The sequence below is a fragment of the Asterias rubens genome, unplaced genomic scaffold (genome assembly GCF_902459465.1).
Source record: "Asterias rubens unplaced genomic scaffold, eAstRub1.3, whole genome shotgun sequence".
Taxonomy (NCBI): Eukaryota; Metazoa; Echinodermata; class Asteroidea; order Forcipulatida; family Asteriidae; genus Asterias; species Asterias rubens.
Genome location: NW_022985697.1, coordinates 387,208 through 522,112, shown reverse-complemented (window position 1 = coordinate 522,112; position 134,905 = coordinate 387,208). Strand labels below are relative to the sequence as shown.

The 134,905-nt window shown below is 38.8% G+C and overlaps 5 protein-coding genes and 1 long non-coding RNA gene across 10 annotated transcripts in view; 3 read left to right on the top strand and 3 right to left on the bottom strand.

Annotated features, from left to right (window-relative positions):
- The first annotated feature begins 15,216 nt into the window (after window positions 1–15,216).
- Window positions 15,217–49,226, top strand: LOC117305712 (potassium voltage-gated channel subfamily D member 3-like). The gene is made up of 4 exons (XM_033790582.1): window positions 15,217–15,282; window positions 15,884–15,973; window positions 36,087–36,152; window positions 43,295–49,226. Exons 1-4 carry the CDS (start codon window positions 15,217–15,219, stop codon window positions 43,715–43,717), a joined length of 645 nt encoding a protein of 214 aa, XP_033646473.1. The 3' UTR covers window positions 43,718–49,226.
- A 2,523-nt stretch (window positions 49,227–51,749) lies between these two features.
- LOC117305728 lies at window positions 51,750–68,079 on the top strand. The gene is made up of 3 exons (XR_004520713.1): window positions 51,750–51,828; window positions 59,673–59,763; window positions 67,744–68,079. It is a non-coding gene; the product is annotated as an uncharacterized LOC117305728 (long non-coding RNA).
- Window positions 68,080–69,642: 1,563 nt separating this feature from the next.
- LOC117305726 lies at window positions 69,643–126,223 on the top strand. Of its 4 annotated transcripts, none has more exons than XM_033790604.1 (13): window positions 69,643–69,670; window positions 93,849–94,133; window positions 95,260–95,346; window positions 95,998–96,060; window positions 96,538–96,616; window positions 97,180–97,265; window positions 97,659–97,712; window positions 99,727–99,831; window positions 100,260–100,371; window positions 100,760–100,862; window positions 101,593–101,649; window positions 125,505–125,599; window positions 125,858–126,223. In XM_033790604.1, exons 2-13 carry the CDS (start codon window positions 93,987–93,989, stop codon window positions 125,947–125,949), a joined length of 1,080 nt encoding a protein of 359 aa, XP_033646495.1. In that variant the 5' UTR covers window positions 69,643–69,670; window positions 93,849–93,986; the 3' UTR covers window positions 125,950–126,223. The 4 variants fall into 4 exon arrangements, with proteins under 4 accessions (XP_033646495.1, XP_033646496.1, XP_033646493.1 ...); XM_033790605.1 differs by lacking the exon at window positions 69,643–69,670 and adding an exon at window positions 92,004–92,031; XM_033790602.1 differs by lacking the exon at window positions 69,643–69,670 and adding an exon at window positions 92,537–92,562.
- LOC117305727 (bis(5'-adenosyl)-triphosphatase-like) lies at window positions 71,875–92,003 on the bottom strand. Its single transcript, XM_033790606.1, has 6 exons — window positions 91,902–92,003; window positions 90,943–91,147; window positions 90,115–90,260; window positions 89,466–89,495; window positions 88,825–88,893; window positions 71,875–73,264 (listed from the first exon to the last, which is right to left on the bottom strand). Exons 2-6 carry the CDS (start codon window positions 91,085–91,087, stop codon window positions 73,133–73,135), a joined length of 522 nt encoding a protein of 173 aa, XP_033646497.1. The 5' UTR covers window positions 91,088–91,147; window positions 91,902–92,003; the 3' UTR covers window positions 71,875–73,132.
- LOC117305725 (leucine-rich repeat and fibronectin type-III domain-containing protein 3-like) lies at window positions 111,188–122,958 on the bottom strand. Its single transcript, XM_033790601.1, has 2 exons — window positions 122,637–122,958; window positions 111,188–114,059 (listed from the first exon to the last, which is right to left on the bottom strand). The coding sequence occupies exon 2, from the start codon at window positions 114,012–114,014 to the stop codon at window positions 111,294–111,296; it is 2,721 nt and encodes a 906-aa protein (XP_033646492.1). The 5' UTR covers window positions 114,015–114,059; window positions 122,637–122,958; the 3' UTR covers window positions 111,188–111,293.
- A 4,349-nt stretch (window positions 126,224–130,572) lies between the features above and the next one.
- The window catches only part of LOC117305715 (phosphatidate cytidylyltransferase, mitochondrial-like), a 7,813-nt gene continuing 3,480 nt past the window's right edge, over window positions 130,573–134,905 (bottom strand). For both annotated transcript variants that reach the window (XM_033790586.1, XM_033790585.1), the window contains exons 4-9: window positions 134,665–134,757; window positions 133,885–134,035; window positions 133,137–133,282; window positions 132,394–132,553; window positions 132,205–132,267; window positions 130,573–130,944 (exon numbers count right to left, since the gene is read on the bottom strand). In XM_033790586.1, the coding sequence (XP_033646477.1) occupies window positions 130,871–130,944; window positions 132,205–132,267; window positions 132,394–132,553; window positions 133,137–133,282; window positions 133,885–134,035; window positions 134,665–134,757 (687 nt within the window). In that variant the 3' untranslated portion in view covers window positions 130,573–130,870. The remainder of the gene's footprint in view (window positions 130,945–132,204; window positions 132,268–132,393; window positions 132,554–133,136; window positions 133,283–133,884; window positions 134,036–134,664; window positions 134,758–134,905) is intronic.

Below are 134,905 nucleotides of genomic sequence, written 5' to 3'. Positions count from 1 at the left end.
GAAAGCTTTTTGACTAACATCATGGAATATTTCACACACGACTGTCTCATGAAACTGTTTGCAGTAAAAAAAAAATTATAAAAAAAATTAACAGAACCAGACAAGTGTTATTTCTCCCTACTGCCGTTTGATGCGTGTTATTTCTCCCTATCGCCGTTTGATGCGTCCCAAATGAGTCGTGTCACGCCAAACACAAGCAGGGCTTCTCATCAGTTAATTGATGGATGAGGCAAGGCTGTTAGACGCCTGGCCATAATACTCCTTGTTTAGAAAAAGTCTTACTGAATCATGGGATGGGGTCAGGCAGTCCTTGCCCTATTTAGAATCAGACTTATTCCTTCCTCCTTATTATTCCTTCCTCCTTAGGATGGCTGCAGACTCGTTTGTCCTCCTCTTGTATAACTATTTGTCCTGTCACTTTGAGTTGTGAAATTTGTCCCCTGGCAAGTCACAGAATATTTGTTTTAATTTCTGATTTGGGTGACAGTAGATGAATCACGGAAAATAGAAAAAAGTTTTCAGATGTATGAGAAGCGCTTTCAAAACGGAGATCATTTTTTACAAACTGTCAGTTTATAGCCTTGAGTTCTGATGTTGTAACCATAGTTTAGGTCTCTTCAACTAATTAAAGCGAAATTGTGGAATTCTTTATAGGAATCATATAAGCATGAGTAGCATTTTGTCTCCCCTTGTCTAAAGATTGTTCTAGTAAAAATGCATATTTTTTTATTATTTTTATTTATTTATTTAAAATGATGCTGAAGCTTTACATTTATTTCCGTACTTCATGAAAACAGTACAAACAATTGTGTTTAAGGAGTAACCAATAAAGAATGCTATTTAGCAAGGCAGAGAAAAAAAAAGTAAATAAAGTATGGAGACATGATCTGGAAGCCGAGGCTTATGTTTAGATGCCTTGGGACAGACAAACATAACATAAACAGGGACAAGAACGTACGGACAGACATTTAGAACAAAGACAAAGAAGTAACAAGTATTTATACAGGGTGGTCATGCAGGATTGCATAGTGGTATCTTTCCCCGCCTTCCAACTCTAGGACCTCGGTTCCAACCCTGCAGGGGCACTATGTGTATTGGGTTTTACCTCTTCCTAAAATAATTCTTTGGGTTTTCCTCTCGCATCTAAAACTGAAACTTCCTTCCTTGTCTTCTGTCCATGGGGTTCATGGCTAGTATAGTGGGTAAAAAGTTTGCTTTTCTGATAATCTTGGGGTTCGCAACTAGAATTAATAAACTCAACAAAATAAGCTTGTAGGTACCAACAGTGTGTGAATGGGAGTACCTCTGAAAAGAGCTCATGTAGTCTTGACTTTTCAAATTCTATACTCTGCTCATCTTCAAGAGCATTTATTAATTTAGCACTTAGTAGATCCCTTAAGGAACCCTTCCCACCTCATCGCAATTAAGGACAAATAAAAAGAAAAGAAAAGATAAGACGCCAGATAAAAAATTGAAACGATGAATGATTTTTCAATTTGTTATGGATAAGATGACTAAGTTCCTGCGCCATAACTCCAACACTTACCCACTTAACATATTTACTGACATAGTTTGGCATATGGAGTACTTAAAATAATCCAGCCCAATGGGCCAGCGTGGCGTCAGGTCTAATATGAACCGGGTTATCACTCCATATGGTTAACAAGCAAACAGTTTCTTTTTCATTGAAATAAATATTAATGATGTCGATAACACAACAGGGTACTAGATAAACGATATAAATAACATTACCCGCTAAACAGTGGAAGCATGCAACCGTTGTTTTAAGCAGGTAGGGTTATTTGTCGCATTGCCTCTGACGGACGGGGCTCAGTCTATGGAGATGCAATTATTGCTAATGGGGTTGGATGCATACTCAGTGAGGCCTTGTGCAATGGCAGGATCATTATAACACAGGCTTTGCTTTCAACCATTGATTATAGTGTGTTACATAATGCTAGAATACTACTTTCGTACATCGTCATGTACTGGTGAATGTGAAACATCATCATTGATTAGGAGAGGCCTCATTCACTCGAAACCATTAAAGACACTGTACGGAATAGTGGTAAATAGAAATTGATTAGGAAGTTACTAGAGTAAACTTGTGGTTACAACCCTGTGTCAATCTATTTTTGAGAGGCGTGTTTGGCTCTAACGAGAGTCGTTGATGTTGTCTCAATGTTTCAAACTGAATACTCTGCTCATCTTTCGGGAGAATGCTAAGACGTTTTAGAAACGTTGGTTTAGGCTCAGTCTTTGGCTTCAGGCTCTATTTGATTTTGAAAAACTGTACAATGTTCACTGCTACAAAATTTAACACGGAGTCGGAGCTGGAGCCCAAGTCGTGGTTTGGAAAAGGCTCCTGGATTGCTGATGATGCTGAGGCTTACAGGCAGGGCTGAACAGATTAGTTTCAATTTGAAAGCTCACTGATTATAAAGTTCACACCAATCCTCCAGAGAAATAAATCCATCTAAAATACTGTCAAAATCCGCTCACAATACCCTCGCTTATTGTGATGCAGGCAATACAGCGGGACCTCAATAGTTTGCCCAGAGTTGCCATTTTTACAGTGCATCATTGTAAAAGGTTGCCAAGTTTTTAGCCCTCTTGCAGCACCCACTACACATGACCCCGATTGTTCAAGCTTATTCATGATTTACAAAGCAGCAAGTTATACATTTGTCTGTGTTAAAGGAATGATTTTTTTCTGAGTCTGGTGAAAGTTTTTCGCTACTCATGTCAGTCATTTATAGTAATCCCAAACTGCACATGCGTTATTGCCGAGTTGTGGGTGTTGTTGATTTTTAGTTGACCCTTTTTGAGAATGAAATGACCCTCTCCCGTGCAAACTGTAGAGGGCACACTGTATTGTGATGGGAAATATGTCTGATAAACTCAGCCTTAACAAATTTGTTGGGGGATACAAAATTGAAAAAAATCTGGACTAAATCGTGAAATTGATTGAAATTTCACAGGTTGGTGCACAATGTTTATTGAAATCTCGAGGTTACCAATGAACCTATCTTTTTGAAAGAAAAAAAAACACGCAAAAGTACCTTCCCTTTAAATGCAGAAACCTAATCTTGAGATTTCCAGCCTGTGAGAATTTTCTTGCCGTGCTAGCTCATGTGTGCAAGAAAAATAGCTTGAAGCAGTTACATGTTTTTCTACATATTCTGTGGCATGAGAAAATTGTATCAGATTCAAAGTAAACATTTATTCCTGAAATAATCTTCAACAGTATTTTTGCCAGAAATATTAAGTATAAGTATAGGGTAAATTTATAATGAGAATAATTAATTTTATATTGAGATACTTCTATACAGAAGGGAGGGAGTATAGGTAGGGGGACTCAATCGACACATGCAAGCTTGCTACTTCATTGCCCCTGGTCATTGCCTTGGTGCCCCTTGCAATGTTTCAATAGAGATTTATAATTTCCTCATAGAGGTGCATTCCCTTTACCAAGGAAAAAACTGCCTTTTTGGCCCTTGGCAAAACTGCTTGTCATGCAACTTACATTAAAACAAAAGTGCACATTCGATGTAGTATCATTTATAGCTGTATTTTGAATAAGGCAATAACTTTCTATGGTTATTCAACTGTGTGAGTGGCTTTTATGTCAGGCTCAAATTTTAAGTGCTTTTAATCTGGCCTTCAGAGTACATGTTTGTCATACCACACACAACAGAAAAGACTGTTTGGTCCTTTCAATATGGTCTTACGCAGTGTTCCTGAAACAAAAGGCAAATAAAATGCAAAATCACTCTCTTACTCCTGTACTTGAGTTTTTGAAATAACTTAATTAATGCATTACGATGCATAATCAGTGAAATAGTCATATTGGAAAGCAAGATTTTCTCCTATACAGCGGACTTGTGAGACTGGCTATAGATTTTGAAGATTAATAAAAGGTCTCATGTAATGTGCATTAAGGGAGGGGTGGGGGCTGTATTCTAGTCTAGGGACCTTGTCTAGTTTCATGTGCGTTTTGCATGATGCCTGAATCCACATCCAGAGCCTAAGCCAGGTTTTGCTTTGTAAGACGGCTTCCTTAAAGACGTTCTCTACCTTCAACCTCACCCACCAGTATCAATCAGTGAGGAGTCAGAGGCGCCTGCAAGATTCTCCCTCTGTTGTCTTAACTCCTCTGCTGCAAATCAAAATTGCATTGCGGATTTCATCAGACATTGATTGCTGTCTGTTTTGCTTTCCTTTAAGAGCCGAGGTTCAACCTCAACGTTCAGAGATGGGGACTGCGTCTGCCTTTCCCTTGTCCCCCCCCCTTTCATCTTTCTCGGCAGCAACACAGGCAATGGTCTAGCGACTCCCACGCGAATGGAGTTGAAACTGAATTGAATATTGGACCACAGGGTTGATTGATCCAAACATTATTTTGCAAGAGGCTGCTCGGGCAAGCTGAAATGCTCTGTTAGTTCTGTTTGTGTGTGATGTACGTTCTGTACGTGGTGAAATAATTAATCATGCTCATTAATTTGTAGAATTGTTTTATGTTGAATAAGTTAATATATGTTATTTCAACTCCCACAACATTTTTTTTTCCCTGACAAAACTATGATTTGTTTATACAAAGTTTTTAATTACAGCAGCCTAAATTTATTCAAAGTTACTATACTAAAAAAAAAAAAAACAACTATGTAATGGAAATTGAAGAAACAGAATTGAAATAAATTTACCCAACTCTTAGTCAACATCTGAACCTAATCCCTATATATTGCATAGTGAGATTTTACTGTTTAATTGAAAAACACAATACTGCCTGCTTTGTCTAGTTTTACTGGCTGAAATCACTTGCCTAGGTCCTGTATTCCAGTGTCAAATTGAGCTTTGTGTTTCCACAATTTAAAAGCAATTTACAGCATAATATTGTTATTTCATTACAAAGTCATACTAAATTATTATTACTTCTATTATATCTTTCTGGTAATGAAACCAATGAACCATGACAAGTGATAGCACTGTAGGGACAGTGGCTGGAAGGCCTGAATATACCGGTGTAGAAAAGATGACAAAGAAATGTCAGTTTTAGATGCGGGAGGAAAACCCAAACTGGGAAAAACCTATACAGTCAGGTACATGTAGGGATTGAATAACTAAACGCACCGTACGCAAGGCTCCAGTCCAATGTGGGATTCGAACTGGGGTCCACATATATGTAGGTATCCGCAAGGGATTAAACCACAAGTTGTTTGGGTATAAAGTTTTAAAACTTTCCGTCTTTTCTGTGGAAAAATAGTTGTGCTTCACAAATAACAAATCATATGAGTTTCTTGAATGTCACTCTTTGAGTTTAGCTTACTCCAGGGAGGATTTTCCTTCCTCCATGCTTACTCCAACATCAAAATCCACTTGATATTGATACTTACTCCTTAGATGCAACAGTTACTTCGGTACTTTATGCAGTTTTGTACTGTTTCAGGAAACTTCAATTTGGGGCATGATTTCATGTGGAAAACATTTAGTTCTCTTCTGTAAGATGCTAGAGGCATCAATAAGAATGTTTGATATGGCAATAGTAAGTTGCCATCTGCTAGCCCTATGGGCAAACAACATGTACTGTTGAGTAACCTCATATTGATTGATTGAAGGCAATGGGGGAAGAGAACTGGTGACCAGGCATCTACGTGAAACAGAAAGGCTTCCCTCAGGTGTCAAAAAGTCTGTTTTTCTAGCATTTCACAATTTGATGAGACCTGGATTCCTGCATCTGAACCATGGAAAACAATCCCAGGAATCCAGAGGATTTTAAAAGTGAGAAGAAGTCACACGTAGTCTGGCCTTTTGTTGCATTATTTACGCTGTCTGGAACAAAAACCAGTTGTCACAAATTGTTCCTTGTGTCTTCACTCAAGTGATATTTGAGACGAGTGTCAATCGTGGCAGCAACAGAAATTAGCGATGCAGGCCTGCCATTAGGTATCCGCTGCTCCTCTCTTGTGGTGGATGGAAATATGTTATCACTTGCTCCATGACATTCTATGAAATATAAATGAGAAATGTGTAGGGAATCAATAGTGCTTATCAGTTGTCAGCATACAAATGATCACACAAGACCCAAGTCGGCACTGTCAAATATGCCAATAGGCTATCGTGTAGCGTTTGATTCTGTTGATGCTGCGTATTAAAAAGCTTTGCCTTCAAGCTGTGACAAAAGCAGCCAATGTGAGACCCTTATTGCACGCGAGCCGGCCACCTGATGCCCCTGCCTGCCGCTGGTTGCGTTGGTTAGCTCCCGGAGTATGCAGCGTTGAGATTGGGTAACCTGAGCCAGAGTAAACACACTGGGATTGGAATATTAAGAATCCACACTTGCATAATTCTTATACCTTGATGAATCCATCAGAGTTGATCTGTATGGAGGTTCTAGCTACTCATGAATGTCAGTGACATAAGGCTTGGTGTTGAAGGACATGGGTCAATATACCAAACAGAATAACACTGAGGGCCATGGCCTCTATTGCAAGGTCTCGAACAACACTGACGAGGGACATGGCACAGCGCTTCTATTGTTCTGGTCATTACCTTGGTGCCCAAGTCTAGAAGAACACTGAGGGCCATGGGCTATATTGCCCTGGTCTCGGTGCCTCGTTCAAAATATTCCAATAGAGTTCCCAATGGAAATGCCCTTTGCAAACTGAAAACGACTCAGTCCTTCAACGATCAAATTCCAGGCCTGTTACACTTCAGCTGGCAATGTCATATATACAGGACTATAACCGCAAGAACTTTAGATTTACATTTATTTGTTTCATTTATGGGTAAAGAAGTACTTTCACAGGAAAATATCTGGAAAAGGTAACACTGGCAACGGCAGAAAGTCAAGCCAAAATGATTGCAAATACAAAGTTTCTGTGGAGGACCTTCTCCTTTTAAGCTAGCACACTCACAAACAAAGACAAACACAAGAAGAAAACACTATCAAAAGCAATATCAACTAAATACCACTATATTTTCCATTTGTTTATTTGTAATAAAAGTAGTTTACTTGTTTCCATATTGTTGTCAGAACAGATGGACAGGCACAGATGGCTCATCAATATATGTAATCAATATAAATTAAATCAACATGGGAAAAGATTTGGTTCCGGCTAGGTGTGTTTGTTTTAATGAGCTATAATTGCCTGTAAAAACTTAATACATGAACGAAAAACAAACATGTTCTTTTAATAACAAATACCTGTGTGTTGGATGTCTTTTGACCACGTCCAGGGCCCAATTTCATAGAACTGCTGAAGCTAGTCAATTTTGTGAACTACTTTTTCTGTTAAGCAAAACAAAGGAGGATACCAGGACAGATGGTGCACATAACTTGTTTTGGGGCTGGTTACCTTTTTTTCGGTAAGCAGAATTGTTGTGTGCTTATAGTTACTATTGTTTCCTTCAGAAAGCAGTTCTGTGAAATTGTTATCTCACAGCATAAGTTATAAATAGATTCACAAAATCTTAACCTGTTTGAGATGATATTTAAATTCCCCCCCTATAGCATTCGGCTTCAATTGCATCGGAATGGGGTTTTGATGTCATCAGAGTGTGGGTTCGAATCCCAGTTGTGACACTTTTACCCTTAAGCGAGACACTTTATTATAACTGCTTCTCATTACCCAGGAGTAAATAGCTACCTGCAAGGGTAGAGATTGTTGATGTGAATGATTAGCAAACCATGTGCAAATTCAGCTGCCGGTGCTGCATACTCCTAAGGAGTTGAGATGGTTTCAGGAGGCTTAATAAGCCCGATGCACAGGGATAATAGACTAAGGTACTTTGAAAGGCCTACTTTGGCTCTAAAAGCCAAATTTAATAAAACATGGATGTTATTACTATTGCTGTTCTCTTTTAAAAGGAATGTAAGCTTTTTTGTTGTTAGGATGCTATAAAGTTGGTTGAAGGTCGACAAACCGTTAATGCATTTTGACACCTTGCAATGTATTTTCATCATCATAACAAATTATAAGAGATATATCACATGATGGCAATAGTGCGGTTCAAATCTAAAATGCACAAATTTGAAATGAATCACAACTTCTGGAACATTGCATTGATTTGCAAACTGCTCACATAACTTTATAACAATCATTCTAGAGATCTCTTTTACTTTTTTCGCGGAACACATGTGGGAGGCTCATCATGTAGGGGTCAATACTTTGTTTCCGATCACCACAATGTTGCCATCAAGGTTACTCGGTGCACACTCAGGATCTTAGGTTTCTTGATGTATCCCATCTCACACGGTGTCACGCTGACACACAAGCTCTGCGCTATCGGTGTATTCTATGCGTTACATCCATGCATCCCACTCCATTAATAGGTGAGCGGCCAAGGAGCGCTCCATGATGCACAATGCTCAAGATTACCTCTGCATTATTCATTGCGAGAGGTAGACTTGTCGACTGCCGATCAACGTGGCTCTGTTTGTCACTTCCGCCTTCATGGCGCAAGGCCCCTCTAAGGTGTTGGATGCCTACCCTGTGGTAATAGCTTGGTAGTTCATCATGCAAAAATACTTGCTCAGTATTGTTTATGAAATTTCCTGGTCAAGAATCTTAAATCTTTGAGTTTAATTGTAAGTTGAAAAGAAGAATTGATTTCACTGATCATCCTGGACGGTTATCTAAAATGATTCTAATAGGGTTGTAACATTCTTCATCAACTTCAACTTGCCACGTTAATTTTAAAGCTGGTAAATTAAGGGATAAGCAATATTATTTGTGTTTTGCCCCTACACTGTGGTGTGTAGCCAGAACTTTTGAATAAAAAACTCAGGGTGAATTGAATTACTTGGGTGGGATTGGAACCCATAACCTTTGCAAATTTAGAGCAGTAGATATATCACTAGACCACCAGGGCTTGCCCTGTAGCTGGAGGCCAATTCAAAATCTAGTAGCAGCAGGTATACTGCAAGCTGCTCCAAGTGACATTTTCAAAATGCTGCTGAAAGTTCATCTGTTAAAATTATGGATATTTTCAATTTTTGTAAAACGCTTTGGGCGAAGTGTGTGTGCTTTAAAGACTGTTCAGTATCAATTGTACTACAATGTATCTTTATTTTAAAAATAATATTGTAATTTTTTAGATGATTTCGTTTGAGTTGGATACTACACTAGAGTGTGCAGTTATTCCCAAATGGGCCTTTTCTCATACCCTGTCCCAATATCACACTAGAGTGGGCAGTTATTCCCAAATGAGCATTTTCTCCTACCCCTGTCCCAATATCACACGAGAGTGGGCAGTTATTCCCAAATGGGCTTTTACTCCTACCCTGTCCCAATATCACACTAGAGTGGGCAGTTATTCCCAAATGGGCTTTTACTCCTACCCTGTCCTATTTCACAGCGTAAGACTGTGTGTATCCATCCGAAACAAAATAGATAACCAGGAAATCGTTTTATCTCTAGCAATTTTGCATCGCAAAATAGCAAAACAAATTGACTGAACAAGTTTTGTGCATGCACTCCGCATGAATAAATATTTAATAGAAAATGAATCATTTTTGAATGAACAACTGTGAAGCAATTTGTGATGTTATTTCATGACGGTATTTTGTTATCCAGTACGTGCTTGTACTTTGTGGTATTTGCATTGTACTGTAAATTATTTGTTCTCTTTAACACTACATGGAGCAGATTTTGGGTCTTGATATGCACATTATCATTCCTCATTTTTGCTAATCATAATTACTATTATTCTGCGAGTGAAATCATTCACCGATAAGGGGTCATTCAGAATAATCAATGTTTAAAATTGTCAATCTTTTATTTTGAAATTGTGGTTGGGTGGGTCAAAAGAAATAACCGGATATCGAAATCCAGTTTTAATTAAAATGGTAAGCAAAAATGAAGAAAAAAGAGATTGACATTTTAAAATGTTACTTATTCTGATCGGCCCTTAACAAATAGAAGTATTTTGATTAAACATAACATAACAAACTTTGTTTAAAGGAACGTTACAGAATTGGTAAGAAACAAAAACCGTGAAGATCACAGATTCACATAAAACTTACACGGTCTTATGATGATGATCATAGTTGAAAAAATCCCTTAAAATATTTCTGTCTGGAATGTCATATTTGATTAGAAATAAATAATCTAACTTGCGTTTGTAGTTTATCGCTCAGTGAGCGTTGTATTCGTTTTTATTTTGGCATCGATGCAATGCAAAATTTGTAATATGTTTTTCACTATTCTCTCGTGACCCAAATGGCCGATCGATCTCAAACTTCTACAGTTTTGTCAGTTATAAATGTGTATGGTGGATTACATAAAGTGCTTACACTGCCAGCAACTGTTTTGTTAGCAAAAACCAATTCTGTAATGTTCCTTTAAAAAAGAAAAACACAGACATGTTTAAACTCCACAAAGCAGACTGTATCATTAAACAAAAATAAAAATGAACGAGCCTTGAACAACCTTTTTTGTAGTTCTGGTTTTCTTGGCAACTTCTATGAGCTCAATTTCGTGAGGTGCCTTAGGGGCCTTCGGTTTTTTGAAGAAGAAAAAGAAAAGAATTGTGATTGTGTCTGTGGTGTACGTGCTGGGATGCTCATTGCTGAGATAATGAGTTGCATGAATGTAGCTACAGCAAGGATAAGAGTCTACCATGGCAACACTTTCATCTTGTTCTCAAATATTTGATAATGTTATCCTTCATTATGGTGAAGACGTCTTGTTTTCCTACCATTCAACTAAATACAAACAAACTAAGAGTGAAGCACAAATTTTTTTAGCAAAAGTTGTAGCTGTACATGTAGCTGTAGCAGCCAATTCGGATATGTGGCCATATGCAACTTTTATTGCCGCAATGTGCCACATCCAAGCCACATTATGGTGACTATATAGTCGTTCATATCTCTTAGTGGGCCACCTTGGTCTACAAAGAAGCCACATATAATCATCTACCTGTACTGACATCCGCTACCCCCCCCCCCCCCCCCCAGCCACCAGCCACTTTTAATCATTTTACATCTGTCATTGGCACTATGTGCCACATCACAGCCATGATAAAAGATGGCCACATCTGATTGGTAATAGTTGTTCATATCTCAGCAACGGGAGACTTTTGAACAGTTCGTTTTCACAGTTCTTGCCAGTAGTACGCGTGCTCAGACCCCTGCGCACAATACTGAGCATACGTGCCCGCACGTTTAGAGCCACAAAAAAGTACCGTTATGTCTGCTGCCACCAGCATCTCAAAACTCCCATAGTATCGATGTTTAACTCTTGGTGGTCCATGAATTAAGGTGCCACATTTGACTCTTTACCAGCCACTTTTACTGTCAACTGTCATTGCCACTATGTGCCACACCCAAGCCACAATAGGGTGGCCCCTTCTGATTGGTAATAATAAACTTATTCAATTAATTGTAGCAATGTTCAACTCATTGTGGGCCACCTTAGTCTATGAATAAGGTAGCCAAACTTGACTCTTTACCTGCCACTTTTAATCATTTACAACTGTCATTGCCACTATGTGCGACACAGCCACGATAAAAGTTAGCCACATCTGATTGGTAATAGTTGTTCATGTTTATTAAGCAGCTCTATTTGTTGTTAGCCATTGGCCACCTATAAAGGAGCCACATTTTACTGCCACTTGCAATCCATAGAGGACTCATAAGAGTTTCATTCTGTCCGTACTGGCCATGTTTTCTTGCATTATGTTGCTGTGTTTTTTTCCCAGTCATTTCATGTCGGTTTTGAGTTCTTTTGTTTCCTTAATAGTCTGGTCCTCATTTCTACTTGTTCTCAACGAGTCATTCTTCTGGAAACATTTTGTAGTTTATAACCTTGTTTCCCCACTGTTGATAACTTCCTCTGGGAGACCTGTACAAACATTCATGCCCCCTGTCTGCTTCGCTGTGTCAACAGGCTCTCTGTCCCTCAGCTACCTCCGCTGATTGCACCAGGGATTCACTCAGCAATACCCAAGCTTGTGTACAACACTGGTTGGGGACAGGTATTGAGCGGAGCGAGGCCCCGTTCAAATGTCACAGGGGAGGCTAGCTTACATAGGAGGCTTAGCATGATGGCACAGACATGGTAATGGTCCACATTTACAAGGCCAAGCAAGACATGTGTTCGCAGAAAAGGCTTTTAAGCTAGGGGTTTGCATCCAACAATGGCATATAAATAGTTTGACTGAAACTGCACTGGACATTTATCAGCATGTATACATTATTATATATAGCTCGGCAATACTGAAAGTTGAAGAGAAAATCTCCCATGATTGCCAGTGATCAATAAAAAATTGTCGATCAATTTGAATTATTTACTAATTTCCCCTTTTCACTTTTCAGAAGCTCTAGTGCATTGATTTCTATCGATTAATTCATGTACATTTCTTCATGCATGTGATGCAAGTATGAAGACATTTTAGTGACTTTGTTGCAGGTTTGTTTCCCCCTCTTCTCTCGCCATGAAAGGTCAGATGGAATTCTGAGACCATGATCTATTTTTGTTAACCGTCAATATTTAAAGTAAATGAAATTGACTCAGCACTGGGCCAAACAATTGACACCTTATTGATACAGCCTTCTGCTGGGATGGGGTGCCGCGGCAGTCCCACAAAACTGAACTTTCAAAATGAAAATGAGCAAAGTCTGACTTTACCCATACGAAAAAATGAGAAACATCTTCTCTTAGAACTCCAATAAACACATTAGAGGTTAATCTTAACAGAAAGTCCTTTTTCAGTTAGATTCTTTTAATCTTGTAAAATATTTGTTTTTCTACACAAATTTCGAACTCTTGACATGGAGTAGAAAACAGAGCAAGCTCCAATGAAACGGTAGTTTATTTTTAGTTCATTAATAGACAGATCTATTACCACTGTCGCCATAGCAACTGACTGGCAACTGTGCCCAAGTGGGTTATAAGTAATATACGTGTCTCTGCTTTGTAAAGCAGCGCATCAGGCCATGAACAGAATACTCAACCGAGCAATCCGCTGGCTAATGGCAGCTGCTGGTTTATATTTTGTCATGAGACTTTTAAAGACTTATGGATGTGTTGTAAACTGTGGATTCCTTGTAGTGGTTACTGATTTCTGTTTTCACCTTGTAAGTTGTTTGTCGGCAGTGGTGGTGACTCGGTTAACTTAAAAACCCGAGTCACTTGTTCTAACCAGCAAAAGTTATTGGGGAACCACTTTGACTAATCAGGACACTCTGCGGTAAAGAGCCATTTGGGTTTACTGGTTTATTGAGTTATAGTCAAGTTCTTGATGGACTTGAATCAATGATGGGGTCAGGTGCCTTTTCATGTGATTGCCATGTTACAGTATGCCTCGTCCAAATAGACACATGTAATCCTGTGTGTGTGGTGCGTAGAAGGGGGATGGATGGGTACCTCCATGTATTCCAGGGCTTGAATTTAACTGGACCCGCCGAGGCCAGTGGATTTTAGCGTCAGGCCTTGAGGACCATTTTCTAAACTAGGCTTATATGCTTCAGCTCAAGCTTGACTAGACATGATGAAGTGACCCACTTTTACAGTGATTCTTCCTGGTAACCCTGGGAAGGTGACAGAGGGATAGTCTTGGTGTGAAAACACGATCAGGGGATGAACAAATATATCCATAACTGAGTTAGTGAACATAAATAAAGAAGTACATTTAGGTACCTGGGAGAAGCAGAGTAGAGAGTAAAGACAAGGTCCCTGAGTGATGTACAGTAATACATTGTAGCATCCTTAATCTCTTGCTCAAATTTGTAAATTGAAATGGTTTGGTCAAATTGGGTCAATAAGAAGTCCTGTAATTGACGGAGATCTATGGTGAGCGACTAGGGAGTCTGTCTGCATCGTGATCAAGCCAATCAACATAATTTGTGTTTCGATTACATTACTAATGATATGAATGTATTGGGTACATACATGGCCTGCATTTGTATTAGTACTGCTCCTCTCTCAGAAGTGCATCATGGCTGCATGGTTTTCTTAATGTGTACCTATTTCTTAGAAGACATTTGGATAAATCCGAATTCTCTTCTGTTATCAGCTTTTAGTGGCTAGGCAATATTAGGGTATATTTTAATGACATGGCAAAACACCAGAATTGTTAAACATGTCATGGTCATAAAAATTCATGATAACCTATTTTGATGAGATGATCAGAAATACTTTTACAAAAAGCTTGCAAGCCATATGGAAGGATTGAGTAATATTTGATAAATCAATGGTAGGGTTGCTGTGGAATGAAAACAAAACCACACTTTGGATAAGTTCCTTGAAAAATAGAGAATTAGGATGACTCCCTAAAAGCAAAGGTGAACCGAATAACACACTAGTGATAAGATAACTTCCTTACTAAACTTCACTTAACAAATTGAAAATGAACTTCCCATAACAACTTCCCATAACAAATTGCAAGTGGACTTCCCTCATCAATATCCCTAAAGCCAAACTTCCTTTATGAACTTACCTCAAACAAATTTAAAATAAAATTTCAACAACAAGCTTCCCTTTAAAATAATGAAAATGTTTCCCTGTGCAACTTCCCTTAATACAAAAATGGGGGAAAAACAACTTTCCTTTGCAACTTCCCACTACCTTGGATTAATTGAAAACGCATTTTTCCCATTACAACTTCCGGTAAGCAAATTGGAAACGAATAAATGAGAGGGTTGTAATTTGCTAGTATGAGAGAAAACATCAATGTCATTTGTGATATTGCGGATCAATATGAACCAAAGTCAGCCATGTGTTGCTTCATGGTTCTGTAGATCAACTCTATCAACTGATGTATGACCTGCAAATAAAACGTAAAGCATGAATGAAATAGTTGCGTTTTGTCACGGATCATTGAGGAAAGATATATTCAGGTTTTATGAAAGAAGGTCATGCTTTACTGATACCAGTAACATTTTGTTTTCCCTTTCAGAAATATTAATTAGTTCTTTTATGTGGTTACACCAATTTGATGATGTATTCCAATTATTTTACTCTATAGTTAATTGGTCTTGATAAATTACTTTATGAGCCCTACATGCATAAGACATAACATGTGGTTAACCATGCCTAATATATAGCAGAGGGTGCCCTCTCCCCCATCTAAAAAATAAGAGAATAACAACAACAGCGTTAAATAAATATAATACTGATCCTTTAAAGAAATCCTGAGATTACCAGGACACAATGACATTACACAAAAGGGAGAGGGGGTCAGCATGCCACATATCATGTACCAAATGGAAAAAAGATGCCTCAAGTTGGATTTGAACCCATGGCCGTCTGTATTTTAGAGCAGATAATCATTTCTTCAGAGGTAATAATTCAGCAGATTCATTATTGATTAGCAACCTTTTAGGGCCATCTGAAATGTTCCATATTTTCACGATTACACAAAAATAATGGAGGGGGGAGGGTAGTCACTATGTAAGACTTTAACATGTGTGTGTAAAATATAGATATTTACATAATTTGCATAAATTTTGATATTTTGTTGTACGACCTATAAAATGTTGCAATGTACCGGATGGTCCCTCCTTGTCCAACACACATTTTAAACTTGTGTACAAGATGAAACATAGACAGTGTTTTTTTAATTGTTTTTTTTTATGCAAGTCGCCAGACACACAAGGTCTGAAGGCCACTTTAAGGTGTGGGCTACAATTATTTTTTTCCAGAGGCCGTTGCCGCCTACTCCTAGGGCTGAAACAGGGTTACCTCTTTTACAGTCCATATGGATGTAGGCTTGGGTATCATCAGTCCGAAGCCTGCATTTTATGTAGCAAGTGTCACGACCGGGATTCCAACCCACACTCTGCTGATCAAACAGCAGAGCTTGAATCCGGTGCTCTTAACCGCTCCGCCATGACACGTTTCAATGTCTAATTGTTCTCTTCTTTGTTTCTTCCTGATTTCAGAGTGGTTGTAGTATCGAGGACCTGTCTAGCAAGTACAGTGCCTACGAGTCTCAACATCACCATCTACTGAGCTGTCTGGAGAAAACAACAGTAAGTTACCCAAATCTTGTATAATTACCTCTTCTTTGTTTGACAATTTTTGTACAGTTTCTTGTAAGTTAATAGTTTGTATTGCAGAGGTGAATTAGGCACATGCTGAGAGGATAATGGGGGGTACATTATCTCTCGGAGCTGTCATCGTTGAGGCAACAAAATACATCTTGGTTTTTTTTTCTTTTTCTAAATTCCCTGTGGATTTTCTAATCCATACATATAGTATTCCTCGGGGCGAAGTTGTTTGAAGACACTGAAGCAATTTCAGGGTTTTGAGGTGGGTGTGAAAAGCCCCCATGAGGCAGAGGGAAACTTGCTTGACCAATCTACCTCTTGGCTTTGTTCCAAAGTCAGATTTACGTCTAGGGACCATATAAAAGGTGTGGAGAGTGTATACCTATCTGATATGTGTGTATAGCTTACGTCGGGTGGCATTTTGAGTGGTGTCGGAGGTGGAGCTGTTTATGGGCTCTTCATCTTTGTAACCCCCCTCTCCCCCACCCAAAAATCCCCCTTACCTGCAGGCTGTATACCTTTAAGCTGTGATGAATACAATGTAAGACATAGCACCTTAGAACTGTAGCACTTCATACAGCACTCTTTGCTTATGGGTTCAGTGATGTTTGTTTTTTTGCAAGATGCGATGGATGGACGATACTACTTGCATACAGTAGGCATGCGCAAAAGCACAAATTTTTGTTAACCCATACGTTCTGCTCTCTTAAACAACTGTAAATAGTACTGTGCCAATGAAATTAAGCTGTGTTTGTAATTGTAACATGGGAAGCGCTCAATGTACTTTTAAGATTAAAAAAACCATTATTTATTCAAAGTGTGGTCATCCTTGATAAACCATCATCATGCCAGTGTCCCAATTTTGTAGAGCTTCTAAATATTGCACATAAATTTCTGCTTAGCAAAAGTAAAAAGGATACCAATCACAGATTGCACATGTCACATGCTATTTTGGCTAGTAACTTAAAGCTGGTAAGCATCATTGTATTGTGCTTATAGATATTTGTTGTGCTTAAGCAGTTTAAACAAATTCAGCCCAGAGCTTTAGGTTCCTTAAAAACAGCATCAAATCCCACCCCATGGATTATACAAACAATAAATCCATATTATTGTAAAGAAAACAAGCACAAACCCTTCTGTTGCTTACCTACAAACTAGGCTCATTCAAGATCAAAATTGTTCCTCTTTCTGAGAGATGTGATGAAAATGCTTGAGCAAGAGCGGACGCGCCTCTGTATCGGTACACTGGGAACGATTTCATTCAACAGATATGGTGCACACCGAATTCTAAAATAGAGTAGCAAATGAGGGTTTTTGAGTAGCAACTGACATGTGTACGCAGCATTTTGCTCTGCTATACAAGGGAAATTGCTCACTGGTACAAGATATTTTTTTACACTGAATCAATTCATATGTGAAGTCCAGAGAGGTGTCAAAATGAAGCACAACTATTAAATGAAAAACGAAGATATGAGCCGCACAACAGTATCTCGCCAACGATAAAGGAAGCAAACAAAACAACAACAAAAAGAGAAGAAAATATGGACAAACATTGTTCATCATAAATCATGAAGGGGGAGTTGATTTCCTCTAATTATAAGAATCGAAACATCTTTACAAATTGCTCTCTATGTGAACTTGCCGCATCAGCGCCAGGAATTGGCCGGCCGCCGCGAGACTGTATAAAAGCAAAAGTTGAGATCAGCCGCGTATACAACTTCCTGCACAGCTGAATTGTGTAATGAATATAAGATGATTGGCTACATTCAGATGCTGTCACATTAATGTTGGATCAGCCGTGGATGCATACCCCCTTGTTTGGTCGGGGGAAAATTAAATATAGTGTGACCACTGGCTGTAATTGCGGCGTAATCAATTCAACAACAACAAAGGTATAATGTATTGACAGCCTTCTGTAGAGGAATTCTTCCAATTTGAATGAAGACACCGTCCAGACGCCCAGCTGTAATGGAATAACAGTCCTTCAGTCTACTTTATTTAAAGGAACGGTACATCAAGGGGATTGAGAATCCACAGGATTTAAGACGCTTTAACCTTTGAAAGTACAGTGTAGAGGTTTGTCGGCGGCATGATGAATAATTCTGATGCATGTTTCCAGAATCTGTTTCTTTTTTTTCTGGAGGGGGGTGGGGTGGCTGCGGGGGAAATGACCCACGTAGCCCGGTGTAACACATGTAAGAAATATACCTCTGTGAGCTATTTTTTTATTTCTGATGCAAATAGCACAAAAGCTGTTATGTTATTTAACATGTTTTTGAATAGCTAGCTCATGTGTGACCATTCTGCCTGCCATTGCAGTCAGAGTGTACACCAGATGCGCAATACAAGTCAACAACAGTTTTCCCAACAAATAGTATATTTGCATTGTTTCATTCTTAAAGCAATGAAACATTGCTAGTGCTCGCTGGCCTGAAGAAACCATAGAGGTGCACTGTAGCGATGAAGCCATTTGCAGTTGGTTCCAGGGACATGGTTTTATCAAAACCAAGGAACCCTCCCAAGTGCCAGGCCTTGTGTAAAACCCTAGGCCTGAAAACGCCTGTATAAAATACGTTGACGACCTTAGTTTAGATTTGTGAGGAAAAGCAGAAAGTGAAGCTTTATGTTAATGTCTAGTGTTCTTTATTAGTCGTTACTGAATCATTCCCTGTGCATTCAGGACACATTACAGAGCTACTGAAGCAACAATGAGCAGGCTACTCAACTTTCCACTCATGGTTAAGGGTGACAAGAAGAAATATTGCAGTACCCTTGTCCGCAGGTTTCCTCCCAGGCTTCTGAGTTATAGTGATGAAAGAAAGTAATAATAATATCTAATTATTATAATCTTCTAAAAGCATTTAGCTTTAAAGGCACTGGACATGTTTGGTGATTGTCAAAGACCAGTATTCTCACTTGTATCCCAACATATTAATAACAATTCTGTGAAATTTGTGCGTTTTCAGATGCCTAAAAAATGCTTCAGGCCTGAATTCTTTTGAGTGAGAAATTACCTCTTTCTCAAAAACTGGGTTACTTCAGAGGGAGCCAGTTCCCCCAAAACATTTTATAAATCAACAGCTCTCCATTGCTCGTTACCAAGTAAAATTTTATGCGAACAATAGTTATTTTGAGTAACCAATAGTGTCCAGGACCTTTAACAAAGAAGCTATATAGATATTTGTTGTTGTCAATGTCTCATTGGTTGCCTTAATAAGAGACGGTGTGACTCAATCAGTTTGTGCACCTTAGTAACCCACTAGTGAGAAGTAATACCGAGGCAGACTGTGTCCTCTCACTTGGCCAACACCTTCCTCTTGAATCTCATTGTGTTTGTTTGTCTTAGTCATGGATGTTCGCATTGGGGACTTGTTGAATGCTAGGCAGCTAGTTTTGTTCTTGTCCCGTCTTTATCTCTACCTGAACATTCTTCATTTCGCTGTGTGTTGAATATTGACACCATTGATCAGTTGATGCATATTTTAGCACATCACACAAGGATTGCCACTGAAACCATGAAATCTTCTTATTGGGGTGCATGAATTCATTTTAAAATGATGTATTTTTTGCTTAAAAGTCTACGGGAAACTGTTGAAAGGGCACCGAGTCTAAGACAACAGAGGCTGCAAACCAGGGATGCGTTGCCTCCATGTAGTTCCATGCATGTTATTGTCAGAAGGGATCTCTCCGTCTTAGAAAGTGATTTGCCTGAAGTGTTCCTACAGTTCTAGAAAGGTGCCACTTTGTATGCATGGTATTAGGAGATGCTAGATTTCACCTCTGGATGGGAACCATGAATTCATGGAAATCAAACAACATGCAGGAGTAGAATCCATTTTGCAATGCTTTTAATATTTTGTAAAGTACAGGATTAGAATTAGAGCGTTTCCGATCAGATGTAAGTTCTATAAATATTTGTGAAACTTCAAAGTTTTGATGAAATCCATTTATGGTGGAGCAGAGGGGATTACTTTTGAACATTAAGACGACATCTACGAGATGAAAACCCTGGAGATAAACAGATTGGACTTAAATTGATTTAATTTGGGCAGTTCATCTCTGGCATTTATCAGATTTGTGCAGTCTGTATTTTGTTTGAGATGCTCGGGGTTACTCCGAACACACAATCCAACCTGTGATCTTAAAGATGGGTTGAGAGAGAGAGAGAGAGAGAGAGAGAGAGAGAGAGTAAGAAAGAGGCATGTTGCAGCAAGCCAAGTGTTGTATAGCGTATACCCTGGGGGCTGGGAATGTGTTGAATCTAACGAGATCACTTGCTGGTCATATTGCAATTCTGCCAGACTGGTTTAACTCGAGGAGACTTTGTGAAGATGCATATGGTGTCGGAACATCAGTAAGGTGTACTCAAGCAGTCCGTAGGGACAGCTGAGAAAAAGGACAAGATTGGGTTTTTTCTTAGGGGGGGGGGGGGGGGGGGCGGAGGTGGGCTTAAATCTTAATTCATCTTTAATTTATATTGAAACACTCTGCAGAGAGCTAACACTAACAGGTGCGCTGTGTTGATTTTTATCAATACCTCTTTCAAAAAAACATCTCACTAAATAACATGTGACAGCATTTCCTGGACAAGACAAGTTCTGAAAAGAACATAATCTACCTATAGGAAGAAACTATAAATAAATAGTAAATTCGCGAGTACAACCATGTGTAAATCTCGAGTGTGAGTGTTGGCTCTGAGAAGAGCCGGTTTGGTCTCGTTGTTCGAACAGACTCTGCTCGTCTTCATGAGAATGCTGGACTGCTGGTACTTGTTGAGCTTAATCTACCTAGCAAGTAGATATATACATGGTGTTCACCGCAAACCTATACATCAACCCATTCTGGATCGCACAACTTCAACTGCCTTAGATTTATGTTGCTGTTTTTGTTGGCGTACAATTTTTTTTAATTTAATCTCATAATGTGACAATTGACTATTAAATAGTCAATTAAAAAAAAAAAAAATTCTCTTTAGGGACATATTTCTCCATGTTATACACAAGATGGTAGACTTCATCAAATTTGATTGAGCTGCTGAGATGTGGGTTCTCTCAGATAATATAGCTTGAAATTGGTTCCTTACTCTATAGAAACTAGTCAGCATTGTTTTCATGTTTAGCTCCGTGAAAACACGCCTTCACTGTCTTTGTTGTTTAATTGGAAGTTGTATGTTTTCAAAATCAACTCCAACCTGCGTTTATTTCCGTATGCCTTTAAAAAATTAATTCAATCTCTTTTTAAACCTGCACAGTAAACCTTCAAGAGTAAATCCAGAAAGTTATGCGTATGCACTTGACAAATTACCCTGCTATGTCCTTTTCCCAAAGGAAATCATAATTTGTAACTCCAAAGTGAAGCATCGTCAGCAACTTCCATCCGACACTTTTAAAATCTATTTTATAGTGAGTGTACTTTGAACTGTTTTGCCGCAATAATTGTGTACATTAAGAAAATAAATTGTGCACTTAACTTGTAAAAGTAAATTTGATAACTCATTCAGCGTAAAGAGTGCAGGCTTACACTGGTAAACAAAAAATCTATTTTGAAATTGCGTTATATTCAATGCTAAAAACAGAAGCTACGTTTAGTGATGCCAAACAAGAACTCGTATCTCATACCCTGTGTCAAATTATCGCTGAATGTACGTGGTTGTACATACCCAAGCCATTGCCAAGCCATTGTACTATCATGTACTACGCCCCCATGTAGTGATCAGGTTTATGTGGTACAAGGTTTGCTAGACACCCAGATTTTTTTAAAGCAAAAGTGACATCATTAGTTGGGAGTGCTAGTCGTTTCAGTTGCCTCTATCAACATGAAACTTGCTGTCTTGTTCTGCATTTTATTTGTAAGTATTAACAGAAAGACATTTAAAACGGAAACAAAAAAGAAATGTAACATACACAGAGTTAAATTAGGTATGTTAAATGTGAAGGGAAAAAGGTCTATGTGTATTACAGAGCAAAACAAACGGCATTATTTCTTTTTTCTTTTATAGATTTCTTAAACAGAAAGGTGAGAATCCTGGGATCAAGTGTCACCAAAAAATAATAATTTAGTATAAAAAAAACCTTTCAGAATTAATTTTGTTTTCCCCCAAATGTTGTTCTCCCTAATTTTCTTTTACTAATTCCACCCATTCCAATCTTTGATTTTAAATTTTGTTTCCTGTTTTTTTTTGTGTGTGAAATAGAAATATGTAAACATTTTACTCGGTATGGATTTGAACCCACAAACCAGGCTATTCTAGAGCAGATGTCTTACCACTAGACCACTGATATTTCCAAGTATCTAGAGGCAGTTTGAATCCTCTACCAATGGGTATCACAGCAATTTTAAGATGTCAAATTTGCTTGCGGGTATTTTGTTCTTTTATTTTGGCTATACCCATAGGAAAATAGCATTTTATCCTCAATGTAAGTTAAGGAGATTTTTTAATGAAAAGTAGTGTGATCTTCGGTCTGAAGTTTTTTTTTTTTTTTTTTAGATGACATTCACAAAGATGAGAAAGGTAGCTAAAAATACAGTGAACTTGTCTAGTAACATCTGACTCCAAGCTTAAAATAGACAACGTGTAGCCTTTTTGAATCAAGCATTAACAGAATCTTTTAAAAGGCATCTCTGAAGTGGCGCTAGGCAGAGACTTTCACATCCATCCATAATACTCAACAAGTTCAAATCCCTAAAGGTCTTTTAAAGTTCAAACCAAGATGAAGAAGACAGTAGAGGTGGGGAGGAGGGGAAAAAACACCTCAGAATATTGGTCTGAATTGCTTTAAATGAATCGTAAAAGACTCCGTAATCCCAATAAGTAGGTGATTGGTGGGCAGTTAAAAATCACCAGGGCATCTGTTAAACATGTTGCATAATTCTGTCATTTGGACAAAGAGTGCAGCATTAATCAGTTGTAATTGAAAAATGAATAATACATAGCCTGCAAAGTTAATGAGGCTGAACCGTATTGCCGCTGTGTACAAACCTGTGACTCATGGGAGCCTGCAACCCAGTTTGACGTCATTATCACCAAGGCAACTACCATGGAATATTAAGTTGCTCTCCGTCTGTTCTTTTCTTGCAGGCGGCCACCCAGGCTACATTTGCTTTTCTTTTTCCTTTTTTTTTTTTTTCTCGTCGAATCCCGGCTCAAAAAAAAAAGGTGATCTAATTCCTGCCATATTTTACTCCCCGATGAAAGACCTGATTTGAGGGTTTTTCTGTTTTTGATTTGAACGCTTTTATCATCAAGTGGTGAACCTTTTCTAAATGATTATGTTTCTGTAGAGGTGTGGAGATCCCTTGGACATCAAACCATATGTTACCAATGCATCAGGTTGATATTAAAATAACTGAATTACATTATCAGGAAGCATACAACTCTGCCATCACACATGTACAGTAGAAACACATACTTGTTGCTATTACTAGATATATTTATTATGTCCCTTCTCTTTTGTTTCTTATACATGTGGAGTGGTTGGTCCTTAGGCAGATTCAAAAACAGTATCACAGGGTACTCTTTTATTTGAAATATTTCTCCCTGACAAAAAAAAGAGACAGCTTAATATTTTATATCAGATTTGTTCACCTGAAGGAGAATTGGTTGAATCCTGGGTTTTTTTCACTGGACTCGGGGAAAGTGCTGAGTACACAGTGCTTAACACACATAAGTGTTAGGGTAAAACACAAATGATATTCTTTATCCCGGATGCAAATTTACCATCTATTTACCCCTGTTAAGTTTAAAGACACTGAACACTATTAATAATTGTCAAGGACCATTCTTCTCTTCTCAACATATGCAGAAAATAACAAACCTGTAAAAATTTGAGCTCAATTGGTCGTCAAGTTGCGAGATAATAATGAAAGAAAAAACAACCTTGTCACACGAAGTTGTTTGATTTCAGATGCTAGATTTTGAGAGCTCAAAACATAATTCTGAGGTCTCAAGATCAAATTTGTGAAAATTGCTTCTTTCTCAAAAACTACGTTACTTCAGAGGGAGCTGTTTCTCATAATGTTTTTTTACTATCAACCTCTCCCCATTACTCATAACCAAGTAAGTTTGTATATGCTTATAATTATTTTGAGTAATTACCAATAGTGTCCACGGCTGTTAAACCACATCCATGGAGGGGTAATTTTTTGTATTGAATTAAAACTACAGCCTTATTAATTTTGATTGATTTGAGATACGGCCGACTGCATGGAATAATTTATCATAACATACTGTCAGAATTTCGTATAATGGCATGGGTTTAATACCACCGATTGGCAATAAAGAGCACCCTCCAAAACAGTTTACCATGTTATGTCTGTGCTGGGGTGGATTTCACAAAGAGTTAAGACTAAGTCTAATTTCAAGTTAGGACGAGTTAACTTAGGACTAGCCATTAGTTTCGTATGTCTCTGGAACAAATCTATGAATGTTCACAATATTAGTTCATTTGTTATGCTGATACATCTCTCAGAAATTATATACTTGAATGGAAATAGTGGATTCTCCAAGCGCTTTCAATAAATAATGTAGCAGCGGCAGCAGTAATATAATATGTCAAGAGGTGAGGCATGTGGAGAGTGCATTATGGAGTATGTAATTTATTCCTAATCATGGTCTTCATTATTCAACATGTATCAGAAACGTCCCTACACAATGCATTGTGCATTGGATACACTGTGTGGGACCACTCAGCAAAATAACAAATAAATCAATTGTTTTCTTTTTAAAAAGTGAATTTTTTGTAATAATCTCGGCCCAACTTATATGCTTACCAGCCAAACTATAATGTCACATGTACAACAATCTGTCACTGGTATCCTGCTCATCTGCTAAGCAAAGTTTTGTGCTTCAGCAGCTTTATGAAATTCGAAACAGAAGTTGTTGATTTGCAACAGTTGCGTGGAAATAAATGCAGTGTGAAATGCTTTCATTTCATCTATAACTAAAATTGCTTCTTCAGGTCAAGCTCCACCTGTTTTTTTTTTAAAACCAGCTGCCCTAAAAAGGGTAGGTTTTAAAAATTAATGACGGAGCTAAATTAGCCTTAGCCATAATTCTTGTGGTTTAAAATAAGGGCTGTCAGCGGGAATTGGTGCTATGCAGATTCTTCTGCTAAGCAACAAATAGCAGGGAACCAGGTCGCCTAAAATGTACATTACAATGTGTTTTAGCTGGTAACCTGTTAATGATAGGATTTTTGTGGTACTTTTCTTGTGCTTTAGTATGAAACTTTTCTTCTAGAAAGAAATACATATATGTGTTTGCTTTTAAAACATCCATCGTTTACCACACAATATTCTTATTTGCCCAATGCGAATTTAAATGGTTGGAAAGCTGTCTCTACTATTTTTTCCCTTTTATTTACACAGCTTTCTGTGAAGTAGATTACTTTCTTGACAATCCTTTCTCTCATCGATTATTGCTCTTCATAAATGCCTCCCTCAGTGGTATTTTAGGACAGACAAAATAAATCCCCCTCCCACGTCCCAATCTATTCTTGGTTTTCCCCAAAACACTTTTGAAATTGTATTTATCCAAAGTAGCGTAGCGCATTGTGTGGCGATGACGATTGTAACAATAGGCTATTCTTCATTGCGGTAATCTCCTTTGGCGCCTTTGTTGAAATTATGTCAGGGATAATTCCATCAAGGGTATGGTAGACCAATATTGATTTGGTTCTCACCTGAACGGGATAAAACTCTCATCGATGCGATAGTTTCTATCATCTGTACAGCAGCAGACTACGCTTTTTTAATGTGGCATATCAAACATTAGGAATGGTGTATTTACTAAAGATAATAATTATAAAGAAATAAAAACATACAGCGCCAATTACGCATAAGAGGTGCTTTACAAAAATTACTGAATAGATAAAAGAAAGACGGATTTGAAGTTATTATTATTTACAAAATAAATAACATCAATAACATATCAATAAACCAACAACACAATGGAAATTAATAGTAAACACAGAGACAAAGCTTAATATATTTTATTATAAAAAAACTGCCAATATATTGAAAATAAAAACACAAACTTGGACCAGTAAGTAAATAAAAAAAAAAAAAAATCAATTTTGTTTGCTTGAAACCCTCCCCCCCCAAGAAGGAAAAAAAAAAAAAAAAAAATTAAGCACCTTTTCTCTGAACGAATTTTGACAGATGATGCTGTTTCAAAAAAAAGATAAAACTTTTTTCTTTACTTCGTTTAGTCCGGGTTTTATTTCAACAACAATATTCCACACTTAAATGATGGGTTGGTGTTTTCGAAAATTAATATCGGTGTTGGTAATGGACAAACTTCAAGCATTAGAGCAATATTCATGCAATATCTGTTCACATGCATGTGGGGTAATCACCTCCATGCCCCTGGACATAGCCTTGGTGCCTTGTGAATTGCTCCAGTAGAAATACAAATAACTTGTACAAAGGTGACGTATCGGAAAAAAAATATCGCCTTGCCCAAGAATGAAGCACCAAGCCTGCGTTGATTTTCAGCGTTGAATAATAAGACACGAATCCATATGGCTGTTCTATCTCTCTGAATAAACATTGTCAACCTTGTAGTAATATTTACCCGGTCAATAGAGTCTTAAGTGGGGATTAGGCTTCCAAGAAACATGGTTCATGTACAGGTCCCAAACCTGCATACAATGGAATAGAAATATAGTCAGAGTACATAATGTGTACATTTAATACTCTATAGGTCTGATGAATCCAGGGGAAATAATGGGAGAATAATGACCCTGGAAATCCCCATAGTTCTTAAACAGATTATGATTGTAGTTGTAAGTATTATCCAAACATGGTTTTGGCAGTTCTAATCATTACACTTCCTGATGGCTTTCCAGTATGCTGGAAACATTTAAAGGGAGGGGGGTGTCTAATGACGGGGATGGACAGTCAAGGATGAGGCGATGTGTAGCCATCCACATCGCGCTTTCCTCGCTCCGTTTCCGAGTTGGATGATGAGAATGTTGCAACACGCTGGCCGTGTACTGTGACAAACAGTGACGGGATGACTTCATTCAGGCAAGCAATCCCACTGTAGATAGAGAGGGGAAGCTAGACCGTGTTCAGCTGGCCGTAATTACAGTCCAGGCTTTAATTTCCTCTAGTCTGTTCCAGTCTCTTTCTTCTTCCTTCATTTTCTCGTGTCTCAAGATGAGGACGGGTGTGACATCGGGTGCAGGCCAGTGGAAAGAAGTTTATTTTTAGCCCTGTGTTTGAAGCACATTTTCAAATTTGCGGAAAATTACTGCCGTCCCTCATTACCATACTGCCTTTAAGGAATTAATGCTGTTTTCACTTGGCTTGATGCAAGACTGTCTTATTGTGAATAGTGTGGGAGTCTGGCAGTGGTTGATGATTAACGATAATAAGAAGTAGCTATAAATAGTGAACTTTGCAGGTACAACCATGTGTAGATCCCTTTAGTGAACTTTGCAGGTACAACCATGTGTAGATCCCTTAAGGAAGAGTGCTGGCTATGAAAGGAGTTGGGCCCAATTTTATGGCTGTTCTTACCATTACCAAGAAACCAAGCTTGCGGAAGCAGGGAATTCTGTGCTTACGAAAATGAAAAGCCAATTGTTCAATTTAGTGCACTCGGATGCAATTTTCTAGTTGTTGTTTTTGTCAAGCCATTTGTTTGTTTCGTGAAATGCTTGTATGTAGAGTGATGTCTTTTTATTAGGTAAACCCAAATTGAACCGAATTAGAGAAATCCCACGAGGGAGCCCCATGTCTGTGTGATGAGAATGTTTGTTGATTTGAATCAGCAGAGAAGACCTGGGACAAGCTCCTGTCATGGCATTCTGAGGCGATCAATACCTTACTAGAAGATAGGTACACAGGGCTACTGGCTACGGTCTTTAAAGTTCACCTGACATTTAAGAGTGGGTTCACATTTGCAAGGCCTTTCAAACCAAGAATCCTGAAAGAAAAAGGTTGTTTGCTGAACACTATTGTACAAGAGGCATTGCCTCTCGTCATGGTCTTGGTGCCTCATGAAATGCTCTTGTACAAATTGTTTCCTGATTGAGGTGCCTCCTACTACAGAAAACCACCTTGCCTATAATGTCATAATGAGTACTACTACAACCATTGCAGGCAATTGCTGAAGATTAGGTGACCTGTTAACTGTGTTCTTATCATAAGCTGCTTTTGTTGACTGTACTCTACCCCCCCCCCCCCTCTTCCTTACTGAAACATCGTACCCACTCTTCCTTGCCATTGGCGACTTAAGTCAACTGCACTCACATACCCCCTCTTCCTTACCATAGGTGACTTCAGTCCACTGCACTCATACCCCCCTCTTCCTAACCATAGGTGGCTTTAGTCAACTGCACTCATACCCCCTCTTCTTTACCATTGGTGACTTTAGTTGACTGAACTCGTACCCACTCTTCCTTAATACCATAGGTGACTTCAGTCCACTGCGCTCATACCCCCTCTTCCTTACCTTTGGTGACTTTAGTTGACTGAATTCGTACCCACTCTTCCTTAATACCATAGGTGACTTCAGTCCACTGGGGTGGATTTCACAAAGAGTTAGGACTAGTCTTATCTCGAGTTAGTACTCGTCCTAATTTAGGACTATCAATGCAATTTGTATATCTCCTAGGACTAGTCCTAGTTAGGACTAGTCCTAACTCTTTGTGAAATCGACCCCTGCGCTCATACCCACTCTTCCTTACCATTGGTGACTTTAGTTGACTGCTGTCATACCCCCTCTTCCTACCTTTCCAAAGGCAACCTTTGTCAACTACACTCATACCCCCTCTTCTTTACCATAGGCAACTTTTTTTGACTACACTCATACCCCATCTTCCTTACCATTGGTGACTCTTTTCGACTGCACTCATACGCCCTCTTCCTTACGGTTGTCTCTGTCAAGACAATTATGTTAAAAAGATGGTTGCGTGGCAGGGAAGTGTTGCTGCTGGTATGAGTTTGGCCAGTCCAGAACATTTTAAAAGAAGTTGTTCGCATTTAGAACGCAGTCAACATGTCAGATACAGACTTGTTCATTGGCCCGGAATTTACAGCCGAAGTTCAGATGACATTTGAAAAAAGTTGACGACCGCACAAACTCTCCAATCTCAAGATCGCAGAACATTAGTGTATGAATGTGGGTCTTCCCCCCGGTTGAGCTTGTTATTCACCATGGACTTATTATGATTAGAGCACTCCCCCCCCCCCTCCCTGCTTCCAATACACCAGTAACACATTTATCAGGCAGGAAATGTTGCCCACGTCTATCGCTACAGCTTACTCCAGGGCTTAATGTACGCACAGTGAGGCTCAGGATTATTGCACCCTAGTGGTTCAACTATATCGGAATCATTTCTACATGAGCAGATATGATTGCGGGAGACGACATCAGTCTAGTTAATTTTCTGTAGGGAGGGAAAGCCCGATGCAGATGCACTGATGGATTTGACTTCATCCAGCACAACGAGTCAAAGATTGAATTTGACCGTGGCTGATGGAACTATCTATAAGGCATTGTAGATTGATTCATTAATGTCCGTAAGGGTTTGGAGGAGTACGTGTCTCGCTAGTCTGTGTTGTACATGTACCTCCTAATACTCTATTTGCAATTGTCACTCTTTGCTATTGTTTTTTGCTTTGCTAATTGGGGAACGTGGTATTGTCAACAACAACAACGAAAACTCAAGATCACGAAGGAGTAAAATAACTTGTTGGTTCAATCTCTTTTCTTTCTCTCAAAAATATGTAAGTATTTGTTGTTAGACCTGGGCTCAAACGCTTGTGAGCACAAAAATTTACTTAGTAAAGCAAACAGTTTGTGATACAGGCAATCAACACAATGTGGGCTTAGTATGTGCGTTTATACACGCAACAAGACACCAATTTGTTTGATTCTTAATATATTTCCTGTTATATTGTGAGGGACAAAAGCTGATTGTCAACTGGTTGTCTACTTCACTTAATTACTTTGCTATTTATCCTCTCAATTTTTTACACCAAATTATTTAGACATAAGCAACTGCCAGTGACCAAATTGTTTGTCGATTCAACCTTGATGCTTACGCATTTGCACACAACAGCATTGACAGGGTGGATGTGTAATCAAAATAAAAAACAAATAAATGAACCTGCGAGCATTTAAAACAATAAGATGGATAACAGAATAAGAGGACTAGAGGTATTTTTAAATTTTGAATTCTGAAGTTTTACTGTGCATGCCTAATATGCATGTAAAGATTGTTTGGGAAGAATTGACACAATCATCTCTGACATTTCGCAGGTTGCTCTCCAAAGAGATCCCCATAATATCAAAACAGAAAATCACTGACTGCCTTTAAAAGCAGTAAATCCCAAATGCAAGATTCCCAAATAGAGTATATGTAACCCCCCCCCCCCCCACCACCGAGTTGGACACACAATATATAAGAAATTGAAGACTTATGGGATGGATTCCGGGAAGCAGCCACAGTTTTGCCCCTGACAGTCCCTCTCTAGTGACCCCTCCCCCCCCCCCTGCAAGAAACGTGACAATGTGACAGCACCACAGATTGAGTGTCAATTGCCATCTGGGGATGTGCTATGAACGTGGCTGAACACAACGACGAGAGATTTACCCGGCCCTGGCGTTCCTTACACGTACATTTAACCCACATGCTATCAGGGTGTCACAGAAAGCTATGGCACAGGATTATATTTCTCCAGCGGGGTAATTTTTATTTCCGACTTTTGTTGATGCTCCATTCCTACATGGATTCATCAGATTTTCTTATGGATATTTAATCCTGGGAAAGTTTTTTTTGTTCTGTGCTCTCATTCCACAGAAGAAAGAGCCTGTTGATGAAATGTTCGTAAATGTATCTGGAAAAAACAAAACAAGTGCAGTATTTTTAGCCCCACTTTCCGAGAAGACGGTGGACATTTATATGAAACCCTAAACTGATGTGGTTCATAATGTGCTTTAGTGGAATCAGGCAGATTTTTTCGGACACCATAGGGCCCAATTTCATTGGCACTCAAAAGAAGCTAAGCACATAACTATTATGCTTACCAGAATAAGGTTACTAGCCAAAGTACCATTCCATACTCCATATCTGTGATTGGTATACTGCTTATTGTAGCCGAGTATAAAAAATTTTAAGCGCAATTTCCCGCTGATGTAGCTCCACGATATTGGACCCAGAGGTACACGCCGTAGTTCAGCAATAACAATATTGCCTTGTGCATAGTTGTCATTGTTTTTTTTCTCCATCTTTTCAAAAAATATAATTAGAAAGCTGTGGAAGGGTCAGAGACAGACGTAATGAATTAGTAGTGAAAACACAATGTCAACATTATTCTAACTGAATGAAGACTGAAACTCTGCAGAATGAATACAGAAACTCTGCAGAGTTAAGACTGACACTCTGCAGCATGAATACAGAAACTCTGCAGAATGAATACTGACACTCTGCAGAATGAATACTGACACTCAGCAGAATGAGCACTAAAAATCTGCAGAATGAAGACTAAAAATCTGCAGAATGAAATCGGTGGCATAAATTAATTCCAAACTATCATGCTATCCTGTTCTCCTCAAGATCTAGCTTACTGTTCATAATGCTCAAGCAATCATCCTGATTGGGGAATTGGGAATAATTTACTGACCTACATAAGCCAAGTGTCAAATCGGTCAAATGCTGCTAATCTCGGCTAGAAGCAGCTTCAAGGGTCGCCAATCCCACAGGCTAAGCTCTCAAAAACAATGTGTTTACTCCCAGGAATTGATCAGCAGGTCACCTGTGGAATATTAGTTATTGATGCTCTTCATATTGATCAGTTAAGCCAAGCGGAAACCTCCATAAAGTTATCATTTCTGCCCAAGTGAACCCCTGCTTGAAAAATTCTTAAGTAGACGACACTGTCAGATGCTCAAGTAGGCACATGTATGCATTGATGTATAGTGGGAGTACACTGCTGCATACCTTAATGTAGTTTATCTAAGCTTGGTCCCATCTAATTATAGGGCCATCTGAGTTCTCTTGAGGCAAACTTGACCCCGAATCGATGATAGTGCTCTAGTCAACAAAGTTTGGTCAAAAAGGCCACCTCGAGTGGCAAAGAATTGCACTTTAGTCATAAAGAGGTGTTTTTGTAACTGAAAGTGTACCCATGATGGAAGCTTTGTACGGTTGTTTTGTTTGATTTCACTATTGTTGGCCTCATATCAGGGCCCCTAGTTGTAGAATAGTAAGCACAGTATTGTGCCTCTAATGTGATGACGTGATGGCGATCAAGCAGTGTAGTGGCAAAGCAAAGCATATGGCATGACACATCGTACTGTCTTTGCCTCCCCTCCACAAACATGATCTAATAAAGAATGAACTAGCTGATGTAGCAGTCATACAAAACTAACCCGATATTTATGAGATGGATTTTTTAATCTCGTCTGGCCTTGTACAGGTGCCAAAGAGTTCAACGCTAGCATTGCCAAAATATGCCGTCCTCGGCAAAACAAGAGATCTTAATGACCTCTGAAATATGATTGGTTCGTATTTAACGCGGTGGCAGCTCTAGCAATCCATCAAAACAGATCGTCCATCGGTTTAGGATCGTCCATAGGTTTAGGTCAAGGACTATTGTTGTGGAGCAGGCTTTCACCAGACTAGACAATTCGATTTGGGAAGATGTTCCGGTGCGCTTGATTTTATTCCACTTTAGAAGCCCTCATCCGTGGGTTAATGGCTACTGTGGCTCTCGTTAAAAACACTTCATTATTTTGGGGGACATTTTTTGGAGGGAGTTGATGTTGTTTTGTGAACAGAAATTTTCATCAGATCAGATCGTGCATGTTGTCAGCAAATTATAAACACATCTGCATTTATAGATATGATTTATTGAACAAAAAACATTCAAATTACAGCAGCCGGAAAAAAAGAAGGAAAAAAGCCTACCCAAATTTATAAAGGTTCAAAGGCTGTAAAAAATATAAAAAATATAAAAAAATTCAAAATGAGGACATCTTTAGTTTAGTACCAATCAAGATATACATTGCTGCTTTCTCCAAAAGAGCATACTGATCAAAACATCGAGTTGAAACCAACGGTTCTTTTCAGAACCAACCTAACTTATTAGAGATAGTCTATACATGGTGTTACCGCAATCCTTTCCATATAGTATTTCCACCATGCAAAGTTTTAAATGCTACAAGATATATATGTATTAACCTGGACAAAGTAAAGTGCGACTTTGACTTAGTCCTTTAGCACATGGCCGCGACCCTTCCGGTTTTGAAGCAAGTGTTCCCAACTCTTTCATTCTCTGATCAAAAACACAAAGCATATAAGCACAAAAGCCAATGGTGTTAAAAAGGGGGGGAAAAATTAAAGAATGCACCTCGGATGTTTTTACTTTTTCAAAAAGTTAGAGTGGATGTTGTAAAGTTTACCACGATAGTTGTTTCAAAAACAACCCTTTAAAGTGATATTTCTGTGGTGCCGCTTTGCTTCATTTCTAATCCCATATTATATGATGCGTGTTTGTTATAACAGGCCTTATGCCTTTAAGATATTTATGCATGGTAAGATCATTAACAACAACTAAACACGTTTCATGAATTAAATTTACTATGTGTCTTTGATGGAATTAAACAATGATGCCACACGCGTAATGACCACCGAAGGCAATTTGCATTTTCTATTGTTGATTGAAATGTGTATAGGCTTTGAATAGGCCAATATATGTACAAATGCCTTTTGAATTGATAAGTTTAACATTTAGGAGTCTTCATGTTAAATGCTTTCACGTTTCATTAATTGACCCAAATAGCATGTGACATTCCCACCCTGGCAGGACGAGCCACAGGTTACCCCCGCAAATACAAACAAAAAAAATACTAAAAAATTGTTGCATGGCAAAGTGAGCTTGCTTCAGGCCATGTATTCAATTATTGGAACAAAGAGAAGCCCAGATCTTCTCTGTGCAGGTTGCCGTGGCAACTGCATGATCCCAGTGAAGACACAGGGGTAAACAATCAGAAAAGAGCAGTTTCCGTAAAGAGAGTGTTAGGAATCTTGGAGGTTTTTTTTTTCCCCTTTTCTTCTTGTTTTCCTTCCCTGTTTTAATAACCCTCTGGAGATTTATAAACAGCATTTCCATAATTTGGTGCAGTGAGGGTTCTACAGGTAGATCAGTCTGGGATACAATCTTTGAGAGGGCAAGGCCATCCTCATTTTGCAAAAGGCATTAATTCCATTTGGGAAATCTTGAAACCGAGGTGCGCCAGCAGACAAGACCAGGGCAGCAGAGGACATTGCCCATGTTGCCCTTTGTGTAAATACAGGCCTGGTAGCTGTGTATAAATGGCTTTGATAAAGGCGATAAACATGAAATAATGTTGTGGAATTGATGCAATGTCTACCAAAGGTCTGTGAATTTCATTGCTTAATATGGTTTCAATGTATTCCGCTAATATTGATCAGTGCGTGTGGTGCAATAAACTCTTTGTATTGTATTGAAAATACTTTTTTTTGTTGGAGATGGATTATAATGCTCCCAATGCGGACTGATAGTCCTCCATGAGAAATCTCAGGCAAATTGTAAGGAACAAAATTATCGAAATTGCAGGACGATGTAAGATAGGGCCATGTAACACGGGACAATCTCCAAGAAGAACAGCCATTCACATTTGAATATATGGCATATATTTCTTTGGGATAAAAAAAAAAGACTTATGTGCTATGAAAGTCTAGCATGCACTGCAGTTGTTTGCCTCCAAGTTGCCTGCAAAAGTTGCCTCGTGTGACAAGACCCTTACCGGAAATAAATGTTTGATTGATTTGATTTGATTTGATTTGATTTGAATTGGCCAGGATGAATATCAAGTCACTTTGGGAGTGCGCGCAAAGTCCCTTATAATGGGAGACTTTTGAGACGCTGGTGGCAGCAGACATAACGGTCCCTTTTTTGCAGCTCTGAGCTAGCACACACATTGCTCAGTATTGCGCGCATATGTCTAAGCACGCGCACTAATGGCGAGAACTGTGAAAAAAGACCGACCAAAGTCTCCCAATGTAGCGAGGATGAGTCTGTTGTGACTGAATGCCACGTATACAGATTCTCCCTTGCACACACAGCCTGCTGAACCATGTGACTTTAAGTCTGACATTACACGATACAATGTTTGATTACTATTTTAATTTGATGATTTTCCCCCCACGCTCGGTAAATGAAAGGAGTCTCTTTTCTACAGGGAGGTTTAATGCGGAATATAATGTGCCAGTAGATGTATTTTATTTTATTGTACACTGGATAGGATGAGGGGTTATTGTATTCCATTGGAATTTACTTATTTATTTTTGTCATTTAAAGTTCCCTTTCCATCTCATTTGTTTATTATTGACATCTGTGTCTCAGTTCTGCTTAATCATGATTTTTCTTTTCCATTTTTTTCTCATGCCTTCCATTTTCTTTATCTACTCTGTCTCTAAACCAGACTTTGATTCTTCTGAATGCTTAGCATAAAGCCATTTACAAGTAAGAATTGAATACTGTCTGTTACAATGACTTGCTTAGTCACAAGTTACAGAGTAATTGAATCTCTGAGAATATGGTTCTATTTCTACCTCCATGGTTATATCAACCTCCAAATGAGCAGACTCTGGTACCAATGTGCCTAATACACCTTCATTCAAAATGGTATTCAGGTGCTCACTGTCTCTTTGGTAACTATGCAAAAGCTTAGGAATCATGTGACACAGCAACTGTCTCACAGTCCAGAAAGTCAAATTTAAGCCTTGACTTTTGACTAAGTCAGTGTACCAGACACTATTTCAATCTAACATGCAAATGGCTTATAATTTTTCCCTCTGACTCCACCAAACTCTCAAATTTGTTCTTGTTTAAACTTTTCTAGTTTAAACTGAGTGATTCAAAGGTTTTCATCACAGCACATTTTAAGGTGGTGCCCCATTTCATGTATACTACAGCACATTATATGTGATGATGGTGCCCTGTTTAAATGCTCCGCCCAAAACAGCTCTGCCTCCCCCCTCAACCCGCCCAACACCAGTTGTCATGATTTTCTAATTAGACCACCTACAATTTGTGTCCCCTTCAATTATCCAAGACCTGGTACAATGGACTGCAGGAGGAGCCAGCAGTACTGAGAACGGACCAGTCAGCAGACTTTACGGTATCTGAAATGACTTCCTAACTCTTTTTTTGCTTGTCGTTCCGCTTCTCACAACAACAAACAAAAAATTCCTCCTGCTACGTGATGCAACCACCCTTCCTTTGCATGTTGTTCCCTTGAGTTGGGTAAACTGCTGTTATAACCAGCACTATTTCTCTAACCATAGACCGTTGCAATGGCTTTCAAGGTTCTTATAATGACAAGCAGTTTTTTAATAAATCAGGGTGACTAGTCAGAGCAAGCTTTCAAGATGAAAGCTTTCATCACAGCCAAAAGAAAGAAAGAAAAAAAAATGCTTCAAATTTACCCAGGATACAAAGTCATTAAAGCTCTGACTGTTAACATAAAGTTATGCGTTACGTTGATTTTTGTTGTTCTTTTTTTGGTTCGTAGTAATTCATTCTCTTTATTTGTTTACTTTTTAAAAACTTTTCTTGGCCAACACGTTGGTGTTAAGTTTTGGTCAGTTGTGCTAAAAAATAAAAAGGTGTGGCAAATTTCTCTGCTTTATTAATTTTCTCAAGAGGGAAAGTTTAAATTCACAATGTCGACAGACAGAGGAAAGGGGAGGAAAGAAAGACTTGAAAGAAGAAAAAAAAGGTTGGAAGGAAAAGTTTATTACTGCTTGCAGATTTCTCTTTGCTTTATAAAGTGCCCACTAATAGCAATAAATTCTAGATGATTTGGGTGCTCTATTAATATTCCCGGTTATCTTTAACAATGATAACATAAAGACTGCTCTACCGGTTTTGCTCCTGTGGTATTTAAGGGGTCAAGGGTCAAGAAATGATGTAATGCATGTACAGTACATAGTTGGGCACAGAACTAGCTGTTTCCCATTTTAATTTGCTAGTCCTTTGTCATTGCCGAAGATGAAGTTGTGTAGATGAAGCCAAAGAAAATAACCCCCCATAAACTCTACCTTGTTGGATTATTTGATCATTTTGTTTGTTGTCGACTATTAGCTGATGTAGTGAGAAAAACAAATTGTGAGATTTAGTATTTGTGTTTAGATCTTCTGTTCTTGTTCCCTTTGGTAAATTGAGTGTGTACTAATTAAATTACCATAAACTCTCTTCCCATGGGAGTAAAAACTGTTATAGAATTTCTTCAAATAAAATTAAGAATTTCAACATTCCGTCAACAATATAGAAACCTTTGGAAAGAAAAGACAAGAGAATATGACTTCAATATTCTTCATTAGTATCTGTTCATAATCACACTTCCACAGCAGTTAAATTAACATTATGACATTTGGTATTTTTCCAGCAGATGCTTTTATAATACAACTGGAAAGATCGTATTCCCTGATCTGTATGTTTAAGTAAAAAAAGCACCATGTGGTTTAATATTAATTTCTGCACATGAAATAAAGCAGAATAATACTGACTTCTAGGAATTTATCGAAAAAAATTCCTCATAACTTAAAATATGCAAGAATAAAATATGGTTTCCAAAATCTAGTTCCAAAATACCAGTGCTAGAATACAGTTCCCTCTTCATCCAAAATATTCCCAACTTTTTTGAATTTTTTGTTTTACTCGTTTCCTGGTGTTTTTTGTTGATCTTTACCCTTTTTCCTATGAGGCAGTGTGTATGCATGTGCGCTAGGGTTTCGTAAAGCAACATTAAAATAAAAAAGGCACTTTTTTATTTCAAGAAACACGCTTTTCTTTCTTGATTTTGCTGATCAGTTTTTGAGTTTCTTTGAGGGGCACGTATGACTTTAATTCTCTTTTATTTTGTTGAAAGGATGTGACTGGATTCCTTGGCTGGGTGAATGGGCATCTGTTTCCTTCCAAACCCGATACTTTGACTTGGCATGAAAAAAAAACATGAAATAATGGCACTGAAAAAAAAACTGCCTTGATCAATTGTTTTTGAATGATGTCTGTTTTGTGAATTCCAAACTAACCTCTCTTTGAACTTCTTTGAGCATATGTCTTTGGCTTTTTCTTGGAATCTTTTTTCAAAGTACTTTACTTTTGCTTCCCCCTCCCCCTATACCTCCAAAGATTGCATCTTGTACTTGGGATTTTCCTTTTGTGAGATGCGTTTGTTGCAAGTTTTTGATGAAAGAGGTCTTGTGATATACTTTAAAATTGTCTAATACTTTTCTGCCTCCCCCCCCCCCCACCCCGGGGGCTCTAATGTAGCATATTTTACTAACACTGCTGGCAAGAAACAGCTTTTGCAAACAATACTGTTTCCTTTTTCTTCTTTTTTAAGTTTGCAGCTTATCTACCCTAAGCAGAACCACTAATTGCTTTAATTATAATACAGCATTGTCAAAATTAACATGACAATTACTGAATTTGCTAAATTAATTTGTTCTTGCACAGAACTTGTAATAACCAAAGTTTCGTTAGTGTGGTGTTCAGGCAGTTGTGTTAACCATGCCGTTTATGTTGCTCTTTTCCTGATATTATGTATAACATGTTTACCTGTCCCGATTAACTACAGGCAGGTTTATATACTTACTTGCCTGGGTAGATTTTATTGTGGCTGTACCTACAACTGATGAGCACATGTATGTGTACATGTATTGCTCGTCAAAGGTTTTTAAAACCAAAGTGCAATAATTCACTTTTGGAATTTACTGGTCAGAATATTTGTGTATATTTGAGATGTAAATAACATGTATCTGAACAGGTAAATTTTGCATTGTGTGAATCACATCTCAAGCAGAATCTAAACTTTTATGAGGTACTATTTATTCTTAAATCCTGTTAGACAACAAAGAAACGAAGCTTGCAATTTCTCAAAACTGTACTAGCCCAGGCAGACACTTTCAGATGATGCATTTGTTGTCATAGGGTAGTTGCAGGACAGGACAGCTTCCTCAATATATAAACAACTTGCTGAAAAACAGTCCACTATCTGACCTAAAATTGGAGTAATATAGACAAACATGACAACATGTCAGGATATCTCAACAGAGACAGTCAACCTTTGATGTCAGTGTATGAAAAAGAAAATCCTACTCCACTTGGGTTGTAGTAAACTCTAGGATGAAACTGCTATTCCTTAATCATGTTTGGGGGGGGGGTAGCTTTTGGATGAGTCTTCAAGGATATTTTACTTCGTGCACAGTTGTAGTCATCAGAAAAGATCTTCAATTTTACGACAACCTTTATGACAATATTCCTGCTGCAAGAATTGCAGGGATGAGAGAGGTGGAAAGGACTGGCACCCAAACATGTTTTTGATTATCATGACCAAGATTGCACAGCCACACACAGGGTACCACCCCAACCCAAGATGGCAGAAGGTTACTAAAGGTCTATGAGGAGAGAATTGAAATTGATGTAGCGTTTACTATGCTCAATCCTCGTCGGTGTAGTTAATGCATTAACAGCAGACTCTCAGCAATTAGTTGCATTAGCCGTAATGCAATTAAGGAGGCCTATGGGTTCATCATCCAGGCCCTTCAAATGCCGATAACTAATTAGACTAATTCCTGATCTAGAATCACTATCATGTAAAGTGCTTCCCTAACAGTTCAGAAAGATAGATAGAGAAAGAGGAGGGGGAACCTCTCAGGTGCTTTGCTAAACCAGATGGAGCACTTACATCATTGGTGCCGAGACGCTGTGTGGGTGCCAAGACGCTGTGTGGGTACAAAAATTACCAACTCAGGAGAAATCTTACTGACCGATTTAAAGAAACGGCACTTGTGGCTGGCCTGATGCAGAGAGGCCATGACACGTATCAATAAGTAGAAATTATGATAAGAAAGAGCGTGGGATGAATACCGATGTTAGTTCACCATATGGAGTATCACAATCACAAGAAAATGAGACAAACCTTGTTTCAAGAGGAGTGTTTGTATCATGAGATCCAATAAAAAGGGGATAAACCCACTAAACATGCATTGGAATTAATTTCAGTTACATTTAAAACAAATTAATTGGCATGGGTCTTTTGATATTATGATCTTGCCAAATCAGTATGTAGTTTTGTTTCTATCTGAAATTTTGTGGAATGTCAGAGTTAAGTTCTTATTTTTTAATGAAAAGGTAAATTTTATCGGCTTTTGGCAAATGTAACAGAACCATTGCCTCTAAATTAAACCTTTGTTTGGGCTTTTTACAATTGTTGTCTTACAAAGGAAAACAATAAAAAGCCCCAGTCAAAGAACAAACATAGTGGCAGTTTATGCTATAAACAGATTATGACATTGCCTAAGATAAGTAATGCCATTAAAAAAAATGTAAAACAAAGAACACAAAATATGAATAATCTTGCAGAGCTCATACTAAAATTATATTGAGTCATCTGTGAGATGAATGACCAAACTTAAGAGCATTACGCAGTGAAAGTCGAATGATTATTGGGCGATCTCATTGTGCTTGTTTGTGTAGTGGGATACTATTAGACTAGCCTAGCAGTCCTTTGCTGTTCTTGGTTAAGATATACATTTCAAGCTGATTTAAAGGAACACGTTGCCTTGGATTGGACGAGTTGGTCTATAAAAAGCGTTTGTAACCGTTTGATATAAAATGCATATGGTTGGAAAGATGTTTTAAAAGTAGAATACAATGATCCACACAGGTTTTCCTCGAAATTGCATGGTTTTCCTTTTACTGTGCGAACTAACATGGTCGGCCATTTATGGGAGTCAAACCATAAAATTAATGGCCGACCGTGTTAGTCGACGAGGTAAAAGGAAAACCGTGCAATTTCGAGGCATGTTTGTGTGGATCATTGTATTCTACTTTTACAACATCTTTCTACCCATGTACATTTTATAAAAAACGGTTACAATCGCTTTTCAAAAACCAACTCGACCGATCCAAGGCAACGTGTTCTTTTAGGGCTGATACATGTTAACTATGAGAACAGGGTAATTCATTTTGGATTCAAAATGGTAATTTTTTAAAAGTATTTTTTAATTTTGAAACCACACACCCAGATCCTTGTCATTTGATTGGTAGAACACTTGTCCATGTTATTCATTATTTTGCAATGTACTGCCATGACACTACAAAATTTAATGTTGGATTGGATTGTCCAATATGAATAATTATTGGACGCTTTAGCAGCACCATGCACAAAAGAATCGTTTCCTGCTTGTTTTTCCAATGGAGGAAAGGTCTTTTCTTGTTGGAACATTTTTTGTATCTACTTTGAGGCGTCAAATTACAAGGATCTTTGTGTGAGTTATATAAAACAAATATTGAGTGCATTTCATTTCTGCATTGTCACAAAATAGAATCACTCTGTGAAATTTGGGGATTCCATTTCACTTGGCTTCAACTTGTGATTATCAATTATATGCTGTAACAATGCCCTCATATGCATCCAGTTGTGTGTACAATATTATACAAAATACACCTTTAGCTCTCAGGTTTGTTATTTTATTTATATGTTGGGTCACACACAGTGCCGACTGCCGATACTGGTCTTAAACAATGACCGATGTTGGCCACAGGCATTAAATTTCAGGTAGAACAAAATTAATGATAATAATTAAAAACTGATGAAATATTAATTGTACTGTATAGAACAAAGACGTTCTCATGAATAATTCCTGATGTATTGCTTGTACAATTATGTCCATCGTATATATAACTAGCTGCTCGATATAACCTCATACATGAATTTTATATTTATAAGCAGGTCAGTTTAGAATATTATTTTTGTTGATATTAAGCAGGTACTTGAGCGAATAGTTTTTTAGCGGGAATGCATTTTAAAATTGTGTTTCCTTATTATAAAGTTGTAACTTTGTTATTTTGTTCACTCCTGAGTTTGCATTATTATCTATCAGAAATGAGACCCCAACCTCAAGTTTTGAAAAAAAATAGCTTCACTATGTACTTTTTAATAATCAAAACATGTGTTTAATTTTTTACTAAATATGTTTGTATGTAGCAACAATATTTATTACACTGTCGCAGTTTACCAAATGCCTCGGAAAAAAAAGAGCCTGCATGGACAGATTTTTATAGAAAAGGACCCAACAAGAAAAGACAAATGTTTTGCCAGAACTTTCTAATATTTGGATCAAAAACAGAAAGGTTTAGTTGAGAAATTAAGAAAATTATTGAATCAGTGAGGGTCGGTCAAATTGCAATCCATCTACACCTTGAAGGTAAAAAATGTTCTGATTAGAAAAAACATTGTCCTTGATGCGCGGTCATGAGTAAGTAAAGCGTGATTGATTTTTGTTCACTTGCGTCTTGCAGATCTAGAACATGCTGGCTACACTACGGAGGAGTTATATGTTAATGTTTTCAAGAAAATGAGGTTCTTGATTTGACAAGGGATTTCATGGGTTCTGAAGCAATTAGTTGACAGGCGTTTCTGCCCAAGATGATTCTTTTCAAAATATTTCAGTGATCTGGATAAAATATGTTGTTGCAGTGTTACAAAGCTGTGCTGTGTGACATTGGGCTCAATAGTCAAATTGTGCATGTAAATTAATTGCTATATACTCACAATTAAAATAGCTCTAATAATGGCAAAACCTTCCTCTCTTTATTAATGTTTTTTGTATGGCTGTCAATATAACAACCAGAACAGATTAAAAACATGTAATTTTAAAGGAAGGGTTTATCTTAGGTAATTATTCTTAAACCTAATACTCTTAATGATCATAAAACTGTATTTGGTAAAGAGCACTGTGGAGATGTTGATATTATAAAGCACCACTAGAAATGAACCCATTTGAAGTATTGTAGTTTTAAACAAAGAGGTCAGAGAAAATTGACCAATGTTTTCTGGGAGCTTAAGGCAAAAGTCTGTTTGGGCTAAATACAGACGGACTGCAATACGCGTTATCGACCACCATCTTTAATGTATAACAAGGGAAAAGTGCACACGCAGCGCGTACATGCGTGCACTTGTCCCTTGTTCATACGTAAAAGATGGCGTAAGCATGTTAGATTGGCCTGTTTGAATGCGCCAGTGTGATGTTGGCCGCAAATTAAGAAAGGCACTATGCCGTTGTATTAACCTGGTTGTCAATCAGTGATAATGATGTGTACTTAAGGAGACTATTTAAAAGCTACACACTTGGCGATGAAACAAATTCATTGTCATTCGATCTTTGACCAGTCACTTTGCTGTTTATACATTTGGGCTGAAGCTTGAAGAATATAAGTTGATATTGTGTTTGTTTTTTGTTTTCACTATAGAATCGGCAGTATCAGGAGACTGAGTACACCTATAATGGCATCCCGTTCACACGCTCCTTAGGTTCACCCACTCCTCCTCTTACACCTAGCCCATCCCGGGAGTTCGCCCTCAACCAGGGTAAGAACCACGCAGGTTCCAGCTGCTGTACTCGTTGGGCGCGCGGAAACCGCTACGAAGCCACGCCGACTTCACCCGAGGATTCAGACCTTAACGACGTGCACATTCATGATCCCAATTCCAACCCCACCATTAAGAAGGAGGACCTATCCATGGACTCGTACCCCAAGATGAATTGCACGACGACGGTCACCACGGCTATCGTTACCGTGTCTCCACCAACTACAGCTGGAGATGGTGACTCCTTGAACACAACGGTGAGCACAAGGTCAAGTCCAGGAGTTGTACGAGTCTCTGCACTATAGCACAGGTCAGAAAGGACAGGCATAAGGAGCCCTGACTACTAGTAACGAGCCGTTTTATGTAAAGCTTGTCGTTATTTGATTGCCTTACAAAGAAAAAATTCGCTGTGTTGAACTGTTGTTGTTTTGAGACTAATGCCGATGACCATGATGATGGTGTTGATGGGGGGGGGGGGGGGAGAAGGTAATTAGCGAGACTAAAAATGAAGAAAGTGAAGGTTTGCAGACAGCGGCATCATTTCCAGCAGGTGTAAATTGACATTCGGTCACACTCTGAGCACTTTACTGACACCACATGGCTGATCATACTGGGGGATACGCTGTGAATCAAGCTGATCAACAACAACAAATGGAGGGGATGCTCCACATAAGACTGCTATCCACTCACTGCAGTGTGGATCAACATTCTCACTAGACCCTCTGACTGGTGTCGTTTCCTGCTGAGGCAAAATGTGCATGAGTGTGTGAAAGCAATTTGAAGGATTTATTGTTATTGTCCGGTTTTAGTTTGATTACTTTGATTGTGGAATGAAAATGTAAGGAGCCCTTTTGTGAGTGTTGAATGATGGTCAATGCTTACTGCAGCGTGCCGGAGCGGGGCATGTAGGCCAATAATAGGCCATCTCTATAATCGCTACGTGGTATTATGCTTCAACCTTGCTCTGTGTCAAATAATCCTATTCCATGTACCCCACAAAAAAATATATAAAATAAAATAACCAATTAAAAAAAAAACTTAAAAGGAAAGGAAAAATAGGGAAAAAAACGCAAGATTGCTGGAGAGAACATTCTTAATTCTGCTAAAGGCCACAAATCAACAAGCTCCAAACATGCAAGAACCATGCGCGCCAGATGCAAATATAACAGCATAATGACCTAAATATTAGTTATTTGATTTCACTTAATGCAGTTACGGTTTATAGAGTTCCTTGTTAGAGAGAAAAAAAAACTGATAAGATTAGGTGTCATCTGCTGCAAGGATCATCCAGCAACAGCAGTCAGCTCAAAAAGCTGTCTGCATTTAGCAACAATTGTAACTGAATATTCGTTCGTCACCGTCCCACCCCCGAAGTCAATTCAGTTATAAAGTCTCAAGTTATCACAATATGTCAAATCAAAGGTAATTAACTCCCTTGTTAAGTCACAAGCTGCGCTCCTGATGATTTTGTTGTTGTCAAGCACTTTCTATACTCATTATTACTCATATTTTTCTCACAGGGCCAAGTGGGGCAAATTGCTTGTTCAAGTCACAGGCATACAACGTTGCACCTGATCAGCTGATTGCCTCATTTTGGGTTGCTCAGCTGTGCCATTAGAAATTTGAAAACATAGTACAAAGTCTCGCTGTTTCTGCCACTCTCCTGGTGTTTTGGTTGACAAACTGCAGTTGCTTGCCTGAAGTCATGCAGTCGGCAACTGCCTTGAGACCCTACAAGTCTATTGAGTATCCAGACAGATTTGGGTAGCCTTGAATTCCTGGGTTGGTGTCTGAAGGTGTTGCAGGAGTTCTTTATCATGGCCAAATGATCCAATATGTGCAAGAACTTACACAGTCCTAAGAGGCTGAAAGTGCATGAAGCAGCAGCACATAGCTTTCAGACTATAAAAAACAGATAAATATGCTCTGACACATGTGGCCAATGTTTTTCCATTATAGAAAAGTGCAACTTCAATTTCATGGGGATCAACTTTTTATTTTTTATTTTATATAAATAAATGTAGAAGTGACTACAATCTGTGAGTGATATAATGGAGGGGTGTTTAAGGCAGCTGTCAGGACACAAGTCCCCATCTCACAGACAAACAGAAAGCCATTCTTGCTTGAACCTAATCTACTGACTGCTATTAACAGATGACAATTGGAAATTCAAGTTGCCTTGTAGATCCACAAAACACAGTTGATTGTTGAAAAAAAAGTGTGAAATGTTGTAAATAATAATCAAAGTTGTTAACTCCAAATGAAAAGAAAAAAGTATGTTGCATATCAAGGGGAAATACTCCACAAACAAAATGTTTTTATGGGATTGCAGAAAAATGATTAGCCCCAGAACAAAGATGGAAATATTAAAGAGCCACAAGTAATGTTAGTGGACAATCTTCCAAGGATGTACTTCTGTTTTTTAATTTTTTTTATCTCAAGCTCACTCTTTCCCATTTCATTGACACACCACAAATTACCACGCTGCTTTTTAACCAGATTCGGAGTGCAGCGCACTGTTGTACATATATGCCCTCACAGCTCTCTATCTATATTATTATATATGTATATTTATTAACTAATCAGATTATTCAATATAATTTCAATCAAAGATCAATATTTGGTAGCAAGCTATCAGACTGTATTCAAAATATCCAAATCAACCTGTGTATGATATAGTCCTAGGTATTATAAACAATACATGTTCAAAAATGTTTTCTGTAAATGTTATGAGTGTACATGTATACCATCCAAATGTGCATCAACAAAATGATACAGATTTTGTTTTTAAAGTTCCCATTATGTTGTGGAAACCTTATTTATTTGATGTGATACGATAAGGTATGGGGTTTGTTTCAACAGCGATGGATTGGTTTAAACAACAGTGTCTGTGGCATGCTTGGATGAAGAGACTGGTCAAGTAACAGATTTCAATTTGTTAGCTTGTGAAGTTGGTAGATGTTTGTTTCTTTGTATATGCTTAAATGATTTTTCATTATTTGCAATAAATCATTTTGTATAAAGTTTGGTATGTTTGGAGGTATATAAAATATGGCTTTCATTTTCTCTTTTTCATAAACAAACAAAAAAAGGATGCAATGCCCGCCATATTGGGTACGGTTTTAACTTAAACTTAAATTGGGTTATTTTTGTACAAATGGTTGTATTCATATTGTAATTGTTAATTTACACCAACTCTTGTATTAAACCACTATAGTGGATTCGTAGGTTGATTTCCACTCACATTTATTCTGTTTAAAACTCTAATCCAAGAACATGTAGAAATTTGAATTTGGCTGAGGTTTTGATTCCGTAGAGCAGTGTACAATAATTGTTTTTAAATCATGGACTTCTTTCCCATATCTTGGTACAGGCTTTCCTTATAGACCAATCATATTCAAATTTTATTCCATATAACATGGGAGGAGTCGGTCATTCACCAGCTGCTTTGGATACATTTACATAAACGTACATGCATTTACATAATTGTATACTTACTTTGTTCCTGATTGAACAATTAACAAACATACACAGTTAGTTTTAGAGATATACACAATTTGTTTCCTCATTGACCATTCTAAACATTGAAATCTATGTCATGGTCATGACATTTTAAATTCTGATTTACTAACAGCTTTATATAACACCAAGGTACATAATTATACTAATCAGTTTAAAATATCATAAGTTGTAGTGTAATAATTTGCATAATTGTTGAAAGGCAACCCCAAACATGGCATTACAGTCTCATTCATGTTACACACAAGTAATATTAAGAATTCATAGCCACTTGCTTTGCCATCCTCGTACAAAGACAAACTGTATCTAAACTAGTAACATACACGTTGGCTACCCACTAGTTTAGGGTCCAATTGCAAAGAGCTGCAAAAGCACAATATTCTGCTGAGCAAAAATGAGCAGGAAACCAGTCAGAGTGTATGCAGAATGGTATCTCTCGTCTGTTTTGTGCTTAAGCAGAAAATGTTGCTTAAACATTCTGTTTGACAAAGATGAGCAGGATAAGGGTTACAGATTATACATGAGTGTTGCATGACACTTTGGCTGGTAACCTTATTCTGGTAAGCACATTTTTGTTTTGCTTAGCTTATTCGTGTGCAATAAACAGCTTTATTCTATTAGGCTCTGGTTAGGTTTAAATTGCAGTTTGTCATTCATTAAGCCAGATATTAGTTTCAGAACTTCACTAAATCATGAATTAAACTCTCTTCTGGTTTTGGTAGATTTATACCATCCATTGAAGGTCGGCATGTAGATGTCATACTGCAAATATGCAACTGTCGAGTTCTAATAAATATAAGCACTGAGGGATTATGTATGGATTTGGGGCACTTCCAATCTACACCCCCCTCCTCAGTAATAGATAACTAAATATACACAATAAAAAACTAAATAAGACCTGGCACATTATTAGATTATATATTTATAATTTAATATGGTTTGGGTACAGCACATATATCAGTGTGATGTACAGCAATTGTTCCAACAAGAATCATATTTGCTTTTGGAGTGTGGATGAGGCCTTGGCCAAGTTTCATAATATTATGATGTCATGCAGAAAACATGGCTTAGCCATTGTTTAAAGGTGCTCAGCCAAAATGTAAGTAGGACACCAGGTAAGAATGTATATGGAATTTTGACTGGTGGCCTATTCCTGCTAAGCAGGATTTTTTGTGCTTAGCACGTTTTTGTGCTGGTATTTACTTTATGAATAGAGCTGCACAATCAGGCAAGTTTGCTTGACAGTGGTGTGTTAAGAAAAGACTAGCAGGACACCAGTCAAAGGTGGCATGTGATATGGTAAATTTGGCTGGTAGCCTTAATCTGATAAGAGTCATTTGTTTGTGCTTAGCAGTTCTTCGACATTGTTGGCCGAGTTGGTCAGTTTAACCAAGCAAATTCATGGTTCAGCAGATTGAGGTAAAGTTGGATCTTCATAGTACAGAGTGAACACCAGTTAAATAGTGGTGATGTGCTGTGCAATCTCAATATAAAGCCTGGTGAGCCAGTTGTCGGCAAGAGCCCAATCTTATAACACCAAACACTGATTGACAGTTCTCTGCTAAGCAAAAATAAGCAGGATACCAGTCACAGATGGTACATTTGGATTGGTATTTTGTCGGGTTACCTTATTCTGGTAAGCATATTGTACTAAGCTCATTGTTGTTCTTAACAGCTCTGTGAAATTGGGCCCTGGTCCCGTGCTCGATGTATAGGACTGCGAAGCCAAAATTAAAACATATTAAACATTTGTAATTTATTATGTTTTCTTTGGGTGAACCATACAGCTATAAGCGGTTTATTTGTGATGTTCTGAAATTGATTATTGGCATCTTCAGTATTGCACAAGTGGATTTATGGTATCTCATATTTATTAACTCCATTTATAAGGTTGATTAAGAATACAAAGCTGAGTATTTTTCTTTTTCGGCTAAGCATAGACACCTGAGGAACATCAGATGTTTTGCCCAAACCAGTTTGCTCAAAAATTTCTTTAAGTTTCTTATCCAGCAATGTTTTATGATACCTCATATTCGTTAACTGAATTTCTTAAAAGGTTTATTGCCAGGACAAAGCTGAGTATTATTCTTTATTCTCTGTATGGACTAAGCACAGTGCCCCGAGGAACTCCCAGAGGTGTGTTTGTGTAATTACATAATAGTTAAAACATTTTACAGTACCTGGTAATAATTTCAGTCTGAAGAAACCAGACACAAATTTGTAAAGAAGTTTCAGTTGAAAGTCGACAGATATTCCTTCTTGATGTAACAAAAAATTACCACTAGGTGCAAGTTACAGTTAAGCTGTTCCTTGGGGTCTTCCATTGTTTTTGTCATTAATCCACAAAATGTGTAAATTATCAGACAATAGCTCTTGATATAGTCGCATTTATGGGCAGGCTGACGGAAGAGTGAGAGCTTGTGAAATGGAACGACTAATTTTGGCCTTAAGTATGTTTATAACTTTGTTATTTTTATTTGGATCGTTGGATGACTCAATGGATAGTTTGACCGATCAGGAATAATGATGAATTTATTTTATAATAACTATAAATAATATGACATATAATATACACACAGTTGGTGTACTATAACCCGCATAAAGGCAAACTTCTTTTGCAGTGTCTTAATATCTCAATAGTACTATTTATGACAAATTAATGTTTTTTCCGGAATTATACGCATATTTGTATCCTCCAGTCTGAATTCGTTAGAATAGGCACGGGGTCTGTGTGTACATATTAGATCAATCAATCCGAACGTGTAGATTTTTTCAAAATGGAGTATTAATAAGTAAACACTGGTTCAAATAAACTGATGTTGATTGTGTAGGTGCCTTTGCGAACCTTTTAAGCGGCGATTTGAACCAGTTGTATAGTCAACCTAATTAATATATATTCTTAGAAATTTGGAGTAGGCCTAACTGTGAACCATTTATAGATGTAGATCTTTAGTATTGTGGGTCAAGAAACTTTTTGGGGAGTTAATTTTCACAGTGTCGGAGAAAGCTTTGACGGCAGGAAAATATTCGTTTTGAAATGTGATACCTAAAAATATAAAAACATAAAAAAAACAAATAACAAATGAAAAATCGAAATCAATCTTATTTACGGCTGAGCGTCAATAATAAACACGTGAAATTTTACCAAGAACATTGTGAAAATTAATGACCGAACAACTCCTGACTGACAGTGTCTTTTGCAAAAAGGCTCTTCCACAAATCTTAGGGAGAATTCTCGTGCGCTTCTCCTTTTTTCTTTTTTCTCCCCTCAGCCAAAGATATTGCATTTACGATTGTACAGTTTTTGGAGCCATTTGCCTGGTGGGTAAGGCAGTCAGCATAGTCATTGTCATGCAACGTTATGTAAATAGACTGTCTTGCATATTCATGAGACAAAATTGTATATATAAAGAAAGCATTCCTTCTTTGGGTTTTATCAAGTGTGATATTTATTAATATTATAATATAAAATTTAGGAAAACGGTACTACTAATCTCTTGGTCTCTTCAAATGACGACCGATGTTTTTAAGCCTGTGAGTGTTGAACATTATTCCTAGTAGTGGACTTTCATTATTCAGAGTAAAGTTTAACAGTAGAATTTTTACCTTCATTATTTAAATACAACACAGTTGGGTTTTTCTCTCGGTGCAAATCTGTAGTTATAGCACTCTATAACGTTTCGTTTATTGGAATCAAGTTATATTGATTTCATTTAAAGTCCTCTCTGCTCGGATTGATTTACGAGGCAGGTGCTGGGCTGATTTTTCTTTTCTTCGGTGGGGCATTTTATTCTTGTTTTTTTTTGTTCTTCAATTTGGAATTGAAATTGTTTTGCAATTTACATATTGATTTGAATGCCCTATTAAATGTTTTAAATGACACCATAAGTAACACAATGTGTGTGGATTGGTTTGTTGGTATAGGTTGGTTCGCAGCAGCCAATGTAAGTCATGATCCAGCGTTTTCCATTAACAGTGTTCCGCTAACCAGTTAAAACCAGAATGATATACATTGGGTGCGTTCGTTTAGCTTCCCTGGGTCGACCCCGGTGTGTGGCGGATTTCCCCCCCAGGACACATGTACACGTTCGTCCTGGGGAAAAAACCCGCCACACACCGGGGTCGACCCGGGGGAGCTAAACGAACGCACCCATAGTTTGGCCATGTTTGACTTCAATTTAACACTAGCTCACCAATATTCATCTTAAGATGAGTTCTCAATATCATATTGAGACATCACACTTTGCTAAACAATAAGATTGATATACATCGTAGGATTAATCTTGGCCTCGGTTTGAAATCAGCCCCATGTTCTTTTCATGCCTTGATCTTGTGAAGCAAACAATGTTAAATGGGGTGGCAGAAAATAGGGCTGGAGTGCATGCAGTTGCTGAGAACTTAAAAGGCATTCGTCAAGGCATTTAATTACTAAAAAGAAGTGCTGAATTTACTAGTAGGTTTTCTCCCCCAATCTCGGCGAGATAATCTCATTCTGACCCAAGAATAAGTCGGGACCATTTACTTAAGGAAACGAAACAAAAACAACCCCTGCAAACCTAAACTATAACTTTCAGATCTGACTAAATTTTACCATTGGGGCCTAAACAAACGTCAATTTGTTTTCAACTTCACGTTTTTATCAGCGTTCCCGCTCTTTACCGCGAGACCTTGCGAGAGCCAGTTACGCGCCACGTGGCCTTGAATAGTCACAGGCGGTTGGAACCAGCCAAATGTACCAGATCGTATCACACCAGCGATACACAGTAGAACGTCGGGGTACTCGACAGTTTTATGCCATGATGCGGCATTTAAAATGGCCACACACCAGCCATGCTTGATTGTTGTGAAAACCGTGGATGAACTATGAGCGTTTGATGTGATTTAATGTCTTTATAAGGTAAGCTTTTTATGTAGTTTATACATGTTCAAAGCATAGAATAAGAATAGGCCTCTTAAAGCTCGTGGCAGTAGTCAACAAACGGGAATTTTAACCTTCTTGCCTGCACTTTAATTAAACAAACCCCGCAAAAAATATGGACAATTCATTTTGCTTGGCCCTGGCGCTTCAATTCAATTCAATTCAATTCACTTTTTTCCAAATCCAATAAAATAAACAAAACAATTAGAAGTGAATAAAGAATTATGTTTTACAAGCAAATGGAATAACGATAATACATGAAGTAATACTAAAATACAACGTTCACAAGCAAAGGCAAACTATATTACGGAAAACAAAACAAAAAGCCCTGGTAGTCCAATCTGGGCTAGTCTTTAACCTTTGACATTCAGTTGTTTACCCAAATCACTTCGTACCCAAGTCACCTCATACGTGAATGAATTGGGTACGGTTATTGAGACGAAGGAAACAATTTGAAACAAACCTTCGTTTTGTTTTGTTTTCAAAACAAAGTTTGGGATTCGTTTTTGTTAATATCAGCACTGGTTATCAGTTAATAAAACATTCACCTTTTACTTTTAGGAGAGAAAACGTAGTAATTTTACGGAGGAAAAGCTCGTGTTAAATATGCCCTCAATGCGTGCCATTCTCTGTCAGACAGTCAAAAACTGAGCCCATGACTCAATGAGAAAATCGCGTCAAACTCAAAGTGAAGAACATTAGTTCAGCAATAATAATAATAACTGGACACTTTTTTTTACAAAGGTTAGTCATAGTGAGGAACATTTTATTCTTATCTTCCTGCAAGTCGTTTTTAATTTATGTGAAATATAATCAGTGTCAATGTCTACATGAAGGAAAATAATGAAGGCCGGCCACTTCTGTCAGAGCATGGAGGTCAGAGTCAGACAAATGTGGTACGAAGTGACTTGGGTACGAAGTGACCAACATCACTTGTTTACAACACAAGAGCCACATAACGTGGACTTCATGCAGGCATGATTTGTACACAACTCAATGTAACAGAACATCAAACCTGATTTTGTGGCCATTAAATATGGAACGCCAAAGAGGCATTTAATCATCGGTGGTGGTCCTATGCGATCGGTGATCAACTTTAGCGAGCGGTGATAAAACACGATCGGTGGTCCATTTTAGCGATCGGTCATGCATATTCATGATCGGTGATGTATATAGCGATCGGTCATGCATATTCACGACCGTTGATGGCTTTTTGCAATTGGTGGTCAACTTTAGTGATCGGTGGTGGCTTTTTGCAATCGGTCAACTTTAGCGATCCGTGGTGGCTTTTTGCAATCGGTCAACGTTAGGGATCGGTGGTGGCTTTTTGCAGTTGGTCAACTTTAGGGATTGGTGATGGCTTTTTTCAATCGGTCAACTTCAGGGATCGGTGATGGCTTTTTGCATGCGGTCAACTTTAGTGATCGGTGGTGGCTTTTTGCAATCATTCAACTTTAGTGATCGGTGGTGGCTTTTTGAAATCGGTCAACTTTAGGGATCGGTGATGGCTTTTTGCAATCGGTCAACCTAAGGGATCGGAGGTGGCTTTTTGCAATCAGTCAACTTTAGGGATCGGTGGTGGCTTTTTGCAATCGGTCAACTTTTGCAACCGGTGAGGGGATTTTGGGATATCCGAATTTTGCGTCCGGTCGGTGCAGGCCTATTTCAAAACCTATGATTGTGTAGATTGTGGATATTAGTTGTTGTTATTTTCTAGTTCACACCACCATGGAGGAATAAATTACACTCACCAGCGGGTTGACTGACATGCCAAACATTTTTAGAAGAGTACCATTTTATAACTATGTAAGGGGGAACGCAACAAACATCAAAATAATCAGCTCTTTCTAAAAAGATAATAATAATAATAACAAATGGGTAGGAGAGGGTGTGGAAGGGTTATCTATGTCCCACAATTGGTTGTCGTCTTCCGGAAATGGTAGGGACTTTTCGTTTTCGACGACGGATGGTTCTGCGACGGTCGTTCAGCTAAACGTTGTCGTTTTCAGCACAACGAAGATTCATCCCAAGTACTGTCGTAGAAATTGAGGGAAGACCGTCCTCAAAGCCGACGCATGCGCAGATGACGCCAAATGTCATCTTTACCGTCGCAGAACCATCCGTCATCGAAAACGAAAAGTCCCGGTGTATGCCGGGGAAATACAAATATTTATATTCAGTGAAGGGAAATGTTTTTGAACAAGAGTCTCTACCGATAATTTTGTGTGTAAGGGGAAATCTGAAATCATACAAGTAGCCCTGTGTAAACAGACCCGGAGGTGAGAACATTATGACCACACAAAAACCGTTTTGATGGAAAACACATATTATGTGCATCATGAATGTGATGGACAAACACAGACCGGGACGCACTCAACACGTTTTATAAAAGGCTAGGTAAAGTATTATACAAATATTTCCTTGTAATAAAAGGAGAGGCACGTATTAATTGAATCCAAAGCGAAAAACGTATTGTATAAAGTTCTTAATTTAGGGGGGGGGGGGGGGTGTATAAAGTATAAAGATAAAAGAGTTAAATCTTATATAAAATTGAAGCTTTAAAATATTAGCTTTACTCTAAACGTTATTTTGTTTTAAATTATTAATTAATTAACCTTATGATCTTCATTTGCATATTTAATTAGTAAATCTTAGTAGAGCGCCATATCTCAAGAAGTATACTTCCGGGTCAACCGGAAGTTGGCCCATTTTTTGTTTCAGTTATACTACACAATCAATCTTCATTTTTTGTTTCAGTTATAGGCTCCTTTCAAATTTTTACTTTGGAAAACTGTGACCCCATGTTGACCTCTATTTTCGGGTCAACCTGAATTGGGACCAGATCTCAAGACCTATACAACCTATTTCAAACTTGTTCCAGTTTCCGCGGCCCCATGTTGACCTCTACTTCCGGGTCAACCGGAAGTGGGACCATATTTCAAGAACTATAAAACCGATTTTCAAACCCTTTTTTACTTAGAGACTCTTTGAGCATTAAGGATTAACCTTAACAAAATTTGGCACCCATATTGACCTAGCTCTACTTCCAGGTCAACCGGAAGTGGGACAATATCCCAGGAACTTCACAACCTATGTACAAACCTTTTTTCAGTTATAGCCTAACAAACAATACAGTATCGGGCCAATGGTGGCATGTACCGGCGTTGAGTTTCGATACGGTGCCGTTAATTATGATGATGATATTGAGCCAGAATTGGGCCAGTGCTGGCCTTCTTCCGGTCAAGCGTCATGTCCTTGCTAGTAAAGTGCCCACACTGGGCCAATGTCGGTTTTATAGAGGCAAACTATTTTAGTTAGGACGGAGGTTTGCCTGTCTTGGCCAATATTGGTTTTGTGCGGCACAACGTTTCGGCAAAATTATGAACCTTTAATGGGCCAATGCTGGTTTTGTAGCGGTGCACCATTTTGGGAAAGTGGTAGAAAACCTGCAGTGGTCCAATACTGGTTTTGTGGCACACCATTTGGGAAAACAGGCAGAAAACCTCTCATTGAGCCAATACTGGTTTTGTAGCTGCACACCATTTTTTGTCAAAATGGTGTCATTATAGAAAACCTTTTCGGGGCCAATCATGCCAATACTGGCTTTGGCAAAACGGTAAAGAAATATGTTCTAATGACTAAACCGACTTGATATTTAAAAAGGAATTAGCCCATGCAAGTTATTTATTGAAGCTGGGGTGGATTTCACAAAGAGGTAAGACTAGTCTTATCTCGAGTTAGGAAGAGTTAATCGTCCTAACTTAGAACTAGCCATACGTTTCTTATATCTCCAAGGACTATGTCCTAAGTTAGGACTAGGCCGAACTCTCTGTGAAATCGACCCCTGATGGTACCGGCATTTTGAAAAAAACCGAATACTATTAATAAAACAAAATTCTAAAATTAATACCTCCTTTTTTAGTTTATTGGTTTTTACATAGCATTTTTAATTTGATTTATTCATTGCTGCTGTTTTTTCATTTTTTATGTTTTGTGTTTATCATGGACAACTACACTTTATTGTAATGAACTTTTTTATTGCAAAGTAATTACATTTAAATTTAATATATTATTTAATATACTTTTTGCATTTTTATTTGATTAATAAAAACTTACGAGTTAAAATGCTGGTTGAATTTTCGTCTGATAATGAAAGTTTTACTTTCTGTCATCTGTCTACTGGTTTGTTGGCGGCACACCATTTTGGCAAAATGGTAGAAAACCTCTATTGTGCCAACACTGGTTTTGTAGCTGCACCATAGACAATCTTTTCTGGGCCAATACTTTTTTTTTAGCGCCACGCCATTTTGACAAAATGGTATAGACAACTTTTTCTGGGCCAATACTGGTTTCGAAGTGGCACACCATTTTGGCAAATAATGGTATAAAACAACTTTTTTGTGCCAATACTGATTTGAATAAAAAAAATAAATCATACCGGTAATATAAAAAAGTACTAATTTTAAAAACATATTATTACAAAATAAATAAAATCTAAATCTATCTAACTAGTGAGCTTACATTTAAAATTCATAAAAAAATAATATAAAAACAGTATGAATTACATAATTAAAAAATAAAGGAAATAAAGGACCGAGTTGACTTGGGACCGACTTGATTTGGGACCGGGTTGACTTGGGACCGGGTTGACTTGGGACTGAGTTGACTGGGACCGAGTTGGCTTGGGACCGAGTTAACCGGTAACACCCATGCATGCACAGTGTGTTGGTGATGAACACTACGAATCTGATCCCCTGTCTTCTCATCAGAAACACACATAGGGCAAATTGCATAATCCACACCCTGAAGCATTATGCGCCACACTTTGTGTTTAGCTTGATTAAAAAAGTACCAAAAAGTGTCTGACTTGAGGATTCTGAGCTCAACAAAAAGCTTTGAGGTGTTCACAGGATGGCATTATATAATTTTACATGACGTTGAGTAGGGCCCCCTTAGCTAGAGGTAAAAGGAAGCCTCTTTATGGACCACCTTGGGTGCCATGCATACAAAGTTGTGCTTTTAATCATAGTTTTAGATCTAAGATGGTGAATTATGATGTCAATGATGGTTCTTAAGCTTTTCTGTTTGTTCTTGTACATGTATACTTTTTGAAAAACAGCCCCTTTTACAACATCAGAGCTTGTTCGTGTTAACTTCCTGGAACGGTTGGTAGCCTCCAGCCATCATAGGAATCCTAAAACAGTGAACAGCATTATAGCCTGTAGGCTTGAAAACCTGTCAAGAAAAGATGAAGAAATTTCCACTAAACACTCAAGTATGCACATTAAAAATCTTCTGTGCACGTATACTCAACTTGAAGTATTGCATTCAGTTGAAGGATTTAGCTTTCACCTCTAGGTTTCCCAGACTCTGGTCATAAGTGCACTGAGAAAAACGAAAAAACCGAGAGACACTAGACGATTATCGATTCTCCACACCCATTTGCAGGGAAGACTATGTCCGAATGCAGGGTTCATACACAGAGAAAAACACAACCAAGCATGTTCTCCCAAGTAACTCAACACATGCACCAGCATGCACCTAGTATTGAAGTGTTGGCATTAAGTGAAAACAGAATCGGTTTTCAATGTGAACATCTGGCAAGTTTAAGAGTACCCAGGCATGGAGAATCACAGAAGATCAACACTCAAAAACCCTTTATGAATTCTAAATGAATTTAAAGCTATCCCCCATCCTGATAAAAATAAACCTCTTAAAGACCGGCTCCCACACCCTCTTCACAACTTTCTTTCTTTAGGTAACTCATCAATTCCAGGAACCATTTATAACACACATAATCCTTTTATATTTGTTTGTTCTTGTCCCCGCCAGTCATTAAGTGTACCACACTCTAGATCCATCCCTCATGCATGATTCTTGGGTGAATCACCTGGAATACCCTACATGCTAGCAGGGTCAAAAACACCTGTAAAACTGCCTCCTCTGGGCCCAGTTCATTATATGCATGATACAGTGCACGCCAACTGAATTATGCTGGGAGGGACGGATCAGCCGTCAAAAATAGCACGTGCGTGTATACTGATGGGAAGAAGATAATGAATGGCATACCAATTACACTGGCTGATGTGAATATCGAATAAGCTGCTATTATGTGAATGCCTTGTGTGGGGAGGTAAACTACATATCACAGCCAATGAGTAGAATGACCTTTATAGCAAGATGTAAATATCTGCACCAGCTTCCATCATAGAGGAGGGAAGAGAAGCTTAAAGTAGAAACACTCGAAGAGAGGCTGGAGGGAATGGAAAAAGACTAGCCTCATTACTGTACTACGTAGTATAAGTGGACATTTGCATACAATGCCATCTGATATTGTTATACCTCGGTAACAAACTGTGAAGTTTGATTGGTCGAGAACCAATCAAGTGACGTGCAACAAAAATGCATGTTGTACATCTCCTTGATCGTTCCCAGTGTTGGCTGATTTCCAGCGTTGTGTACGAAACACCCGCGGGTTCGAGGGAACAGTCAGGAATTGTTTCTTGTTCATCTGCTTACTAAACAATGAATACTCTGTCGTAATAATGTTTGAAGATGACAACAGAACTTTGAGAAGAGGAATATTAATGTTACCATGGGTATAACAAAACAAATGTTTCCTGCTGTGCAAGGGCCCCATGGGGTCCATGGGTTTGTACACCCTCGGGGGAAAATAGCACCCACGGCTTTGCCTCGGGTGCCATTTTCCCCCCTCGGGTGTACAAAACGCCATGGACCCCCGTCACCCCACCACAGCATGCAACAATTGTATAATGTACTACCGGTACACTCATGACAATGTGGACCATACGAGAGTATGTAACAAAGTTTCAAGCAAAGCTTATTCTCTTGCACTGATGTACACTCTCTTCCTTTGGGAGTCAATTGCATGTAAAGTTATTGTTGAGTCTAAATGCACTCACATCACATAAAATGCACATTGACAGACCATCACAGGGTCTCTGACTCCCCAAACCTATTATGTTCCCTCATAGCCTTCACTCTTATGTAAGATTCTGAAACACTACATGTACATAATGTAGGTGGCAGCAGATTTGCCAGCTAAATTTCAATCTTCTACGTTAATTTTTCCAGAACAACAGATTTACCTGAACAATAAAAAGCTGCTATTAGTGAACTTGTGTGACAAAGACATCTTGAAGGGTTTAACTGCTCCCTAGTTCATGGCACTGCTTACCACAGAACTCTGCTGTATAAAACATATAATGTAAAGTAGGTTGCCTGTGGTCAAAAGTGCTTAAACATTAAAGCCATTGGACACTTTCTGAACAGAGCAAAAATTAAAAGTTCACAGATTTACAAATAACTTACAGGGTTTACAGAAGGTAATGGTGAGGACTTCTCTTGAAATATTATTCCATGAAATGCTTTTGTTTTTGAGAAAACATTAAAACAATTATCAATTCTCGATATCGAGAATAACAGATTTGTTTTAAAGATTGCCCAACAATGGTTCTACCATCAGAAACATGTTTTTTTTCACTAACTTTTAGCGTCGGTGTCAAGAGAGCCACTCAAATATGTATTATGAATAACTAATTTACTTTTGATAAGATTGTCTGTTTTACATCATAATGTCTGCAGAAGGGGGGGGGGTTCAGTCTGCAAGTGATTTGTAAGGTAGGTCATGCAGGCCTTTCACTCCAGCCAAAAGGTTTGCAGACTACTGGTCTAACATGGCAATTGAAGACCCAACAAATTACTGGTGTATTCTTGATTGCTGCCATCATTATCCCTGAATAAATAAATAAAACTAAAATGAACTGTTTTGCTAACTTTGTGACAATCAATCTTTTTCACAGGTTGTGTGGTGTGTTTACAAAAGACTGTAAGATTGAACATTCTGTAGGATGGAACATTCTTTGATATGAAATCTGCTTGCAACATACACAGGTGAGTTCTTGACTACGGATTACCCTGCGGGTTTCGTTTCTTATAAACATTGAGACTTGGATCTTGTATAGCACATTACGTGATTATCCTGTAGCTCATCAGACTTCAGCCCGGTTCATACTTCCTGCCAATGCGAATGCGAAGCGGATGTTGACGTCACAACATTCGCAATGACTTTTGCAGTACCGGTAGTTCAGCTCTGGGCAACTCACTTGCGTATATCGCTGCAAAAGGACAGTTGTGACGTCAAATTCGCTTCGCAGGAAGTATGAACCGGGCTATACTCTGACCAGTCTTGTAGCTTTGTCAACTCCCTGGGAAGCTGCTGAATTAAGCACTAAGGGATCAATCCAACACCACACTGTGTGATCTCTATCAACTCCCTGGGAAGCTGCTGAATTAAGCACTAAGGGATCAATCCAACACCACACTGTGTGATCTCTATCTGGTTTCCATTTATATACACCTGGGAGGAGAGACAAGCAATTATGCCCATCCATGTGCCTCCCTTAAAGGACAAAACAATCAAGACCAGGGCCCAATTTCATAGAGCTGCTAAGCACACAAATTTGCTAAGCATGAAGTTTCTTCCCCGATGAAAACAGGACTACCAGCCAAATTTCCATTTGTTACATAGTGCTTGTTACTGGTATTCAGCTTTTGTTTGAAAATCACATGGAAATTTGGTTGGTAAACTTGTTTTTATCAAGGAAGAAATTTCATGCTAATGTGCTTAGCTGCTCTATGAAATTGGGCCCAGGAATTGAACCCACACTCTGGTGATGCAGTAATCAGAATAAACCATTTGCTAGTTAGATTTGAAGAATGTCTGGTACAATGACTTGCTGAGTCACAATGTACTGCTAACATTTGAATTCCTCGGACTATAGAGATAGTTGCTATGTCAAGGTTCGGGGCAAGCTTTTGTATAGCAATAGATGAGCAAACCCTTGTACTTAAGTCGTATTCAAATGTATCCATTCAGAATTGTGTATGCCACTAATCATGTGACATAGCAACTGTCTCGATAGTCTGCGGAATCCAATGTAGCGGTAACTTGTGATCGAAAGCACGTCATTGTACCAGACAGTATTCAAATCTAGACACGCAAATGGCTTATTTGAGTTCAATGCATTAGACCACTCAGCTGATGATTCTATTTACTCGCACATAAGTTGTGCAGGTCTTACTCACTCATCTTAAAGTATTGACTAGGAGAATGAAGTGACTTGGAAGTCACAATGTACTCTAGTGACAATAATGCTCTATTTTTAGTTGTTTTTATCCCCAGGCCTGCATTTGAAATAGAGGTTGTTGAACTGAGATTTGTCGTATTCAAACGGTACGACTTCACTGTCTGAAAATAGCAACATTAGCCGAATGTCATGGCAACCGTCCAATCTGAATTCTGAATGAATCTTGATTGTTGTTACAGGAAGAATAATGATTTAAAGAAACCACGTTGCCTTGGATCGGAAAAGCGTTTGAAACCGTTTGTTATAAAATGCATATGGTTAGAAAGATGTTTTAAAAGTAGAATATAATGATCCACACAATTATCACTCAAAATTGCACGGTTTTCATTTTACCTCGCGAACTAACACGGTCGGCCATTTATGGGAGTCAAATTTTTGACTCCCATAAATGGCCGACCGTGTTTGTCGACGAGGTAAAACGAAAACCACGCAATTTCAAGGCGTATTTGTGTAGATCATTGTATTCTACTTTTACAACATCTTTCTAACCATACCGATTTTATAAGAAACGGTTACAGAACGCTTTTCAAAGACCAACTCGACTGATCCAAGGCAACGTGTTCCTTTAAATAGTTGAGAAATGTTTAATTCTATTTAGTATTTGTTTGGTACGATGAACCATGTTAAACATGACATGCAGGTAATGTCTCCTGAAGACATTCCTGTTCCCAAACCAACCCCAACTCGTGTTTTTGTTCTCGTCTCCTGTAAAGCTCTCTGTTCTTTGTATAGCGCCATATAAATACCCCATATTATTATTAGGGGAATTGTGCCTTTTGTTAATGACTTTGGCACACAGTCAGACTACATCATGAGAAAAGCATTTTACACAGGGCCATTACAGATTTGTCCTTTGAATTATCAAATATTGTACCTCTATTGTCATTCTACTTAAAGGATTTGGGTACTTTTTGTAACACAAAACACAATGTCCATAGATTTACATTAAACTTACACCGCTTGAAGATATTGATAGTAGAAAGCAGACCTTAAAATATTAGTTGCTGAGGTGCTGTACTTTTTGAGAAATGAGTAAAACAATGTCAAGAAAATACATTTTTACATGCTAAAATAAGTTTCGTCTCATGATCACCGAGACAACAATTATTGTCATGACATTGTTTTAATCATTTCTCAGAAACAACAGCACCTCAGCATGCAATATTTTCAGGGTTTTCATTATCTGCAAACTGTGAAAGTTTCATTGTGAACAATTTGTTTTTTGTCCTACAAAAGTACATATAGACCCTTTAAACTGTGATTGTCCCGTAGCCATTTATTTTTTATTTTTGGGGTTGAACAAAGAATTGACTAAAGTGGCTCTAGTCAATTCTTTGTTCAACCCCAAAAATCATTTACAAATTTACCCAGTCAGTTTCCCTTGTGGTTTATATTGATATCTGAAACAAAAAGTCGCATCCCCTTAAGGTGATCCCCTAGCTGCCGCTTCCCAGGTTGTATCGTAATTTGGGTGTGGTCCCTGGCTACACGGCAGTTAACGGTTGTATGGCTTCTGACTGGCACCCCTGAACAAAGATATTGAAAAAATAGGGACACCGCCAATATAGGGCTAGATAGCTCAGTTGGTAGAGTGCCGGCACGTTAATCCGGAGGTCGTTGGTTCGAATCCCACTCTAGTCAATTCTTTGTTCAACCCCAAAAATCATTTACAAATTTACCCAGTCAGTTTCCCTTGTGGTTTATATTGCCATTTATTTTTCTAAGAACACAATCCGACTGTGTGCCAATTTCCATTGTATCAAATGTACAATTGCCCAAATATTTTCCCTGATGTACCCACAACGCTATTAAAGCGCTTTTAGTGTTGACAGACTCAAACCCTAAGGCTACTGAGATGTTGCACCTGTACCCCCATCTCAATACGCCATTTGTCAACTCTATTTGAATAACGTCTAACAGGCTAACAAAGACTTGCTTAGTCACAAGTTAATGCCTAAATTTGAATTCCCTCAACTATAATTGATGGAAAACACTCTCAAGGGCTTATTCTCAATTCAAATTGTAATAACTATACAGACTTGAAACTCGTGCTCCATATGTCTACATGTACCTCACAAAAATAAAATGAAGATAAAAACCATCATAAGCAGTTGCAAACCTGTCACTTTCTCAGAAAACAACTATAGCAGTGCACTCGAGAAGTCTTGGTTCTGGGAAGAACCTATGTGGTCACAACGTTTCAAACAGCATACTCTACTAATCTTAAATTTGTATATTTTTTAATTTCATATTACAATTTCCCTTTTTATGACAAACTATTATAAACCAGCCAGGCTAGCAAATCAATACAGCAGATGGTTTGATGTCCATTGTCAGGCAAATTTGCTTTCATTTGAGACTCACTATTTATGTAGTTCAAGTTTAAAAAGCCCTCTTTTTTGAAATTAATTTCCAAATTGGCCAGCTGACACTACGAAAGTCTGTTTACCAGTAACAATGGGACCGTATCCATCAACCTGTATCCATAAGGGTTGCAGAGATAATACAACATAAATTAATTCTTAATTTATTTAATTAATTCTTTAGTTAAAATTAACCTTGTGAATGAGGAGTCAGGGTTAACAGAGTTGATGTAATACAAACAGCTTGATTGATGCACTTTTCCTTTCGTTTGGAGGTCAAAGTCTTAGTTTTCCTGCATGCCAACAAATAGACATTCTTTCAGATATTGTCAAAGATAAATTACATCATTGGTGTTTGGAAGAGCAGTTGTAAAACCACTAATGCTGAAGGAGGAGGGATGGGTGGGGGGGGGGGACCGAGTGTGGGGAGGGCGTGTTGGGGAGCTTCATATGCCTTACCAGTTTACATATTTTCAAATTCATTATAGAGCTGGAAGGGTCTGGTTGAGACTCGTTTAACTACCTTCCTGAGCATGTACTGTCTAATGTCAAGGCTCACATACAGGCAACACTAGTGGAATTGTGAAGAAATAATTTGGGAGGGGTCTCATACTTATACCACTAATTGCAATGTATATTGTTTTGATGAACTGTACTATGCATTTATGCATTATATAGTTATTGGTATCAGTGCATTCATTAAAGACAGTTAATGCCTTTGTTCTGACACCTGTATATTCTGACACCCCTGTATTCAGACACACCTTTTTGAGACACTCCCTTGTGCCCAGTCCTCTTTGTTTGACAATTCTACATGTATGTGCCGGCACACCTATGTGCTGACACCCCTATATTCTGACCCCCGTGTACTGACACCCCTATGTGCTGACACCCGGGATGTGCTGACACCCGGGATGTGCTGACATACCTATTGTGCCGACACCCTTATGTGGCGACACCTTTGTTCAGACACACCTATTGTGCTCACACACCTTTGTGCTGACGCCCCTAAAACATCTATGTTCCGACACACCTATATGTGCTGACACTCTCTATATATTCCGACACCTCTATGTTCAGACATCCCTATATTCAGAGACCCCTGTGTGCCGACACTCTTATAATCCAACTCCCCTATGTGCCAACACCCCTATGAAGTTCAGACATCCCTAGTTCGGACACCCAAACATGCTTATTTCACATTAATAAATACTACTCGACCCTTACACAGCTAGCAGAGAAATTTGGAAGTTGCCTTGTAAGCAGAGAAAGGCAGTAGTAGTTGCAGAAATCTGCAGTCGTAGAGCCATGAACTTGGGCCCTGCCCGGAAAAAGCACATCTCAAAAAAAGAAAAAATAACCTATGTATCCATAACACAATACTGCCACGTCCTATAGCCTCAAGACCTCTAAATGCATAGCATGACAAAACCTGATTAAACTGTCTTGTAATAAATTAAGAACTGATATTTCATGACATGAAATATTTAGAACGTAAAATAACACAACCTATTGACCACAAGCAATCCAGTATTTAGTGACGAGGCACCATGTAAAAATTATTACCTTCTACATCAGCCTATTGAATGTATACAACTGAGAATGTAAAGTTATAACATCACAGTCATTTGTTTAGATTATAAGAACATAAAAACCTGCACGCTTTACGCTCAACTTGCAAATCATGAGAAACAGCCGATCAAATGGAAGTTCATTCTCGTTTCACAACTCTTCTTCTAGATTCATTGCGTCTCCAATGATGAAACAGCAGCTGATGATGCTTCAAACGCAGTTCACGTTTTTGTTTTTTTGATTCACCTCCTGCTATTACCAGTTTGTCTTTCAAATTTGATTCTTGTCATCTTCCCAGGGGCAAATCATCTAAAATAAATATTTTGAGTGTAACAACATAGAGCTCCACCAGTCATTTCCTTTTGGAATTACACGGTCCACAACAGATGCTTTAATTTCCCGTCTGTAATGGCCGAGGGTATCCCTGTATCATTGATACTACACGCTCAAATTGAATCTAATATTGAGATGATGTTGCAGTAAAAGGTCACTTCATGAGAGGAAAATCTCGCCCATAACAAGCTGGGTACGACCTGTTGGTTGCGTTCAAGGGGAGTGAGGGGGGTTGGGGGGCTTTGAATCCCATGGGGACCTTTCTATCAGATGTCAAATATTGGAGCCATTGCACTCTCTACTTATATCATCATTAGCTTGGATAAGGTTAATTTCAATATCACTCATGTTACATTGTCCACAGGAACTAGGAAAATAGATACTGAATGACCTTTATGTCTTTCCATTTTGAGAGGAACATTTTTCTACACAGCTCTTCAAATTGATTCCCGTTAGCGACGTTCTTCAAATCCTCATATGTTTGGTGACAATACCCCCTCGCCCACCCGTCTTTCACTGTCAGTAGAGTGAGCACTATTGACAGTATTTGAGGTAAAAATTACCCTCGTTTCATATCTCACCAATAAATTTGCGAATACATCTTTAAATTTTGTAGCAACAACCAGTAAAGCATCTTGACCAAATCTCACAAAGCCTGTAATCACAGTTTCTAATTACTGAGTGGCTTTTTGCACAGTTTATATGGACAGTTTCACAAAGCCTGTAAGCAGATATGTTCTGTATAGTGAACAGCCCTTTAGTTCATCGGTTTCTATTTCATAAACACGGCTTACGGTAACCATGAAGCAAAGCAAAAGACATGCTTACTTGCCGGGGGTTCTTGTTAGCAGACGAGTGACGCAACAATGCAAATCTGCTCTAAATGCAGGCACGCCCTGTCAAATCTTATTGATCGCTAACGAAATACACTTTTGCAAGCAATTTTGCTGATGAAATTGGGCCCTGTTTTTTTGAATCCCCTAATCACAGCAAAGCTGTTTGGAGAGCCTCATCACATAAAAAAAGCCAGTCATCGAACTCCATATTAGTGGCACTGATTTTTGGGAAAGAAAACCAAACTGGCTTCGTGGCGTATAGAGTAACCATCTGCTCAACACTGCTCATCATTGCCTTAAAATTATAATATCCCATTTCTTTGCGAATCATCTCGGCAGTGAAACTGTATCCATGCCTGACAAATGAGTCTTCACATGACCTCTGATGGTGTAATAGAGTATGAAACTAGGCACTTAGACTGCCCTGTTCCAGAACTCAGATCATGTCAAAACCACTAACACCTCACAGAGAACTGTGAATTGCAATCAGAAAGAAGTATCAAGTCTATTTGTGAATTACATTCCAAGTAATGAGGAGAATTTAAACATTTATTCGTTCATGTGAGAATGTACATCACTGGTTCACAAACTAAGCTGTTAGAGAGTTAGATATGAACAATGACAGGTACAATGACTTGCTAGCTAGTCACTATAGTTACCACTTACATTTGAATTCCTCATCAGACTATATATATCAACAGTAGCCAGGTAAAATTTATGTTTGGGGCAAGTTTTTGTGTAGCAACCTCCAGCCCGGTAAACCTGGTGTTTGGTGTCTTCTCACAAAAGCTCACCTTGAATCATGTGACAAAGCAAATTTCGATACAGACTCAAGTGATGTTTTTGAATGCACTTTAACTTGAACCTGTACTCAGTTAGCACTTGTACTCAAGTACCTGTCTGTACTCAGTTAGCAGTTAGCACTTGTACTAAAGTACTCAAGTACCTGTCTGTACAGTTAGCACTTAAACTAAAGTACTCAAGTACCTGTTTGTACAGTTAGTACTTGTACTAAAGTACTCAAGTAACTGTCTGTACTCGGTTTATAGCACTTGCACTAAAGTACTCAAGTACCTGTATTTCTCAAAACGTCTTTTACTGAAACCTGTACCTGGGTTATCACTTGTACTTTTACTTGTACTCGGTTAGTACAAGTTTCACTTGAGTAATACTGAATTAAACTTTTTGAGTTACTGGAACCTGTATACTTGCGTTAGCACTTGCTTAGCACTTGCAGTTCCACTTGTACTGAAGTACTCAAGAACTCGTCTTTCTTAAAACCGTCTCATACCTATACCTGGTTACTACTTGTACTTTTACTTATATTCTCAAGTACTATTTTGAGTGTACTAATACTAGTGCCTGTACTTGGTTAACAAAGTACAGGCACTAGTTCGAGTATAGGAATCAAAGTCACATACTCATTAATACTTAATAAACAATGGTGTTTTGTGGCATCTTCAGATGCTATTTTTTCAGACTTTGTCAGTAGCCTTTTATCTGACGGACAGTGAGCTTTCAGATTTAAACTATAATTTTATTTTTTAAATCCTGTACTTGTTCTTTAAGTTCAAGATCGATTCCATCACCTTCTTTTTGTTCTTGTCTTCAAACCAAAAGGTCTACCCATGATTGGAGCCATATACTTTGGGCAAGGATCTTCATTCCTATACAAGACTGTCAAGTATGAGTTGGTTCTTGGTGAACCCTGCAGGACCTTATTGGAGTTGACTACGTGGGCCCAGTGTGGAGGACCTCAGTGGAGATGACTATACGTGGGCCCAGTGCGTTGGCGAATGGAAATGACTGTAGATTGAAACAGCAGCTCAAGGACTGCAATAATTCGTCTGGATTGATTCCAAGTGACAAGCACTAAGCACTAGTTCTATCAAGCAAATACCGACAACCCTAATTTGTGTATCGGTGAAAAAATACATCCCTTGATTAAACTGTACATAAAAGGTAAGATAAACATACTTTTACTAGGTTGATAAATTACCTGTAGTGACAGAACACTACCGCATTCTCCAAAAACGAGTTGTACATAAAACCAACACCAAGTACAAAAGTATCTGTAGAGATTGCAGTTGTGTTAGTTTAAAATATTGATGGACTGTACCTATAAACTCCAAAGATAACTTTTAAAGCTTTGCATTGTATAGAAAGTGAGAAATACCTCACTAGTTTGAGGCCAACAAACATCCCTGAATCTATTAAACCCTTAGCCTCCCAAATCCTCACCTCTATTGAGGACTGGGACTAGGCTCCCAACAACCATTAAGGCCTTTGTCAAACAAAGCAACTTACAGGCAACCAACTCCAGGCAATCTCTAATATGAAAAGGCATTCACATTTAAATGTTCACATATTCTTCTTGTGGATCAGGAGACCTGGGTGTCGTGGCCGAGCGGTTAAAGGAACACGTTAAAATGCATATGGTTGGAAAGATGTTTTAAAAGTAGAATACAAAGATCAACACAAGTTTGCCTCGAAATTGCGTGGTTTTCCTTTAGCTTTGCGAACTAACACAGTCGGCCATTTATGGGAGAAAAACATTTGACTCCCATTAATGGCCGACTGTGTAAGTCGACGAGGTAAAAGGAAAACCACACAATTTCGAGTAAAATATTTGTGTGGATCATTGTATTATTATTAGTATTATTATTCTACTTTAAAAGCATCTTTCCAACCATATGCTTTTTATAACAAACGTTTACAAATGCTTTTCAAGGACCAACTCATGCAAGCACACCAGGGGTGGATTTCACTAAGAGCTAAGCCCTATAGTCCTATCTTGAGTTAGGACTAGCCTTAATTTTTGACTATATCCTAGATTACAACGCACCTCTTGCTTGTTCTGTATTCTGGTTGGCTGAAACACGGTCACGTGGGATGAACTAATATAGTCTAGTGATCGCGTGCGCGCGTTTTGCAGGAATAGTACCCGGACGGGCACTTGTCTTTGAAAATAGTGCCTGATTATAGCGCCCTCTCTTGACTTGAACCGTAAACAGCAACTACAAAACTTCCTTACTTTTCCAGATTTCTGTTCTTATTTCACATTTAAGACCGAGGGGTGTTATAAAACACATATTGGCTGGCATAATTTGGTAACTAGTGTAGGTCTATTCCCCCTCGGGCCCTTGCATGACTCAAAGTCCCTCTGGGGAATAGACGTACACTAGTTACCTCATGCCAGTCAATAATACATGTATACTAGTCCTAGGTTAGGACTTGTCGTAACTCTATGTGAAATCGACCCCTGGTCTGGTACACTAACTGCGTATTATTTGAGGCAAGTTTCCTTCCTGACATTTATTCAGGAATACAGCAGGGTAGCAACAACCATGAATGCTGGATGTTTTCCCTCACCGATAAATCAAACACACAAAAGCAATCAATTGCTTAATCATTCATTATTTGATTTTGTTTTCTTTAAAACTAGACATTGGGCGTCTGTCTCAAACTATGGTCAAGACCCTGGATGAGGACCCTGAAGTAGGACCCTGGAGGAGGACCCTGGTGCCAAGACACTGATGATAATAAGGTATGCCTACATTAGATAACTGTGACAATAGAAATGTATTAGAAACTGTATAGTAAGATTTGTGGTGACACCATGTAATGATAATCTCTAAATGAGTTGGGGTGGTTCTGAAAAGAACTGTTGGTTTTAACTTGACGATTAACATTGAAGCTTTTTCAATGGATGCACTTCGACCAGGCCCAATTTACTTTTGAAGTTGGTTTTGATTTCTTCAGTTGTCTGTCAATTGTTTGCTGTAGAATATTGTTGAGGGTTTCCAAGTTGTTGATATGCATGTTAATTAGCGTCGTTTCTTGTAGGCTTGTTGAGATAAAGTACAGATGGTATGTTGTTAAAACCCGGTTGAGTTTGTAGTGATTGCGATCCCCCATCACAACTTTATTTGAGGCTAGTGAAACTGTTTCCAGCTTAGTGGCAATTGCGTCAAATGCTGTTTGAAAGTAAGCCCTTGGTTGAATCATAAAGCAAAGCGTGCGTCATGGTTGAATAGAAGGGTCGTAATATAGTCTTTAAGAAGCCAGTAAAACAGTGATTAAGGTGGTTTACTTGAGTCTGAAACTCTGATGTTTAAAAAACAATGAACAGAAAGGTTTTCCACTAAGTTCTTGTGAATAATAAGAAGTGCAGATAATAGTCTTTGAAAGTTACCAAGGTTGCCTGATCAAACCACAATAGGAATAAATATTGCCAATTTATTTATTTATTTATTTATTTCTTATTTACCCTGGGGAAACCTCTCAGTACAACACTGTATTTCAGAGGTGCCCAGCAATTACAAACACATCAGAATTAAAAATTTGTAAATTGCAAAATAAACTTGTATGAAACATACACATGACACACTTTCTGAACACCGATTGTTATAAGTTCTGACCTCCCAATGTTTTTCAGCCAACCAAAACTTAACACCAGAAGGTAGTATTTTCCCCCATTTTAATCAATCTGGATTCAACCCTAATTTGTATTTAATAGGATTATAGTAAACATTAAAAACACCTTCAGGCAAACAAAAATCAATCCTTAACGTCATTAGTATTGATTCTTTACAAAGTTTTATTCCAATTCTAAAAAAAAAACGTTCCTTCAAAAAATATATAATGTACACACATCTGTTCTTTTAAGAGTCATTAAAGCCATTGGACCCTTTCGGTACAGAAAAAAAAAAAAAGTTCATAGATTTACAAATAACTTACAGGATTTACAGAAGGTAGTGGTGAAAGACTTCCCTTGAAATATTATTCCATGAAATGCTTCACTTTTTGAGAAAACAGTAAAACAGAAAACAGTAAAACAATATCAATTTCTTTGGTCATGTGATTGTTGATGCCTATTTCTGTTCAAATGTAGAACAACCCATTGTGCAGTCTAGTCTGGTCCCCCGTGTGCACTAAACCGTGGTTTTATTGTTATAAAAAATGGCTTCCTCATGCAAGTTTTTGCAACTCTCCCAACATACAGCTCTAATAAAACTATAAAAACAATATCAGGCCTGATACTTCATGGAGGCAACAAAGGTGATTGCATTGCATCCGTGACCCATGGTCATTGCCTTGGTGCCCTTGAAATGCTCGACAGTAAACAAAAATACAATTTCCTCATAAGGTTCCCTTTACATTGTCAAGGATAAAATGTCTCAGTGCCCTTTCGAAAATGAAGCATACAGGCCTGAAACATACTTTCTAAAAATGATATTTAGATTCAATACAATACAAAAATGACATCATTGATAATGGAGCATTAGTGTTGGGGCATGAAGTGTTGGAGCATGAAGTGTTGGGCCCTCAACAGAACAATGCTTAGCATTCGATCTGACAACATGCATTGTGCTCTATCCAACCATATGGTGATGGCAGCTTCCCAAATAACTTTGTTTAATATCAACTGGTCAATATCACATCATCACCTCTGAGCCACGTTTTGTATGTGTCCAAATCAGCATTCACAACTTTGATTGATTCTTTAAAATGCTAGCTTAAAGAGGCAATGCATTGCAGAAAGTAAACAGTGAGTAGCGTTTACTGAATTCGTGTTCGCCCAGTGATTTATTTCCTCCCTATATCATTTCTGTTGATACCAATTTGAATCCTGAACCAGAGTCTTGGATGTGGGAGAGGGAGACAATGGTTATTGTCAGTGGGAAGTGGACAGGGAATGGTCTTATATGCTGATGATAGGAACGGGTGGCCCAAGCATTTTGGCCTAGACTCCAATGATTAAGCTATCGGAACTTGAGTCCAATGCAGTAGACCGTGGCTGCACAGGACATGCCATAGATAGATATAAACCGTACTTCAGTAGATAGAATTACCATATTATAGCTTCATCATTACTGTCATTTAAATGGTTTGACTATCTTGCATTTATTTGTTTATTAGTCCCCTTACCCCAGTCCAGTGGTTCATTCGCTATCATAAAGTCTTGAATCCGTAAAAAAAAAAAAAACTTGTACACAATTTTGTTGTTTGTACACAATTTTCATACAGTATTTTATCCACATACTTTACAAATATATAGGAAAGTTAATTTTGTGGTTACACCATGTTATGATAATCTCAATAATACTTAACATAATAATCACTGTAAACTCAAAGCAATATTGATGAGGAATATTTAGTTACATTTGTAGTTTCACAAAGTGACTAATCCTGATTCTCCACTTGTTACATTGACACAATGTTGGCAGTGTAGACGTTGTTAGGACTGTTGCACTTTCACATCATTATTAATCCTGTGAAAGTTCTGTACTGAACTACGCTTCATAAAACATATTCTGAATTTTTGTTTAACCATCTGAACTATTTAACAAATGTATATATCTACATGAAATTTAAAATCATTAAAAACATTACAAATTACCAATGTCTTGTCTTACACCTCCACTATATAATGGAACACATAACAAGATCCTTGTCAGTTGATTGGAGGATTGGTGGTCACACGTCATTCATGCTACAAGGTCTGCCCAATAAACCATGCATTTCGGTTAAATTAGCGCCAAATTTTTGTCCCCTCCTTTCTTCTACTGTACGCTAGACCACACTTTGTATTAACCACAAAATAACCTGATAGTGGATGCCAGATCACAATCTTAAATATTTAGTTTATTCTTATGACAGTGTTATCTTCCAACCCAATGACAACGATCTACTTGGATAAATATATTGGTATTAAATAAACCAAATAATGAATGTTTTTCATTTGGGCAATAGAGAGAATGTTTTCTTTCATTGACAGTTGGAAGGTTCTATTCATCAAGGCTTCGACTCATTGAATGGAACATCCCGTATGTCAACTCATGAAAACATTATTGCGATACTATCCGCCTAGATAACTCTAATCATAATGTTGCGCAAATTAGATAAAATTACACATTTAAAATTGTTTTTAAAATTCCTTTTTCTAAAATCTCGATAGTTAAAAAAAACCTGAGTTTGGAAAGACGGAGATTAGGTTTACCTGACATCACAAATCTTGTGTGTAGGATTGTGGAAATAGTTTGCGTAGTTTGGTAGCCTCCTGAGCCATGTCTTCCTCACTGCGCCATTCCCTGGCTGCATCTATAGCATCAAACGAGACGTGGTCATGGTCCTGCAGCTGTAACAAGTAAACAAACAAATAATAATTAGTGAGACATAATAAGAATAATATCTGTTCTGAGGTGAAGGGGTTGAAATATAAAGATCAGTAAGGAATGGATTGATGTGAATTCGACTCTTATAGTCCCTATAGCGCAATTCCAAAGACTGATCATTGCGCTTCACACATTATTATCCCTGGTCACTGGGCCATTTATTTCATTCCCTTAGACCATCTTTAGCTCCCTGGGGATTATACAACCTGTGCGGTCAAAGCCCACTATTAAGCTAAATCATTCACAAGTAGCAACTCTGCCTTCACAGGTACTCATTTTACCCTTGGGGTGAAGAGAAACTTATGATATCTTGCTGAAGGGCACAAGTGTCATGACTGGGATTCGAACCCACACTCTGACGACTCAGCCACAAGGACTTGAGTACGAGGCATCTAACCACTCAAGCGACACGCCATTAATGTATTACATTTACGCCTCACGCATAGCTGTCCATTAAAACAAAATGTATCGTTGCCCATAAAGAAATTTGACTTAATGCTGTGTGACGCCCTGGGAATTGTGTAAGAACAATCCAATTCTACAACTTGTCTTTATTTTGTTGACTCTATAATATCAGCTGTATAATTAAACATCTAGTTCCATTTGTACAGGAACGGTCTTTAAAACTCAAGGGCAAGAAGTAACGCTCTCTCGCTGGCCCAAGCCCAGTGAAAATGTCTGTGGGCCACTATAGTCACCAAAACTGATAGCCCGGTGAATCTTTTTGAACGATGCTGAACAGTTTTACATTACACAATTCTTGGGCCACTAAATTTTGTGAAGGTTTAGTAACATTTTTTTTCCAACTGTTTCTGCTGGCTGGTAACAATTTAATTAAATTTCGACTTGAGGGGAAAATGACTTGAATATTCCCACAGCACAACGGAGCTTTCCTTTATATGCATGGAGGTGTTTTTAAATGAAATGAGTAAACATGAAATGTTTCTTTTGAAATGTCATATCTTTGTTGGTCACAGAGAAAAAAGCAGAACTTCCAAAAAGTGTTTTTGTTATTTCTTGCTCACTGCCCAAAGCTTTTAATATCGCAAGAATGGAGGTTAGAGATGAAATTCCCTTTTGGTATGGAGAGAATATAAAATACATAGTTTGGCCTTAGGGATAGGTACACATATAGAACCGGAACTACACAACATTCTATATGCTGCAAATTGCATGGCTGAATGATAATAGCAGTAATAATAATGGATATTATTATAGATGCAACTTCATCCTAAGAGCTCAAGGGCAATGCACATTATTAATAATACAGTAAGATGTGCGATTCTATTGTACAGATGACTATATTCAGTCGAGTTTGTTATAATTTTTAAAGTATTTTTGTCATCAAAGTTTATGATATTCATGTAACTAGGTCGCCATTTTCACAAAGATTTTGTAAAAATCATAAATTTTGTACATGGATTTATTTAGCCTTTGAAAAAGTGCCTGCTACTGAAATGTGAGCCATTAATACTTGTTTGCAGTGATGAATAAGCATGTCTTCTGAAGACTCATTTTACCCTTTTTTGAACTCGATGAGTCTAGTAGTATTTGTCTTGATCACACCAACCTTCTTCAGTTCAGAGCCATCACTCATCCCAAAAGAGATAACCCTCAATTTGACTACTTATTGAGACTTCTTATTTTGCACACCATGCACAGCTTGAAGCATCACTAAGCTTGTTTGGGATTTCTTATTGCATGTACTTTTGGAGCTTTAAGCTGTTTTATCTACTGCTTTTGCAGCTGGTTGTTTTAACAACTTTAAACCCACACCAGATTGTTTGAAACGCAAATGCGCATAATCAGAGAATGTGCTTCTCTGAGAGAAAACAATTCTCCTGATGACGATTAATGAGGACACTAGTTGAAACATAGAAAGAACCAATCCGCTCCTTTTCAGAGCTGACACACTCTACTCAACCACTACCCACTGGAAGGCGTGTATACAAGAAACGAACTCCCTGACACACAACGTGTCCAGGGGGATGCTACGGCAAGTGTTGTAAACACGCCCGTACGTGGCATATAGGCATTACATGGCATAGCATGCTAAGTGGATGCACTCAAGTGTTATGCTATGCTTTCCTCACAAAGACGGTTCTGACATTTTTAAGCTCTAGATATCTTCCTTTTTTTGGGAGGGGGGGATGCATAAACACAAATCCGAGGCCTTCGTGCTTTTGTTTGACAATTAAGTATTAAGAGAGATTGTTTGACTGTTACCATTGTGTTCAGGATGGGAGGTCAGTCGCAGTTTTCAGCATAACTGTGACTTGCGGCCGATTCACAAGGAACCAAAGTCACATTTTGTTAAAAGAGAAATCTTTCATGTTTTTGCGTGGGTTTAAGTCTTGGATTAATCACGAGAGTGAGCGTGAAAATCTGAATTCCCGCTGGTCGGTGATTAAAGGCACTGGACACTATTGGTAATTACTCAGAATAATTGTTAGCATAAAAACTTATTTGTTAACTATCAATGGAGAGCTGTTGATAGTATAACACATTATGAGAAACGGCTCCCTCTGAAGTAATGTAGTTTCAAAGAAAGAAGCTATTTTCCACTTAAATATTATTTCGAAGCACACAACTACATGGTATGTGTGACAAGGGTGTTTTTTTTCTTCCATCTGGCAACTTCGAAGACCAGTTGAGTTCAAATTTTCACAAGTTTGTTATTTTGTGCATATGTTGAGATACACCAAGTGAGAAGACTGGTCTTTGACAATTACCAAAAGTGTAAGTGTCTTAAAAGGCAGTGGACGCTATTGGTAATTTCTGAAAATAATTATTATCATAAAACCTTTCCTGATTACAAGTAATGGGAGAGGTTGATAGTATAAAACATTGTGAGTAACGGCTCCCTGTGAAGTGCCATAGTTTTCGAGAAAGATGTAATTTGTTCACGAATTTGAGATTGAGAACTTGAGGTCTCGAAATCAACCATCTAAACGCACACAACTTCGTGTGAGAAGGGTTATTTTTCTTTCATTATTATCACGCAACTTCGATGACTGATTGAGCTCAAATTTTTACAGGTTGGTTATTTTATGCATATGTTGAGACACACCAACTGTGAAGGCTAGTCTTTGACAATAACCAAAGGTGTCCACTGCCTTTAAGAGATCTGTGAGTGTGTACATATTGTACTCCAAATCAAACTTACTAGAAACAGTTGTCCCCCCTAGAAAACGCAACGTATGGACATGTCTGATCAACCTTGGAGAAGGAATCGACTTAGTCTTGTTTCAAGTCACAGAGAGGAAATGTGGGAAGTTAAGCATGTCAGACCCTTGAAGTGAACAGCTATTAAGATTATGTACAGCTCATCTACTCTTATAGATGGATACGCTGATGACTGAAGAAAAACGATGGCATCTTTTATTTTTACACATCCTTTCTTGCCCCAAATGGATTTAATTGTCCCTGGTGACTGTCAACTAGAGGCATGCTCAGCTATACTTGATTGTAGACCAGGTCAATTGAGAACTTGTCTTGTTCTACTGTTGTTCGTACTTGAGTTTTATTTAGCATTTTTGCAGAATACGCATGTAGCCCCCTGTGTACTCGATCCAGTCAGTAGGAAATGCCTTATAAAGATTGACGGGGAGTGCGTGCATTCATGCAGCACTGACTTGCCATATGAAACCCTTGACTGGAGCCCAATTTGTGTAAGAACGGATGTATTTTCAGCAATACAGGAATACGTCAGCAGCAGGGAATTTTATGCGTGAATTACACTGAAATGCTGTGAAAAGTTTAGCTGTTTGCAGACAAAGTGCAGGTTTGAGCGATTTACAGATACAATGCAGTTTACCCTGAAGAGGCCAATTCCCCCAAAGAGGAACCTTCAAATGACTGACACGAATGTCGGAAACATTCACCAGACTCCCCCCCCCCCCCCAAAAAAAAAAACATGTGATGCTGTAAACACTATAAGTTATCACACAAGCGCGAGTGGAATACGGAAAAATATAGCACTTCTGCGTCCCATATCCAACGAGGACGAAAACGTATGTAGCTTCCAGCCTCATTAAGTCAATGAGGTTAGGTTGTGTTTTTGCTTTTACTTGAGCAAAGTTTAGAATGTAATTTTTTGCACTGACCGTATGCGGAGCGTGGCGCATTGACACTCACAATACGCAGTGTGCATCATGAACGCTGGGAGTAGGTTAGAGGTTTTTATACCACCCTCCAGTTCAAGCATCTGATTTGTGGATTAGCATGTATTGGTAGATAAAGACAAATATGCTGCTTTGCAAACCAGATGATTTTTTCTTTCTTTGTTGTCAGTGTTTAATGAAACAGCTGAGAAACCCCGAAATGAACGCAGCATTGAACTGCTCAGCTGAACAGTCTGACATCCTTCAGTCAAAGACTAGTCACCCGACAAAACATGTAACTTAACTTGACTTGAGAAGTGCTTATGCAACTAACTAGGCACAATAAAATTGGTTTTGAAGTGTCTTGTAGGTGATTTGGATTGTAAAGATATATGCAAGTAGGTGTCAATGATATCAGACAAAGGTCAAAAAGACAAAGTGTTAAGTATCGGACGGGTGTTTAACTGATCAGTGAGCTTCAGTGAGGAATATGTATAAGGACTCACTCATGTTTGGGTAAATATTGGGGGGATGGTGACACACGAACAGGTGCCCCAACTTTTATTGGGCTACTTCTGGCAATTAAATCCGTAGTTTGGTTTGCATTTATCTTGAATAAGCCTTTCTTTAGTGCTTGTGTATGCAATTTACCAATTTTGGTAAGATAATCTGAGGTGGAGCTGGTAATACAAATTGTCTACATGCTAATAGACATGTTTGTAAACAATGCAATAACAACACAAAAGCCGTAACATATTGCTTCAGATGGTACTTTTGGATTCTGAAGGTCCACATTTCAATTTGAGTGGGGTGGGGGTGGACCAAGAGGGGGGACCGGGAGACAAGGATATCAATTGGGGGAAGGCGCTTGTGCCCCGATGCCTTGCCCCAGTAATGACACTGGTTTCTCAAGGAATGCATAACATTCAGTTGTCTTTAGTGGTCTGATTTCTTTCAGAATGGAAACTGTATGGGTCTACTGTCTACAGAAGAGATGCATAATCAAAATGTTTGCTGATCTTGTAGCAATGTATTTGATGTGTTCCCTTTTATTCGAATACAGAATTACAATTCAGCAACCTGTGTACACGTAAACAGTAAATCAGGTTTCCTAATTGGAGAAACCCAACACAGTACAGTGGATATACGCCTCCAAGTCAATTACAGCATCATTTTCAATTGGGAGGCGCTATATGAGATTACTCCTATACCCATAATACACAAGCCCCCAATAGCCCTGTTCATCTCATAAGTGTGAAATGAAGAGTACCTAATGCAATTTGGAGATGGTACTGGCCATCCGTTTACGGTCAACTCACAAAAATGATATGCCGGGCGTAAAAGTCTTATAGATAGAATATTGATCAGCACTTTAGGGGGAGGGGGGAGGGGGAGGGTTGAAGGGAGGAGAGTAAGATGTAAGTTTTCTGAGGCTGTTGTGATAAATGGAGTGGATGTAACCAGATAACAACATCTCTCATTGGGTTTTGTTCTTCTGCATCGCTGGCATTGCTTCCTGCTTGATTCCTTTTGGCGGGTAATTTCGCTGCATTAATATACTGTCATTTTGCCACGCACCTGACCATGTTACACTTTGACTTCCTGTACCAAGTGTCAACTTGATGTTTTTTCGTCTCATATGGATTTAAAATCTGACGAATTAAAATAAAATCTGAGCTTTTGTTTATCAAACTTGATGTTTTTTCGTCTCGTATGGATTTAAAATCTGACGAATTAAAATAAAATCTGAGCTTTTGTTTATCTGTTATGTCTCAAGTACTTTAGTGTTCTGTCAAATTGCTGATGATTTGGTCTAGTTTTTAACATACTAAGAAGTTTCTAATTGATTTTGGAAGTTGGAGTTTGCTGTCAGTTGCTGAGGTGGCTTTTAAGACTGTTGCAGGGTCAACCACAAGCTTTCTTGGTGCTGATTTGTGGTTAGTGCATGTCATGGCCAGAACGGCAAAGTACACGAGGTGTTTGGATACCAAGCATGATTACTTGACTGGTGATATGGAAGGAATAACCTCACTGTTCCCTTATGAAAACAAAGTATCGGGGCCTGGGACACTTACTCTCACCTAGATGTTTCTGTTCAATGGTCCGCAACAATAATGTCAACAGAGTAATCGTATATTTCATTACCAAATCATTGCACAGGGATAAAGAATATTAATTGGGTTTTACCCATACCGATGTGTGACAGGCACTGTGTACTCAATGCTTTCAAAGGCCACCTGGGTGGGACTCGAACCCATGACCCCTAACCCCAGAGCAGAGGTGTTCCAAAACAACAGACCACAGAGCATGCTTGGTGAGGAAAGGCTAGCTTGAGATTCACTATAAGTGGGTACCCCAACAAATTTAAATAGTTTAGAATCTTGGGAAACAATAAGTGTCAAACATTTGTGGCATGTTGTCGCCGAGCAGTTAAGAGCACCAGACTCAAGATCTGGTGTTTCTGATCAGTGTTGGAGTCTCGGTCCTGGGACTTGTGTCCTTGAGCAAGATACTTGACCATCATTCTTTTGTCCTTTGGATGGGACATTAAGCAGTACGTCAGATTCATTAAGCAAGTTATTCCTCCGTCAACATAGATCCACAACACTATTATACATGTTTATTTTTGTATACAACATCTCAGTACCTCATGGAAGCTGCAATACCCAAACCTCGATCCATGTGGTATCAACATTTACTTTCTCTCTGCTCCTTCCTCCCTACAGTGTCCACACAGTGGCCTCCAAACTCCTTTTTATAAAAACTGTCTCGTGTTTTTTAATTACAGCATCTCAATACAGTCTCCTTGCCCTTCGTTATTATTAACTGAAGCCTTGGATCATACGTATTGATTCAGCGCTCAGTAACTGTAACCCTTTGTGCCATGAAAAGAAAGAAAACATTTTCTAGCATTGACGCTTTTAACATCCTCCATGGTTTTCCCAGTATTCCCGAAAAAAAATGAATTAAAAAATCATCCCAAGATAGAAATCAATTGTGTGTAAAGGTCGGTGTCTTGAGAGACGCACAATGGTCAATATCATGAGCTAAAATAACGCATTCAACTTGAGAAATGCTGGTCATGATCCAGGGTTAATCCTGACATACGCTTTGGTGTGATGGGAATATAGGTCTATTCTTGATTAAACCAGTATATTGATTATGATATTGTATATTAAATTCCACCTCTGGTACGAACCCATTAATCTTGCTTCATTACTCCTTTATTAAAACAGCATTCAGGTTAGTGGTTAGTGATTTCTTCCCTGCTTCAGAGGACCCCGTTTTGAAAGCTTTGCATTTGGATTTTCCCCTTACTCAGATGCTTGATTTCCGAGACCTCAAAATCTAATTCTGAGGTCTTTAAACCAAATTCAAATATTTTAGTGAGAAATCAACGTCTTTCTCAAAAACTATGTTACTTCAGAGGGAGCTGTTTCTCACAATGTTGTATACTATCAACCTCTCCCCATTACTCATTACCAAGTAAGGTTTTATGCTAATAACTATTTTGAGTAATTACCAACAGTGTCAAGTGCCTTTAACTTCAATGGACCTTATGTCTTCATCATGCCACCATCTTAGGAAATTGATGTTGAAACTACGGAAACACACATGTGTGTATACGTGTGGCGAATAGGATGGGCTAAAGAGCAACCTTCTTTTGACCTCTAGTAGAGGGAGCCCTTCTCCAATGACGCTATGTGCATTATAATATTAATAACTGGGGCTAAAATAAATTTCTATGTCTTTACAAAGTAGAGATTTAACAGATGTAACCACTGCATCACACATCAACAACATCTTGTTGGTCAAACGAGAAAAAAACAAAAACAAGTACATGTATGCAAGGATTACATTGCAACATTTTCTAATTAAAACACAAAGTAGTAAACCGGTACGTATTACATTGCTAGTCAAGTTAGTTTCTTAATGTTTTATTCATCATATATTTGTGAAGATTTAAGATTGAAAGATCTTTTCGAAGGTGTCTTTGTTCCTGGACTATCGAGGCTAATAGGAAAAGGAATCACCAAGAAAATACAACAACAGTACAACAACCCGAACACCTAACAGTTTTATTAGTACGATTGCTTAATGTCACACCGCATGCTGTCTAATTGCATTGGCTGAATAACTCAATTGCACTACCGAATTAACAATATTATTGCACGCAGTCGTCTTCAATCATCGAAGCAAGGTCTTAAGATGACTAAATATCTGGAAGTGGAAACCTGAGAGTGGTTCTAATCACTTCCTTAATAAATTAATCTGAGATACATTTTAAAAGCTGTCGTCTTCACAAAGTAAAGAGATTTAAGAAACATACATGTACCTCAAGGTTTGATTTGATTTATTTACAAACAAACAACAAAACCACAAAAACATGACGATATGTATACATTTAGTTTCAGGCCTGTATGCTTCATTTTTGAAAGGGCAAGGGCACCAAGGCATTTTCTCCTTGGAAAGGGCACCCTATGAGGAAATTGTAAATTTCTACTGTTAGAGCATTTCATGGAGGCAATCGCCGTGAAGTGTCAGGCCTGTAGTTTACTTCTGTAAACCCTTATTGCACTGACAGTTTCACACTTTAAAAACATGCAGACAACATGTCAAAGTCACATGGTAACTGTTAAAGACCAGTAGCCGCACTTTATTTATTAAAACCAAACATTTACATGAGATAGCAACCTCGTAAAAGATGAGTAAAAGTAACATTTTTGATTAATGAGATTTCGTCTGATTTGGGCTGTCCACCCAAACAACTGCCACCAGGGGCCGTTACCACCTACTTCTAGGGCTGAGTGAAACAGGTTAACCCCCTTCTATTCACGGTCCGTAAGGATGTATACGTGGGTATCAATCACTAAGAGCCTGGCTGATAGAGCTGAATGCACTACCTTCTAAACTTATTTTCAATCTTACCAATGTTTCGTACACGCTTTAATCAAGACTAGCGCGATGCCGCGCTTCGCGCGGCAATCCGGCTAGAAAGCTTGACGTAAAAATGCTGCAAGTGTAGCGTTGAGTACAGGGGAGGGCTAAAGTGGCTGGGCAGGGTCACAATACAAATCACTGTGGCAAACAACCCATCCTAAGTTAAGTCGAATCTTAGTGCTTTGTGAAATCGTACACTTGTCCATCTTTTTTCTGTTTCAGCATTGTCGATCCCATCCATATTTTCCAGTTTCCAGCAGATCTCGATAGTGGTTCTTTCCCAGCGTTTATATCCCGTTTCGTTTATTTTGTTCCAGTTCAGTTGATTATTTTCTGTCCTGTATAGTTATCAAACCCCTTTGCTTTTTCCCCCCTCACCAGCCTCGTTCATTTTTTTCCCCAACTCCCTGTCCCACCGTGTGCCCCTTCCCTATCCCGTCCCATATCTAACCCACGCCTCCGTGCCTCTCCCGTCCCCACAATCCCATGCATTGCAGTGTTCTTTGCTTGCCAATGTTTGCCCATATCTCATATTTTCCAGTTTCGCGCGGGTCCCGTTTGTGGGGTTTTCCCGTTTTATGGGCTTGATCCCCCAATTCAGTTTAATATTTTCCTGTCCCATGTCCCATATCACGATAGTCCCTTTTAATTTTTTTCAATCCCTACCCCAGCCCTGTTCATTTTCCCCGTCATTTCTATTTTTGCCGTTCCCCCATCCCCCGTTCCACAGACGTACCACTTTGTGCCCCTACCTCCTATCCCCGTCCAAAATCTAACCCGTGCCTCCTTCCCGTCATCCCGCCGTGAATTGTTCTTTGCACTTTTTGCCGTCCCATAACTTTACATGTTCCCTGCGGGTCCCACCAGTCAGGTGGTTCTCCGTTTCGTGTATTTTTCTCTGTCCAGTTTATTTTTTCCCTGTCCAATGTCATCATTAGTCCCTTTTTTTCTTCCCCTTTCCGTATTATTTTTCCAGCCCTTTTACTAATGTTCCCTACATTTGTTGCCGTTCCCCCGCCCTCTTCCAACAGACGTACCACTACATATGCCCGTTCCATCTCCCTGTCCACACAACGTGCTCTAATAACCCCCACCAGTCTTCGTCCTGTCGTCGTGCCCCCCCCCCCCCCCCCCCCATGCATTGTTCTGTACTGTATGTACGCGCGAAGTTACTGGACGCTCGCGCCGTGACTGTGACATCACAAAGGACGCCTGCACTCAATCACAAAGTTACTACACGCTCGCGCTTTGACTGTGACGTCACAACACGGGTACCCCAAAATTTACCCCAGACGCATCATTTTAGCAGGGTGCGGGCACCACTTGCCAAACAACAATGGCGGCGCCCATGCGATTTAAGCGCTTTTATATTATAGAAGATAGGTCTAATATCTGCATATATCCAAAAGCCTTTAAACTGCATAATATTAAGACTTCCAAACCAGCATTGTTATTCTTGTGACAGCACCCACCTGTACACTGAATTCAAGATTAACACTGGGTAAACCATATTCCTTTTGAATTATGCAGCAAGTTATGTACCATACTGCCACTACTGGCTCATGTGTACCGGTAACTAATTACTGGAAAACCTATGGTGGAAAGAAAGGGGAACCCCACCAAACGATCTTACTGTTTAATGTGTGGCAAACTCCCTCTAGTCATTAGAGAATGCAGGAGCCATCTAATTAGGCAGAGTGTTACCAATGAGATTCAGAGACTGCCGCACTTAAAACATAACTGGCTCGCTAATTATCTGCATATCTGCTGTGAATAAATGTTTGTTCTTTATATTTAAAGGCAATGCAGTCAAGCCCTGTATAGAATACCACAAGCCCAAATAGCCCCTTTACTAAGGCCAAAGGTAGACTCATCATTTGCTGATAGTTGTTAAGACTGTGCAAGTGCCAAATTTCTATGCTAGCTCTGTAAGCGAAGAATATGGAGTTTGCATGAGCACAAGCAGAAATTCTGTGCTAACCCATTAAATGCGCTTGACATAGCAGGGAATTTCCTGCTTTCGTTAGCGCCAATTCTTTGCTTACGGTAAGCAGAGCCATGAAATTGGGCCATGGATTCAAACCTACACTCTGGTGACTCAACCACCAGAACTGAAAGCAAGCTCAATTTGATAGATAACTCAGCCACAATATGCCACTATGTACTTTACAATCTTTAAAACTCGGTCACATTGACAATCTTTAATACTTGATAATTACTATGGGGCAGAATTTATACAGCTTTGCCCTCAACTTATGTTGGCTTTCCACAACACTGTTTTTTCCTACCGTTGTACTTTGTCAGCTATTGTCCAATTCCATCTGTGAGTAACAGTCCATCTATTAAATAACCAAATGTCATTTATCAAGTATAAAGTGTGGGTGTGTGTGTGAGTAGGTATACACATTCAAACCGGGGACCTATAACAAAAGAGTAAATAGAGTCCACGGTTCAGGAAAGGTCCACAGTTAGAAAACGTATACAAAACCAATGGGAGCTGTTGAACAAAAGTATAAAGTATAACAAGAGTATAAACAAAAGAGGGACAATATACAAGCAAGGTGGGGTGTGCGTGCATGTGTGAATCCTCAATTCTGTGACGTTAACTAATTCATTATATATTGATTTGTTTCTTCAATTCAATTGGTGAGTAAATGAATCAATTAGAGCTGCCGTTTGTATCTCAAGTGACCCCTGACTAGCAACTAATTTCTATGTAAAGTACGATGTATATTCAACCACACTTCAATGGGAGTGTACATGACATATGGTTGTTGCAAACGTCAACAACAAATCAATTTTTACAGAGTGTGAATGCTTCAAATCAAAATCATTTGCAAGACTGACTTTAAAGGCATGTAGTACAAGTGGTTTTTTAAAGAGCAGTGTGTCGTGCTTGAGTGGTGAAGAGCACCAGATTCGAGCTCTGGCGTTTTTGATCAACAGAGAGTGGGTTTCAGGGCACTTTGGATGGTACATTAAAGCTGTAGGTCCCATGTACTAGGATTGGTAGTGCATCGGAAGTGTCGTGGCCGAGCAGTTAAGAGCACCGAATTCAAACTCTGGTGTTTCTGATCAACAGAGAGTGGGTTTCAGGGCACTTTGGATGGTACAATAAAGCTGTAGGTCCCATGTACTAGGATTGGTAGTGCATCGGAAGTGTCGTGGCCGAGCGGCTAAGAGCACCGAATTCAAACTCTGGTGTTTTTTTCAGCAGAGTGTGGGTTCAAATCCCCAGCCGTGACACTTGTGTCCTTTAAGCAAGACACTTAACCATTGCTTCGTCCTTTGGATGGGACGTTAAGCCCTTGGTCCCATGTAAAAGAACCCAGTGCACTTATTGAAAAGAGAAGGGGTTCGCCTCGATGTTCACCTCCCGCGAAAAAGAAAAAAGAAGTTCAGATTTGTCCCTATTTCTGGGATACCAATGTTGGCAGGTCTGATGATGTAGTGAGAACGTTAAGCAATTTATCAAGTCACAAATTGTGACTAGCACAACGACTGAAACATACACCCCAAGGCAACCATAATGATCTTGATAGTCATTTATAATGTATAACATAATGATGCCAAACCTGGGGATATGCTAATAGATTTCACAGCTACATCTAACCAACCATACATTACACACCTGTGTCGTCAAGACTAACATTATTGTCACTGACTAACAAACCGACACTGTCAGAAAACTTTTGCTTAGTTTTCATCCGTCTTAGAAAACATGTCTTTAAATATTTCTCTTTGTTCAAGTGCCTTGGTACAAGAAGATTTTTAAAACCCTTTAGAGCCAAAGTAATATTAAGTGCATAATTATAAACAGCAATGAATTTATTGCATTTTTGGTTGAACAAAGAACTAAATGACTGAAGCATAATTTGAACCAGCGAAAGGGAGCACATCGCAAAAGGGGCACATCTCTTAACTTGTTTAAGCATACTTTTACAACTCTTTAATTTATGCGGAAATTATGACAACAAATGTAAACCTTTCCAATATGACCATTATAGTGTTTTGCCAGAAAAGCCCTGTATTGTATGGGCTATAGAAAAGCTCTGTATTGTATGGGCTATAGAAAAGCCCTGTATTGTATGGGCTATAGGGCTCACATCTTAACCTCACATGAACTCAATTTCTGTTTTGATTGAGCACTTGTTACCTGATCTCCAGAAACAATCACAAGTTGCCAATTTCATTTGAGTTGTCTTTAAAAGCTATTTTAAGCAAATTGAAATCGCCTCAGAACTGTAATTACATTAACTCCCATAATGGTTGAATTCTAACACGGTCCCCAAATGAGGCAAACAAAAAGAGGCCTCATTAGCAATGCAGAAATAAACGAGTGATTAATTGATCTGTGTGTTGCAATATACATACATGAAAGCCCATTAATGGTCTTTCCGTTTAGTCATTCTATTAGTACCATCTCCCTTCTTTTGCATTTTACATTTATGAATAAATTAAGAATTTAATTTATGAATTAAGTTAAGAACGACTTCATTTATTCCAACAGTCGTATCTAGCGTCTCTGTTACCAGTTATTGTTTTGGAACCTCCCTGGTGCATATTTCCCACCATCCTAAAATCTAGACTTTTTCAAGAGGAACATGTATTTCTGCCTTCAGCTCCCCTGACTTATTTTTATCTTTTAGTAGTATTTCATCTAGCAGCGCCTTACCAATAGTGGCCTTTAGCATTATTTGGGTGCAAACTCGCATCAATGATTTATGTAGAACTGAATTTCAACCTGAAGAGCTTTTTTCTGGATCCTCCCACGCTCTGGGGGATTTGAATCCACACAATATCAACCTCTACCCTCGCAGGTAACCATTTATACTCCTGGGTGAACTTAAAGGAACATTACAGAATTGGTTCAAAAAAGTCGCTGGCACTTTATGTAATCCACCATATACATAAACTGACAAACCTGTAGAAGCTCGAGATCGATCGGCCATCTGGGTCACGGTCATGAGTGAAAAACCGATTACAAATTTTGCATTGCATCGATGCCAAAACAAAAATGAATAAAACGCTCAATAAAAAGCGATAAACTCCAAATGCGAAATAAGATTATTTATTTCTCATCAAATACGAGATTTCAGACAGAAACATTTCAAGGGATGTTTTCTACTATCATCATCATTAGACCGTATAAGTTTCATGTAAATCTATAATCTTCATGATTTTTGTTTCTTACCAATTCTGCAACGTTCCTTTAACTACAAGAACTTGAATTCGATGAGCTCTATAAAGTGTAATGAGTATCAGTGATCCACTATGTGTGAGGGCTTGAAGCTCTAAATATTACTGGACCAGAATCAAAGCCAGAAAAAAACTACCTTCATTTATTTCATTCAATGGTTTATTAAATAAATCTATTCAGTTCACTGCCAGCAGAATTACATGAACAGTTACATAATAAACAGATTCTGAGTAAAAACTACCTTCACATATACACTGTTTTTATTTGAACAAATACTGAGAGAAGATTAATCTAATTCGTCTAAAAACAGATACTCAAAAGTCAACATTTGAATATCGTGTTGTTTTTAAAAGATATTCTACATCAAAGTTGTAAATATTGTAAAACCCACAACACAAACTCAAGCAGGCACTAACAAGCAAAGAGCCCCTTGTAAGGACAGTTGGCTGTATTGTCTTTGATGGGAGAGGGCGCTATTGCATTTCAACATAGTAGATTTACACAATTCTTTAAATTAATCACAACATAATAGATACTAGTTTTCGATGTAGACTTTTCTTTCAACAATTTCAATAATAACACAGCCAGCCATATTATTGGATTAGAACATGATGTGCTTAATGACTTTGTTGAACCCCCAAATCATTGGAAATATACCCAGACAGTTTCCCTAGTGGTTTATTATTGATATCTGAAATACAAACTAATGTGTTTTCTGTGCATTGGTCAATACAAACAAAGGCTTGCCGTAAAACATGTGAGGTAGCAACAGTTTTTTTAGTCTGAGCAGATTCAAATTTAGAACTTAACAGTGATCAGGTATGTCAGTTTACCAGACTTCAGCAAAATTTGACTTGCTGGAAAATCTCTGAGAATACAAACCTGTATTTATAAATATGGTGCAAGAAATGCATTGTTAAAGACAGTGGACACTATTGGTAATTGTCAAAGACCAGTCTTCTCACTTGCTGTATCTTAACATATGATTATAATAACAATCCTGTGAAAATTTGAGCTCAATTGGTCATCAAAGTTGCGAGATAATAATGAAAGAAAAAAAAAACCCTTGTCACACAAAGTTGTGTGCTTTCAGATGCTTGATTTCGAAATCTAAATCTGAGGTCTCGAAATCAAATTCATGGAATATTACGTCTTTCTCAAAAACTATGTTACTTCAGAGGGAGCCGTTTCTCACAATGTTTTATACTATCAACAGCTCTCCATTACTCGTTACCAAGTAAGTTTTTATGCTAATAATTATAACAAAGAAGTTACTTACATGTGTATAGATTTCATCGTTGTGACTAAAATCGCCCTTTCTTCTTGGTAAGATATGAATGTGAACATGCTGAAATAGATTCACAAGACAATAGTTAATATGAGCCACCAAAAAATGCATCTGTAGATTGTTTGGGGGACTCTAACACTTGTTTCAGACAGGTGCACCAGAGTCGTCCGAGCCAAAAAGAATAGGAGCAACTCTAGGTCGACTCAAATAACTTTTTGTTTCAGACAGTTAAATAACAGTTATATTGGCTCGACTCATGACAATATCAAAGTCTGAAACCAAGGCGCTCCAGAGTCGTTCCTAATTGTTTCAGACGTCAAACTTTTCATGTACCCAATTCAGAATTTGGTTCGGCACGACACTGGAGCACCTGTCTGAAACGAGTGTAGGCAACTCTTCAATGCTTAGAGCAAGTTTTGACATGGAACACTGATCAATGGCTGTTATTGCTCGTTAACAATCTGTATCTCGCAGGTTCATGTCTAGTTACTAGACTTTTGCCAGAGATTTTTTCAATAGACGTTAAAAATCTTCATCTTCATATATGTGACAAAAGAGTCTCCGTTTTCCAACAACCCCAGTGCGTCGTGATTCCTGTGAACGTTGTCAAATAAATTGAGAATTAAATTTACCTTAACTGTCTGACCAGCATCAGGTCCGTCCTGAAAGAAGACCAAGCAACATGTTGATTATAACAATAATGCTAGCGGTTTACTACATGCTTTTACCATGAATGTTAGGTGCTTCTAACACTCAGTGACATCTGTCAACAATTATGTTGATGTTTACTGCATTGACTGAGATTATAAGTAGCTGTGTGTGCTTGAAGGCAATTCGTGCCAACAGCCAAACAGCATGGAAAAATTAAGCTGGATCACCTGTCTGCTGCCTACCTAGCAATGCTAATCGGTTACTACAAAACACCAGCTGCACCAGTAAAGAAAATAATGTATATTAAACTAATGTTTTTATTGTAGTGCATTTTCATAACTTTTTTGACTTTCGAGGTGTGTGGTTTTAACTATTGGCTGATCCATTTTTGTGGTTTATATTTTAAGAAATCTTTTTATGCTCTTTGATTATTTCTGCCTCTTGTTTGGTGCTGTTTTAATTTGAACAGCGCCTTGGGGTCCTGTCATGGATGTAATGGACAACTCTCCTATACAAATGCTGAAGAGAGCAGGACATTTTACGTTATTGTTACTCCACCAACTGAAATGTCTAGATCTAAGTTTCCCTTTTTCGTTCAATTTACTAGAAAAGACAAATTAAATGAAATACCTGTAAACCAAGTGACATGGCAGTCCCTTCATACTCTACTTCAACAGCCTTGGCAATGATGTGCACCGCCCTGAACATATCGGCAACCTCCTCGGATGTCATATCATGAAACCGCTCCACAACACGCAGTGGCGAAACCAGGACATCTAAGATCAGTAGGGTCAAGGAAATTTACTTCCAGGTACAGTCTGACAACAAAGCCACTATTGACCCAATTCACCTGACGTCATCATCAGAATAATCTAGGATGCGCAGTTTTGGTGGTGTATGTCAACGTGTGTTATTCAGTGCAGTGCACATTTTAGGCGACGCGGCGTTTACACGAAAACATATTGACCACCAACATGGTGAGCGTGGCATCAGTCGCTGCGTGTGATGCGCGTGCCAGGGGTCAGTACTGTTGTTTACAGTCTCGCGCCTGTATGCTTCGTTTTTGACGGGACAAGGGCACCAAGTAATTTTCTTCTCAGTATTGTAAATTTCTACTGCAGTATACTGGCGCATTTCAAGGGCACCAAGGCAATGACCAGAGGGCATGGATGCAATCGCCCTCGTGCCTCCGTGAAGTGTCAGGCCAGCAGTCTGACAAACAACTTGGCACAGGGAGTTCTGAATTTGTTAAGATCGAGCCCTCAAATTGTAAACACAGGCCCAACAATTACGAGGTTGCACTGCTTAAGATCATTTGTTTTTCAGCAGAGGGTTCCAGGGGTTAGTGACAAGAGTTATCGATATGCCACACTACCCATGGTAGCAAGGTTGTCAACCTACAAATAGAATGCACAGATTTCTAATACTTTGTATACGAATGAAGAAGCAAAAGGATACGGCCAGGGAGTACCGGCTTTTTGTTGACAAACCCATAACTTAAAGGTGTCTTGAAAAAAACCTGAGCTCCTCTAATAAGATGTTGGCCAAAGGCGTACATTTTCATGTTGTTGGCAGCGGAGAGAAGTTGTGAGTTTTCTGCCATAGAAGGCGCTTGTAGAGTTACATCAATTTTCTTGGCTCTTTCTTCTCTACTCTAGTTATCCTTGTGAGAAAATGAAAACAGAATATTTAGTTTACATTTATGGATCCATTATGATGAAAAAATTGTGCCAAGATTTGGGTGATCCTGATCATGCTACACACACATGTAGAATTCTCACAGAACTCGCGGAAATTACTGAGTAAACAGTGCTAACTTACATCAGTGTAAGGGTAAAACCAAATTTAATATAGAATTCTCAAATACAGAGGCTCGGCTGCCCTGTTCCATATGCATCTGTTTTGCATGCTACGCTTTCCCCAAAACTGTTGTGCATTGGTTGTAACTTTTCAAGGATTGCGCATTGTGCACAACACGTGATGGACACAAGGATTTCAGGCCAAAGAATTTTTATCTTCGTATTTATTTGCCTTGATTGATACAGGTGTGAGATAAACTACCACAAAGACACAAAGTTAAAATTATCTGCAAAAATACACCATGATCTAATCTAATCTAAAATATATTTACTGGTCGGAAATGATAAAGCTACTTATATGGTCCATATAGAAGCTAGTTGACCTACCAGGACAAAATAACAAGTAGGCAGTTTAAGATAGTTAATTTTGATGGTACATCTATTTGGAATGATTTTGTTGTGTTTTTGTTTACATTGTTGTTGGTTGAGATCATCAGACAGAGCGACTTAGAATCGATGTGCAGGGGCGACTTTGTCCTTGTTTGTATGGAGCGAGCTTGTCGGGGTCGCGAGATGACCAGCATACGCCGAATAGATCTCGCAATTTAGTACACTTACCCAACACTTCAAGTGGTTTTTCTTTAAGCCGAACACTGGTTTTAGTTAGTTCTGAGCAAAAAGAATCTGTGCAAATTGTCACTTGCTATGGGCGCTGACATCTTAACTCACTGGTATCCATTCTGTAAAGGTAACGCATTTGTTGTAAATCGTTCGAGAGTATTTAGGTTACCAGTTAGTCATAGTTCGAAAATGTCAAGAGAGGGCGCTAGCACACATGCGCTTTTATTTTTGTTGTTGGGCTTTCAGAAAAACGGCGGATGATTGCGCCCTCCGATCCACCGACAGGCACCCATATAATGTGGTCGTTCCTATAATCTTAATGAAGCATAGAGGAAAGAACATGTGATTTCTGCAGCCCTATCTCACCGCACACAATATTACACTTCAGTCTGCTTTGCTCATGCGAACTAATGTAACGACTTGCGGAAAAGACTATGCGTTCTTGAGTCTAGAATTACTGCTGGAGAGCAAGACTAAAAGTTTAGTCCATTCACTGGTAATCAATGCACCTAGATATATTGTTGCAAGTTCTGCCTGAGTACCATGCAACTTTAACCTCTGTATAGTTAGACTAGCTAAAGCTTTGATTTAACCAAAGATTATGATTTCAACTCATTGCATTCTGTGTGATTTGACGATGAGGTTCGCTGGTCGCACGGTAAGTTAAATTTAAACCCCTGGTATAAAACCGATTTCTCTAAACTCTCAATTCAGTACTGTAGTATTGCATTGGCCATAAATCATAGATGCTATTTTTATTTTATGTTTCAGTTGAAATTTGGGAGATTGAAAAAGCGATACTGTGTTTCACAAAAACAGTGTCTCAGCGCTCAGCCTCAGACTCGGTTCAGAGTCAGACTCGGCTGAGCTGATCGGACTCGCCGACTGTCCTGACTGTCACACTGTGCTGTGTGATGTGACATGGAACTATAGCTTCATGCACGGTCATGGCGGTGGTGACATGTGACCACTGCACTGACCATGCCAGTGACTTGTTCATTGTTGTGTGACACATTTTTGTTGATAAATTAAAGTTAACATTATTGTTGGTATTGCTTTGAATGTTTTTTGAGAATGAGAGGCAGTACTCCTCCATGCCATGACACTGTCGTGTCAGTGTCAACTCATTGTCACAGGTGGGCTGTCTGTCAATAATGTCAGTGTCGGTCAAGTCAAGGGAACTTCTGTAGTGTAAGCCCGTATATACATGACATACTCGACCAGGGCCACTTCATGGCATGGGCCAAGCAAGGGCAAAGGCTGGCTGCTGGCAACTTTCCGTATGGCGCCACCACTGCCTTTTTCACTCCTTTTTACAAAAAAGGGATATCTCATTGTCATTGAGGTTAACTAGATACTGTGTTATTTTACATCGAATGAAAAAGTGGTCGCCTTACGAAAACTTTTCCCACATTCCATGCAGCTGCTTAAGCACAGAATTTTGTTTAAGCAAACGATTAGTAAAATCATATTGCCGGCCAAGACTCCACTTAATTGTTATGCTTACATGTAGTAAACGCCAGCTAATTACCAGACACAAGCAAATGATGTATAAATGGCATGTGTAATATGAGCAAGCTATTTTTGCTTTTAAAAAGCAGCTCCATGAAATTGGGCCTAGGTTGGACTCCTCCAGTGCACCATTTTGCACGACGTTCTACCAGGGCTAACTGGTAACCAACGGCCAATCTCTTGCCTATAACCATTGGTTTAACGACTATGAATGGCACAAATCAATAAATTGTTCAGTTCAGTAATTAGTGACAATACTTATTCTAGTCAACTATAGAAACTGAATGGTTGGTTCGATCTGCAACTGGAAATATCCCTAAGAGTAGAACATTTGAAATGAAAGCTATCCAGAGTTTTTTTTTTAATGAATTATGGCACTTTGATATTGATGATTTATTATTTTGTTGTGTTTTACATTTCATAAATTTGCAGGAAAGATCACATCTATATCCAAAGCTAGCATGGTTCAATTAGCAAGCTAAATGCAGTCTTCCAGGCCAGATCTGCTACCTGGTTCCAGATAAATCTGGTCCAGTCTGCTTGTATCTGGATGAAACCGGTTTGAGATTGATGGTCCAGCAGAGTGTATTTTGGAGCAGGTCTTGGCTGTTGGTTGCTAGGAGGTACTGCATGTATTCCATGATGCAGCAAGAGGGTAGAGTGCAGTTCCTTAAATATCACCTGGGAACTGTCAGAGGTGTTGCTTTCTGTCCTAAGGTTGGTATATTTTTCTTCAGGAATGAGAAATTAAAATTAGGTGTTGCAAACTGCTTAACAACTAAAGGGGTGGTATAAATGCAAATACAGTTAATGGCCTGACGTTTCAACCCTAGTCTTTCTCTAAGGCAAAACATAAACACAACGTACATGATCTGAAGTATATGTTGTGTTGTCATGTAGCGTTCGAGAAAGACTCGCTAGGGTCAAAACATCAGGCCTAACATCTTTTTAAAGTATTTAAGTTCATTTACTCTCCTAAAAATGATCATGTAGAGAAGATGGCGAAGACTTGTTATTTTTTGATGTGGGAGGAAAATTCCAGATCGAGACCTACATGTATGCAAACCTGAAAACCTGGAACCCAATCTATATGCGAGGTTGTGGTTTGGGGTTAGTGTGGTTTTGGGTTCACTTGGGTCCACAGAGGTTTTGGGTTGGGTTAGGGCTGGGGTCCATAGAGGTTGTGGTTTGGGGTTCACTTGGGTCCACAGAGGTTTTGGGTTGGGGTTAGGGCTGGGGTCCATAGAGGTTGTGGTTTGGGGTTCACTTGGGTCCACAGAGGTTTTGGGTTGGGGTTAGGGCTGGGGTCCATAGAGGTTGTGGTTTGGGGTTCACAGAGGTTCAAAGGCTGGGAAGAGATTATTGAGGCCAACCAGAATGCTCAAATTCTTTGGTACCATACAGCAATGGCTATTTCTTTGTAGTTATGAAACTTTGGGACATTCAAAATCATTTTGTTACTTTGACTTGTAGGCCGCTGATCAGACCCCCCCCCTCAGAAAAAAAATATATATAAAAATCAAAGCAAAAATGGAAAGGTTAAATGTATATTAGAAAGGTTTGATACCATGTTATTGCCCCTGCTTTCCCCCCTCTTGTGGCAAACGACTGGTTTTGCCACCAACTGCGATGAAGAAATGTCAGTTTTACTTGTGGGTGAAAAAACTACATATAGACCTGATCCACATGTAAGGCTTCATTCCGGGATTCGAACCAGGTCTACAAAGGTGAAAGGCAGGGAGAAGAGCCACTGGGACTACCTGAACACCCTAGTGTTAATAACTATTTTAAACTTCAAGCCAAACATCAACAGTCATAGTTTTGTTTTTTTCTTTCTTGACAGGATCGCTACTTATTTTGCTCAGGGGCTTTTGATGGCAGGGTAAACCTATACACAGCACAGAAATGCATCTTACTGCAAAGTTACTCAGTAAGTGTTAAAGTTGCTCTTTTGTAAGACACTACAATACCCATCTTGTATGTTCACTCCAAAACAAGATGACAGTTTTGCAACTAATATAAGGAACGATTTTATCTAGTAGCTTGGCTTTTCGAAAATATTTAGACTAAACCTTTTTAGAGCGCGCTGCATTCTTATATTGAGTAGCAAGTGATTATTTTATAAAGTAACTTATGAAGATACTCAAAGCGCTTCCAGCATTATTGGGCCATTTGATTCGTTCCTTAAACCATCCCAGCTCCATCACAGCCTGTGCTATATTTGCTGCTAAAGCTAAATCAATCACAAGAAACATCTTTGCCTGACAGGTACCCATTTACCCCCGAGTGGAGACAAGTAATTTTAGTTAAGTTTCTTGCTCAAGTACCATGTGTCACGACCGGGACTCAAACCCACACTTTGCTGAACAGAAACACCAGAGCTTGAGTGGAGTGCCGTTATCCGCTTGGCCACGACACCCCACAATTTGTTTTGAACTTAATTTCGGAAAGATTGTTAAGGTAATAACTATACTGCAAGCTCCATGAAAGCAGCTCCATGAAATAACTATACTGCAAAATGATTGCCGATGTGACTAGCTCATTGTGTAATGCTTTATTTGTTTGTTGTTGATTTATTCAGGTTACCACCTTTAGTCTAGCTAGAAATATTCACGCTGTACGTTTTACAAGTGATGGCAGAAAGGTAAGTCCAGCAGAGCTTAGAACTAACTACAGCAGGGCCCAATTTCCTAAAGCCTGTAAGCACAAAAATTTGCTGAGCATGAAACTTCTTCCTTGATAAAAACAGGATTACCAACCACTTTCCACGTGATTTTCAGGACATCAACAGTTGAATACCAGTAACAAGCAATATGCAACAAATGGAAATTCGCTTGGTAATCCTGTTTTGCCCGCATTGATTAGAAGTCAATAAAAGTGTATGAATAATTCAAATTTTAAAACTTGCCTGAAGGTGAGCTTAGGAGATTCAAATATCTGTAGGTATCTGTGTGTGAGTGCTGCGGCCAGAGTTTCAGTTGTGACCCGCTGTGACTTGTCTAAATGAGGATGGATTCAATGTTCTTGAGTAAAAAAATGTGACAGTTTTTGCTGTCTTTTAACAAATAGACACTGTTGTCAGCTTAAAGTTTCACACTGTGTGTTTTCTGTATCTCTACAGATACTAGCCACCACCTCGGCAGGGAGATTAGCTGTAGTTGATGTGGAAACAGGTGCCCAGTTAATTACATATGAAAGCTGTAAGCATCATGTTTTATTTTCTTGATGGTTAAATTGCCCCCCCCCCCCCCCCCCAAGCCCATACCACCATAACTGTGACATGATTCCAATGTTAAGGACATTAAAACCCTTCCAGATCGGGATTTTGTTGTCGGCATGTTGCTTGAATCATTTCAATCCTCTTCTCCCATGTCACTTCACGCCAAACTGTTTGGACTTGGATCAAATTGGAAAAGCTGACCCTGTGATCACCACTAGTTATTTGGGCATACCGACCCACGTCCGTTGAATCCTTCACTTTTGCAATTGTTATGTTTTGGGACTCTGGGTCCCAAAGCTATCCTGGTGCTAGTATATTTTCATTTTACATGTGGGTTACACCTCCTCAAGATATTAACGCCATTTGTTGTTGTTGTTGTTGTTATGTGTATGTTTCAAGTTGTGCAAATGGAAATAAACCAAACAAACACCCCAACAAACAAACAAAACAGTGAATCGTCTTACCAAGCGTAGTTCCCTCCAAATTGTACAAACATTCAGTTTATTCAAACTTAATCTTTGAAACCGTTTTGTTTTTGTCTAGGCGCTTTTAACCGTAAGGACCGGACTGGCCTGGCTGTAGACCCTAAGTGCCCTAATACAGTAGTTTGTACCTGTGTCAATGGGAAGGTAAATGTTGCATTTAAAAATTGTGTCAGTGCCAAAATGTTGTATTTCCTAAAATGGCAGGACGCCCGAGTTTGAAATTGACGTATCTCGCTTAAAAGGGATGTACATGTACATACAAAAGCAGTATGCACCAAGATACAACTCTTTCGCACTAACGCGACGATGTGACATCGATTGATATGTGGAAATTACCAAAACAGATTTCAAATTTCAATCTAACCAGTGTAGAGTCTTGCCTGCCACAAAGTTACCTGGAATGCTGAAGATCACTTACGTTTTGTTAACATGATGACTTAATTTATACCATGGTGTTATACTGTGCAATGCAATTGGTACAGAACAAGCCCCCTGTCATATAACCATGTTGATGCACTTAATGGTCTATCTTTGCAGGGTTTAGCTGTTTTTGATTTACGAATGTCCATTCCACGACTATATATATATGATGTAAGTATACCTGAATTTTATACTTAATCACTGTTTTATTTTCCTCAAACTTGTATCTTGTAATAGATTAATCCATACAGTGCCCTTTCATAATATACCTTAGTCCTTTTGCATTAATGTCATCATGCTCTATCTCAGAGGTAAAATGATAGTGAAAGAATAAAATAGCACATCTTGCGCACGCTGCCAATGAGCAACCTTCTTTTAAGTAAACCTTAGCTGTAGGTGCCCTCCTCAAATGATGTTATTTGCATAATCCATATTGACCAATCACAGCCTGACAACAAACTGACAGGTTAAAATCTCATTACAAATTATAAAGAAACTGCAGCTGTGATATATGCATTTTATGCATAGCGTGTATGCAGTACTTTCCCAAGTACTGTGAAAAAAAAAAAATCTACAGGCATACTACTCCTGTGTGAATCAAACCCTTAAACTTTGCCATTCTGTGGCTTACCAATAGACCACTGAGCTTGCCCGGTGGCTAGAAGCAGTTTGAATTCTATATTTGAGCAGCATTTTTCTTGTTTACACTACACCAATGTGTTAAGCGTTCTATACTCAGGACTTTCCGGAGTCCTGTGTTTCATGGTCATATTGAATTTCTTTATTTGCTTATATGCTTTACTGCTCCTTTTTCAGTCCTTGTTGAAACATTTATTGTGTAACCATTTTGTTCACAGGATCATGTTTAAGTGAATTCCTTTTGTATGTATATTTTATGGTTGGTGCTTATTGTTTGCTTGTTGTATGACTTGCAGGGCTGAGCCATGGCATGTACTTGTACATTATGCAAAAACATCTACCAACTTTCTAATATCTCATGCCTTTTCTGTATTGTGGTTTCAATGAAACCTGGTGCATTGAAGAGCATTCTGCTCTTCAATGGGAGACTTTGAGACGCTAGGTGGCAGCAGACTTACCAGGTCAATTTCCATTGTTTAGGTAGTTCTGAGCATGCGCACATTACCGAGTAGATTGGGTTTTACCTGGTAAGTCTGCTGCCACCAAGCGTCCTGAAAGGTTCTTACAAAGCGCTCAGGTCCGTCACGCAGTGACGCTTATGGTGCTTTGTTTGTCACACTGTCTAATTATACCTTCTGTTTCTTTACTGTACTTTTGAATTTGCTGTGATTTAAAATATATATTGATTTGAATTATACAGAATGCAGTTTTTGATCAGATGATGTATATATACCTTTATCTAAATTCTGCCCATCCCCTGCAACTATTTTCCTTTGACTTACGATGTTTGTTTTGTTATATATTGTATGTAACCATTTTATGTTTTGTTCTTGCAATTGAATGTTTTTTACGATTGCTAATGTATTGTTGTTTGTAGGTAAGACTCCCAGTGAGAACAGTTTTCGACCGCTGATGAGGCCAAGACTGGTTTAAGTGTTTCACAGGACCTATTCCTTAGGCCCTGGGCACTAGTGTTCTGTAGATCTAGGCACCAGTGTTGTTTATGCCTATGGCACTGATTTCTGTAGGCCTAGGCACTAGTGTTGTTTATGCCTATGTCGCTAGTGTTCTTTATGCCTAGGCACCAGTGTTACTTATGCCCAGACACCAGCAATCTGTAAATTGATTTTTGCTGCAAGCTGTGGTCCTGACAGACGCTGATAGACAAATTTACCATATATTTAATGCATGTGTTTGTTTTTTATGAGTATTTACTGGATGTTATTATTTGGGAATTTGATTGGAAGGCCCAAGGCCCAGAACTTAGTGTTTAATTTGTTTAACTTTGCTAAATTTATTTAATATGCAAACAACAATTTTATTATAGCAATAAATAAATGAAGCTTTTGTTGGCCATTGTGGACCCGACATAGATAGAAGTATGATGTAGGCCTACAGTATTTGTAAAGAGGATATTTTCATTTAATACAAATAACAGGCTAGCCTTTTTAACCAACTTAGTCAAACATATATTATCTACTATTTAAAAGTGCTTAAAGGAGTTATTGTGATACTTTTAGGGTGTTGTGATATATTTGACTTGCAGCTTCATAGTGATATAATCCGTGATGTGACTTTCCTTGGAGACAGTTGGCCCTGGTGCTCTGGTGAAACCACCTTCGTCACGGCATCAGTTGATGGACATGGCAAGGTAGGATGGACTGTTGCGTATCCACAGATTGTGGTCAGGTTGGTTTAGTGGTGTCTTGCCTCGCCTTGTACCTCTGGGACCCCGTTTGGAATCCCACCGGGGGGCACTATGGGGATTGGGTTTGTAAGTTATTTGTAAATCTGTGAACTTTAAATTTTTGTTCTGTTCAGAAAGTGTCCAATGGCTTTAAGGGAACTCGGCAAACTCCCCTGAGGTGATAACCCTTAAGATTTCTACCATGCCAGTCCCTAGTGTATGTATCAATGATCTTCCCATCAAGGGAACTCGGCAAACTCCCACAAGAGGATATAAACACCAAGCTGGCAATATCCAATCTCTCTCATACACACATTGGTTTTGTTTTATAAGTTGCAGTAATTTCATGCAATACTTATTGATGATGACTACCTTTGGTTGAATGTTTGTAGGTCGTAACGCTTGATGGAAGGACTCTCTTAGACATCTCAGCTGGGACCGTACTGCAATGTGTGGACCCAACACCAGGGCCATATAACGCTATGGAAGAAGATGGTTTCTGTAGTAAGTACATACTTACACACATTAACAGAGTTTGGGTTCGAGTCCTGGGCCCAATTTCGTGGCTCTGCTTACCGCAAGCAAAGAATCAGCGCTTAACGAAGCAGGGAATTCTGTGCTTACGGCAAGCATATTTCACTCTACAAAAAAAGAAGGAGTTCACCCTGGTGTTCCTGGCTGGATTGGCAGCATATCGCCCCACAGCACCTTGTAAACCATTAAATAGTGCTATGTAAAAGAGTAGATCTCATAATTCAATCGTAGTCTCACAAACCTTGCAGGAAGACACTGTATGTTAAAGTGCCTTGAGCGTCACTGAGTGAAACCACTCTTGTTATTATTGTTATATTATTATTATTCTTATTATTGTCTGTGTCTTTTCATGTCTTAGGCGTGGTAATGCTAGGTGGAGGTGAAGTGTGTGCTTACTTGCCTCATGCTGGTGTACAAGAAACACTCAAACAAAGTGGGGAGGATGCAATATGGAAACTCAAGTAAGTCCGGAGAGTCAGATTAGTTTTCTTTCTTATTCCGTATGTATGATGCTGACAAAGATTTATTTTAAATATCTTCTGTTTTGACAACTTGTCATTTAGTGCCAACTAAAAGAAAGCCATTTGCTTATTAGATTTGAAAGTTGTCTGGTGCAGAGACGTTAATCACGAGTGACAATGTCAATTTGAATCGTTTAAACTATAGAGACAGTTGCTATGGCACATGATTTGGGGCAAGCGTTTGCGTAGTTACATTAAAGATGGCCTACAACCATATGAATGAATGTGTTTGGCTCTATGGTACCAGGGTTTGCTCATCTGGAGGTTGCTATATAAAAGCTTGCCCTAATTTGCCCTAACTATCTCTATTGACCCTTGCACGTGCATCACACGTGGCAACTGATGCCACACTCACCATGTTGGTGGTCAATAGGTTTACCTGTAAATGCTGCGTCGCCTAAAATGCACACTTCACTGAATAACACAGGTTGACATTGACCACAAAAATGGCGCATTCAAGATATTCTGATGATGACATCAGGTGAATTGGGTCAATAGTCTGAGGAAATTCAAGTCCAAGCAGTAACTTGTGACTAAAAGCAGTTGTAGCTGACGTTATTCATCTAACATGCAAATAGGTATATAAATACAAAATAAATACCCCCAAAAACCAGTGGAAAGACCTAAAAGCTCTTTGAGGAAATAACCTAATTACTGTTTGTGTTCACAGGTATACGTCCAATGGAAGTATGCTGTACACGGCGTGTGAAAAAGGAGTAATTCGTAGGTAAGATATAAGTTGTACAATGTATGTATTACAGTGTGAGATACACACACATTTGAGCCATATGGTCTTGGGGATTAGGGCCTAGCACAACAACGGTCTGATGACTGAGTCTATCAGAGTGTGGGTTCAAATCCTGGTCATGACCCTTCTGTCCTCGTTTGAGATGCTTGACTATAACTGCTTCTCTTCACCCGGGAATAAATGGGTATCTGCGAGGGTAGAGATTGTTGATGTGACTGATTATCAACCGGTGCGGCAATTTGGCTGCCGGTGCTGCATACTCCTAAGGAGTAAATAGGGCCCTGTGAACAGGGGAAATAACACTGAGGAACCTAGTAGGCTTGAAAAAGTACACAATAAATACAAACAAGGCAGTTATACAACAGATTCAGAACTATCTATTGTTCTGTTGATTTGTCAAAAGGTTCGCTCAATAGTGTGATGTCTGAGTTGTGATTTATAGTGAGAAAATAATAATCAAACCCCTTTCAGGATTTTTAAGCCTGGAGTATTTTAGACCCCCGAGTTTCGAAGTTTGGTCTTAACCATTTAGCCACTGTACCGCCCAGCCGCATATAGCGATACACTGTATGCGGTACGAGGAAACCTCGCTAGCTTGTGTTTGTAGAAAAAAAGGAACATCAAAAGAAAACTCGATAGTCATTAGTAGGTCTACGCATTTGTTAATATATCTAGTTGTTATAGATCGTTATTAATTCTCCCTTCACAGTTGACTTGTCGAAGCTAATGATGATGAAATAATTTAGCTCTTACGAAAAATAAAACGCTCATTAGTAAACAGGAAACTGTTCATCATTTATGATGATATTGTCGAAAATTAACGCCTTCGCATTTAATCAGTATGAGCATTGAGCTAGACAAAAGCCTTGAAAAGCTATTGTGTTCATTTTTTCCGTGCACAAAAATATTCGCCATAAAAATTACCGTAGCCGTTTAACAAGAGGCATTTATTGTTCCCATGAGAACTTGTACTTTTAGACAAATATTACCGAAAGGGTACAAAATTGTGCATACACATTAAGCCATGGCTATTTTTTAAAACTTGAACTACGATTCCAGTAATTTACTGCAAGAATCTTGAGAAATTGGATTTCAGCAAACTCGGGCGGTGCAGGGACTAAAGGGTTAAGCTCACTGAACGCTTGTACTTGGTGATTTTATCTTTGAATTTGAAAGCCCTACCGTGTAATCTAGAGCATTCTTAATGGTTTTACTAAATGTTTTTTGTCTATTTGATTTGAAGTCAAACCAAAATATTTAAATTTGTTGGGTGTTAATCAACTTGAACTCTGTGCGCATCTACTCGATACGCTAGCTTGTTAACAGGGAGAACCCTGCGCTACCTATTCCAACTCAACTTGAACTCTGTGCGCATCTACTCGATACGCTAGCTTGTTAACAGGGAGAACCCTGCGCTACCTATTCCAACTCAACTTGAACTCTGTGCGCATCTACTCGATACGCTAGCTTGTTAACAGGGAGAACCCTGCGCTAGCTATTCCAACTCAACTTGAACTCTGTGCGCATCTACTCGATACGCTAGCTTGTTAACAGGGAGAACCCTGCGCTACCTATTCCAACTCAACTTGAACTCTGTGCGCATCTACTCGATACGCTAGCTTGTTAACAGGGAGAACCCTGCGCTACCTATTCCAACTCAACTTGAACTCTGTGCGCATCTACTCGATACGCTAGCTTGTTAACAGGGAGAACCCTGCGCTACCTATTCCAACTCAACTTGAACTCTGTGCGCATCTACTCGATACGCTAGCTTGTTAACAGGGAGAACCCTGCGCTACCTATTCCAACTCAACTTGAACTCTGTGCGCATCTACTCGATACGCTAGCTTGTTAACAGGGAGAACCCTGCGCTAGATATTCCAACTCAACTTGAACTTTGTGCGCATCTACTCGATACGCTAGCTTGTTAACAGGGAGAACCCTGCGCTAGCTATTCCAACTCAACTTGAACTCTGTGCGCATCTACTCGATACGCTAGCTTGTTAACAGGGAGAACCCTGCGCTAGCTATTCCAACTCAACTTGAACTCTGTGCGCATCTACTCGATACGCTAGCTTGTTAACAGGGAGAACCCTGCGCTACCTATTCCAACTCAACTTGAACTCTGTGCGCATCTACTCGATACGCTAGCTTGTTAACAGGGAGAACCCTGCGCTAGCTATTCCAACTCAACTTGAACTCTGTGCGCATCTACTTGATACGCTAGCTTGTTAACAGGGAGAACCCTGCGCTAGCTATTCCAACTCAACTTGAACTCTGTGCGCATCTACTCGATACGCTAGCTTGTTAACAGGGAGAACCCTGCGCTAGCTATTCCAACTCAACTTGAACTCTGTGCGCATCTACTCGATACGCTAGCTTGTTAACAGGGAGAACCCTGCGCTAGCTATTCCAACTCAACTTGAACTCTGTGCGCATCTACTCGATACGCTAGCTTGTTAACAGGGAGAACCCTGCGCTACCTATTCCAACTCAACTTGAACTCTGTGCGCATCTACTCGATACGCTAGCTTGTTAACAGGGAGAACCCTGCGCTACCTATTCCAACTCAACTTGAACTCTGTGCGCATCTACTCGATACGCTAGCTTGTTAACAGGGAGAACCCTGCGCTAGCTATTCCAACTCAACTTGAACTCTGTGCGCATCTACTCGATACGCTAGCTTGTTAACAGGGAGAACCCTGCGCTACCTATTCCAACTCAACTTGAACTCTGTGTGCATCTACTCGATACGCTAGCTTGTTAACAGGGAGAACCCTGCGCTAGCTATTCCAACTCAACTTGAACTCTGTGCGCATCTACTCGATACGCTAGCTTGTTAACAGGGAGAACCCTGCGCTAGATATTCCAACTCAACTTGAACTCTGTGCGCATCTACTCGATACGCTAGCTTGTTAACAGGGAGAACCCTGCGCTAGCTATTCCAACTCAACTTGAACTCTGTGCGCATCTACTCGATACGCTAGCTTGTTAACAGGGAGAACCCTGCGCTAGATATTCCAACTCAACTTGAACTCTGTGCGCATCTACTCGATACGCTAGCTTGTTAACAGGGAGAACCCTGCGCTAGCTATTCCAACTCAACTTGAACTCTGTGCGCATCTACTCGATACGCTAGCTTGTTAACAGGGAGAACCCTGCGCTAGCTATTCCAACTCAACTTGAACTCTGTGCGCATCTACTCGATACGCTAGCTTGTTAACAGGGAGAACCCTGCGCTAGCTATTCCAACTCAACTTGAACTCTGTGCGCATCTACTCGATACGCTAGCTTGTTAACAGGGAGAACCCTGCGCTAGCTATTCCAACTCAACTTGAACTCTGTGCGCATCTACTCGATACGCTAGCTTGTTAACAGGGAGAACCCTGCGCTACCTATTCCAACTCAACTTGAACTCTGTGCGCATCTACTCGATACGCTAGCTTGTTAACAGGGAGAACCCTGCGCTACCTATTCCAAAATAACTTGAACTCTGTGCGCATCTACTCGATACGCTAGCTTGTTAACAGGGAGAACCCTGCGCTACCTATTCCAACTCAACTTGAACTCTGTGCGCATCTACTCGATACGCTAGCTTGTTAACAGGGAGAACCCTGCGCTAGCTATTCCAACTCAACTTGAACTCTGTGCGCATCTACTCGATACGCTAGCTTGTTAACAGGTAGAACCCTGCGCTAGCTATTCCAACTATCACTAGTGAATGGACAATTCTGTGCTGTGTGTACTGGAAAACAATACATTTACTTTAACTGGCATGAAAGTTAAAGTGGTCATTACTATCAAGCATTATCATTAACATAGTATTACTGACAGCTTGCCATATCCATTATCCTATTCTAGCTACTTCATGTTTATACATCCAGGCTTTTTATAAATAATGGATTTTTGTCAGTCATCAATCATCTGCGGAATTGTGTTTCAGTTGTGGTTTCCATGTCAACCATTTTGCCATCTGCTCTTTGTTTACCTGTATAGACCTTTCTACATGTATACAACGTCATAGACCAAGTTTTGTCAACCGAGGTTGGAAAACTATAGAAAGCCATAAATGCAAAATAAAAACAGATAGCCATTTAGAAATGGCACACAAATATTCAAAAATATGTCCAAGTTGCTGGAAACAGATCATAAAATGTATTTCAGCTCATCAATCTTTACAGAAAGTGTTGAATTTGGTTGCAATTGTTCTTAACAGGATTGATTGTTTTTGTAACACTCAGCCAGCCATGCAATCCGGCACACTTTGTTTATCAACAATGGAAAGGTTTATAATGTACATTATTACAGTAATTAGAAGTAATGTACATTGCTTTTCACTGCCTAAAGCACACATACAGCCGTGATTGTTGTCACAGACCAGTATCCTTAAAGACACTGGACACTTTTGGTAACTATCAAAGACCAGTCTTCTCACTTGGTGTACCTCAACGCATACCCAAAATAACAAACCTGTGAAAATTTGAACTCCAATGGTCGTTGAAGGTGTAAGATAATAATGAAAGAAAAAATGTCCTTGTCACACAAAGTTTTGTGCTCTCAGATGCTTGATTTCGAGACCTCAAAATCTAATTCTGAGGTCTCGAAATCAAATTCGTGAAAAGTTACTTCTTTCTCGAAAACTATGTTAATTCAGAGGGAGCCGTTTCTCACAATGTTTTATACCATCAACCTCTCCCCATTACTCAATACCAAGTAAGGTTTTATGCTAATAATTATTGTGATTAATTACCAATAGTGTCCACTGCCTTTAGTATAAGCCAACATAAACAGCCATAATATTCTTCCTACTTTTGTCGGTTCTCCGATTATGTTGTGCCTTTTGAAATATTATAACAAACTGCTTTTAAATATTGGACAGTCTGTTTTTTTAAGCCGACACCATGTGTACGTGTACGTCAGCCCTTGTACCAAATAACATTTTCCTACTTTTTTAGTAGCCTGGATATACACAAAATAACAACCCTATGAAAATTAAGCCCAATCGGTCATCGAAACCAGAAAATCATTGAAAACAATCTGATATCTTAACAATGTTTTGAAGCTTTGGGTTTTGGACCTAGACAAGATCAATACTGAATTGTTTTACTCATTTCTCAAGCATTTCAGCCAAAATATCCCAAGGGAGTACATGTGTATGACCATCTTTACACCTTGTAAGTGTTGTGCAAATCTGTGAATAGTGCTATTTTTCAATCTTACCAGCGTTGTGCACCCCTTTGATCTTAAAATAACAAATTAAACTCTACTCACTCCATGGGAAAACAAACATTTGGGAAAATGATTATTTGCACAATTCCAGCATAACTGTTTACTTAATTCTTCAAAACATATATCCTTTCCGAGTTTATTTGTTGGTAAAAAAAAACTCCCATGCTATGCACATATTGATTCAACCATCACTAAAGGTTAAAGAAAGTGTATCTTTTTTATAGGAACAATTTTTGAAGTCAAGTCTGTCAATAAGTGTGTAAGGGTGAATGGATGAGAAAGTGTAGATACGTGGATAGAATGTACGAGCAGAAATAGTTTAAAATAAAGGAATCAAAGTGTGGTGAAGAGGTTTTGAAGAGAACTTCTAGCAGGTTCTGAAATATTTAGTTTTTAACATTTTTCCAATAGATGGAGTGCGTGAGAAACAAAAACTATTACTATGAGACCTTTACGTCGGGCTAAAACAGAAAAAAGATTGACCCTTCCTGTTTAGATTTTTGTTTAACTTGAACATGACATATTGGTGATTCATGCAACATGTACATGTATACACTTCAAACAAACTCCAGTTAGTACGAAACTGCTGTAGAAGTGCAAACGTTGTGGGTTCAAATCCCACTAAAGTAATATGCCTGTGATTTTGTTTCTTAGAACTCGGGGAAAGTATTGAGTACATGTATACAGTGCTAACACACTTCACCAAAATTAATATTCTTTATCCAGGATTCATTCATTTTAATTCATTCAGATTTAACATACCCTTTTGAAAGACGATGATGAATTTATACGCCCCCCCCCCCCCCCCCCCCCACCTTTTAATCCTCGGCTGTGGTTCTGACTAAAAACCTAGCGATTCCAACAGGATGTTTGTCATAACTGCTCTATTCAGAGTGAGCCTTCAACCACGAAATGCAATTCAAAGCCCCACCACTTTGTGCTCGGTTGCACCCCACGTTCCTATTGAAATAAATCCAACAAATCACAAGGTTATTTGAATTGTCTGGGTGAGAAACCATTCTTCACTGGTTCTATTCAACTGTTTCCCATAGAGTGTGTGATGAAATCTTTCTACCGTGATAGTGTTGATGGTGTCTCTGTGGCCCCTGTTTTCTATGAACTTGTATTTTTGTTTTGCATCACTCCCTTTTCACAAGGTCATGTAGTGTACGTGTACGGAGTACACATTTTGAACATCTATTAATGGCCTGACCCTTCATGAAGGCAGGGCTTGTTTATTTTGGTGCGGCCATCTTGTTTATTCTTCCATTCAAACCAATGTAACCAAACTGAGGCTGAAAGGGAAAATAGTCTGGTACCCTCTTTATAAATTGAGAATTCAAACTGTCAGTGTCATTGTGTACCCAGGGAATCTGACAACGATGGCTGCAGTGTGATAAAGGTCTATATCCTCCATGGTCCTTATCATTGCCTCATTGCCCCATTGCCCCCTTGACATTTTCTGCAGTAGAACTCAAAATTTCCCTCATTGGAATGCCCTTAGCTTTTGAAAAAACATCCATACCCTTATTACATCAACCTGATCTACAGTATTGATTTAACTTCCCTGGCCCTGTTTCATTCCCTCAACCCCATTTCATGGCTCATTCTTTTTTTTTTTTGCTTGACAAACAAATTTGATAAGCATTTTTTCTGCTTTTACAACTCTATGAACTTGGGCCCTGGTATGTTTTATATTTGAAGGAGCTTTTTGGGGGAACAGTATCCTCATCATTATATCAATACATCCAAAGAGCAGGATTTAATTTTCATCTCGAAAAAATAAAAAAAAACAGCCAAACACAAAATTTGAGCTCAATCGGTCATAGAACTTGCGAGATAATAATGAAAGAAAAAACACCCTTGTCACACAAAGTTGTATGCGTTTAGATGGTTGATTTCAAGACCTCATGTTCTAAATCTGAGGTCTCGAAATCAAATTCGTGGAAAATTACTTCTCTCTCGAAAACTATGGCACTTCAGAGGGAGCCGTTTCTCACAATGTTTTATACCATCAACCTCTCCCCATTACTCGTCAACAGGGTAGGTTTTATGCTAATAATTATTTTGAGTAATTACCAATAGTGTCCACTGCCTTTTAGAAAGAATTCTGAAATTTCCCTTCCTACACTGACCTCAATTATGGAATTTCTATTTAACAAAAAATAATGTAGTGGACTAACTTGAAAAAGTTCATGTAAAATAGAAATTTACCAAATGTTTCTCATTTTTTATTTTTATCTTCCAACAAGCAATTACAATATATAAAACAATAATTTGCAAAACAAACTGAAGCAATAATTGTTAAAAAGCCAATGCCTAGATATTGGGTACAGATACAGTTTGGTTCTACAATGCTATTTACTTAAAACTTAACTGATAAAATAAGCTTTGCGTAAATTTGTACAAAACAGCTAATTATTCATAATATTTAATACGGATGAAGATCATAAATCAGAAACTTTTCTTGGTTCTCCCATTGTTTGTACTTGCTTGTCAATTAGTTCTTTCCCCGATTGTTTCGTACACAAAAATGAACCAAGGATATTCTCGGTCTGTCATTCTATCTAGATTCATTTTGATTAAAGTCCTTGTGATGCACCATAGAGTTATATCATAGATCAAGAGAGTGTACAAAACTATGTGAAATGCCCCAACAAGCAGCTATTGAGAAAATGGCGCAGAACGATCCTAAAACACAGGACAAGTGCCAGTTCCATTAGTTTGTTAGTGGACATTGTGCCCATATACCTTTTGGCAATAACCATTGCACCTTATTCCATGTCTATCGTGCGCATACCGAGTATTTGCAATAAGGGCTATGGTGGGACAGCGTGATTCCAAGTGTTTAATGGTGAGTGCACCCAGACCTTTTATCATGGTGCGGCCATCTTGACTTTCTTCCGTTCAATTCAATGAAACCAAACCACGGGTGGAAGGAGAAATAGTCTGGTTCCTTTTTTTACAATGAATATAAGCATCCATTACTGCTATTGGTTACTAGGAACATGATCAATTAGCAGCCCCATGATAACGATCTATTGTATTTAACTCTATGGTATCTGTCCACAGGTACACACGCTCACCACTAATTGTGGTGAGTCCCATTGTGGCTTGTCTTAAAAAGTTCATCAAGTAATTCAACCTTAAACCTCAACACATGATATAAAAATGTACTTTATCAAAAACATCAGTTAAATGTTCAGCCAAAACTCTTAAATACTTCAAAAAAATGTTTAAATCATGTGTATATTATACATGTACACATGAAAGAATAACACCACATGTATATAATTGTACAGTTTTTGAAAAATACATATGTACAAGATAAAGACACCCTCCCTGTCCCACCCTAACCTGAAGGTTACAAGTAATATCTTAATGTTATATACTACTCTACTTTCAACCCATTAATGTTTCATTTACTTTTTTTCCCTTTTTGTTTTCTTGATGTTCACATTCGTTTGAAGTTTGTATTGGTTATTCACAGAAACCACAAAGGCCACCAAAAATACAATACAGAAAAGTTTTGCTCAAGGTTTGCATCAGTTCACATGTGTTTGACATGTTTATGTACAACATGAGGTTTTTTTTTACAGTCTAAAACACTTTTTAAATGTGTGCTAAATTGTCTCCCTTTAAAGCAAATGCCACAAGCAAACACAAGTTTTAAAACTACATTGTGTTTATACATATATATGGATTCTAAAGCTGGATTAAAAAAAACAATAATTTGGGGTTGAACAAAGAAAAATTTCCTACAAATTGGGGCATCTGGATTATGAGCTATGAAAAACTATTGCTGCATATAGTCTCACCGTTTTGTCAATATCTTTGTTCGGGCTGCCAATCAGAACTCTTTCAACACTTAACTACCGTGTAACCACGGATCACCACCAAGTTTACGATACAACCTGGGAAGCGGCAGCCAGGGGATCACTTTAAAGGAAGGCACCTTTCATATTTCAAATATCTTTTTTTCAACCCCAAATTTTACCAAAGTTACTTACAAATATTCATCTGTCATGTTGTACCTAAATAATTGTAGAAATGTATAGTGTACAACGAAATAGGTGTAATAAATCACTCAAGTCACTGTTTAGTTGATGCATACAAAATATAGCAGCTGTAGGAATCTGCCGCTGATAGTGGTATTCTGCAGTTCAAAGTTAACATGTAACTGTTAACTGGTATAAGTACACATAAAGACACAGTGGTTCCAGACCACTGGGTACCAGTAACAAATTGTGTTATTTTCAAAAGTTTACGTAGTTGCGTACACTGCATGCTCACCAGCATCATAAACACAGATTGATTTTGGGCATGAAATGTTGTTACTGCATTGCTGATGTCAGAACCAAAAGTCATATTAACTGGTTGCTCTTTCATGCAGTTTATACAACCATGGGATCTGGTTTGGCTATGTCACCATTAGCAACATGTGTGTCCTGTTGGTCTTCATGATCGGGGAGACTGAAACGGACTTTGCTTGCAGAGCCATTCCGAGCATGTCCATTTTGCATTGAGTGGTTGTGGGTGTGAGTTGATCCGTTGCTCTCAATGATTCCATTCATAACAGGGTCGCAGTCGCATTTAGGACTGTCTAGCTCCTCATACAGATGGCCAAATTCACCCACATCTGACTCTTCAGGAACACTGGGCTCACTGCTGACCAGCTTGGCTTCAGAGATTGGGGTTTCGTCCTCTTTAGTAGGCGTGGGCACCATGTAGTCGCTGTTTCTCTTGTCAAGTTCTATTTCAATGAGGGGTGCTTGGGAGTTTCTCTTGCCTTTGCCCTTCCCTTTTCCTTTGCCCTTTCCATGTGGTGTACCATAGACAGGAAGAGCATCAGGTGGGACTGAGTACACCTCTGCAGCGTGAATGTCCTTGGCACGCTGCATCCTGTCAAACTCATCCTGATCAAATGCTGCTCCCTTGTTGAGAGACCCTGTGTACCGTATCTGATTAGACATCTCAGCCTTGCTGCTCTCTCCCAACCCGTCCTCCAAGTCGGCAAAGTGAGCTGAATCTGATGTTGCTTTGAAGTCATACTTGGTGTAAGACTTTGGCTTGCGGTACTGCCACAAGATGACAAAGATAGAGGCCAGGATGAGGAGGGTCCCAAAAAAAGTGGCTAGAACTGAGCCGATGATCTCGTTGCGGTGTTTAGTCACGAGCGCTGCCATCCCATCATCCACGCTGCCAGCTGTTGTCAGATATTCGCACTGATCAACTGTAGTTATACTGGGGCATGTTTCAAGGAAGACAGTCACACAGATGATATATTCGCCTCCTGGTTTGAGATCTTTCACTACCAGGAAGGTGTCCTCTTCGTCAGCCAACTTAGTGCTGGAGTCCTCCATGCCGAACTCGGTTGTCTGTATGATGTAGCCTTTGATGAAAGGACTGTTGTACCTGGTCCACTCCATCTTGACTGAGGTGTCCGTGATGTTGCCAACCTTGACTTGTATTGGGGCGAAGGCACACGGGGGAGTATCTGTCGTCACTGTGGTTGGGTTTCCTGGTGTCGTTGGAAGGGTTGTCGTTGGAATGCCATTAATACTGAGGGAGAACTGTACAGACGCTGAGCCATGACTGTTTCTTGCTGTGCAGTTGTAGTTACCACCATTGATTTCCTCTGCTTTTTGGATAACTAAGACAGCACTGCTGAAAGTGGTGTAGACATTCTCTGCATTGCTAGTGGCCGTTATTTGCATGCCATCTGGTCGGTACCATTCAATCTGAGGCTCTGGATCACCACGTGCACCACACTCAAAGAACACATAGCCCTGGTAGTCAATAACCATTGAAGAAGGACTTTTGTTGATGATCGGGACACAGGCAAAATTAGCTTCTTGGATGGTGTACACAAATTGTCCTTGTAAAACTTGTGGGGTCACACATGTCCACTGTGCACTGTAGTGGTCAATCTGAGTTGATTTCAACCAGGTCAGGAACTGGCTCATGCGACAATTGCAATCCCAGGGATTTCTTGTCAGGACAAGTGTTTTTAGAGAGTTCAGTGGGGTAAGGGCAGCACTGTCCAGGTTCCTCAGATCATTGTAACCCAGATTCAGAGTCTGCAGTCGGGAAAGTCCTACAAAGGCTGTTTCGTTGATGCCCACTAGTGACATGCTTGACAGCATGAGGTCCTGCAAAGATGTAAGTCCCTCAAAAACTCTGGGAGGAATTTGGAAGACTTGGTTTCCGGACAAATCAAGTCTTTGGAGCATTGTCATGGATTGAAAGACATCCTGGGGTATCTGGCTGAGAGCACAGTGGGAGATGCTTAGGCTCTGAAGCAGGGGATTCATGTCGAAAGCTCCAGAGCTGACTTCACTCAGAAGATCATTGTTGCCTATGGCTAGGACGCGGAGTTTGGGAAAGTCTCTTAGTGTGGACTGTGATAATGAACCGAGTCGATTCTGTTCCAAGTCAAGTTCTTGAAGTTCTGGCATTCCCTGGAAAACTCCTTGAACCGAAGTGAGTTGATTGGCCTTCAGGCTCAATATTGTGAGATGATTCAGACCGTTGAAAGCTCCATTGGCTATGGACTGGATTCCGCAAGAGATCAGATGCAGGGCTATTAGGTTGGGCAAATGGGCAAAAGCTCCCCGTGGTAGAAGATTGAAGTTGTTCTCGCTCAGATACAATGTGGTTGTGTATTGTGGTATATCAGATGGGATGCTTGTTAGAGAGGCCATTACGCAGTCCACTGTCCGCGTCATTGAATTGCAGGTGCATCTGGAGGGGCAGGGAGGTGGGGTAGTTGTTGGCTCTTGGGTTGTAGTGCTTGGAGGAGGGGGCACCGTTGTGGCAACTTCAGTGGGCACCATTGTGGGCACTGCCGTGGTACCTGCAGTGGGTGCAGTCGTTGTACCTGCAGTGGGCACTGCGGTTGTACCTGCAGTGGGCGCCATAGTGGTACTTGGATTTTGGGGTAACGTAGTAGTACCTTGCGGCTGTAGTGTTGTTTCTACAGTTGGTGGCGCTGCAGTAGGTATAGTGGTACGCAGTGGTCTGGGCGTCACTACGGGCTGTGCATTGCTTAGTAGGAGTTGACTGCATAGCCCAAGAAGAAGCAAAGCACACAAGGCTCCAGGTTTGAATGCCATGACTGGTATCCTTCAAGGCAACGTTGGAGAATGATGGACTTGAACCTGTTGTGAGAATATAAAGAAAAATTGTTAAAGGGAGATCATTGACCCTTGTCACACGAAGTTGTGTGCTTTCAGATGCATGATTTCGAGACCCCAAAATCTAAATCTGAGGTCTCAAAATCAAATTCATGGAAAATAACTTCTTTCTCGAAAACTACTTTACTTCAGAGGGAATGTTTCTCACAATGTTTTGTACCATCAACAGCTCTCCATTTGTTGTAAACAAGTAAATTTTTCTGCTAACAATTTTGAGTAATTACCAATTTTGAGGAATTCTGCTAAGCAAAAATCGCTTGACACCTGTCACAAATTGTAAACTTAACATGGCGTATGTAGGCTTGTAACCTCAAACTGGTAACCATAATACACTTTGTGCTTAGCTACGTTTCGGCGTTAAGCATGTTAAACAGCTCCATGGAAAACTGGGGAATGTTCTCATACAGGCGGTACCGGTATGTATGAAAACAGTTCAAAAATAACGGAATTAGTAAAAATGAAACTTAAATCCTCAATCCTGATTGGTTAATCCTTGAATTGTGATGTCGACCTGTATGCACAGCCTTTTTCAAACCATGTTCTATCCTGTTGTTTCAGTTCTGTGTATCGTACTATTTTAAGCTTCACATCAAAAAGATAAATTTATTATTTAGTACAGTGCGACTTTTACATAGGAATATCCAAATCGGCATTTGTCCTTATCAGGTACAGGACACAAAAATACCATATTTTCTGTGTTCCAGTCGCGCTTGTATTATTGCTAATAACTAAGCTCACAGATTCAAAATGTCTTTCATTTTCTCATCTTTACATCGTTTAAAACTTGTTTTTATTGTTAATCTGTTTTTATTCACCTCTTACAACACAACCTTCGCTTGAGATTAAGAAAATATTCCACCCAAATAATGGTCAGAATGAAGGCCAGTTTGGAACTACTTGACTGACAGTCTTCATCCTTGGATTACATACAACAATGATGGGTAAAAAGACATAAAAATTCACACAGTTTAAGTGTCAGCTTATCGGTTATTCATCATGTTCGTGGTACCTGTGCTCCATGCAATCTTTCATGCTGAATTTATATTAAAAAACAAGCAGGCCTGATGCTTCACAGAGGCAATGAAGGCAATTGCCTTCATGCCCCCTTGGTGCTCGTGAAATGCTCCAGTAGAATTTTTTTACAATTTGCTCCTAGGGTGCCCTTTACCAAGGAGAACATGCCCTGGTGCCCTTGCCCTTTCAAAAACGAAGGCCTGAACAACCAAACAGACCAGTGACAGTTTCAGCTTTAAAGTGTAGGCCACGCTCGCTTAAAGAGCAACTTCCCTGAGCTTTGTCATAAAGGCACTGGACACCCTTCTCAAAGACCTGTGTTATGACTTGTTGTATCCCAACATGTGCATAAAATAATAAACCTGTGAAAGTTTCGACTCAATTGGTCATCAAAGTTTCAAGAGAATACTGAAAGAAAAAATTAACTTGTTGTGTGCTTTTAGATGCATAATAAAAGACCTCGGTTGAGTGAGAAATTACCTCTTTGTCACAACGTTTTTGTACTAACAATAGCTCTCTATTGCTTGTTACCAAGTAAGTTTTTATGCTAACAAATATTTTGAGTAATTACCCACAGCATCCAGTGCCTTTAAGATTGCAATTTTGTAAACCAGTTCCCCTATACATGTACTTCAAAGCTTCAAGTCTTCCTTGAAAAAAATAAGTTGAGGGAGTTGGTTGCAGTACATTGTATGTTTACAGGATTGAGTTCCAGACAAGACTGCCTAACAGTTATATTTGCCCCTAGGATAAGCTTATGATATGCACTGCCAACAGGATTGTATAATTTGGGACTTAAAGATTATCCCAACCCACTCCACAGCAAACATTTGTATGCATGGAAAAAAACATGTGATTGCATATCTGAATATTTCTTGAAATACATAAAACATTGTCTGTGGCCGTCTACTGTACTGGTCTATAGGGATTTACACAAGGAAAACTAGTGGGTAAATTTGAAACACTATTAGGTTGACCAAAGACAAGTTCCCTGGAGTGGGACTTGACCAGCGACCTCCTGATTAACATGCCAGCGCTCCACCAACTGAGCTATCTACCTATAATGTATACTTGTTGGAGGGGGGGGGGGGTTGTCTGAAGCCTTTTAACCTGTAATTGCTGTATAGCTAGGAGTCGCACCCAAGCTTATGATAAAAGGAAGCGGTAGTAGAGGGTTCACCTTAAGGAGATGTGACTTTTCATTTCATACATCAATTTATAAAAAATTTGTTTTCCTTGTAATGTTACTGTTATCATTTGTATGTGTTCAAGGTGATTTCATAATTCAAACAGTGCTTTGTACTTATCACAACATCAATGGGCGTTCTGAGACACCCATAGGCATACAAACAATGCTTCAAAAGTACTTATTAATTTGAGATGTAAAATCACAGTTTACCATTAGACAGAGAGTGTTGTGAGATTCCACACTGTTGAAGGTTATTTATGAATACGTGAATGGTGTAGCCAGTATGGTATGAAGTCGGGTTTGATCGACAAACAACGATATTGCTCAACTTGCATAGACAGCTGTGTTTATTGATCAATACTTTGTCTATAAAAAGTGAGCATTATGGCTGTTGGAAATCATCATTGGATTTTATACTTTGGTTTGAAAACCTAAACAACTGTGAATTCATACAGTTACTGTTTTTGTAGCATTTTAAAGCATTTTAAATTCATATTGCTCACTACAACCAAATGTGCTTGAAGACTGCAGCATTGTATTTAGGTGATACTTCAATGTTATTAGGACGAGGCAGTTTTCCTTTTAAAGGGCACCTCTACGAGGGACATTTAAACTTTTCAAAGGGCACCAAGACAAAGATGGCATGGTACATGTGAAGAATTAGGCTTTGCAGGTATACTGATTCTTACTTCATTTGGAATAAGCTATCAAGCACATTGGCACTTGTACATTAATCATTCTAAATTCTAAATTCACAAATTGTCTGTGTTTTGGTTTTGTTTTTAGTTTATTTATAAATTTCTTTGCTGTGTAACTGAAACAAATCAGATGAGTTATTTAACTATTCGTTTTCTTTTGTTTTGACGCGACTGCACCTTTAACTTCAGAACACCTGCCGCGAGTTTCCTTGGTTACCGTGTATCATAATTAAGCAGACAACTTCTGGCTTTTGCATTTATACATAAATGAATATGACAACAATTATAATAGCTGAATAAACACACAATTGACGATAGATCCACATGCTCACATTGTTATTTCCAGTGATGTGGAATTTTGCCTCAATTGATTTCCGAGAAAGCATTATTTGGGGCTTGATTTTAGAAATGTGAAATGCCTCTTCCTAGTTTGCTCTGTGGGTAAATGTGTAGAGTTTAAATGCAAAACTGCATAATTTTGATCATAAATAGCGGAAGGACTAGTGTAAATACAGTTTTAGTTGTGAAAGCCAGACATCTATTGTTTGTGGACACGATAAGAGGAAGATCTATTGTTCTCTTGATTCATTATTTATAATCTCACTTTGTACTGTTTATTTGGTTTCAATTAAACAGAGATATGTGTCAAGAACTGTATTCTCAGTCTTTTCACGAGCCCGGTGAAAGATATCCACATATTATCCAGTCCGTTTTAAACCAATGACCTTTGCCATTCTTGACCGTTATTTGAATGTGACATCCTCGAAGGGTGTGGATTAACACATAGACATAAATTGCACTTGACGGTATCAAACACAGCATTTTACACCATTTTAATGCATGGCTGGTGATGTTTAAATATTTTCCCATTTTCATGAGGGTAAGACTATCTTTCAGAAAAGGAGTAACAATAAAACTGTTATTGATCGTTGTGCTCCTCTCAGATTATCCACTGGAGGTAATGTTTCAAGATGAAAATGGCATGATGACATCTCAGAAATGATAGATTACATATAGGTCCGAAGTTTTTAATTGTCACTATTTATTATCAAAAAGAACTCTAAATAAACACCATCCGAATATTCTCTAACATAACAAAATTGAAAGTGAACTACAATACAAGTCCTCTGAAATGTGGAGAGTTTATTTTTGTTTAGACACCCCTTCGTACTGCGTCACATGCTTACGTGGGAAACTCAGCCTAGACCTTTGTATGTTGTTAGGGAGAAAAAAAAATATGAACAATTATTGTAGAATGACTTGGAATAAATCTATTCATAACAACGATGTGTGGAATGCTTTACCCTGTGCGCTCCACTGCCCCCGAATTATCCCGTTGATTTCATTGTCAAGTGGAAATATGTGCTTTGCGAATCCAAAGATGAGGTTTTGGTAGGATCAGATGAGGTATTAACAGAACCACCAGGGGAAAGGTTTCTAGCAGGATACTGTAAAAGTTGTAATGACTAAAGGTTATGATTCAGAAACGTGTGAAGTGATAGTATAACAAATTGGAATGGATTGTTAAGTATTGATATTCCTTGTTTATGCTACAATGGAATATTTATCGTCGTTTAACAGTCATTTGACTTTTTGTTCGTAATGTTAAGAAATGTCCCAGTAGTATCAAGTATTTGGGATTCACATTTTTTAGGATTTGTTTAGGATTTGTTTCTCTGTTGTAGTAGAAGGAGGATTACTGAGATCTTATGTACAGAACTGGGCGTCACAAACATGTGTAATTTGAATGAAAGATAAGTAGAGCTATTTTAGCTATGAGACCCAATACTTGATAGCATCTTGTAAGGGTACAATTTGCTGCAGTCAACTACATATGCTAGAAACACCGGGGCAGACCCCCTTTCTCTTAATGATAGTCTACTTGGTTATTTTACATGCATTACACAACACCTACGTCTTTACATTTCATCTACAGTCCAAAGGAAAAGCCATCTATGGTTTAACAATGTCTGGGTCAAGAACGCAACTGCCTTGACCGGGAACCAAACCCACACTCTGACAACACCAGAATTTGAGTCTTGAGTTTTCTTAAGTCTTGTGTTGACAGGACTTCACATACTTGAAGGACCTGGACACAATTGGTAATTACTTAAAAATAATTTAGGTAATGACTTGGTAATGAGCAATGGAGAGCTGTTGATAGTATAAAACATTGTGAGAAATGGCTCCCTCTGAAGTAACATAGTTTTCAGGAAAGTAGAAATTTTCCAGGAATTTGATTTCAAGATTTCAAACATCTGAAAGCACACAACTTTGTGTGACAAGGGTGTTTTTTCTTCCATTATTACGTCACAACTTCGACGACCAATTGAGTTCAAATTTTTTACAGGTTTGTTATTTTATGCATTGTTGAGAAGACTGTGTCTTTAACTAAAGCACTTGATCTATTTGAGAACTGCAGCAAATTTAAGTATTCTTCAGCGTTTTATTTGGTAGATTTGAAAAGGATGTCTGACTGTGAGAGATGCAGATAAATGGCATAGAGCAAGGACAATGCTGAGGGGTCAAGGGAAATCTTTGTTCGAATCTAACTGGGCATGGTCTTTTGTCAAGAAGTTATTTTACCGCCAAGGTTCCATGTAGTGAATTCTCCTTTAGGTGTAGGTGATTAATCACGTACACTACTCTGTCAAAAGATTCATAAATTTGAGTGGTTTTTTTCCAACTTGGAGGATGAACGAATGGTTTACTGTTGTTTTGTGGTAACTTTCATGAATAGTTTGCCCATAGAAAAATCAAGGTTGATAAAGAAAGTGATTAAGGCAAATAAGGTTTTTTTTCTTTTTTCTCTTTTAACTTTAAATTATAAGCACAGAACAAAGCATATCTGCTCTCAGTTTAACTACAGAGGAACAAATGTTTTACCAACTTTTAAATTGTGTGATTATGGCGGAAACCTCTGTGTTGAGTTTCCAAGATGATAACCAGCAATGACAGCTTAATATTTCCCATTGTATTTTGAAACCTCTGGCAACTTAAATAAGCTCACTTCAATTTCAAAACCTGCCACACAGTTTGGCTAATGAGGTAATTATGAGCGCCAGAGCTAGTACACAACCCCTAAGGATTTGGTTCCCACGATCGTACTCATAAAGACAACTCAAGTTTAGTAGAATTAACAAACAGTAATTGTGCAAATAATTGCCTTTCTGGGCTGTTTTTCTTGGTAGTTTTTTTCCCAAAAGGGTATGTTTGTTAATCAAGAAATAAGCTGTTTATACTTTACTGATGATGAAAATGTTAACCCAGACTCCCTAGAATGATTTTGTAGGATATTTCCTTAAATTAACAAAATCCCAAAACAATTAAGGTAACTCATTATCCAAACTGTTTGACTCTGATTATGGTAGTATGTCTGATCTGGTTATTTGACGAGTGCAGTCCTCCTCATTTTAACATTATACAGAAACCCAACATACAAACTGTTAAATCCTGATTCTGGTGGTACTGATTCGTTCATGTAACAGTGCAGTCCTCAGTCCAACAGGATCAAACAAAACAGTTTGATTTTGAAGGAGTGGGGAATTAACAGCCCATAAGTTCTATCTTTTAAATACACCACAATGCATCAAGTTGCCAGACGCTAGTTGTAGTTTACATGTAACTATGCCAGGTTTATAGCTGTTTCTGTATTGCTGTACTCGGATTTCACCAAGAATCATTTGCGCGCCCATCACACACACAGGGACAAGGATATGGGCTGTTAACAGACAGCAGCAATGCAAAAACATAAAACAGGAGACAGCGAGAGGAATAAATCTCTTGTGTCAATTGACAAGTTGGACCTCTGTATGTTTTAATTGGTTCCAGTTTAATTAAGTCATCATGCATCAAGTGTGTGCTGTAATTTCTGTTTGTTGACAATTTGGACGTCATAATTGATGGTGAATACAGGTTCCCTTGTAAGAGCTGAGTTTATCCGTATCTCCTGTTGGCTTTAATTTCGTGCGAATCATTCTCATCTCTAGAAATTGTTTCTAAAACCTCCAAAGATTCATTTGCCGGGTGTTGTGCAACAAAATATTTATTTTAAAAAACCAAGTTTAAAAAAGTATAATGAATTTACGTCTGTGTTCGTTTTAAGGTGTTCCAAAAAAATATGTTTAAGTTACTTCTGTTTTTTTTTGTGTTCATAATAAGTATCTGAGGATAAAAGCTGACTTACAAATAACACCACTGGTTCTTTTCAGAATCTCAACATTACATTATAGGGAGATTATTGTGTTTTGGCAAACCTTGCCACCATACAAAGATTCAAATCCTACGTTCAACGAATAGGTAACATTTCTTTGGGGCTATTTCCATCCCATATTTTCACATCAGATTGAACACATCTACCAATATTGAAAAACCAAAAGTACTTGGCTAGACAGATATATAAAATAAGAATTTGTTTTCTTGTTTACAAGTTTATCTTCTCACAACCAATATGATTCTCAAGAAGTGTTGAAGCGTTATGCATGAATGAAAAGCTACAATACTGTTCAACGACTCACAAGTCATAGTGAATCAATTAATCAATACAGTATGCAGTAAGGACAGGGAGTTGGCTGCCAGGCGGTAACCCCAATACATTGCACCCTGTATTTACTCATAAATCCAACTTACTTCTAGGGGTACTGGGGCATTTTCAAAAAGGGTTGTACCCTTATGTTGTTACTAAATGGACATATACAGAGGTATGATTTACGATTATATTGTGATATTTGGAAATAAAAACAAACTCCAGCCATCAGCAATAAATCCACCCAAAATCAAAACTGTAGTGGCATATCAGTTTTTGTTTTAACCACAACATTCCACATAGACAGAGATATAAGAAAATAATGTGTAAAATCACTTGATCTTTTCTCAAACAAAACTGTTGTGAACAAAATAAGAAAGTTTTGTCAACAAATGTATTACTGCGCGTTTTGATAGACCACAAAAAATGATCCACACATTTTGATCATTTACTACTTTTGATCAATTACAAAAGTGGTCAATATATTTTTGTTTTGCAATAGTTGATCAATGCATTTGATCAATCACAATAATCAGGATCAATGTATTTTTAGCAATATCATTCGTATTACTGTTATATTTATTAGAAGATAATTTTGTCTTATTCATTTACGTTTAAAATGATTTGCAAATTCAAGACTCTCTGTTTTCAAAAATGATGTACTTTCACTATCTATTATCAAACTAAAAGTGTTCATTATTCTTTAAAAATGGGCTCTAAGTAAAAGTTAAGCAAATTGGATTTCCAGTCAAGTTAAATTAATTGTTATCATACACAAGGCTCCTTTTTACATTAAATTATTGAATGTATTTTCTCAAATATTGGAGGCCTTAAAGAAGAAGTATATCTGACATTCCTTGCTCTATTATGTGACTGGCATTTCTGTATCCACATTTCTATGACCTTTATTTGATATGCTTGATCATCCATTTCTACTTCAGAAATAGAACTCAACTGAAACAGATAAATCACATGTTATTAAAAAGAATACAAATTATCTGATAAACAGCATAGTATCAATATCATCACCGGATTGTCAAACTCCATGAACTTGATATTTTATAACCCCCAAATATCCTAAAATAACAATGAACAGACATTACAAATTGACTTACCACTCTTATGTGATTATAAACCGAGTAATGTTCTCCTGTTGAGTAAGGATCACACACAGCAAGCTGTTATACATATATTATTAGTCCGATGGGTTGACGCTATGAGATGTATTAACTTTCACTGTGGGAACCACATCGATATCGTCATGGCTGTGTTATAACTTAATTGGCTGCTAGTCTGCTACTCTGCTTATGTTAGCTCAAACCTGGCTGGCTTATTTGTTGCATTGCTTGCTACTAATAAAACTCATGCACCCCAATGCCTTGCCCATTGTCAACAAGCTTGCCCATTGAATACCCCATGCCCCAGTGCCTAAGGGGTACAATAGCTCAGCAAGGTACAGACATCGATTAGCATAACAATAGCCCCTAGTTCCAACAGGCACTAGGTTGACAATGAAAGGGAAAGCCAATAGGTTCCCAACAGGGATGACTCTATTCTGATGCTAATGCATACCTCTTGACAGGCAAGGACAATATTGGGAGTAGGCGCTGGATTGAAAATGATGATGTCATCCAACTCATATGTAACTTTCGTTCATGTCAGGCGTCCACAATGTAGGGGCGGGGGATTTGTATTTACTATATGGGAGGGGTTTACTGCCACTGATTGGTCATTGTCATATCAATTATGGGTGGGTTATTTCTGGATAAAACAGGAGCGAAAACATTGTCCAAAATCAAGTTTGCTAAAAGTGAGTAATTTGGCAAAGCTGAGTAGTTTCTCTCCTGCCTTTCACCTCGGTGGTTCCAGTTGGAATTCATAGCCCCCCCCCCCCTGATTGTGTGGGTTTTTAAAACTTTGGGGTTCCACTTGCAAGGCTCCGGTCTGAGGTGGGATTCGAACCGGTTCCACAGAGATGAAGGCAGAGAAAGAAACCACAGAGCCAACATGATCCCATGGAGCAGAGGTCGATTTCACACAGAAAGTCCCAACTAAGTACTAGTCCTAGGTCTCTTTAGTAGTTATTAAAATCGTTAAGGATAGTCCAAAGTTAGGACTCTTCCTAACTGGAGATAAGATTATCTAAATTTTGTGAAATCCACATCGGGTATACCATCAATAATCAGATTCCAATAGTTTTTTTCACGATTTTGCTTTTGGGACCTATTGTTTTAATTTTACCTTTCTCTTTCTTACCAGAGCATATCCTCAGATTTGTGGACCTTGTACCTTTTTTTTTTTTTTTTTTTTTACAGAATAATCGGAAGAAAACGTGAACAAATAGTTCATATTATTGCAGTGGGTGTACCCATGGTTGGTTTACCACAAGTTATTATGACAAGTACTATGCCATTGTGACAGTGTTAGTCATTTTAGGCTGTCATTATTTTTTTTTAGGTGAAAAATGGCGTACACAAGTGTTCACAACTTATTTTGTTGTTGACTTGTGACGTGAAGAACACTGAAAACCACAATCTGACTATAATACCTAAAAATGTTTGTCGTAACCCAGCTGACCCCCAAAATGTTGCTGAACTAAAACTTCACAATTCTTTTAGAACGAATTGAAAATACACAGTAAACAAGCTTTCCATGGAGTCATGGAATAGGCAGTTTGGTAAAAGATACTAGGGAAAGTTATTGAATTGTTTTCATGGAAATAAATAATTGTAAAATCTGGTTAGACGATTGTTTTGGTTGTTTTAAGGGAAGTGGTTTCCCAAATGTTTTTAAAAACTTTGAAAACAATACTTTAAAATCTATGAATATTTACAAATTATTCTGACTTGCCTACCCTTAATATAAGCTACTTGCAGAGGCTTTGGTCATGTGTATCATATGTTGCACATGGCATCATATATCCAGCAGTCATCACCGAATGGGGGATGGTTTGAACATTTAGTTGTCATTACAACTTTGTGGTTGTACCTCAAAGATTGCAAACTGCTGCAGGCGACTTGTTGCCTTTTGGGGCATACTGCTGCTGGCGACTTGTGGCCTTTTGGGGCATACTGCTGGTGGGCACTTGTGGCTGTTTGGGGCAAACTGCTGCTGGCCACTTGTGGCTGTTTGGGGCAAACTGCTGCAGGCCACTTGTGGCTGTTTGGGGCATACTGCTGCTGGCCACTTGTGGCTGTTTGGGGCAAACTGCTGCTGGCCACTTGTGGCTGTTTGGGGCAAACTGCTGCTGGCCACTTGTGGCTGTTTGGGGCAAACTGCTGCTGGCCACTTGTGGCTGTTTGGGACATACTGCTGCTGGCCACTTGTGGCTGTTTGGGGCATACTGCTGCTGGCCACTTGTTGCTGTTTGGGGCATACTGCTGCTGGCCACTTGTGGCTGCTTTGGGCATATTAGGACAGGCCATTTAGGATGGCTATGTTTTCGCAGAACTATCAAAACTTTAAAGAAGGTACTATAGTAAAATACGCAGAGTGTTGGATGCCACTAAGCCTATAAACTGATGAAGTTTTAGTGCACTTTGTCTGTTCTTTGAGACATAATAAAATTAATAATAGTGGCTTTCAATATAGCGCTCAGGTCCGTCACGCAGTGACGCTCATGGCGCTTCAACATTATTACCCCTGGTCACTAGGCCTTAAATCATTTCTGAAACCATCTCATCAGCTCCCTGTGGAGTATACAGTCTGTGCCGCCAAATATGTAGCCCAATCAAAGCTAATTAGCACAAGAACCAACTCTGCCCTCACAGGTACCCATTTCACCTGGATGGAGAGAAGCAATTATAGTGAAGTGTCTTGCTCAGGGACACAAGTGTCACGACCGGGATTCGAACCCACACTCCACTGAACAGAATAACCAGAGCTTGAATTTGGTGCTCTTATCCGCTTGTCCACGACACCAAACATAGTAAGGCCCTATTTATATAGTACTGGATAATCTTGTCTTTTCTCTCTCTGCTTAGATATCGACGTTACCCTGACCGTCATGAATATCTTGGGGAGGTATTCAGACACAAAGCTGATGTACAAGACATGGACATCTCACCGTATGACGAATGTATCCTTATTGACTCAAATCAACCAAAATCTCACTCAGAACAAGTTCGAGTGCGCACCTCTTGAGTAATTACCAATAGTGTCCACTGCCTTTAAGAAAATACATTGGGAAAAATCTACTAAGTGATATCAAGACAGTTCTGTAAAGAACAAACTCTACCTGGCAAGGTGTTACCGCAAACCAAATTCATATGAAATATATTGTCCCTGCACTAGAGACAAAGACAGTGAATTATCCTTAATTGAACATGTTATTCAGACTTAGTAACTGCTTCTAAGGATCGGTCTGTAGGAATCATCAAACTGGGTCTGCCCAATCACGGATGCACAGAGTACGGAGAGTTCACATGACAGATAAACAGCCTTGACTATAGATTTCTTATAAATTAGCATCATCAGTTACCATGGTAACACTGGCGTTTTATACATTCGTCTAGTAATAGGGATTGTGACATACTAAAGTAGGGGGACCAGCCTATAAATTTTGAGGTGTTGTTTTGGATCAATAACTTCTTAAGATGTTTTTCTGTTTTGGAAATTTGTTTGTCCTCAGGGTAGTGCAATTAATTATGATGACCTTGGAATGTTCTAAACTCCCGGGAAGTATAGGGGAGATGCGGGAGAGTTGAGCCACCCCCCCCCCACAAAAAAACCCCCACCACTATCCCACAGAGTGGTTGAGTCCATATGTCCATATATGTAAAAAAAATGGCTAAAATCTCCCCCCCCCCCCCCATCTCACCTACATCCCCCAAGCTGCTAAGGGGTTTCAACACAATGCCATATCAGACCGCTCAGGTTACCATTCACACACCTGGGGTAAGAGAAGCAATAATGGTTAAGTGCCTTTCTCTAAGACATGCCAGTGTCATGACGACGGATCGAACCCTCACTATGGTTACAATCTTAACGCAGAAATCTTAATCTTAAAGCATGTTGGTTGAGTTTTTGGTCCCTAACTGATTGTTTGGGTTTTCCCCATATGGGGTTTTCCTTGGAAGCAAACGTTTCTTCTTCATCTCCATTTCAACCCATTATTGGCATTCACGGAACTAAATCATATTTTGTTCTCAGTTAAACAAAAATATTTAACTGTTGCAAACTGCTGGACCAACCAAAAAGATGATTTAAATGCAATATATAGTTAATGGCCTTGCTAGGCTCAAAGCGTAAAACCATAAAACTGTTTTCTTTTCAAATTTGTCTCAATTGGTAAAAAAATACTTATTTATCCTTGAGAGATCCACTTCCTATAGAGGTACCACAATACCACCCTCTCAACATCAACAAGAACCTCCTAATAAGATGCATGTTTCCATGGTTATCAAACAAATGCTATATGCTTGATCCCGATGCATATTTAACATCTATTAAAACAAATGCTGTAATTTTTTTTCTTTGAAATGTTGATAGACATTTACAAAGACGGTTAGTCAAAATGTAGATGTGAAGAGAAATAGAATAGAATGTAAAACAAAATGTATACAATATTTTATAATCGGAGAGAGAGAGGTGATGGGGGGTGCTGGCTGACAAGTGGATTGACGAGGCAAATCTCTTTTTCAGGGATGATCAAGTTGCCGCGACTTTTTTCCCCCTTTCTAGCATGCCTTGTTTTCTCATAAACCCAGGTATAGGTTAATCTTAAATGGGCTGATTTATGCTGTAGTCCTGTGGTGGATCCATTCTACACACGGGCTCAAGAAGCCGGTAGCCAGCAAAAGAGGCATTAAGTCTTGGGCAACTGGTCCCCCTCTCATTCTTCTTTGACCTTGTTAATTAGCTAACTATATGCAGTTTGGGGTGAGACATCAGTGCAGGGGGTATATACATGGCTAGGAATTGTGAAACTCAGAGAAAAATTGGTATCGGTCAAGGAGTTTTGTGTTCTTATAAGTGGTTCCATAGAGCACAAACGTTTGTCATGTTCATACAAGCAAAACCAAATCCTGCCTGAGGCAAAAGGGGGTCAACTTTGCGCACAGTCCAACAAGGGCATCTGTTGTGTCCAATGGATTGGTCGTTATACTTGAGTATTATTGCTACTGACACTTACAGACATATTCCTAGAAACCCAATCAGCCTGAGAGCCACTTCAATGTATAAGGTCACGACTGAGGTCATTGCTGAGGTCAATGCTGAGGTTATTGCTGAGGTCATGGGGATCTAGCCAAACTTGGACACTGCCTAAATTTCCATTTATTGCATATTGCTTGCTACTGGCATTCAGCTGTTGAATGCTCATCCTGAAAATCAAGTGAAAATTTGGCTGGTGATCCTGTTATTATGTTTTCATCAAGGCAGAAATTTCATGCTATACAAATATTTATGCTTAGCAGCTCTTGAAATTGGGCCCAGCATTAACTTGAAAGCAGCAGCAGCAGGCTAATAGGTATTTACTTTAGGGAATGTGTTGCTATCGTTAACGCCCTTTAGACTACATGAAGTTTTCATGAACATTCACAATAATTGCATGTCACGTACATGTATGCACGTACATGTATGCACGTACATGTATGCACGTACATGTATGCACGTACATGTATGGACGTTCATGTATGTCTCTAATATTTGGCATCAGATGCAATTGTTATAAATACACCATGGGACATTAGGGTGTACATTTAGTGTGCATACTTTTTGTAAGTATCTCATTATTTTGCTTGAATACTCTTTTTGATTCCCCAAAGTTGCCAGGTATGTATTGGATTACAAGGCCCCAAAGTTAAAAAGGTGCTTAGAATTTGTGTCTTTTCATTTCATTTCCTCTTTAGTCTAAATCCTTAGGCTTTAAAATAGTCCTGTCTGCTGCTGAAGCACAGCTAGTACCACAACATTCCGTAGTAACAAAAGCAAATTCACTTGGGCTGGTATTTTCACTGGCAGATAAGCAACTAAAACCATCTTTGAAAGTTTGTGACAAACCCAACCCTTAATAGTGATGTGAAAACAAAGTAGTGAGAAGTAGAAGTGGTATTGAATAACGTCATGCATGCCGATGAAAATTCAAGTTCTTAATTTTTGTACGTTTAAAAATTAAACATTTATAACTATATTTATATATATGTATGAAAAATGAATGAAATATTTTGTTGATACATTTGATAAAAACATTTGTCAAATGAGCACAAATGGGATGAAGAATTTGGATTTAATTTAATATCGCCCCAGATGTTGTATCTCCTGTTATAACGCTGATGTTATGTGCAAGTTTGCAACTGTCAAACCTTAGTACCAGTACACATAAACAATGTCTGGATTGTCTATGTTTTTTCTTCGAGCATTTTCGAGCCAGAAATTTAACAATTTTTTCATCAAGGTGGTATCTGTGATCTACTAAAAAGTACCGTCATAAACAAAGCACAAAGAACGCTTTTATGTCAGATTATCTTTTAGTAATCAGAGTTTTGGAAAAAGTGTTGTCCAACTCAAACTTCCATACAAACATGTTTTCCCACAGTGCCTCATACGTACATGTGTGCTCACGTGATGAATATTTTGCCATACTCACGTGTCACGTGGTGCGATAAGCTGCGTCCACGGACGACACACGGTCGCGCTCAGCAGTCTCTGGGTTCTAATTCTATGGCGTTGCCTTGTGATGTGATATATTCAAGGGGTCTATTATGGCGCTTTAATGTCATATGACCCATAAATAAGGCAAATGCGTGAAAAAAGTTAACTCATTAGTTTAAGTTGACATTTACTGAACTTTGATTAGTAGTCAATCGTGCTTTGTTTTGTGATCCAAAATTACTTTTTATGATGGCCTAGTTTGTTAATTGCTGCTATCATGGTTTTCAACATTGCCTCCGTACTCTCAAACTGTATAAGGTACAGAATTTAGTTTGTAAATGCCAGGTGATGTAGACATTTTTGGCAAATGAAAATGGTAATGTGGTATTTAAAGGCAGTGGACACTATTGGTATCTACTCAAAATAGTTATTAGCATAAAACCTTACTTGGTAATGAGTAATGGGGAGAGGTTGATGGTATAAACCATTGTGAGAAACAGCTCCCTCTGAAGTGACATAGTTTTCGAGAAAGAAGTAATTTTCCACAAATTTGATAGTTTTCGAGAAAGAAGTAATTTTCCACAAATTTGATTTCGAGATCTCAGATTAAGAATTTGAGGTCTCGAAATTAAGCATCTAAATGCACACAACTTCGTGTGACAAGGGTGTTTTTTCTTTCATTATTATCTCGCAACTTCGATGACCGATTGAGCTCAAATTTTCACAGGTTTGTTATTTTATGCATATGTTGAGATACACCAAGTGAGAAGACTGGTCTTTGACAATTACCAATAGTGTCCAGTGTCTTTAAATTAAATGTACAAACGAATAAGTAGCCAGTTATTTGCGAACAACTCTTAATCATTGAAAGTTTGAAATTAAGTTAAGATTTCTTAACTGTGGCATCCTCACTACCTTCTGAACAAGTAAACACTAAACTAAAAGTTCTCAACACAGGATTCAAAACATACATGTAGTGCGCCACCAATAGCTTCTGATCGGCGAGTTCATTAAAGGAAATTTTCCTAGAAGAGGATTCACATTCACTCGTCCACACATTCCCTTTCTTGCATCCCTGTGGAGACATCTTTTGTTCTTTTCATTGTCCCTGTTCTTAAGATTTTCCCAACGACTTTGTACACAACATTCCTTGTGGTGCACCCTGGGCCCAATTCCATGGCTCTGCTTACCGTAAGCACAGAATCGGCGCTTACGGAAGCAGGGAATTATGTGCTTACGCAAGCGTTTTTCACGGATTAGCGGCGAACTTTTACTTCTGCGCGTGCGTACTCCGCGTTACTAGGGATTCTACGCTTACAAGGCTAGCGCAGAAATTCGGCGCTTGCACATAAGCAGGGATTCGTGATCGTAAGCGCAGAATTCGGCGGTAAGCAGAGCCATGAAATTGGGCCCAGGTCTTTAGAATTTCCCAACAGAGTTCTTTTATATTCCCTTTGAGTGTCTCTTTGATGGGAATGAACTGGAGTGATCCCTGTGTAGTTAGTGATAGTAAACATATCCCATAATGTGTATATATTCGGCCACTTGATGATTTGTATCTTTGTATATTTCTCTATTGTTGTATTTTATATGCTGCGACTTGGAATACATATAGGGTATTATACATTAGATAAACGGTGGATAATAAATGCTTATATCTTTATATTTATCTCTTAGAAGAAATTAATGCACATTTCAACCTGAGATCTTTACAAGGAAAGTAAGATCACCCACGTGACCTTTAACCTGTCCACTGTCACCTTGGCAATAGTCCTCCTCGCCACATCTTTCTGAGTTTCTGCAAGCTGTATTTGGTTGTTTTGGCTAGGCCTGAAAGAAAAACAAATTTCAAATTTTTGTCAGAGGATAAGATTTTGGCCACCTCCTAGTATTGTAACCTGGTGTGATCCCTGGCTATTGACCCAATTCACCTGATGTCATCATCAAAATAATCTTGGATGCGCCATACTGGTGGGCAATGGCACTGTACATTATTCAGTGAAGGGCCGCATTTTAGGCGACTTTGCGTTTACACGTAAACCATGTGCCCACCAACATGGTGAGCGTGGCACAGTCGACGAGTGTGACGCCCGTGCAAGGGTTCAATGCATCTGTACAAGGCTGAATCTGACTGGTGAACAAAGATTAAGACAAAACTTGGGAGACCGCCAACATTAATGCAAGACAGCTCAGTTGGTAGAGCACTGGCCTATCAATCTGGTGGTCCGAGGATGAAATCCCGCTCTAGGCAATTTTTCTTTGTTGACCCAAAACAGAGTAACCCTCTCTATGGAGTGTCTTATTGTACCGCAGATAATGCAACTGCCTAGCAATGGCATTGGATGTGAAGATATACTTTGATCAATAAGACAGCTCTCTGTGTCACATGCAGAAGTTCTATTTTCATTATTGATAAGCAAAGAAAGCAAAAGGCAGGCTAACTTACTGGCTGTACATGTAGTTAGCAGATAAATTATGCAAACATGGGAAATCCATTGTAAACGTTCACATCCAATCTTGACTATGAAATACACTTGATTCTGAAATACACTTGTGCTGACTAAATACACAGATTGGTTTAGTGATATATTTCCCTGTCTTTCATTTCAGTGGACCACAGTTCCAATCCCGCTTTGGACCAGAGCCTTGCATGTGAAATTGGTTTTCCCTCCCATATCTAAAATTGGCATTCCTTCTCCACCACGGATATCTTCAGGCCGGCAGGTTGCAGCATAATGCACTTTTAATGGCTCCTTTGTTTTTACTATCAGAACTTTTCTGTCCTGGGCCCAATTTCAAAGAGCACAAAAGTAGCAAAGCATAATAACAATGCTTAGCAGAAAAGGTTACCAGCCAAAATATCATTCCACTAGTACCATTTATGACCGGTGTCCCGATTCTTTTTCCTTCAGCAATAACAACAACATGCTTAGCAGAATAAGGTTACCAGCAAAAATAGCATTCCACATGTACCATTTATGACTGGAATCCCGCTTTTGTTCTGCTTAGCAGTGTTTGCTGCTTACAAATAATCTATAACATCAGGCCCTGTACACATAAATGTATGCTGCTTAGTTGACACACGCTTACCTGCTGTCAGTATACCCTTTACACTCTGGGTGATGCTTGAACTCCGTACAATATTTCTTGCAGCTACACAAACAAATGAGAACAAAAACAGTTTTTAGCAACTACTTTTAAGAAAAAGAAAACCATCAATGTTTCATTTAGTTGTTTTTATGGAACTTTTTTTTCTGTATTTTGAATGAATCCTTTTACCTCTAGCAACAAAGTCTGTGCACTGTTTCTCCCGCGCTATTCTTGTGAGTACCTCCCCTACATCATGTGTCGCACTTCCAGCCAATCGTGCGATGTGTAACTGTAGGTTTCTTGGTAGACAGTTCAGGTGGGAGTACATACAAGCAGGACTCCTGTCTTGCTGCAATAGAAAAATGCAATGTATTCATTATATCAATCGGGTGTGAAGTTACATGCAGGCCCTTGGCCTTGGTGCCCCTTCAACAGTTTTCCATAGACTTCAATATTTTCCAATGGAAGTGCCCTTTGCAAAATCAAAATGGCCTTGCCCTTTCAAAGATGAAATTCCAGGCCTGATCAATAGTGTTAAGTTTTTGTATGGAAGGGCTTGAAACTGCAGACTTTCCACTATACCACAGGTCTTGAGGCTCTAAACTTCGACTGTATATATGAACATTTGTGCATGACCCCACAGATGCCTTTATTGTATGTACTGGCTGAACATGTGGGCGTAGTTTTGGAGTTGAAAAACATTCCTATATTGTGCCTGCGGCAAACATTGCAACAATGCATCTTGAGAATTAAAAATTAGCAGCGACTAGTGTCATAGCCGCGGCTAGTGTCATAGCCGCGACTAGTGTCATAGCCGCGACTATTTGAGGTTGCGACTAGTCAAGTAGTAAATTTTACTAGTCGCCCAGGCCTAGTGGATATGAATATGTTATAAATGTTGGATAATGTTATTGAGATTAGTGATGTTTTACCTCAATGGTTCTTGTTAGTGGATTCCAGTAGATATGCTCTGTAGTATTCAGCATGTCCTGGTAGTATGTCCGGAATCCATCAAGGTTTGCCTGGACAATATTCCCCACTTTATTCTTATCTTCGCCAAAGATCATTCGGAAATCACCTGCGAAAATGACAACATGGCAATCAGTGAGGTTGCCAGGGTTGCTTTGTAATTCCTAGAAGCGATGCTCTTTTGTGATTATCAAAATAATCTTCTGTGCCTTGAACACCCAGCAGGGTGGATATGTACGCATTACAAGTCTTATTATTATTATTATTATTATTGTGGTGCACCCAAGGTGGGATGGATTGGGGGGCTCTTGGGCTTTGGTGCCTCAATGCCCTGGCGCTTGGGGGGCTCAGGAACTCAAGCCCTGGGGCTAAACAACTAAGGGACTCTGGGCTAAAGGAATCTGAATCCCCTCCCTAGCACCAAATATTCCCCCCCCTTTTTTTCTGTTTTACTAATGACTGGAGACAAAACACGGAAAATAAGGAAAAGTTAAACCCAAGCAAACCTTTCGAGGTTTGACTATAGAGGGGAGACCAAGGAAGGGGGTAGGGTGGGGGAGCACAGAGTCAACCGAACCATCAGTGCCACAAAAGATCAATCCTGTGTGTGTGCTATTGACCTGTTGCAAAAAAAAACCTGTTGTCACTATAAATCATTGCGTAGATCCTGGTAAGTCAGGAGACATGTCTATAGCCCATTGATTAACATACCCCCATATGACAAGCCAGCAATCTTGTTGAATAACTCCTCCTCAGTGAAGGACTCTGGAAGCTGCAGCAAGCTGGCGTAGAGGGCGCTCTGAAGGTTTCTGCGTATTGCGTTGTACAGTCGGTCACTACTGCTTCTTTTAATAATGTGTACCTAAACAGAAGTTCATAACTAAAAGGTTACATTACTTAACAAGTACTAAACAAAAATTATATAAAAATGGTTGAGATTGATTTTGAACCTTTAACCTCCTAATTAGCATGCCAGCTCTCTAGCTTTTCAGCTATCTAGCCCGTAATGTTGGTGGCCACCCTTTTTTGAGGGGGGGGGGGGGAACTGCATGAATTCCCTTCTAAGTAAATTTAAGACAAACTATGGTAAATCACCATCCTACATCCGTGATCTCATCCAGCCATATGTACCAGCACGTGATCGTCTAACGCTCTGCTGCTGACAAGCTCCATCTTGTGGAACATGCTGGAAATAATTCATGGAAACCCTGTTCATTCCAAATAGCTGCAGGGAACGTGTGGAACGGTATTCCCATATGCAATCAGAGCCATCCAGACAATAGACACTTTCAAAACAACCCTGAAGACTCATCGTTTTGATGAACATTTCAGTAACATTTCATAAACGATGGATTTGTTTCATTTTTCTTGATCTTTGCACCGCTGGAGGACAACCAAGAGGGAATTTTTGTATTTAAAGCAAGCGCCATGAGCACTTTTGTGTATACCGGCGCTATGTAAGATATAATATTATAATATTCAGTATCTTACCGGTTTATGGAGTCGTCCGCTGAGGTAGAGAGTGTCCCAATGAACCAGGTCATGACTCAAGGTCGATTGACTGACGACACCGTACTTGATGAGCTGTAGGTTAAAGAGTTGGGTTTTAAGAAGTTTATCAATGGCAACACCAGTGTCATGGAGGTCTCCTATGTAGTATACAGCAGAGGCCAATGTTTCAATGAGCTAGAGAAATAGTTGATGCTTTGCACAGACATTCGGGTCATATAAG

Bases quoted from the DNA above. Each gene is read 5' to 3' on its own strand.
- LOC117305727 (XM_033790606.1), bottom strand. From the start codon at position 91,087: ATGGCAGAAAACTCACAACTTCTCTCCGCTGCCAACAACATGAAAATG. The intron at 89,496-90,114 runs GTATTTCATTTA...GTCTTCTTTCAG, and splicing joins CCATGTCACTTGGTTTACAG to GACGGACCTGATGCTGGTCA. The intron at 88,894-89,465 runs GTAAATTTAATT...AATCTATTTCAG, and splicing joins ATGCTGGTCAGACAGTTAAG to CATGTTCACATTCATATCTT.
- LOC117305726 (XM_033790604.1), top strand. From the start codon at position 93,987: ATGGTCCAGCAGAGTGTATTTTGGAGCAGGTCTTGGCTGTTGGTTGCT. The intron at 99,832-100,259 runs GTAGGATGGACT...GAATGTTTGTAG, and splicing joins CAGTTGATGGACATGGCAAG to GTCGTAACGCTTGATGGAAG. The intron at 100,372-100,759 runs GTAAGTACATAC...TTCATGTCTTAG, and splicing joins GGAAGAAGATGGTTTCTGTA to GCGTGGTAATGCTAGGTGGA.
- LOC117305712 (XM_033790582.1), top strand. From the start codon at position 15,217: ATGCCTCAAGTTGGATTTGAACCCATGGCCGTCTGTATTTTAGAGCAG. The intron at 15,283-15,883 runs GTAATAATTCAG...TCCTGATTTCAG, and splicing joins AGATAATCATTTCTTCAGAG to AGTGGTTGTAGTATCGAGGA. The intron at 36,153-43,294 runs GTATCTGAAATG...TTTTCACTATAG, and splicing joins ACCAGTCAGCAGACTTTACG to AATCGGCAGTATCAGGAGAC.
- LOC117305725 (XM_033790601.1), bottom strand. From the start codon at position 114,014: ATGGCATTCAAACCTGGAGCCTTGTGTGCTTTGCTTCTTCTTGGGCTA.